The sequence below is a fragment of the Cyanistes caeruleus genome, chromosome Z (genome assembly GCF_971803275.1).
Source record: "Cyanistes caeruleus chromosome Z, bCyaCae1.hap1.1, whole genome shotgun sequence".
Classification (NCBI taxonomy): Eukaryota; Metazoa; Chordata; class Aves; order Passeriformes; family Paridae; genus Cyanistes; species Cyanistes caeruleus.
In genome coordinates, this window is record NC_141732.1 from 1678004 (window position 1) to 1807643 (window position 129640).

Below are 129640 nucleotides of genomic sequence, written 5' to 3' on the forward strand. Positions count from 1 at the left end.
TTTTTTTTTTTCACACACAGCAACTCCGGAGGAAAAAAAAAAGCATAGAAGAGACAAAGAAAAGGTGATTGTGAAGCCACAAAAGATGGCTTAAGAAAACCCATACCAGAGAAATTAGTTTTTCCTTGAGAGACTGTGTTTCACATCCACAATATTCTTTCAAGTGACGGGAAGCTTTTTTTTTTTTTCCACAGATGTTCAGTTTGATATTTGCACATTGGCTGTAGCCATGGTCTAATTAATTTCAGATATTTGAAAACAATGGTTTCTCATAAAGAACCATTTAGGGCCTGTGTTTCACATTTAAAATGATAATCATTGTTGAGTCAGTAACATAAAACCTGTGCTTAAGAAGTGTGTAATGAAAATAGTATTTTTCTTCATCTCTGGACTAAGATGTAGTAGGGTGGATTATTTTTTTTTTCTTGAGTGATATTGCTTTAGGATGGAGACAAAGCCTAAACATTTTCCTGTTTGTTGGGTTTTCTCACACAAATCCGAACATCTGAAAACAATGATTTGTCATGGGAGACTTTTGGCAGCCTGAGCAAAGGTTTACTGTTTCTACTTTGCCTAAAACATTTACAAAGAAAAATATCTGACATTCACAGTAAATCAGACAATGTTTCAGGCCCCTGACATAACCCATGGAGGCTGTTTGCATGGTCTCCAAGAGGAGGAAAGGAGATCCCCTCTCTGGACAGATTTTTGGTTCAGTGCAAAAAGCTTGGCTGCCGGGGAAGGTGGGGAGGGTTAAATAAAGTGGGATGAAAACACCGAGGGGTTGCAGCGGTCTGTTTTTCCAGCTTGATCCGCTCCTCACTTTCCCCACTCATCCTGAAAAGCCCCGAGAGTCTCCGGTGTGACACACCCTCCTTCCTCCGGGCTTTTCTCTCCCTGGCGGGCTGGGGGTGCCCAGGAGGAGCTCCTCATCCCTCCCTCCCCAGCCCCACAGCAGCCTTGCCACCACCTCTGCCCGTGCCTTTGTCTGGCCGGCCCCAAAGGCTCCCCCGTGCCCAGACAGCTCCATCCCAGCGCGGGAAGGGCTGGGGGGAGCGCCGAGCCCCGCCGCCGGGAGGGTGAGCAAGGGGAGGCTCCGCGCCTCCAGCCCCGGGGCCCCGAGGCTCCGCGGGGGCTCCGGGAGCTCCGCGGCGGGCGGAGAGGAGGAAGAGGAGGAGGAGGAGGAGCAGGAGGAAGGCGGGGAGCGGGCTGGGGAGAAGGGGGAAAGGGGTGGGCTCTGCATCCTCCGCTTTCTTCCCAGCTCCGAGACTGAGCGGCTTCGGCCGGCCGGTTCCCATCAGAGCTCCGGCAATCGCGGGGTGGGAAAGGGGAGGGGGGAAGGGTCTTTTTACTTTAAAAAAAAAAATAAAAAAAAAATCATCTATTTTCTTTCCCATCGTGAAAAAGAAAAAAGAGGTGCCAGCAGCGAGCTGGTTAGCCCTGGGCTATAACTAGTGGTTGCTCCTTGCTGCTGCTTGTAGGGCAGGGAGCAGCGCTAACCCCCCGGCCCTACTCCCTGCTCAGGTTTCTGGTCAGACCCAGCATCTCCCCGTCCCCTGGAGAGGCGGTCAGTGCTTCAGCGGAACACCAGCACAGCGGGTGCCCCAGTGGGAGCAGAAAGCTGCAGCTTCCCCTCGTGGAGCTGTGCTGCTGCAGCCACAGCTGCCAGAGGATGCTCCACAGCAAAGATCTCCACAGCGCAGGGCCAGCAGAGTCACCCTCTTCTCTTCCCATCCTTCGCCAGGAGCAGCTGCTCAGTCTGCAGTGGACAAGAGTCAAGGGGTGGTGAAGAAGCTGGAAGGGCTGCAGAAGTGGCTCCTGCTCCGTTAAATGTCACCCCTCCCGCCTGAAGCCGAGGCAGGGAGCAGAGCAGGAACAGGTGAAGCTGGGAAGTTGTGGCCACTGAAGGCTAGAGGGGCAGCTTGACGGTGGTTCCTGGTCATTGAGAAGCTCCTTGTTTGTCCTGGAGGGTGGCCTGGAGAAAGGGAAATACCCAGTGCCATGGGGGATGTCCTGCTCTCCTTTCCAGAGGGTGGGATGGCAGCAGGATGGTCTCCCACCTCTATCCCAAAAAAAAAGGAATGGGCCAGAGAGATTCCTGCCTTAGGAATATGTGTTCAGAGGGTTTGTCTGCAGCCTGGGAAGGCTGAGATTGTTTGGGGAGAGGGAACAGTGCTCTCAGTGTGTGTTTTACCCAACCCCCTTATGTCTGGGGGGGGCAGAAGAGGCTTGTTTGAACCAGTGTTGGAGAGATTCAACATCAGTATGCTCCTTTCATCACAACACTGTGCAGAGGAAGCGTGCACTGCCTCAGCAGTGACACTGCACATGGCGAGGCAGGCGAGGCTACCAAAAACAGGAACTGAAAATTCTCTCTGTGTGAATTTGCACCAGACACCCTCAAAAGACGTGCCCACGGTTGTTTATGGTGCCTTTCTGAAAACAGAGCGTTGTATTTCTGTCAACTCTTCTGACGCAGGAGGTTCGAGGATTGGTAAACCTCGTCCCAGCGTGGGGCAGGTCCGGCGTGTTTAGGTGTGGCAGGAGGCACATGCACCGTGCAGGGACTGACACAGCCACAAGGAACTGGGGGGGACTGGTGCTGCTGGGAGCTGGCAGTGGTGGGAGAGAAGCTTCTCTCCAACATCCCAAGTAGGCAATTGTGTGTTTACTCCGTGTTAAGGAGGAAAAACAAACAAGCCCTGCAAGCTGAGATAAGGATTTCACCCAGCACTCCAGCCCTGTTCACCCAGGCCACAGCTCACACAAAGCTGATTTGGTTTAAGCCTCCAGGTCTCCGTTTCTCCCTGCCTGGCTGTCATCTCTTCCACCTCCCACCCCTCCAACTTGGCACTGAGGTCTGTCTTTGGAAACAAGGGCTTGTCTGAAATCCTCCGTCAGTGTAACTCTGGGGACACAGCAGCTGGAACAGTAACAGCGAGAGGAGCTGGAGGAAAACTCCTTCTGCCTCTTCCTAGTAGTTGTACCTGGGGCTGCCAAAAACGTGCCCAGAGCAGTGCAACCAGACACACCTATTTCTCCAGGCTTTTCTTTTCTGGCTCCAGCTTTACACCTTCCTGGAGGAGGGGGACTTCTGGCATCTGCTTCTCTGAGAGGGAGCACGCCAGAGGAGCTGCTCTTGCCAGCATTTTGTGCCTGGTGAGAGTGCCTTAAATGTCTCCCACATACTGACATCGGTACATTTTGGGATGGGGGCTGCCCGGAGAGCACACCAGATCCTTTATTAACTGGTGAACATCCCTTGCAAAAGGGTGGTTTAGAGTTCTGCTTATGACTTCATCTCTGAGAGGTTTGGACAGCAAATGCAGAGTCTAATCTTAAAAAAAAAAAAAAAAAAAAAAAAAAAAGAAAGAAAGAAAAAAAAAGAAAAAGAAAAAAAAGAAGTGGCTGGAGATGCATGGGTGGAGAAGCTTGGCTCGGGCGGCTGCCGATGTGAGGCTGCCTGTGAATTGGCATCGGCGGGGGAAGTTTGGAACCGGCACCAATTTATTCTTTCTCTGCAACCTCCGCTGAGACTGGGGAGGCAAAGGGGAAAAAGGCATTTCGGTCCCAGTCACTTTCCCCACTTCAACCGGCTTCGGGAGCCAGGGTGGAGGAGGTCTCTCCATTCTCTTCCCGGTTAATTGTCTAATTGGGGAACAATGCGCCTCTCGCAGCTGCCTGCCCCTCTGCGGAGGGCTCCGGGCGAGCTCGGAGGGACCCGTCCCGCCGCACCGGGCTGCGGGTCCTTGCTCCGGGTCTGGGGGCCGGGGGGAGCCCCGAGGGGGCGGCCGGGGGCGGGGGGGCCCCGCTCGGCGGAGGCAGGCGCTGGGGGCTCTCCTGCGCCCAGCAGCTGCGGGAGCTTTGGAAATTGCAAGGAGGCTCTCGCAGAGCTTGTGAACCCTCCTCTCCCCGAGCCAGCGCCCCTCCTCTGCAGCGCTGACGGTACAACGATATAATAATGATGGGTGGCTGAGGCTCGCATTTGAACTTGCAGGCTCGCTCCCTGTGCCCACTGCTCGGTCCCGGCTCCGCGGCTCGGAGTCAGGTGCTCGCCGGCGGGAAGCGAGCGAAGGAGGGGACAGCGAGCTCCGGCACAAGGGGAGACCCCGGAACCACCGGCTCCTTCCAGCACTAACGAGGGGATTTACTCTTTCATGCGGCCACTGGGATCCCTGGACTAGCCCAGCCACCACGTTGTGATTTTTTGCGATCTCTACAATACGCTACCTTTTAAGGTAACTGTAACTCTTTTATTGAGGGTTAGTTTTTAGTGGGTTCTTTTTCTTCCCCCCCCCCCCCCTCCGCCCCCTTTTTCTATAGATATGAATGCCAGCAAACACCTAGTTTAAGATTTAAAACAATTGTTTTAGTGCTTGTACCAACAAAGAGTTTGAACTGCAAATCTTAAGCGGGAGGGAATAGCGATGATTGGTGAATTTAAACAACCTGGGGTAACTTCATCGACACGCGGGGGAAGAGGAGAAGGAGGGATGCTCGGGAACCCACCGAAAAAAAAAAAAAATAAAAAAAGAAAAGAAGAAAAAAAAAGGTGCAAAGAGGAGAACAAAGAAAACTAGGGAATAGAAGACTTTGGGTTGGGAGCCCTGACAGAAGTGCTCGGTGCTGGTGGTTTGGATGGCTGGGAAGGTAGAGCCGCACCTTGGCGTGAGACGGGGCTCCGGAGGGAGAGGGGAGGAAGCTGTTCCTTATGGGTGTTAAGTACACAAAGCGCCCGTGTGGCAGGAGCGACGAGAACGGACCTTTCCCCCCCGGCCATCAGTTTCCTAGAGCTGGGAAAAGCGTGCGCTCTGTATCCTCCACTCCTGCGTGCTCCCCACATCCTTTTTTTCTTTTTTCTTTTCCCTCTCCAATCCCTTCTCCTGACGTTCCTGGAAAGCTGCTCGCAGGGCAGAGCGGCTCTGAGGTGCTCAGCATCTCTCCGGAGGAGCCGGAGAGAGCAGCGTGCCCCGAGCCACATTTTCTCTGCGGAAAGGGGGGGGCGGTGGGTGAGGAGGATCGCAAGGTCAGTGGAGCAAAACGCCCCCTCTTACACCCACGTCCAGTTTCTGGGGCACGGGCTGTGCCTTCCCCCTCCGCTGCCCGGGATTTCGCCTTTGTGTTACAAAGGAAAAGTGAGAGCACGGCGGAGGGCAAGCGGGGAGTTCCGACGGCGGGAAGGAGCGGGGGTGTGTGTGTGTGTGTGAGGGGACGGCAGCGGGACCGCGGCAGCCTCCGCCGGCCCCCGGCACCGTCCCCACACAAAGGGGCGGCGGGCGGGGGCCGGCCCTCATTGTCCCCCTGGTCACGTCCTCCCGGCCACCCCCTCTCCCTCCCTCCTTGCACCGGCTCTCGGGATTAAGCCCCCGTGGCTTTTTTTTTTTTTTTTCTTCTTCTTTTTCCTTTTTTTTTTTTATTTTTTCTTTTTTGTTTTCCCCTTCTCACTTCTTATCGTCCGTTTTGCTCGCTTTTTCTCCCTTTCTCCCATCCTCTTCTTTCCTCTTTTTTCATCCTCTTTTTCTCCTTCTTTCCTTTTCTCCCCTTTCCCCCCTTTCCTTTCCCCCTTTTCTCGTCTCCTTCTCTCTTTACCCCTTTTCCTTTTCTCCCCCTTCTTTTTGTTTCCGCCCCACTCCGCTTTCTTCCTTTTCCCCACCCGTTTTTGCCCCACTTTCCTTTCTGCCCTGTCCCTCCCTTTTCTCTCCCTTCCCCTTTTTCCCTTTCCCTCCCTTTTTTCCTCCTTTCCCTTTCCCCCCTTTTTCTTCTCCTCCCTCCACCTTTCCCCCTCTTTTCTTTCCCATTTTTTTTTTCTGTTAATTGAGGCGTGAGCGTTGAAACGCTCTGCAAAAAAACCCCAAAAAAACCCAACAAAAAACCCCAAATGAACAAAAAAAAACCCCACCAAAAACCCATCCCAGGATGGGAGAGCATAAATGTTGGGTGGGTTCAGAGATCGCCTTGATTTCCGTGCCTTTTTAATTTAATTTTTTTTTTTTTTTTTTTCTTTTTTTGGCGTTTCGGTCTGAGGGAAGGGGGAAGTTTCCTCCCCCACACGGAGCGAGTTAGCTCGGCGGGGCTCGCCGGGACGGGGCGGGCGCGGTCCCGCGCTGCCGGGGCGGGGGCAGCCTGTGGCAAGACTGGGCTGTGGGGCGATCTCCGTGCCGCGTGTCTGCAGGGGGGTCGCGGGTTTAGTCCCGGTTTTGGGGTGGTGGGCTCGGTACCTTTCTGGGGAAGCGGGTTCGGTCCCGCCGTGGGGTCGTGGGCCCGGTCCCGGCCCGGGGGCGCGGCCGCTGTCGAGGAACGGGGCGGGCGCGGCGGCCCCGCGGCGCCCCCGGGCGGCGAGCGGCGGCATGGCAGCCCCGCGGCCGCCGGTTTCCCGCCAGAGGGCTCCGGGCCCGGCTCCGTGAGGGGAAAAAAACTCCCCAAATCACCGCCGTCATAAAATAATTTAAAATACCCAACGCCCCCTTGAAAAAAGCCCCTGTCGCACTCCCCATCTGACCCTGGGAGTCCTCTGCACAAGAGGTGGGTCCAGAGGAGGCTCCAGGATGAGGGATCGAGCAGCTCTGCTGGCAGAACTGGGGTTGTTCCGCCTGGACAGGAGAAGCTTTGGGGTGAGCTCACTGTGGCCTCGCAGGGCCCGAAGGAGCCGCAGGAAAGGTGCAGAGAGACAATTGCCAAGGGCTGCGGGGCCAGGAGCCAGGGAATGGCTGCCAGTGGCAGAGGGCAGGGCTGGACGGGATCTTGGGCAGCAATTGTTCCCTGGCAGGGTGGGCAGGCCCTGGCACAGGGTGCCCAGAGCAGCTGGGGCTGCCCCTGGATCCCTGGCAGTGCCCAAGGCCAGGCTGGACATTGGGGCTGGCAGCTCCTGGGACACTGCGAGCTGGCCCTGCCGTGCCTGGGGTGGGAAAGGGTGATATTTAAGGCCCCTTCCAATGCAAGCCATCCTTTGATTCTGTGCCACAGGAGCAGGCAATGCCCAATGGGCAGCGGGGTGGGACTGTTGTATTTCTGACTCTGGGCAGCCCCTCAGTGCCTGGGCTGGAGGTGTGAGGTGGGAGCGGGGCTGTGGGGATGGCAGAGCGAGCTGAGGGCACCCGTGACTGCTCTTGTGCCCAGCAGTGGCACTGGGTGAAGCCCCAGAGGTGCTGAGGAACTGTGTTGGAGCCCACAGGGGTGTCCTGGTGCCTAGCCCCATGACAGCAGTGCGGGGTCACACCTCTGGGTGCCATGAGTGACACTTCACATGGTTTCCACCTCTTGTTCCCTTCACCAGTGCGGATGCTGGAGAGAGATGGGCAGGAGAAGCCCTCAGCTCTCCTGGAACAAGCTCATGTGGGCACCAGGCCTGACAGGTCAAGGTGCACTCAAGCAATGCTTTCAGTCACAGCAGAGGATTGTCAGAGTGTCCTGTGCAGGGCCAGGAGCTGCACTTGGTGATGCCTGTGTGTCCAGCTCGGGATATTCAGTGTTTCTGGAAGGCAGGAGAGAGAAGGTGGAGCTGGGGTGATGCAGAAGGAGCAGAGTGTGCTCATTGCTCCTCCACGCGCTGCCTCTGGCAGTTTTCCACTGTGTCTCTGCGTGGCTGTCCCAGAGCCTGGAGCTGCTCCTGGCATAAAAGCACAGGGCTGTGAGGGATGTCCCGAGGCAGCAGCTGCTGCAGCCAGGAGCGCCAGAACACGCTGTGCTCTGGTCACTGCTCCTGTCTGTGCTCCAGCCTGCAGGCAGCACCGCAAAGGCTCAGCCTGGAGGAGTTTCCGCCCCAGCTGCTGGAGGTGATGAAGAAGGGGTGATGCACACCCCAAAGACCTCCTCTGAGGTTTTGGGAGCGCCTTTCCAAGGGGTAACGGGCCAAGCGGGGGCCACTGATGAATCGGATGCAGGCTGATGCTCCATGTGTTGGCACAGTGGGCTAATTTATCACGCGGCAGAGAGGTGGTGGAGCTGCCAAAGTTGAGTAGGCATTGCTGATGGTGAGGCGGATACATGCCAGCAATTTACAGTACCAGGATCAAAGGACTGCTGAAGTAAAAAAACAAGTGCAGAATGTGTGCATTTGAGGAAGGATGGCACCTGTGAAGCCTTCAGAGCTTGGAAGGTAGCAAGGGATGTGCTGTGACTGGGATTGGTCACTTCTGGCTTGTTCAGGTTCCACTGGAAACTGTAATTTACTGTTTTACCCATTAGAATGAGCAGCCTTCCTTCTCTTCTCTAGTGCTGGGTTCTTTTGGGTCCCACCCTCTTATTTTTTTTATGCTTTTAATCTTTTATGTCATTCTGACTTTTGCTATGGGGGTCAGATGGGCAGAGGCTGCTTTTTACGTGTTGAAGGAACATAACCAGATTTCACAATGCAGCTGCAGAGCATGTGCAGAACCAATCTCAGTGTGACCTGAGAAGTTGCAGATTTTAGAGACATTGTTACCTCTGTGAAAATGGCTAATTCCTCATTGTCTCAGCTTCAGAAAAATCAGGAGTATTTTAGGATGGCAAGCTTTAGTCTCTTCCACACCAGGACAATTCACTCTCTGAACCTGGAGTTTTAAACAGAAAGGGAGACATGATGTTCTCCCATCTGATTAAATTAAAATAGCATTGGTGTGAGATCAAGCTTACACTGCAAACTAAACACAAGCTGGAATTTGGTCAGAACTTACTGCTCCTCTGAGTTTTTGCTGTAGTAAGGGAAGGTAGCAGCGCCTGCAAAAACAGGAGCCGTGCTCTTTCCCCACAGAGAGAACCCCTAGTTTTTAAAGATGTGAAGTTTGTCCAGGACTTTGGCATCTATTGGTTAAAGGATGCTGCTCTCAGGGTTGCATCTCATTTAGAAATGTAACACAAATTCCTACTGTAGATCCATCTGCCTGTAGTAGCTCCTAATAAAATGGATCAACCCATTAAAAGTTGGAAACCAGCCAGCAGGGCAACCCAGGTTTGGTTGCGTCAAGTGAGGTACTTTTTTAGCAGGAGGTGGAAATTAAACACTTACTCAAGACTTGCAGCTTAAGTTGGCAAGGTTTGCTCACTGTGTCCATCCTGTTATGGATTTCTTTTACTATGGGTGTAGTGACACCAAGGGGGAAAAAAAAATCTTGTGGAAAAAGGTATGGTAAGATGGATTTTGGCTAATTGCAGTGGACTTAGGGACACTACAGCAGCCAGACAGCAGACTTCTGTGAACTGCAGAGTGTGGGAATGGGAAACACAAACCTGCTTCAGAGCAGGGATTTAGCTCTGGAGGCTACAAGAGAGCACAGCCTGCTGCAGCCGCTGCCAGCAGAGGGGCAGGAGCAGTCACATCCAAGAGCCTGGAAATGTGGGCAGGAATTGAGGTGAGGTGTAAGCAGCAACCTCTGCCTCAAGTGTGGGTCCTGAAGGAGGACTTTTGGCACCAGGCCTGCAGAGCTTTGTCTCCTCCTAAGCCAGGCTGCCCTGTGGGGCTGAGCAAGGTGCTGCTGTTATGGTCTGCATGTTTGGAGAGGGTGGGAGGGGTAATTTCACCTTTGATTCTGGCAGCTGGAGTGGAGCAGCACTCAGCACCCCGGGAATGTTTATGGGAACCCACCAAGGCCTGGAGCACGAAAACCAACCCTCAGGAGTGGGGGGAGTTGTGTGGGAGTCACACTCCTGACCCTAAGGGCTACAAATCAGACCATTCTCCCAGGGTTTTTCATTGGTTAAGTGAGCATATTAGGGTAAAGAAGATTTATAAAAAGTAAGGAGGTGGTTTTCCAAGTCAAGTGGGGATTTTTGGCAAGTGTCTCATGTTCAGCATGCTCAAACAGTGCAATTTTTTGGAACTATCTGAGCCCTTGGTGCAGCAGGTATAATTCACTGCCCTACTCAGTAAAAGGCTAGGAGCCATCACAGCCAGGAATGTTCTCTTCTGTTCCCATGGATACCTTGAAAATTGCCCTTCCACTGTTGCCTTTCTGTTCCCATCTATCCCTGTGGCTGTGTGTGCTGTGTTTGGTGACTGGAAGCGTAGCAGCAGGGTTTGTGTTCTTACCAAACATGGAAGCAGTTGTGTTATGACAGCAATTGCAATGAACTTCCAGGGGCAACAAGCTTCCACTGACACATGCCAGGCACCCAGGTACGCCAGGTCAGAGCCAGGGAAGTGAGCCAGGTGGTTGCAAAATGCAAAATGTTTAGGTGCAACACCCCCACTGTCGGGAAAAAGAAAATACTTCGTTCTTTTCTTTGTCCGGTTTCTTTGATTGCCTTGATTCTGTCCCAAAAGGCAAGGTTGCCTTCAGGGGAAGGAGGCAGATAAAACTTATGGGTAAACATGGAGAGCTGAACTTGTAAACATTCTGTTCTGGACCTTGGCTTCACTGTGGATGTGGCCAGTGTGTGACGCATGGGAGCACATGTGGGCAGAACATCTCCAAAGGTCTGGAGCCACTCAGCTCTCCCAGGGGCCAGAACTTTGTCTTGCAGGCAGGTCCTTCACTCAGCACCTTGGAAGGTGGAGAATTCTGTCAGTCTTCTTCTCATGCTCTCATCAGAGCTCTCGTGTTACCATAGGAACTTCACTCCAGTGGTTTTGGTGCTTGAGGCTTCCAGCATTTTTGGGCTACAGATATTGAAGGTCTTTCTGCACATCTGTAGGCTCAGACTGACATAATTTTTTCTTTTAATTGTTGTGTAATAACAAGGATAATTTAAATGTTTATCTAAACAAGCACGTGACTTCTTTCAGAGCTGGTCCATTGCATTCAAAGGACTTTGATGTCTGCAGCTCTGATCTTGTGCAACCTCCTCACTCATAACAACCTTCTACAGGGAGTTGGCACCGGGGCACGGTATAAAATTTTAAAGTTAGCTAATAAATAGCCACTTTTGTTTCCTCCACGTGCAGCTTGTAAACTTAGGAAGAGATAAAAGTTTGGCTGAGTGGTATTGAGAGGTGGGTAGGTGTTAGGGTCTTCAGGGGAAGTTTTATGGCATGTGGGGCTTAAACTGAATGAAGTCCTGGTTCTAGCTTGGGACCCAGTTGTGAAAAGTGCAAATTCCATGAAGTTCATGTTGCAAAATAAGTGATATCACACTTTACACTCAGCTGTCCTGAATTGCTGCAGCAGAGATGGGGCGTCCTTGGCAGCGTGCAGCCTGCTCTGTGTAAAGCAGCTGCATTTCTCCCTCCACACCCAGGGAATAGGTTGTAGCACATGTTTCCCGGCACAACCAGCTGGCTCTGGCCATCCATGTACAGGGAATGAAAGGCTCTGGGGTTTTCAGCCCTGTTGGGTGGGAATTTTTAACTTGCCTCACTGGAAAGGCTTGGTTGGAGATGTTTTGCGTCTTTCCCGTGCTGCTCAGACGTTACAGGATGTGTGCCAGTTCACACAGACTCATGTGGAGCTTGGGCTGCAGCTGTGAGCTGTGGAGAGAACCGTCCTGAGGTTGAATACGTCACCAGGAGTTCTCTGAAGCTGCCTCATGTGTCTTTGCTGTCATGTTCGGTGCAGCCTGTGGAGTTTTTAAAAGTGGAAGTTTCAAATTGTACATGTGTGCAGTGCAGGTACACATCTGTTGAATCTCTGCTTCACTGATCCTTAAGACAGTTCAACTGCGAGCTCTCTTGAACAGGAAAATACCTGTCAGCTTGGTTACTTGTCCAAGAGAAGAGCTCAGGTTGCAGATTTTGCAGCAATATCAGGAAAATCAAGGTTGTGATAGAAATTTGTCAGCATTTTGACAAACTGCTGCTGAAAGTAATTTTTGTTGGGATATTCATATCACACATGTGTAACTGTATGGGTGAGGGACTATTTATAAACCCTTTGTGGTCGTTGCTGTTTGTGTGTCTTGCAATGCTTTTGTAATTTTGGGGATATTTACAGGTTCAACATGTGTAACTACTGAACTGAAATGAAAACTGAGAAATAATGTTGTGAACATGCAATTTGTTATTGCATACATATGACACATGTGAAGAGCTTTCCAGCTGTTGGAAGGTGGAGCCTGTAAAGGAAAGTGAGAAGCAAGCCAAAGGAAACTGACATGTCAGAGAATTGTAAATCTCTATTCCATGGAGGCACATGGTCATTATAATAAATCTCTGCCATAAACTGTTAAATGAAGATGCCCTGAAAGGAGGAAGGACTGCTTCTGATAGCAATGACAAATACTGATGTGCTGAGTTACAACATTTGCTAAGGACACAGTTCAATACTAACCACCTCCTACTTTGTTCTTCATTTCTAGGTCAAGATGTTGTTAAGTATAAAAAGTATCTTATGGATGTACTCTACGTTAGTTATAACATATATGCTACCTAAAGGTAAGTCTTCTGTACACAGAACATTTCATTAAAATTAATTTAGTGGTTTAATTGGTAGGGCATTTCACAGGACTGAGGAAACAGCCCAAACTCAGGAAATTGACTGTCTCTGTCTCTGCCATGCTGCACTGTGTCACCAATTTAATTTCTGTGTCCTCCACAAGGTGGTGAGGATTTATATCTGTTGTGCTTGGGTTGCCATGAGCTGAGCTGGGGCAGGTTCCTTGGCTGCTGGGGTCTGGAACTAGGAGGTGTTAGGGCAGCTGCAGGTTTGGGTGGAAAGGAAGGAACCCTTACTACTTCTCTTGGTCATTGCATGCTAAAACTGGAGTATGTACCCATGTGTGGTTGCCATGGTTATTTGAAAGTTTGGGTCAGGCCTCCAGTAAGGGAAATGTCCCAACAGCTGCTGCAGACTCACAAAATTGGGAAAGCAGCTTTCCCAAGTCTCAAAGCAAGATTTTCTTCATTTTCTTTCCCCTTTCTTTCCAGGAACTCCTCAAACTGATTCTAGCCTTCGGGAAAATCGAATTTACTACTTTTTTTTTTTTTTTTTTCCCACCTAGCTGGAACACTTGCTAGTAGCATCTTTAAGTAGTTCTGAATGATAAAGAAAAGGACTGGTTCATGAGTGGAACCAATAATAATAAAAAAAAAAGAGATAATAGATTTACATTGGCTATAAGGAAGAAAGGTCTGGATCAGACCACAGACCTGACTCACTGCCCTGCATAAATGCAGAATTCAGGGATACAGGGATTGAGAGGGCAGCACTGTATGTGGGGAGGAGTCACACGGATCCTTGGAGCTGTAGAACGTGGGATGGCATCCTCACATGTGTCCTCTCACTTACTCTACCTTTTATTACATCTTAAATGGCTCATCTTATCTCCAGAGTGGAATTCTTGTTACTTAGCAGTTTTTAATGAATGTCCCATTCTTTGGAATGTAGACCAGGTTGTGACCCATCCTTATTTGCTGAAATTTTTTCCAAAGAAATTCAGAAAGGCCTTGATGTGTTCCCAGAATACACTGTGAACTTTGTGGAGTTTCCTTTTTAAGTTGGGGGCCATTCTTTTGCCCTACAGTCTTAACCATTTTCAAGCTATGCCCATAGTGAGGAGAACAAGAATGAAAAAAAAATATCCTTTTTTGTGGATTGATCTAATTCACGATCCCAAAGAATCTGTGGGATCCACTCATGTCTTTATGTTTTGTTGAAAAGTCAGTTGGTGCAAAAATATTTTTGAGGATGAGTTTTAGAATACTGCACACAATCTTCATATAAATATGGCTTTTGTTTAAAAATACTCTAAAAAGAAAATGCATCTCGGCATTCTGAAGAGATAGACACCCTAAGTTTTAACCTTTTCTTTTTAGATCCTTAACTTGGATTTTAAAATTGAAGCCTTTAAATCTTTTGTGAAACACCAATTCCCAGCTTATCACTGTCATGGTTTACAACCTGGACCTTGTGGTTATAATCAACACTGGAGTTTTTCCTACCTGTTTTGAGTGACCATTTGTGGCATTTTGTATAGTTCTGCAGCTGAGATTTGCATTTGCCTGGCTCCTTGTGAGTGTCTTGCAGAGTATAAAAATAGTTCTCCATCACTCTGCACGTCCTTTTCTTATTCTGCTTGCTCAGACCACAAACCACCTGGTAAAGGACTCAGGGAAGGCTTTTTTTGCGTCTCAGTTCATTACCTGTCAGCGTTTCCTACAAGTTTCACTCATTTTAATTCATTATTATCTTCACCAAAAGACTTGTGGTTAATGAAAAGGCTTCTCTTAGGCTCAGTGCTGGTAGCTGGGTTGACAAAACACACAATTTCACTGATCCTTTCTATTTCTGCTGCTAGACAGGGCATTGTACCATATGTCCCAGCAGGTTGTTGATGAACTGGAAAATGAGATGCAACATTTTTTTTCCCCCCCCATAAATTTAGCTAAAAATAAATAGAATATTTTATTCTTTAAGCATGTGGGATTTGTCTGCATAGTCAGCAGCAACATTCTGTTCAGTTAAACTCAATTATGTGGCAAATTCACTCTTCTAAGTGGTGTCACACCGTGCAGGGCACTGTTTTCTTCAGACTCCTTGTCCACTGCAGATGTATTGGCCTAGGCATTGTGGTCAATGTGATACAGAAGGGCAGAATTCTGTCCTTTTGAAAAATTACCTTGACTCCTACTTTAAGAATTGTAGGACTACAGAACAAGTGAACACATTTTGGAGAAAAGAGACTTTGTTCTCAAGCAAGAATTCCTTTCTTCCTGCCTCAAAAGGAAGACACCCAGCTATGTGTCTTTGGCCTGCCACATCCCATTGATAGGGGCTGACATGGAATATAAGCTTAGCAAAAATGCTAAAGGGGAAAAAAAAAAAAGGGTTATATGGATTAATATAAGATACTGACAGTTTCTGCATTAGTCAGTAACTTCTGCCAAACTAACATTAATTACGACTCCTGCGAGAAATCAGGCGTTTTGGAACTGTGCAGGAACATCACTTAATCTTGTATTTCAGATATTATGTCAGCCAAATACTTTATTTTTCTGTAGGGAAAAACTATCTCTTCCTCCTTCCTCCTCCTCCTCCTCCTTCTTCTTTGTCTTCTCCTTCTTCCCTCCCCTCACCACAACAAATAGTTTTTTATAAAGTTTGATATAATGCTTTCTACAGTTGGGCAGAACTGCAGCTACACAGAATCTTCTGTTCTGGGAATTAATTTAGGCTGCATCTAGTCTGCATATCAGGATGATACGTGTTGTTTGCCAAGGCTTCCAGCTGGCTGATGTGAAGACACGAATTTTAAAGGGAGGAAATTTCCTCAGGGTTCAGCGCTGATATTCCAGGTCACTCATAATCAGAAACAATGTTCTTAAAAACCTTATTAAAGTTCTGTCAGTCAGTAAAGTTATAATTAAGTCATTCTTCATTTAAGAAGAAAGTTCCTGTAAGGTGTATAGATGACAAGAGATCATAATAAATTCTAAATATTTTGAGACTGATTTTAATCTCCCACCTGTGCAATTTGGCAGGAATTCCATCACAACTGAAAGAACTGAGAATTCATTCTGTTTCTTTATCTCTAACCACTGTAACTGTGGTTAGATTTCAATAAAATGAAGAGATATAAAAGATCTCTGGTTTCATCAGTTTTGCTGCTGTCATCCTGACTCTTATCTGAATGGTGTGCCCAAGGAATTCTAGTTTGGTAGTCATGGGTGGAAAGGACCCAAGAACTTCCATTCAGAATTCTGTGTCTTCCCTGTCAGTCCATTTTTCTCTTTTTCTGACTAGCACTTTATTATTGAAATGCTTGGGCATTAAGCTGATGCCTCTTGTATTAAACTTGTTTAGATAATACCATTAAGACTTTGTCCTGTGGAAAACCATCTGTCTGATAAAAATAATCAGATTAATGAGAATTTTTCCATTTTTCTTTTTTTTTTTCCTTCACCCCCCCATTCTTTTATGTTTTCTATTTTTTTTTCTTCCCCCCCCTTCTTTTTCTTTTTGTCCCTTTTTGCTCCTCTTCTTCAATTGTCTCTCTCTGCCCACCCTTCCATCCCATCCTTCAATCTTCTACTCTTTATGGAGAGGTGATATTTTTTATTATAGATGAACAGATAATTTTCATCTACTGGTGTCTCCTGTTTTATGTATCACTCTCTTGATGCTATTTTTAAGTTATTATATTTCTAAATTTTATGAATCCTGTCTCCCTTCAAAATAATGATGATCATGTTCTACCTTTCAAAAATGTTAGAGTGAAGGACTGTGAAAGTGGTAAAACAGTCACTGTTGTGCATCAGCTTTTGATCTTCATTAAGCCATTATGTGTCATGAAGTAACATCAGATAAAAAAGGTAAATCTATCAGAAACCCTCTCTTCAGTTGCAGTGTGCAGCTTGGATGAATAGTAGTCAACTTCCCCCTCAGGATAGTGTCAGATGGAAGCATTTCACTATGAAATGTTTGCAGCTGGAGATGACATAAAAAATGATAAAAGTCCTGATCATGTCAAGTCTCAGCCAAGTAGGGACTTTCTGCGTGCTTTACTTCCTCCTTTGCTTTTACATCCTGAAATATTTCATTTCTGCAATGTGTGAAAGGCCCTAAGGCTACAAGGAAAACAACTTTGAAAGAGTGGCTGTTTGGGAGACTCTCACTGGAAAGGCTTTTGTCTCGGCACATAAAAAGAATTAACCCCTGAGAGAACGGTGGGGTCAGGGGTGACAGGGGTGCAAAGCCATGGGCTGTGTTTCCTTCTGAGGACAGGAACAGCTGCTGTGAGGCCAGGCAAGGTGTGAACTCCAGCAGCCCCCCTCCATTCAGGGTTTTGGCCAGTGAGGTAACTCATCATTTTTCACTCAGAGTGGTCTTCCCCCTGTGAATTGAAGAAATGGCTCTTACAGTTCATCTGTCACCTAAAATTTTAGACCAGTCTCCAAAGGTTAATTACTTGGTGACCATAACAAATGGAGAAAATAAGTCAGAATGAAATTTTCCCAAAGAGAAATATGCTCCATCATCAGCCTAAGGTGTACAAAGATTGATACAAACTCTTGTTCAGCTTATATTCCCCAGTCCTGTTACAAATCAGCTAAGGTCCATGGATTTCAGACTTTGCATTAGTGAATCATTACTTAACAATGAAATATATCTGTTTCTGATTTTGCTCTTACAAATTACACTAACATGATTTCTCCTTTCTCCCTCCTCGCCCTCTCCTCTTTTTTCCAGTGAAAGCAGAAAAAAAAACCCTGGTCAAGGGATCTCTCTCTGGAACTTCAGTCCTGCCATGCTTCTTTTCAACCACACCCACCATATCCTCCAGCTACGCCGCCGAGTACCTCCGGATCAAATGGTCCAAGGTGGAACTGGACAAAAGCGGGAAGGACGCCAAGGAAACCACGGTCCTGGTGGCCCAAAATGGCAACATCAAAATAGGCCAGAGCTACAAGGACAGGGTGTCTGTCCCCAGCCATTCCGAGGAGAGCGGGGACGCCTCGCTGACCTTCTCCAAGATGCGCGCCAGCGATGCCGGGGTCTATCGCTGCGATGTCATGTACGGCGTGGAGGACACACAGGGCATCATCTCTCTGGCTGTTGAGGGTAAGGATTTGTCTGTTTCATCTGTGGCCAGCAGTGAATCCAGTTAAATCAGCGAAACTTAGTAATTAACACAAAACTAGAGAGGATTTAAAGGAGTGTCTTTAGCGATTTGCCCTTTGAGTAGGGCGAAAAGAAGCAACTTATGATGGAGAGGATGAAAACTTAGGATGAAAAGAAGCCACTGAGTCTGTAGTTGACCTGTCTTGGTGTCCCAAACTATGCCATCAAAGGTGGGAGCCATTCTTCCTGGGAAAGGAACATCAAGCATGAAGGAAGTGCTTCTTTTTGGCCAGTAATAAATTTTGGACGGGCAGAAGGAAAACTCTTCTGGGAGTAGCTGCAAGAAAAGAGGTAGGGAGGTGTTTGCTAAATATGGAGCAGGCAGTGATAACAGTTTGCTTGCCATCTCTATTAGGAAATAGCCTTCAAAATTTTAAGAAGGGGAAGTCCATGTGTTGAGAGAAGAGACAGGAGTTTTAGAATATTGATGTTGGAGAAGAGACCTCTAAGATTATCAAGTCCAAGCATTAACCCAGCACTGTTAGTTCACTACTAACCCAGGCCCCCAAATGCCACATTCAAACATTTTTGGAACTCTCCCAGGGATGATGACACCCCTACTTCCCTGGGAAGTGTATTCCAATGTCTGACCACTCTTTCAGTGAAGTTCTATTTCCTGCTGCCCACCCTGAGCCTCCCCTGGCCCAGCCTGAGGCCGTTCCCTCTCCTCCTGTCCCTGTTCCTGGGAGCAGAGCCCGACCCCCCCGGCTGTCCCCTCCTGGCAGGGACTTGTGCAGAGCCAGAAGGGCCCCCTGAGCCTCCTTTTCTCCAGGCTGAGCCCCTTTCCCAGCTCCCTCAGCCCCTGCTGGGGCTCCAGCCCCTTCCCAGCTCTGTTCCCTTCTCTGGGCACGCTGCAGCCCCTCAATTCCCTGTGCTGAGGGGCCCAGAGCTGGACACGGCACTCGAGCTGTGGCCTCAGCAGTGGCAGCACTGCCCTGCTCCAGCTGCTGTCACCAGCACCCCCAGGGCCTTCCCCACCTTGCCACAAACTTTTCCCCCAGCCTGGAGTGTTGAATGGGTTTAAACAAAGCAAAAGAGCGAGTGGCCAAAGGAACACGTAATGTGTGGGTGTTTCTGCCCTCGGAACCTGCTGGTGGAGCATGGCACAGAGGCTGCTCCAGAGCCCTGTCGGGCTGGCACTGAGCCTGAGCTAACAGGCTGTGCTGAGAGAAAGGGCATCAACCCAGGCTCTGTGCCATGCACAGGCAAGTTCTGGACCCAGGTTTCTGCCTGTGCTTAGAACAACACTGAGCTGTAGGGATGGACCTTGCTTTGGGCTCTGCCTTGCACACCCCTTTGCAGCTTGGTGTTTTTTGGAAGTTCAGTATTTACTCAGGTGGATGAATCCCAAAACAAACATTAATATCTGCTGCTGGAAACCATGGCTTTGGCTAAGGCTTTTTTGGTGAGCTTAATAGTGTATTGTTCTTCCAACCTCCCTAACCTAATGTGAACAGTCTGTTGGCATTGATTCGACAAAAAGATTTGAAGGTGTGGCTTTAATTTGGAAATACAATAAATCAGTGTAGCCATTAATGTCTGCATAACTTCATAAACTGTTAGGTCCTAATGACAAAAGCAAAAGAAATCCTGGTTTGAGCATTACTTTTCATAACGAGTGTACCTGTCATTCCTTACCCTTTTTCAAGTGTTCTGCTGACTACATATCTATATCCAGGAACAGCAGACGTTTATGACAATAAAACATCAGACGATTTATGGTGATACTGTAGCTTTTGTAGTTGCTGCTCCTGCAAAAACACTGCAAAGTGTTGAACTGCTTAGATTTATGATTTTACCTCAGTGAAATTTTCACACACTCCATTTTCTTTCTGCAACTGTTCTTTTCCATCACTACTTTAATGTCAGGATTTCAGCAGAGGAAAAAAGCTAAGTCTTGATCCAAATGGAAAATTGGTTTGCTAGACTGTCATTTGTGCCATCCATTCTCAGTTTTCTCCATTATGTAAACAAATGGCATTTATAAGACTCATAAGAACTTCATGGGAATGTTGCTGCTCAAATCTTCTGTTCTTTGTGGTTTCTTATGATTTCAGCTTTTATTTATAAACCAAAAAGAAACATTAATCCCAAATACAAATGATCTCCGTTGTTTCTTTTTGAACCTGCACCCCAAAGTGACACCATTTGAAAAGACGTGATCCCCTGTACTCCCCCTCTGTGCATTCTGCACTGCCTGTCCTGGCTGGGGTGCAGTGAGGTATTTCCCTGTTAACTGAGGGAATTCCAGAGCTGAGGGATAGCCTGGTTCAGCACTGTGCTTTGGTCAGCTCTCCTGGGTGGAGCTGGGGCTGCTGAAGCTCTGTGAAAATTATCACCGGGTTTTTTATTCTGCTCATTTTGTGCTCAGATTAAGTAGGCCAAAACTCTTTGGCAAAGTTCTGCTGAAGCAGGTGTAATTCCTCTTTTGCCATTATGATGAATTTATGGGGTTTTTTTAAATGCTTCTTTGTGTGTTTTTAAACCAATTCGGGACTTTTGCTGTAGGTTTTTTAGGGGCCTCCATTTGTTTTATGGACACTCCCTAATTTTAAGTTTTCAAACAAAAAGCATAATGCAGTATGAATGAAGCCATAAGATAAGATGGAAGAAAAGATTAGACAGCTGTCCTACTTGTTTTTCAAATTAACCTTTGTAGCATAATAGGTAGCTGGAAGCGCTAACTTGAATAAAATTACTGTAACTGCCATTTCTCTCCTTCAGGTGTGCTGGGAATACAGAGCTGCTGTTGAACACACTGTGCATCAAATAAAAGTATTTTGCCAGTGATGGAATGTATTGTGAATGAAAAAATGGGATTTCTGAGGAAGAATAATTTTCTCAGTAGCATATAGATTTTCCCAGGTTAAGCTGAATAGTAGGTATTAGTCATTGAAAGTAGAACTTCTAATGCCTAAATTATTTCTTTTGGCTGGGTCTCAAGCTCAAGACCAAAAGTTATAACTGTGAACCTGGGTGGTTTTTTTTGGGGTTTTCTTTCTGTTTAGCTGTCACAACAGACAAAATTGATAACTGTGTGCAAATTTCCAGTTAATTTGCTGTTTTAGATGCCAAATGAACTTCTGAAGTCAGATTCATATGTTATTAGCAACAAACTGTTCAGACAAAAGGTCTGGCTTGCCAGAGTCCTATTCCAATGAGAGCAGCTGGTATCAAACTTAAACATGTACCCTGTTGCTGTCAAAGACCTGTCACCCATGGAATTACCCACACAGAGACTTTTGTTATTCTATTTTCTGAATTTTATATTCTATATTCTGAATAGATGCAGGTTTCTCCCGCTTGTTTTTTGAATGTCTGTAGATTTTCATTATCCATGGGTGGACTCCTGCTTATCTTAGTGATCATTCACAAGAAGACACCTTTCATCACACATAACACCTTTGTCCTGCAGTGCATATTTCTGCTACATCCTTTTTTGACAGGTATAAGTTTTCTAAACCATGACAGGATCTTGGAAATTGATGTAATTCTGTGGCCTTCCTTTGCCTTGATTATAGGAATTAACAATGCCACCTACTTGGTATCAGTATCTGCTTATATTTGGAAATAGATGATCTTTAAGGTCCTTTCTGTTCCAAACCATTTAATAATTCTGTTTCAGAGACAACATCAAGACACTGTGAGTTCACATGGGATCCTTTATCTGCTGAGCAGTGCTTGGCTGTGTGTGCATCAAACAGAGATCAAATATTTTGATCTGAATATCTGTTTAAATGTCTCACCTTAAAGCAAAAGACCTGAATTGGCTTGAATGTTTGTTTAAGTCTAGGAGTGTGAGCAGTTGTGTTCTGGCTGGGGTGGCTCTGTGTGCACAGCCCTGGGGACCTGGGAAAGGCACAGCAGAGTGCAGGAGGAGGGTGGCACGTTGGGTTACTGGATCCAGTTTTCCTTTGGCATTGCAAGTGTCCAGGTTACGTGCTGAGCCACGTGCCCAAACCCAGCAGAGAACACCCATCCTCGGGGCCAGGTGCTCTTCACACTTCACCCCTGAGATCAGGGTTACTGTTTTGTATTCTGCACTTGGTGAGGGTGAAGGGAAACACTTAATTTCAGCCCAGGCAGGAAGTCTGGGGCAGCCAGGTGCCTGCCTCACTCATTATTCAGGCCTGCAGGGCTGTCTTTGGGGCAGGCAGCTCTGCAGGATCACTGGAGGGGCACTTTCCTCACACTGGATAGCCCCTTTCCTGTTATTAATCATGGAGAATGCTTTCCTGACATCCTGGTTGCTGCTGTAATTACAGTGACCTCCCAGACAGGGATATTTTGTGTTCAAAATGGATCTAACAGCATGGCAGTGTTAGATGCTTCAGCTTCTCACCAGGAGAGGAATGAAGAATCTTAGAATATTTTGAGTTGGAAGGGACCCACTAGAATCATCCTAGTCCAGTGCTGGATATGCAGAACAAATAATTCATACTAATTTTCACTTCCATGTGTTTTCTTCTCTGCTTTCTGTGCATGCTCCTCCAAAATTTTCCCTTTGTCTCAGGAGCAACCCTTCCTTTGTCAGATTCTGTAATTTAATCTCTCCTACAGTGTTTTGTGCTTTTCTCCTAACCTTTCTTGGTGTTACTAAGCCCACAGTTCAGACTGTCTCACACTGGGAGTCCTTGGCCTTTCAGCTTTTGGATATTTCTGGGTGAGGTAAGCTCTCTGCATCAAACATCCCTGGTCACCAATTAGGGAGATTTATAGATGACTCTTTTAGACTCAATTTATAACCTTCAGGCAGAGCTACCTTGGGTGATTTGAATTCCAGAAAGGATTTTAGAAAAAATATTGCTGTACCTTTCTGTGTCCACATTTGTTCCTTCTCTCTACTTGTAATGAAGTCCACTTTTATAAGAAACGTTTGAGCCACCTTGTAAAAATCTGACCTAGAAATGAAATGACACAGTACTTTCATTCTGGAATATTTCTGAATAGTTAATGAAATACTTGTGTGGTGCTAGGATATTGGGCAATTAAGAAGAACATGTACAAGCCAATGTATTCAAAAGTAAGCAATCCGAATAAACCACTCATTTGACCTGATTTTTTGTTCTTCTCCTTGGAGATAATTGGATTTAAAGGGATCAAAGTGGCAAATGGGATCCTTCTAGTTTACTTACTCTTTTGTCATAGCTTCTCAGTGAATATTTTTTTTGTCAATAAGTGAGAGCACTTTATTCTTTTCTAATTGATATTTTGGCAATACACTCTTTTCATGAGCCACGTTTTCTCAGTCTCTGGTTGGTTCTGGAAATCTGAAAGTCTTACTTTTTTCCCTCTCAAAATTTTTTTTGTATGTTTTTATTTTTAAAGCCTGTAAAGACAATTCCAAGCTTGAGACACTGATCTTGTTAATGGAAAGAAACAAGAATTAGGAAGGCAGCATAGATGGTAATTCGCATTTTCCTTTTTATGCAAACTTGTCTTTCCTGCAAGCATTATAATGATAATAAATGAAAGTTGTTTCCGAAGTGGGAACGCTGCCACTCGGTGATGCTGCTAGCCCTGGGAGATTGTGTGCTGACAACCTAATTGATCTACTCTCTCTGCAGCAGAAATCCCCTTCTTTAATCTCTTAAGTAGGCATTTGAAGAGGTGCTTTTACCTAATCTTTGGGATTTACCTGTCTTGAAACCTTACCACCTCTTGATGTTGAACTTCTGTGTAAATTATCATGGGCTGCTGCATTTTTTTCAGCTGTGTTTTACTCCCCTGACTGATGGATCTCGAGGAATCTTCCTGACAAGGGAAGAGCACCATTGGTAGCAGCCATCAAAGGAAGGCAAAGGGAAATTAATTTGTGGGTGTTAAAGACCCAGGGTCTGCATGCAAAACCTGTAGGAAGAGGGAAGGAAATGTTCTGGCCAAGCTGCCGTGTCCCTCTGGTAGAGTTTGGGAGCATGGCAGCCTCGGGGTGCACAGGCTGGGGTGGTTCTGCTCCGGGCTGGATGCAGGAGCTGTGCTGGGAGAGTAATAAGGGCTAAAAACACAGGTGGAGCTCAGCACTGATCCCTCCTCTCTTTATCTGCAGCTGTTCAGAGGAGTCCTGTGTTGATGGACACAGACATCCTGCACAGGAGAGTAAAGTGTGAGCTGCTGCAGGAGTGTCTGTCCCTGGAGAGCTGTGGCAGGGCAGGGGGGAAGGCTCTTTCCCTCCCCACCCTGAGTTCTCTGAAGCTCTTGGCAAGGCAAGCCTCTGCTCAGGTTGCCAAAGCCCAAGGCAGGAGTCAGAAGATGGGTGCAAAGCCTAGAGAGAGAGACAAATGAATTACTCATGTGGAGAACTGAACATGCTGCCCTATTCCTTCCTTTCCTACAGTGCTCTGTCCTGTAGCCCATCTTTCTGGGGTGTATTTGTGATGTAAATTGCTTTCTGCATTAAGGCCAGGGAGGATCTGAGCTATGAACTGAACTGTGTGGCAGCTCTGGCACCGGGCCGAGGGTTATTTCAGGGGTCTGCCCCACAGTGCCCGAGGTCTGAAGACAAAAATGAACAGGATAACAAGCACTGCCATCACAATCTTCTCCCTTTAGGTATTTGATGGGTGAGGCAACTTCTGAGATTTAAGCTTTATGTTTCCACATCCAACACTGCATGTGGCAGCAGTGTGAGCTCATGAGTGAAAGTGAACTGTAATTTATTAGCCATACCAGGAGCTAATAAACTAGCTTCCCCTGCAGTTCCACAGGGTTTTGATGCATGATGCACAATAAAGCTGCAACCCAAAGGGGTGTAACCACAGAACCAGGCTCTTACCCTTGGAAACCCTTGTTTGTTAAAAGTTAAACACTTCACATTTTTATTTTCTGGTCTAAGACATGAGATAAACAACGAAAAGACGTTCACCCTTGCTCTGACAGAAGTGAATTTTGGATACTACAAATTGCTTTCCTATGAGTGCTCTTTCTTGCTGCTACTCCTTCCTGTAATTACTCTGACTTTGTTTGCCAGATGTTCAGTGACAACATTATACCGATGTAGTCTGTTTTCCAGTTGCTTTATTTGTTCCTAGGACAACTCCTTTCTTGCCTTTTCTTTCAGGGAGGAAATAGACAAAGGAGGGGGAAAAAAAAAAAATCCTTTACAAATGTTTTAAAGTGCAAAAGCCGGGACAATGGGTTTTGCCCCTCTCTCTGTCTAACTGAAACAATGAAAGTCCTGCACTTTAATCTTCTTATCCCCAGGGGTCTTCTAATTATTGCAGCTGTTGCACAGGCTTATGCATAGTGACGTCCTCCTTCCCATTCATCTCCCAGGCTCTTTCATGTCCATTAGCTCCTCACTGGAAATGGAGGAGCCTCCAGCTCTGAGAATAGGTGAAGTTTACCTTGTGGATCAGGGCGAGGAGAACAAAGCATTCCCCGAGTTCCTTTCCAGGATTTACAAATGACCAAAGGCTCTTCTTTTTCTCCGTGCTGAAATCCACTTTAAATTGGCTGGGATGTTAACTCTTTAGTCCTGCCTTGTTCAGGTGTCACAGTAGGAAGGGCAGTGGTGCTTCCAAATGGGGAAAAAAAAAACCAAGGAATGAGAGGTGAAATAGCTGGTTGTGGAAAATGCACTCATATGTTTAAGCAGCAGGAAGATTTAAAAAAAAAAAAAATCAATTAAAAATACAGCTTTAGAGGTGTGTGTTGGCATTCCCTCAAAGGTAACAAACATTTTGGTGGCTGTACTGAGAAGCAGAAACTCTTGAGCCCAGTTTGAAGTCATATACTATCACTTAAGCAATCTTGGACAAAACTTATAAAAAAGAGACAATTAGTCCAAATTCACATAAAATACATTTTAATTGCAATTTAAACAACAAACTGAATTAAAATTGGTTCCTATACTTGGGCATTTCTGATTCTGCATCAAATATTCTTTATTACAGAAACACCAATGCTACACAAAAAAAAAGTTTTAAAGTATTTGTATATGTTCAAAAATAACATATAGTAAAGCCAAATGCACAGCTTATGAATATTATTATGGGTTCATAGTTATGAGACAGGGTAAATATTTTATCTGCTTCTGTTGGGAACTTTGTAAAAGCTGCCCATTTCTAAATTCTAGATCCAGAACACCAAGCAGGCCACCTGAACTCCTGTTTTTATTTACTATGCTATTAATACAGCAATCTGAATTTATACCAGCAGGTGTTCTGCAAGCAGTTCCAACCACTGCTACAAAACTCTGAATATATTAAAATAAATATTTTTATGCATACTGCATGTTAAAAAAAGATGATTACAAATCTCCAGATAATATTTTTTGTGATTTTAAGGTTTAAATGCCAACATTGCCTAACTGCATTCTGGGGTGGTTTAGCAGTGAGGCTGTAGGGAGCAGACTGTCCCCCATCCACACTGAAATTCTCCTTTGGCTCCCAGTACAGGATGGAGATGCCCTTTGGAAGCTGTCCCTGTTCTCTGAAATCTGCCCAGAAATTGTTTGGAACCATGCTGTGGGGCCTGAGCCAAATAATGCAGTGAAATAACCTAACAATTTAACACCCTTAATGACTGATTTTTCAGGCACCTGGAAAGTTTAATGTAATGATACAAACACAGCCATAATTTTCCGGGGTGTATTCTTCACTTGTCACTGTTGCCAAACAACACTTGGATCGGTTTGAAGCTGAAATTACACTGTTGCTTGGGAGAAGCTGTTTGTGATGGGTTTTGTCAGTTCTGAAAGGCATTTTATGGGGATGCTGGTGGTCTGCAAGCTCCCAGTTAGTGGCTGCAGCTGGTGTGTGACTCCCTGTTAAATGATGAAATATGGGGATTCCCAGCCTTTCCTCTTTTATTTCCTGTTTCTCCGTAACTGGCTTTGATAAAAAATGATGTATAATGGTTGAGTACTTTTCAGATAATATTTTCTGTATTAATTTCTTAGTGAATCGTGACAAGAAGAAAAATGTGTACTCTGTGCTTTGCTGGCTATATGCAGATTTTTGATGACTGGCAAAACTTTATTTAATTTGTCTGCATGAAAAAAAGGATTTCTAAACAACTTGGAAATTCTGGCATCAACAATTTGCTAAGTGACCTGTATTTCTATTTGTTTGTAAACTAGCAGACTTTCTTTATCTTTGAACAATGCTCTAGTAACGAAGACTTGTTTTAAAATTAATTATTGCTACAATATCAACATTTTCCCAAACTGTATTACAGTATGTTGTTTTCTCATCATGAAGTACTCCAGTAAAACCATCAGAGAAAAGAAACACTTGATGGTTTAGGGGCTTGTTTTGTTTTGTTTAGTTTCCATTCTGTGGATGTTTTATGGTGTTGAAACGCTTCTGATGATTTTAGAGCACAATTAGTCAGGTATTGCAAATTAGTTAGTTATTGCAAGGGACAAGCCTTTGATGCTAAACTGTAAAAGACAGTGGTAATAGGGGGAAATGATTTTGTAAGGTGGGATGGCTGTTTTCTGCCACTTCAGTGCCCTTTATGGTTTGTTCTAGCTGTTGTCAGTTCAGTGGGAACTGTGTGTGTGTATAAAACAGAATTCTAGACAGATCCTGCTTTAAACAAAACCATCTTCACACCAGGCCTCCCTCTCCAAAGGTCTGACGTGCTGCAGAAACTGCTGAAGTTGTCAGGGTCCTTTTCAGAACTAGAAAAAACCCCAAATAAAATCATGCTCTGTTTTATTTGTACCATTTGAGGTGTGTGCAGGAAAACAAGGCTATGGAAAGTTGACCACAGTCCATGCAGTGATAAATGATATATTTGTAGTGATATTTGATGTGTAGAAACTGCCACCAGGCCCGTCACTGATTAACAGATCTGAGTCAAAAAAGCACATTTTTGGGGGTATTTTGTCATTACTGGTAGCATCCACTAGAGGGGGGAAAATAATTTATACCATAATATCTCACTTTTCTATACTATTTTTCATTCTACCCATCCATTTTCAGCATTGTGACAACACCTGGGTAAGTTTGCAGAGCGGTGATGGCTGCAGAAACAATGCAAAATGTGCCACTAAGGGTTTTTTTTTTTTGCCTTCTCAGGTGTTGTGTTTCACTACCGGGCTGCCACGAGCAGGTACACCCTGAATTTCACGCAGGCCCACCAGACCTGCCGGGACAACGGCGCCGTCATGGCCAGCCCAGAGCAGCTGAAAGCAGCCTACGAGGATGGGTTTGAGCAGTGTGATGCTGGCTGGGTGTCCGACCAGACTGTCAGGTGAGGCTTTCAAAGCACCCTTGTCACGCTTTTCACCAAAATTTGTGTGCCTCGCCTGTGCAGACTTAAACTGCTGTCTTGCCATAATTGATGCCTTGGAGTGCCTGCATGGAACAGAGGTCAGGCAAGATTAAGAGAATAAAAGTGGATATTTATTAACAACAGATGCACCTTGGGCAGGCAGAAGCCTCCCAGGGGCTACACCCAAAATGGATGAGAGTGTTTCAGACAGTTATAACTTGGGTCCATTCACATCTCAGGGTTAACCCTGCAATTACAGCTTCAGCTAATGAAGTCATTTAGCCCCAGTTTGCTGCCCCCAAGTCACTTTTGTTTGTGCTTTTGGGGCCTGAGGCTGTGGGATGTGCTTGAGCTCCGGGCCAGAGGGATTGTTGTGTGTGACCAAAGTGTGAGGACAGTGGCTGACACTCTGCATGCAGCTCAGAGCTGTGCACCAGTGCACTGCAGGAGCTGAAACATGAAAAAACTAAAATCCTGATGCATCAAAATGATAAATTTTCTGCATTTCCAGGTACCCAATTAGACATCCAAGAGTTGGCTGCTTTGGAGATAAGATGGGAAAGAAAGGAGTCAGGACGTACGGGCGCCGCTTCCCTAATGAGACTTACGATGTTTATTGCTACGTGGAGCGCATGGAAGGTGAGATGGGTCTGCAAAGCCTGGAAACACACTGCAAGACTTAAAAGTGGCTGGGGAGCCTAATGTGGGAGAGCAGAGAAGGAGAAAATTCCATTTAAAATAAGTTTTTGCTGCTCTGGATGCGACAGGAATTGCCAAATGGAGGGAACCTATAGTTTGTGGTCTTGCAGGTCCTAATTAAAGGCCAGTGTGGAGTCTGGCAAAGAGACAGTCAGGGTTCAAGCTGCCTATAGTTAGTGCAGTAGATCTCACAAAAGTTGCTGTTGATGCATCTTGTTTTTTTGAATGTTATATAAAAGTATTTTCAAAGAAATGCATTTAATGCTGGAGAGACTATATATGCTATAAATAAGTATATACAAAGATAGATACAGTATATGTCCTAAGTATATTATAGTTCATAAAGTATGCAATTGAGTCTTTTTATATGTCCGTGGCATAAAATTAGACAGCTATTGAATTGCCATCTATGTTTAATAGCATCTTTTTAATAATGGGTGATCTCAGATTCAGAAAGAAACAAATAAGAAAAACAATTTCGTAGTTTCTGTGTCTTGTTTAGTAAAATTATTACAGAGATACTTTGCAACGAGGACTAAAGTACATTTTCCACTTCCTATAGTGCCCTAAGTGTGTCACACTGCTTCCGTTTGACAGGTTTTTATTCCATGCCAGTTCCTTTCTAGAAAATTCCCTGATAATTCCTAACTAAATATCTTTAGGGGTGATCATTGGCTTTTAACGCATTCAATTTAGTGCTGTAAAAGTCAGCAGAACAACAAATCAGCAGAACAATAAATAAATTCTGAGCAAGGCTGCCTTTGTAGGTGTATATATATTTTTAAAAAGCAATTGCAAAATGCATGTGCTCAGTGTTTGTAATCTGTCTTAGATAAGATATAGGTTAGTTCATGCAATTTTTTTTCCTGCTGGTGAGTTACAGAGATTTTAGTTACTGAAATCAGTAAGTTTTTTATTTTTAGTAGCTGAAGATCCTAGGCAACTTGGAGATTTATATAATTCAAGCAACACAGGTATTTCCAAGCTTCCAGAAAACATATATGCTTGAGAATTTATAACTTGAACTTGAAAATTAAGTGACAGTATTTTGTTGGTGCTTTTCATTGTCCTAATTTTAGTTATGTCCCATTTACATCTGTCAGTGAGCAGCACCTGTGAACATCTACAATTCATGACATTTGATCCTCCACCAGTCATTGATGGGATTGGATTCTGAATCTTCTCTAAACCAATGCTTTTAAATTCAATTTGTGTCTTTCCTAGCTTACAAAAATAAGATTTAGTCAAAAACCCAATCTGTATAATTCCTGGGTGAAGGAAAATCCCTTGTTCCTTTCCCTCTTCAAGGACAGAGAAGTGTAACTAATACAGAGATGATTGTCCTGGGTGCATGTCAGCCAGCAGTTTCTCAGGGTCAAAACTTATCACTAAACTTTCAAAAATAAAACTTGAATCAAAATGGAAGCGTTTTTCACTGGGGCTGATGGTCTTTGCTTTGGAACAACATGGAACCAGACTCTTGTGTGGTTCAAAGAGGCTGCAGTGACTGTGCAGTCCTCAAGGATGAAAATGCACAGGTCCTCAGTTTCTCATGGACATTAGTTGGTTCTTCTTTGTTATAAAATTTCATTTGCCAAGATTTATAACCTGGTCATAAAACTCTGGATGCATCCACACTTTGGTGCCACTTCTATGGCCTATTAGCTGTGGTGACATGATCTGCTTGCATACGAAACATCCAGATTTTAACAAATACAAAATCTAGAGCACAATATTGTAGATAACTAGTTCATTATATTGCATTCATTATATTGAACAACTTTAATGCCAGATTATTATAAATTAGCCAAAGACACTCCCCAATTTATCCCTTTTGTTGTTGTAGGTTTTTTTTCCCTTTGGGTCCTTTTGTTTGTTTTGTTTATTTTTTTTTGTTTTGGGTATTTTTGGTTGGTTCTTCTGTTGGTTTTTTTGTTTGTGTACGTGAGAGAGATTTTATTATTTTCTCATTCTCTCAGAATGAGAGAGTTTTAAAATGATCAGGAGTGTGACAGTATCTTCTGTGACATCCAGGGGAGTTCATGGGTATGAGAAGGGGTTTATAGGACATAGAAAGAGTACAGGTAGGTTCTGCTGACCTGCAGAGGAGTTAAATCACTCTCTTTGGATGAGGAGAAACAGACACATGCTAGGAAAACGTGGTGTATACATTGTATACATATGCGGTATACATTGTGGTATACTGCAGGATAAACCATTCCTCAGTGCCTTCACAGAAACTTGAGCCTCTGAGCCAGACTCCCTTTTTCAAGCGGGACTGAGGAGCCCAGCTGGCTTTGTCTGTGCACAGGTGCAGTTTCTGTTGGGACAGAGGTTAATTTCAAGGGAGGAGGAGCTTGTTAGAAGGTACACAGCATCTACGAGTTTGTACTTCAGAACAACTCACCTATGGAAGATGGAAATTTAGACAGAATATCAATGGAGTTATTGGAAAGTCAAACTAAACTAGATTGCAGTGTTGGTAGGAAACTTAGAGTTCAAGAGCTAAAATTATGCCAGGTTTCTGGTGGCCCTGTTCACCAAAGGTTGGTCCTGCAAGGTGTGACTCATGACTTTATTCGTAGCAAAATGAATCCATGGCTCTTAAGGGTGGGCTTAAATACAACTTTTTCCATGTGAATTTTAAAGCTCATATCTGTGTACCCTGCCCTGATTCAACGCCAGATCCATTAGACTTGCTTTCACTAAAGAGGTCCTTATTTGGAGGGTCTGTGTCAGTGGAATGACTATTCATGGCACAAGCCTGACTAATGATATCAAAATTTGGGCTATAACGAGGATGTCACCATGGAAGTCATTGAACACTTATTGGTCTGTTGGCTGCTGTTGGTGTGTTACCCCAGAAGGCCATAAATGGTGGTGGGAATTCTTGCAATACATTTTAAAATAAATGTGCATTGAATTTGCAGTACTAATTTGGGTATTTGCACTGAGGATTTGTAGGAGCAACTCCATCTCGATTTTATTCCTTTTTGGCCATATGGAATCAGGAAATTAGCCAGAGACGTGGATTTCTCCTTAAATCACAAGCTATTAGCTTAAATTGAAACCAGTTATCTAGGCTAACTCTTACCATTTCCTTGTTCTGAGGGAAGCCAGATTTATAGAGATTAGCCAGATAGAGAGATTAAAGACTGCACAATTCTAATTTAAATAGTATGAGTTTTGCTGTGACAGTGAGAAGAATAGCTGTGGGAAAGATTGAAAATTTCTGAGCTCCTGGAGATAAAAATGAGAACCTGGAGTCAAAGTGTCATTAAAAAGGTATTAGGCATGGTGTTTTATTACAAACTGTTTTACATTCCTCATATTTCATCACTTATTTCAGTGTACCAAGCACTAACAGATACATTTAGGGTACTTTGAACTGCAGGAAGTGATTTATGATTAAAGATTTTAAAATGATTGAGCTGCAAAGGTCTGGGTGAGGATCTCTTAACACCACCAGCTGAAGGGATGTCTCCTGTGGTATAATCCCTTGGATGGAGATGGGTGGTGGGTGAGGAAGATACTGAGTTCCTTAGAGAAGCAGTGTGGTTAATTTGGCAGCGCTGCCGTGCCAGAGATGGAGATTGAACCACCACCAAAGCCCACTGGCGGAGTGAGGGCTGTGCTGAGCCAAAGCACAAACCACCCCCTCAGGATTGTCTCCTGGCCAGGCCCCCTCAGAACCCAGGTATACCTGACAAGCCTCCCCCATGTGCAGATGGGGCTCTCAGAGTTATTTTTGGGGTGTCTGTGGGGAAGATAGCACAGCCTTCCTCCCATGCACCATCTCCCCACAACAGTCAGCGCAGGGAAGAAAGATAAAAACCAAAACCAGATGTTCTCTGAATACTTTCCACCTAGTCTCATGCGGTTTTGCTGTTGTCATGGAAATTTCAGTGAGAATGATAGTCATAATTAAAGGAATCATAGTCTAAAATGTGGCCTCAGGTGAGAAGTTTCTTCTGTGTTTTGGACAGCTAAGGATCTTCTCTGGAGTCTATTCTGAGTCTGGAGCAACAGCTAGATTAGGTTTCAAAACTGGGACAAAAAAAAGTGAGAAAAGCATGTTTTTTCTCTAATTCAGGGTCTGTGATAGAATTATGAGCCTTTCCTTTCTGGACATTTATCCAGCCTTGGATTCTGTGACATCAGGAAGGGTTAAGTTCTCAAGAGGGTTCCTGTTCAGCCAATGGGTCTGCACAGAATAGACTCAGGAAAGTTTAGTTAAGTCATTGCTGCTGTGCATCAGAAGGAATCAACTGACTTGTTCTGACGTGCAGGAGAAAAACACTTCGTCTCCTCCAGCCTCCTGCTTTAAAGTTGAACCAAACTGCTTAGATGTCTGTGGTTTTCCAGCCCTGCAGAGTGGTTTTGGTAATTAGTGACTTTGTTCAGGACATCTCTTTATTACTCTGGTGTGTAGAGAACCAGCCCTGAACAGCAGAGAAAGAGAGGAGGTGGACATGGGAGTTCTTGGTCCTGAAAGCACAAGGGTGAATGTTTCAGTCCTGCAAGTGGTCATGGTATTCCTTCTTCTTTACATACTTTACTATGTCCCAGGAACAAAGTTTTGAACAGATTCCATGTTTTTGAGAAAAATAAAGTTGTGATGTCACTGAAGTCACTGATGGCAGTGTCCTATTTGACCTGCTGGCTGTGTCCAGGTGAGGAGCAGTGACCACAGGTTACAGGTGCAGGTGAGAAAATGCCCTTAGAATGCTCTATATTACGTCAGAAAAGATAGAATTTTGTCGCTTATAGCCAGCTTTTGTCTCTGACCCAGGGCACCCTGATCTGCAGTTGTAGTCACAGAGTCCAGGAGCTCTAACACTCCCAAAGGACATCTCTGATAAACCTGGTGGGTTCCATCCCTCAGAAACAAATAAATAGGTCTGGAGTTCACCACAGGAACATTATGCTATAAAAAATAAAGAAAAAAGGGAGCTCTCAAATTCTTAGTGGAAGATAGTGTTTCCTTTCCTTAAACAAAACTATCACTGAAGAACTAAAGTGAATTAAGGCACTGGAAAGCTTTGGGGTTTTTTTTGGTTTTGTGTGTTGTTTTGTTTAAATTGTGAGAGTTAAGCATTTCCTCCTATGGGAATGATTAGCTCTTTGTATTATTAATATCCCTCTGCGTTTTCTAATGTCTGTCTTTGGATTACTGTGGAGGTTGTAGAATCTGAGCACCTGACCACAAGGTAAAGCTCATGAGCACCCAGTTCCAGATGTGATAATCACAACCACAGAATCGTTAGGGCTGGGTGAGAAGACTTTTGAGATCAAGTCCAACAATCAACCCAGCACCACTACCCCAGTCAACACAGGCTGTGTGTTGACCCCTGGCTTTGGTTCTAGCCTGCCCTTCTTCACACCTTGCTTTTAAGTTGTGTGATTCATGACAATCACATCTACCAACATGCCCAGTTCACCAAGACATCTCCTTAGGAGAGAAAGTGAATCAAAGCAATTAAACTTGCTCTAAAATCAGCTGATAAGATTTGTAGAACTGATTCCTGTAGAACTTAAACTTTCTCCTGAGGGTTTGTAGGTGAGTCAGCTTTTGCCTTCAGGAGAAAAATCTGACTTCTCCATCTGCCCCAGTATTTTGGAAAGAGATGGAAAAAACCTGACTTTCATCAGGTATCTCTTTTGACCAAGCGAAACAAACACGTGTAAGAGGAAAATCCTGGGGATTCTTGGAGTGCTGTGGCCACTGAGGCTGCTCCTTCATCCTGAAGCTTGGTTTGGAAGAGGAGCCAGCAATAACACACATTACATTATTGTCTGCAGCCTAAACACTGTCACGTTCTCCACCCCACCCCCTGGTACTGCAGAACCAGTTTTTCTTCATCTGCTGGAAAAGCCCTGGGCTTTGCCTGCACAGTATTGCAGAGTTACTCAGCAATGCTCCAGCTATAAAAACAATGCACTGTATGTATAAAAAATGGCTGTTTAACACACACAGAATTGAATTTGCCCTGCCTGGTGTTGGGGGCTATGTCATTTTGTTTGTTGAGCAGATGAGTTTTCCCTGTTAATTTCCTTGTTTTCGGTGTTTTGGCTGGGAAACTGAGGGGCTTTCATTAATCTTAATAAAAGCACTGTAAGAGTGTGGTGGGATCAGTCCTCCTGTTAAATATGGAAGCTGTTCTCTCAATAACAGGAGTAAGCTGTAGAGACTGCGTGGAGTAAATACACTTCATTAACTTCAGAATTACTTTTCTTGCTTTTTAGAAGAAGTTTCTGTGCAAGGCCTGAGTCCTTTTCTCTTTGGTACTTTGAAGGAATCAGGGTATTTTAGCCACATGCCAGAAATTAATGAGATCAAGAAGCCCCAGGAAAACCCCCATATTTTACATTTTTTTTTTGTAAGGTGGTTTGAGAAGTTTGCAGAAGCAGAACAAACTATCAAGTTTCTGGATTCATATATCAAGCAAGGCCTTTATTAAACTTCTCCTTTGTTTTTCACATTTTATCCCAAAAATTATTAAGCGCAATAAGTACACATGTAATCATAGAGAATTTTAATCTGTTTTCAGACTGGAGAGACAAATTGAGGAGTCATAGCTCCTAGAGTAAGTTACTACTATTTGCAATATGACTTTTGCCCACTACTTGACTTTTTAGAAATAAGAATTGTGGAATCGTAGGAAAATGCTCTAGAAATGGAGCATAGAAAAATGCTAACTAGAGCAATTACAAGATGACATGTTTTAACATCTTTGCCCTGTATTTTATTACTAGCATTCCTGAAATAAATGTGCATTTACTTGGTATATGATGGAATTTTGCTGACTACCCTGCTGCCTTTTTGCCTTTTTTGTAAGGTTATTGTCACAAATTATTGAATATACCTAATAGGTGTTAAATACTTTGGATTTCACTTATTAGATTGTTTTGGATAAGAAGTGTTTTTTCTCAAATATGTGGGAGGTTTCTCTGGTTTTTTCTTTCTTTTTTTTTTCTTTTTTTTTTTTTTAATTGGTTTGGTTTGGTTTTTGTAAAACAATCCTTGACAAAGACCTGTTTGACAGCAGCTGATTTTAAGAGATGAACAAAATTAGCCTATGTGGGGTCAGTAGAATATATTCAGTGCAGAGAAAGGTATGACACCCATCTTTTAAGTGTGAAGGAATATCACTATTGCAGATACAGGCATACTCCAAGGCAAATTTGGGGCAGACTCCTGCCCAGAAAGTGCAATTTGGGTAAGTCAGTTCTCTGCAAAGTGACCTCTCTTAAAGAAAAACATTTTGAAATCTTACACCAAGACATTACCCCTCACTAAGTTTCTCTGCCTTAATTGGGTGACAGCTCAGAGGAATAAATAGCACTGACTTTAATGATGCTGTGGACACGCTCCATTTGGAGGCAGTGATCCAAATCACTTGATGGAAAAACTGCTTTTCTAGTAATCTTGCACTGTCTACCCATTTTCCTGTGGCATTCTATAAGTTTCTCTCAGAAGGAATATTGTAGGATTGTCTGCAATTAGTCTTCTGCTTACAGAAGTCACGACAATTCATTGTTCTTTGCTTTTCTCACTTCCTCATCTAACTGGACCGATACCTGCTATATAATTGCAATTGAATTGCATTTTAACTAGTGATTTTCATATACATCATAGCTGCTGTGAGAGGGTCAGTGAACAGTCCTCAGAGCAGAGCAGGCTGCTCTGGAGTGGCCTTTCTTTGCTCCCCTGTTTCATGGTGCTGCTTTTGGGACAGGGTTGTGGGATAACTGCATCCATCACTCTTTGCTACACATGGCACCAGAGCTGGCATGCAGATGCAGAAGGATGTAACAAAAAATTCCTCCTTATCTGTGTGCTCTGAAGAGCTGAAGGAACCATTCTAAGGATGAATTGTTCCTTGCCTTCCTTATCTGTCCTTCTTCAATAGACAAGCTCTGTCCCTCTACCTCCAGGCTGGAAGCTGCACACAATGTGTATGAAGCAAGTTACACTCTGGGCTCGGTGCTACAGCTGTAATAACAAATCAGAGCCTCTACCTAGCAGGAAAAAGAAAGCTGGCACCTTGCCTCCTTTCACACTTGCATTCCTTTCAGTCCCCAGACAAGCATCATATTGACGTGAATGAAACTGCTCGGGGTGATGCAGATTTTGTCTCATTTTTCTGTGTTCCCTTCAGACCTGTGCAGGGGTAAGGGAGGTTGCATGGCCAGTGTGGAAAAGCAGTGTATTCCTGCAAGAGTGGCTGTTGTGTCCTGGCCTGCTGTGGCTGAGGGAGGGCATCGCTGTCTTGCAACAAATATTTTGAATTTGGCTGCTGGTTTGAACACACTCATTTTGGGTCTGGTTGGTTTTATCTGAAGTCTAAGCAAAACCTGGAAAAGGGTCAGTTCACTGTTTTATTCCCAGGACATGAACATGAGAGGCTTGACTTTAGAGTGTCTGGGTGAATGAGGCAACCAAGAGAACTGCACAATGGAGATTTACCTTGGAAGCAAAATATTAGACGTGCTATTTGCTTTGTTTCAGTTTCCAACTAGATGGCTATTACTTATAAGCTGTTACTCCTTGGAAGCTGAGCTACATTATCAACATTCTAGACTAATGCAGGTTCTCCACACAAAGAGGGCTTTGTGCATGCAACACATCTTGTGCATTTCCTCACCTGTGTTTCCACATGGGGCAAGATGAAGACTGATGGAAATCTGACATTAGAAGCTGCTCTCCAGTGAAGAGTATTTCCTGTTTTTGGGGTGTTTGAAGTGAGATTCTAGCAATGGCTAAAAGAGCCAGGTAGGAAGCTTGCAGAAGTAGAAGATTTGCTTTATGGAAAAAGTAAATTCTGATGGACTGGATTTAATTAACTCAGTTGAGCTGCAAAATCTCCAACAGGGGTCAAAGTGGAGCCTCAGGGCTGCTGCTACCTCTGCTGGAGGTCAAGGATGGGACTCAGTGTCCAGCCGCAGTGTACTTCATGGCATAAAGTTTGCTTATAAATGCTCATGCTTTGTAGCAGTTTAACTTTCAAATTCAAGCCTGCGACATTTGGTTTACAGATCTCTGATTACTTTTCTTTTTAAGGAAAAAAATTACTTGTGTTTTGGGAAAAAGCCCCAACCTTGCAGGACTCTGGGGCAGGAGGAGGTGGGAATTGACTGACGGTGGAACGCTCTACTCAGCCTTTGTTTTTATTTTCCCTTTTGTTTCCTCCTCCAGATGAAGTGGTCCACGTCTCAGCTCCCCAGAAGTTCACCTTTGAGGAAGCTAGGCAGCTGTGTGAGGAGCGAGGCGGTGTCCTGGCTTCCGTGGGGAACCTCTACGTGGCCTGGAGGAACGGCTTTGACCAGTGCGACTACGGGTGGCTGGCGGACGGCAGCGTCCGGTACCCGGCCTCCGTGGCCCGGCCCCAGTGTGGCGGGGGTTTACTTGGGGTGAGAACCCTGTATCGCTATGAGAACCAAACAGGCTTCCCTTACCCCGATAGCAAGTTTGATGCCTACTGCTATGAACGTAAGCATTTATTATTATTTCTTTTCGGTCGCGATTTCCAGCATGCTTTTGCCACGGGAAGCGGTTTCTCTACCGCGCGTTTTGTTTTGGTTCTTGCGGGTTTTTGGAAACTTAAATGAATGCCTTGAAGTAAGATTGGCAGGTGAAGACAGGCAGAGTTTTAAGGTAAGATTTCAGCCTGAGCAGTGTTTTGACCATGAGTCTGTAGGTGCTCCACATTTTGGTGCCTGAGCGCACCTTGGTGCTTTTGCATCTTGTCAATGGACACAAGACAGACTTTCAAAGCCCACCTGGGCATGTCACCTTCTCCAGCTGACTCTGCCTTGGCAGGGGGCTGGACTGGATGATCTCTGGAGGTCCTTTCCAACCACATCTATTCTGTGGTTCTGATAAATGTCCTAAAGGTGAACAATGGGTATTCTGTCTCCAGTGATGGCAGCAGCAGAAGCTGTTCACGGGCTCTCTACAGGGCTGGTCATTTTCAAGTCTCTCAGATGCCAGTAATTTGGGGGTATCTCTGGATCCCACGCAGGTTGTCCCATCACATTCTTTCTCTGTCTTAGAAACTCAGTGTTTTATGGGCCAGTGGGTGGTCTAAATTTCCTTTCTTACTGCAGTTTGTTTCCTTCTTGGTATTTTCACAGGCACTTCAAGTGCTTGCCACATTCTCATGGTAGACTTCACCAATCTAAACCAGATGTCCTCCACACCTGCCAGCTTTCCTTTGGGGTCAAATATTGCCCTCTAACCTCATCTGTCTTCAGTGCCAGCTGCCTGGCTCTGCTGTTATGTTGTAGCCTCTCCTTGTATAAGTTCCTGCTGTCCCAAAAGGTTCACCAGCTTCCCAGCTGAATGTCCTGCTTCCCTGAGACTTGCAGCCTCAGCACAGGGGGGGTTGGACAGCTCAACTATTTCCCTGCAGGCTTCTCTGTCCAAGGAAGTTCCCTGTTGCAAATACCACGGCTGATATTAACGTTCTATTGAGTTAAAAGTTCAGAACTTGGTCATTAACTATGAATATTTAGGTTTTTTGGACTCAGTCCAGTGACTGTAACTCAGAACTACTTGAAATGTGCAGTTTGTACTGTCCTCATTTTTGTGGATGATGAACTTACTGCAGCTGCAGATCTTTCCAGCTCAGGCACTGAAGACCCATTTATGAGCAAATCTTACTCTTTGAGAACAAATCCCGACATCTGCTGCAACATTATGGTCTGGCTGTACTCAGACACTGTTGGTTTGTTGTTTTAATTTTCCTTTATAGTTTGTGGGTATGATGTTCCAAAACTTTGCATGTGGAAATAGTCCTAATGGAACTGCTTACAGGAAAAAGGACTCAAGTTCAGGAGTCTGTGCTCTAATCTGCAGAGCAGCGTTTTGTCATATCACTCCTTCTGTTCCCACTCCAAATTGTTTATGACCTGTTTCAAGTGTTGTGGATAAAAAAGACTTTAATGAGGGTGTATTTCATAAGTCCCTCTAAAAGACTGGGGTAAGAGCTGAACATTTTGCCTGTAATCTAGTCTTTAGTTAGGACGAATTCCAACCTGCTGTTTGTTTTTCTGAGTTTCGCCGCTTTCAAGCAAGATGGGCCTTTACAATGTTCTTTCCAGAAGTTTTAGTTAGCACCATTTGTGGTAACACACCATTTGTTCTAAGAGTGTCCTTGATAGGTATTGGGTTGTTGCCTTTTATGTAAAGGCTTTTCCTGCAAAGTCTTGCCCTTGGTATAAAAAGAATAAATGTTTCATCACTTTGCAACCCAGGAATAGACAGTTCAGGACTATCAAACTTTTTACAAGAGAAAATAAGACTAAACAGAACAAAAACGACTTGGTAGAGACTGAGCGGCTCTCTAGCACTTTTAATTACAAACAACAGAACATCAGAATTAAACACTGCTGGCGAGGGGACTCAGGTCCTCTAGATACATCTGGCTTTATGTAGGGAAATGGAGGGATGTCATGCTGCACCCTCCTTCAGGACGCCACAAATTTCAGAAGATACTGCAAGCTCTCTCCCTCTCAGAAGGTGCTTGGGATCCCACAGGAACCAGCTGTGACTCCTCACTGCTTTTGCTAAAAGATTTATGCAACTGGTGAGTAATGAGACTCCCTGCCCAGCATCTTGGTGCTCCACATCTCAAGCAGCTGCCTGGTGCAGTGGCTTTAGAGTGAGTCACTCTCTCCCACTGGGGCCTTGGAGCCAGTTCCTTCTTTGGGGAAGAAAAAGGGAGAGGATAAAAAAAAAATAAATGGCTCTGCATGAGAGCAGAAGGCTTGAATTTAAGCCCTTTGTTTCAAATCATCTTTTGTCTGGAAGTTTCTTCTGAAATTTCCCATTATCTCAGCTTCAAAGTTTCATTCCATCACAAAATCCCTTGTCCCCCAGCTCTGCCCTGCTTTGGGGTTGACATGAAGCTTTCACCCAGCTATTCCCACAGTGCCTGACAACAAAACTGTCCTTCCCAGGACCAGGGCTCTCAGTCTCCCTCCTTACCTGGACACTGCACATCTGTGCCAAACCGGGCAGCTGTTTCAGTCCTCACAAAGACAAACTGTGCATTTGAGAAAGGGCAGCTCTCCTTCCTCATCCCTGCTCAGGCTCCTCACTCCTGTTTCGTGATTATGAGTCTCTCTGGTGAAAAATCTCAAAATATTAGTTTTAATTTGTGGTTTTAGGAAACCTCAATCCGTGTTTTGAGCATTTCACTTGCTTTTAAAGAGGAATTGTATTTATTGAAATACATGAAAAACACAGGGAGTAAATTCAATTTAAAAATGATATTCACTAGTTTCAGTAGAGCAGCCAACCTGGACAACTTTTAAAGTACAGTTAAGTTCAGGATTTTAACTTCAGCAGTGTTATGGGTACAGAATTACATTGTATGAAGTGTCTTGACTTTATGAAAATAAGAGTGGCCCAGACTAATAATACATGATTTAAAATCTAAAAGTCTTGTTAAAAAAACCCTGAAACTTTCTCCCCTTTGATCACAAGTGCTTTTCACTCTTCAAAAACCACATGGGTCTAAATTTCTGAAACATTATCTGTGTGTTTCATTTCATGCCTCCAAGCCTTTTGCCAGACCTTTACTTTCTTTTTTATTTATTTTTTTCTCAGAGAGATACCTAATGGTGTATCTGATAGGGCCTGAAAAGGTTTCAGGTTAGGAACATGATTAAGAGCTTGCAGCCATCATCAGAGGGAAAGTTTTTCAAGTGTTAACATATAGGACTTATATTAACATATTTAAATTTAAATAAAAACTAAAAAAAAGAACAGCTGTTGCTGAGCACTTATGTTAATTTGTAAGAGATGAAAACATTTTATCATTAAGAAAATCCTTTTTTATAGTTACATATATTTAATAATTTGTTCTTTCAAAGAGCTATAGGGGATTTATTTAATCCTATGCTTCAGCCTCCCAGTGTCTCCAGGCCCAATTCACTGGACTTTGTAGAAGTCTCGTCACAGACTTCCGGTGACTTTGGAAGGGCTTTTTTATCCCATAGCACCTGTGGAACAAATTGCACTCCATAAATCTACTAATCAAAGTGCATTCATGTTTTTAACTTACGTACCTGCAACAAAGCTGAACTTGATGAGCTTCGTACACAGAGGTGGTTGAATTTTTTGAAACATAAATCCCATTTTTGCTGAAAAACATTGATTTATTAAAGCTGAATTCTTTCATAGACCTGTATTGGTTTTGGCGAATCTTTCAGCAAAACATTTTTTCCTTGACTCAAAACACGTGTTGACTGCTTCGCTCTGGATTTGTCCATCCTCTTTCTCATTTTCCTCTCTCCTTTTGACTTTGTTTCATTCACCTTTATTGCTTCTCTTTCGTTATACCACTTTGGTTTGGCATGGCGATTTAATTTCAGCTGGAGATTGGAAAATTCCAGTTCTGGGATGGTGTTGCCATGTGTGTTCTTCAGGAATGGAGTCCACGCTGCTTTGATTGTTTCAATACAGCCCCGTCTAGAGCGGATCCAAGTCTGCCACTGCTTGGGACTGAGGGCCTCTTGCTTTGATGCTTCATCCATCTAAAGCTCAAAATCAGAGCATGATTTCGGAGAAGAAATATAGGAAATTAAGACCTTCACAGAGTTTTGAGGCATGAGCCACCACCATGGCAGGCTCAGCCTCAAGAAAGATCCACACTGCTCCTCTTGTCCAGCAACAGGAAGGATAAAGACTTTCAGGCACAGCTCGAAAACTGGCAGGAGAAACTTTGTCTTCCCCTTCTGCTGCATGTGACTTAGCTTGGAAAACCTTGAATAGCTGGGCAGCTCTGTCCTTCTCCACAGCAACCGTCAGTAGCTGCGTGTCCCAGCTATTTCCTGGATGAGGGAATAATTTCCAGCCTGATGTCAGGGGCTGTGTTACTGGAGGTCTGTGGATTTCTGATCAGTTTGGGGATGGACGCAGAATGATGAAGACATAGGGCGTGGTGACACAGGAGGAGCAAAATTGCCAATCTGAAGGGGAAAAAAACAACCCAAAAAGAAATTTATCTCAGAAGCAGCACAGTATAGTGCTGGCCATAATAAAGACAGTGTGCTCCAGCATGTCAGGGTTCAGTATCAGAATGGGCAGATGCCTTTGGCCAGGTGAGGATCCCAAGGTCAGGGCACTGGCCACAGGGTGTGCAGGGCTGCTGGCTCTGCTCAGGCTGCTTCCCTGGGAAGGTGAAGCTGTGCAAAGAGATTACCCCCAGACAACTGTTCTCCATCCTTTTATTATTTTCCTAGGAAAGTAGATTTATGTTCTTCTCTCAGATATTCCATTTATCAGGACCTGCACAGCTGCAGAGATCCCCAGTAATTTCTTGGCCCAGGTGTGGCTGTAGTAAATCCCTGCCTCTCTCTGCTGGGCTCATGGTGACCACCACAGCTCCTTCCTTGCCCCACTCTGCCTCTGGGGTTTGAGAGCTCTGCCAGACTGCTGAAAGCAGCAAGAAGACCTCAATCCACTCCAAACCAGCCCGTGCTGTACACCTCTCAGTATCTCACCCCGAGAGGGAGGGGAAGGATGTGGTGCAGCTCAACCTTTTAAATGCTGCGTGAAGTAGGAACAGAGATTTATCAGCCTGACTGATGTATGGGGAGCGGCTGTTTGGAGCACCATGGAGTGCAGGGGAGGAGATGCTTCTTTTGCCTGAGCAAGGGAACTTGCATTTACCTGAATGATTCAGAACTGGCTGCTTTAAGAACAACCTCTAAGTGCCAGAGGGAGAGAGGAAAGAGAAGAAGACACAGCTGAAGGCATTTTCCTTTCATTGCCTCAGGTCTCTGGATGGGTCAGGTAACAAGGATGAGATCAGGAACAACAATGTGAAGAAGTAGAAGGCCCCCTCCTTGAAGTGTTCAAGTGCAGAAAACATTAATTGATTTTGCTCTGTCACCTTTGCTCCATTACTGCTGTGGGGTCTGAGTATCACCCATGGCACACAGGGGTGATTTCACCTTTCACACCAGGTTTGGGGAGCAGAGCATGAAGAATTCTGCTGTCAGTTCTTACCCAAGTGACAGCGTTGGTCCTTTTTGTTCTTCAGTTGTTTTTTGCGGTCACAAAGCAAAGATTATTGCTTTTATTTGGTGCTGGGTTACAGATTTAATTAGGAAGAGCTGTCTAAAGAGGCTTGTTGTTTTGGTTTTTTCTTTTTGTCCTCTTTGGCAGTTTCATAATAAAAAATGTGGAGAGATAAATACTGTTTGCTATTGTTCTTTTGTGGATAGATTGGCAGGTTATAATTCATTCACAGAACTACACTTCCATGTGGGGAAACCAGGAGATAACATATCTTTCCCCCTTCAACCACTGACTTCAGAAGTTTTGAAATAGCAAGTGGTTTTACTTAAGAGTGTTTGTGTTCACAGAGCTAAGAGGGTTGCTGCCTATGCTGTTTTGTTAGCTGGAAGAAAAGACCTTGGGCAGTGGTGTGAGGAGGATGCAAAATTTTAATTTTAAGTTTTTCTTGCAAATAAGACAGATTGATAGCTTTCAAATTTCTTGTTTTTTTAAGATTCTCTCTGATACAGCACATGCTTTGTAAGCAGGCACTAATCCTGCATTTAGATTTTCATATTTTTCTCATTACTTTTGTCTTTTGATTTTGATGTCAAAACAGAGTGTAGGTGAGTGGGAGTATACACCTGGAGTTAGAGAGAAATTCCTACAGCTGCACTGTCAGATTTTGAATTCTGCTACCAAAAGTCTCATTATTTATGAACAAAATCCCACATCCCCTGTGCACCACTGCTTCTGGAAAGGCGTGAATGAGCAGGTACTGGATCAGTGCCATGATCAGAGGTTTCTTGCTCAGTCTCTAAATCAGAGCACCAATATTTTTTTCCCTTTTTTTGTTTCTTTTTTTTTTTTTTTAATCTGTTCTTAATCTTAGTCTTGTTCATCTTGGAAGGTTCTGCCAGTAATTTAAACTCCAGCTGGCAAAACTTTTGGACTCAGGGGAACGTTCAAGGCTGTCCTCTCTGCCAGGGTTGGTAGCAGGGAAGGAACAGACACCAAGAAGAAACGTAACAAATTAACATATAAAAATATGTAAAAATTAAGCAGAGCAGCTCTCTGCATTGTCATCATGCTCAAATTGGGCTCAAAGATGTCAAACATTTATTTTGAGTGTCTCAACATTTCTTATATTTTGTAATAATTTATTTTGGCTGTAATTCACAGAAAGAATTCACTATTTCCAGCTTTTGTTCCAACTTAAAGCAATTTTCTGTTGTTTTGGCTGTTAGCCGTGACTCAAAACAATCTCTGTCTATAGGGTCTGTGTTCTTCCAGGTTCTTAGGTACACACATAAATGTAAGCAGATAAACAGTATTTCTGACTGCAGAAAAATTGCTCAAGTGGCTCAAGTTAGGTATATGGGTAGATCTGGTAATGTTGAAAAACCATGTATATAAATTATATAATTTAATAATAAGCATTTCTCCTCCATCAAGTACACTTTACACATGCTGAATTATTACATATTATTAGTATTACATATACTAAAATCCTTATCTGTTAATTGTAGAGTTAAACCGTGTCTGAAGTTGTGTAGTTTGATTTCCTTAAAAAAATAATAAGTTTCAGTATTGCTCCATAATTTTGAATCCTTGTTTAAATCATGGTGGAAAAGAAGAGGGAAAAAGTGCTGTGCAGTAAAAGCATAAAATAATTAAATAGGGAGTGAAAAAGTGTAGCATCTCTGCAAAGCCATACAGCCCTTCCCAAATAAACTTCATGCATATTGTTCAATGTAGAAGGAATCGATTAAAAAAAAAAAAAAAGAATTGTCTTTGATATGAGCAGCTGTTGGTGAGATAATTTGCTTTCTTGCTGCTAATATGTTCATGAATTTTATTAGGAAAATCTGCCTCATGTCTTGAACCAGAAGGAGGACAAAGGAGATAGCATATTGCATGCATGATGCAAGGAGTACAGTAATGCAAAACATCTGGGTGGAGTGGAGGACAGCTCAAACTGGTGTTGTCTATTAAAAAAGTAACCTTCCCCTTGTTTATTTTTTTTTTTCCTTTTCACACAGGAAAAAAAAATATAACATGGATAGATTTCTCATTGAAGAAGTGCTGTCAGGTTTTTTTTTTTATCCACTCAAATAAGTTTACAATCCTGAATGATGTGAGTGAAAAGACTTACATATAATTGTTTTGACAAAGTGACTTTAGAGACACTCTAGTTGATTTTAACCAGAGCTGAATTGCACACAGTTTCCATGGGAGAAAATCTGGCTGTTTATTGATAAACTCTTAAAAAATATGGGCTCTACTTATAACACTCTATAAAGGTAATATTTATTGATTCAGTTATTAATATAAGCAAACCAAATATGCTTGGTGTTTTTTCAGGTTGGCATAATAAATGTGTACCTATTCTGTCAAGTCATTAGCAGATAATAAGTCTTGAATAATAAATATCTGCATCCCAAGCATAAATATGTGAACTCCTGGGACTTCCAAGCATTTCTTGGAAATTTGGAAGCTGTGTAAGTGCTTGTGAGTAAGTGTACACAATTTCCCAGCAGTGATGAAATAAAGTTACCTTTTTTTTTCCACTGATTTTAAAAATTTATCCACATTGCCCTCATTTTTGTCTAGCTCTTTTAGAGGGTATGAACGTTCTCATATTCTTTCAGAGGGTGATCCTGATGGTCACTCGAAGTATGGCAGCTGGGGCCTGGGTGAGTGTTTGTGTTGGCTGCAAAGCCAATTCCATCCACATTCAGGAAACTGATCCTGTGATTAGAACGAGACTTTGCTGCCTCCTTTCCATTTTGCCATTTTTATTTTTTTTTTAAAAAAAAAGCCTTTGAGGAAAATTGGTGAATTCTTTGGTAGAGATTTAACAGCTACCACTCAGCAGCAACAACGCCACTTGTGTGCATCCTTCATTTCCCAAGACGTGAAGCAAAACTTTTGTGGTTTAAACCATCCCCATGCAAGCAGAGAAGGGAGGAAGAAATGGCAGGAATTCATTGATTCTTGATCGTGCCTCACAGATTGAAGAAAGCAGCAAACATCCACTCCAATCTCTGGAACCCCAAACACAAAAATCTCTCGAGTTCAGGCTATGCTTTTCTTAGTGGGGTTTCATGAACTTTACTCCTTCTTGCTCAACCAAATGTTTTAACTTAAAATAAAGAAGCAAACAAATAAATAAATATGTAGCTAAATCTTCTTTGTAAAACCACAAAAAGTTTTAATGTGTAGTAGGGAAAAGAATCTGCTCCCCCTTTTTTTTTTCCTCTGCTGGCAAAGAACGCCACCACTTCTAAACACAGCGACGTCATACTTTCTTGCCCTCGCAATTTCCTTTTCACTTTCACTTCTCATTCAGGAAAGCTGAAATATCAATCCTTTTACCTCATGTTGCTGCTCTGTAATTCTACACCTTCTTCTAGAAATCTTGAGCAGTCATCCTCTGACCAGTCCCTCCTGCTTCAGGGCACATCAGCGGGTCTCCTGCAAACGTGGCATTTTCAAAGCTGAGTGTGTGAAACTGAACAAATATTTGTGTCACCCTGGCTTGCACATGCAGAATTCATATCTGCAGCTATCAAAGGGGCACCTAATTAGCCATGGGTGTGTGAAAAAAATTGATTTGTGCATGCATGCTGCTTATGCTTGAGTATAAACTGTGAAATAATGTAACTGTTCTGATTTCTGTGTGTGAGGGGAAGAGACTTATTTGATCTATTACAAGCTAAGCAAGATTTTATTTTGCATTAAGTTCTAGATGTAGTCATATCTGTCTGGTAAACAGTGAGTCCTCATAAGCACAGACTGCTTAATGTGTTCTTCATATGCTTAGTGTGATTTAAAAGCTGTATTTTGCTCTTTATTTGCATCCTTGTAAGGCTTTTGATTCTCAGTCACTTAGCAGTTTAACAGCATTGGTTTAAGACATTTGCATCTTCCACCCTTCTGCTCCTTGCCCTTCAGAAGATTACTGACCTGGAAAAACTGGCAGAAGGGAAGATTTCCTACCTGGGTTTTTCTTGAGGAAAACCTCTTCTGAGCACTCACTTTTTCCAGGAATTCAAAATCTGCTGACACACCTTACAGTGCTGGCACACATTTCCTCCTCAGATGGCATGGAAATGTGGGCTACACGGAGCAGACAAACAGCAAGGCCACCAGGTTGTTTAAAACATCACAACTTGGTTCCCTGGAAGAACCTTTCTTTGTGCCTCCTGTTCATCTGGGATAGCAACTCCCTTACCTCTCCCATCATCCAGAGGGTTCAACACCTTGCCTTTGCATGTTCAGCACTCCCATGGAAGCATTTCTCTGTGTGGAGGAGTTTCAGACGTGCATCTTTGAAGTGTTTTCCAAAGATCAACATCATCTTAGTAGCATTAAGTTTATGATCTTATGGCTCAACATTCTCGCCTTTCCCCACAATAAATTTCTCCCAGCAGAATTTAAAGGCAGGGCAGCAGCAGCAGTATTTTCTAGTGGCATGCTTGATCCTGCAGCTTGAGCACACTCTCACTGCAGTGAGGATTCCTTTTTGCAGTTTGTAATTATGGGCTGAAAATAAACGAAAGCATTATTTCAATCCCTTTATACATCTGAGTTGGATGCTGCATCAAGCTTTGAAGAAAACCCACACCTCTGCTCATTCGTGGCATCTTGAAATAAACTTTTATGTCCCCATAAAAGATACCTGGCTGGCTGATGGTCACCCATGTAACACAAGGACTTCTAGGGGTAATTATGTAGACCACAAATATGAAGAATATTGTTACTTTTTCCACTTCATCTGACTTCAGGTTAGGTGTTCTGCAGCTTTACAGTGTGTTATTGCATGTCATTCAGTGCTCTAAAGAACTGCCTAAAGCCTTTGAACTTTTACACTTATTTTTCAGCATGGCATTTAGTTTTTGTTGGGAACATTCAAACTAATGAATTAAAGTGACTCGTGTACTGACTGTGCCCTTTTTTTTTTTTGTTTTGCTTTTTTTTTTTTAAGCTAAAAAAGTCACAACAGAGCCTACAACTGTTGAGCCTGTGACATCCCTGAGAACTGAGAGCGTGAAATCGTCACCTGCTGGAGTTCCTCTTGGAGTTCCTCTCGAACCTCCCATCTCTGAGACCCCCCTTACTGAAGCGCCTGCCACCCAAGCAGTTTCTTTGGAGGAAACAACCCCAGAGTCTGAAGAAGAGACAGAAATGACTACTGATGTGGCTGAGGAGAAAAGGGAGATGGAGGTGCTCATGGAGAACATTCCGTTAACCACTCTTCTACCTCAGACTGTCACCGACGGCGAAATATTCACTTATGATACACTGGGAAGGACTGAATACGATGTCTCACCCAGGCTAACAGACACCACGTCCCCAGATCTGGAACTGGATCACACTTACTCTGAAGCAGAGCTGCCCGAGGAACAAGGTAGGTCTGAAAGCATTGAGGACGCTTTCTTGACCTCTGTAATTTTTCAGGATAGCACAGCTGTAGCTAAGAGTTCCACTGGTTTTTGGGAAGATGCTGAGACGGGAGATGCACAAAAGCATGATGCTGATAATCAGACTGAGCAAATAGAAGTGGGTCCTCTGAGGACAGCTACAGATAGCTTCTTACAGACTTCTCGGAGAGAGGCTGCCAGGACAGGGACCTCAGATTCATCAGCAAAAGAGAATGTGTTTCACAGTGCCCACCTCACAAATGCACCCACACTAAAATCCATGGAGGCAAAATCTGACGAGAATCTTACAACTGTTGTAATCCCTAAAGCTTTGCTCCTTGATGAGTCTGCAGAGAGGGAGGGCAGTGAGAGCATGCACACCGCTGTGCCTGGCAGAGATTCTGGGGTGGCTGCTGGTCATGCCCCAGGATCACAAGTGCCTGCTGCATCAGAGACACTCCTAGATGAGCACGCAGTAACCACTGGACAGTTTTCTGCAGCAAAAGAGTCAACGCCGTGGGTTAAATTTAGCTCTGCGACAGCGTTTGACAGCGAGGCCTCAGCTCAAGGGAGCAGAGAGGACCTGAGGGATGGGCAGCCCACCGTGGCATCTGGAACACCTGTATCCTTTTCTGTGTCAGCTGCTGATCAAACAGAATCTGAGGCCATCTCAGGAAGCACAGATTCCCTGCCAAGCTTTGGAGAAGGCACCTTGTCTCTTATCCCCTCATCTCACCAGACAGAAACATCAGCTGTCTTAGAGGAGCAGGAGAAAACAAAACAACCAGAAATGAGGACAACAGGTGTGGGGGTCCCTCATTCCACAGCCACCATTTCTCCTTGTGTTGCAGCAGAATCTGAGGGATGTTCTGCAAGGGAGAAGATCACACAGGCCCCCCCAGGGGCTGGCACGTGGCTGCCAACAGATGGAGAGGAGGGGTATGTGACAGAAGAGTCTTCTCACACTGGAAGAGTGATTGAGTTTGCTACAGAGGATGGCTTCTCTGGAATGGAGCCTACATCGTTTCCAGGGCACATTGTGGAATCCACAGGGCATCCAGGAGCTCCAGTTTCAGCAGCTACAGATGCAACTGAGACAAGCAGGGAGCCAGCAGAGACCACAAGGGATGGAGAAGTGGTATCAGCTGATTTTGGTCAGAGTAGAGACACTACAAGTGTATCCCACATGAGCAGCTCCTTGGATTTGGAAATGACCACAGTATCCAAAATACCAGTGGAAGAAAGTAGTGCCACCCTAGGGTCTTTTAGCTCCTCAAGTGTAACTGTATTGCCAAGTGCTGTGCCCACAGCTGTGGGGGTAACTGAGCATGGAGGAGATGAGACATCAGGGACAAAGGGAACTGTTAAATTTACAGAGGTAACAAAGGTAGATACTGCAGTTCCACAGAAGGAGTATGATGCTTCCCTAGTTCCAGTTACTGTAGACAGTGAGGTCACTAGAGATATGCCAATTACTGATCAGACTCCTTTTGATGATATCTTTCATACAGAAGCAACAGAAACAACTGCAAAACATATCAAGGTGTTCCCAGAGCTCTCCACACTGGACCAAGGTTTGGAACCAAGAACTGCCACAGAGCCCACGCTTGCTGAGACATCTGCCCCCACACGTGAACCAGAGGTGTCACCAGGATCTGAATGGCCTCAAACAGCAGTTCAGGAGACACAGGATGAGACAGGCTCAGCTTATGATGAGATGTTCCCAGCCACAGAGGTACCTGTGCCTGCCGTGATGTTCACCGACCACGGAGGAGTCCTGGGACCCGAGGAAACCAGCACCTGGTTGCACCTGACGGTGACTCCAACAGCTGAAACTGCTCCTGACCAGGATGAGGAGATCACTGAGGTGGTGCCCATAACTGCTGGAACCGAAGCAGAGACACAGGAGAGCCCAGAAGCCCCCACCAGGGAGGAAGACGATGCAGTGAGCTGGGAATCTGTGCCACCCTCCCATACGATGCCAGCAGGACATTCCACTGTGGAAAGCATTACTGGCCTGACTCTGGGAGCTTCTCCAAGCCAGGCTACAGAGGGTTCAGGAATGACCACAGAACCTGAGGAAACCGTGCCAACAGTGTTTGCAGCTACTGCAACAGATAAGGCAACCATTCTCAGCAGCATGACAACACCTTCCACTGGTGTTGTAGACAAAACTCAGCCTACATCTGCAACCAAGCCTTTTGTCACTCAAAAGTCTCCACGCATCATTCCTGAGGAAGAAGAGGAGGTAACAAGCCATGACATCATAATAATTGATGAATCTGTTTCTCCCAGCAAAGCCACTGCTGAGGATGATCTGCCAGGAAAGATGCTGGAGCCAGAAATCGATAAGGAATATTTCACAGCATCAACCGCCACGGCAGTGGCACGACCTACTGCTCCACCCCAAGTGAAGGAGGCCACAGAGGCCTTGCAACCTCAGGAGGTGTCTCCTTCTACTTCACACCCTGATAATGACATAAGATTGTATGTTATTCAAATCACAGGCAATGACACAGGTAAGATTTTGCCTTTTAGACCCGTAGTCCATCAGAGTGGACAGTTTGTCATGACAAACAGGTGTGCTTTAGAATATGCTGGAGATGTTCCTTGGATCTGAAGGTTCTGAAGGAGGCAAAGTGCCACTTTTGTCTAGACAGCAGCTTACTGAATATTGGTAGGTCTATTTTTCTCTCCGTTAAAAGCCCCTCAGAAATGTATTTTATATATGCTGTGTGGTAAGAATGATTTCTATGCAGGAATGAATATGAAACTGTTTTATTTCTTTTTAAAAGTCATGATGGCTACAGTCCAGTTTTCTTTTTTAATGTTGTCAAGTCACCAATTTAACTCCAGCTGTCTGTGAAACAAACATTTTAATTTCACAGCTTCCATTCCATGCATTACTAGTCCTAAATGAAGCACTAGATTATGTTAACATTCCATTGGTCTGTAGCAATTAACAATGCCATGTACAGTGTAGTCAGCTAAAAAATGGTTAAAGCTCTCTACTGCCTCCTGTGATTTGGAGGAATGGGGTTTTTTCTTTTTTTTTTTTTTTAAATAATATATCATTATAATAATATAAAATAATTTAATAATATATAGTTAAATCCATCTTAGAGAACATGTGGTGCAAATTGATGCAATATTTAATTCTGCCACATTTTTTAGCTGATGGTTCTGTACATGTGTATGTAGCTTCAATTCCATGGGTATCCAGAACAGAAACTTGTAAAGCAGCAATGAACTGTTGGGGTTGATGATGAATATGTCTCCATAATGCAAATGTTGAAGGGGGTGCAGTTTTACATTAAAGAAGCTTGTCAACTGACTGTTATTTAAGATGTCATGGTAAAACATAATATTTTGAAACAAAAAGTAAAGGAAGAGACACGCAGTACAAAGCACAGAATTTCTATTAGGTTCAATGTTTTATTGTGTTTAATCATCTTATGGTTGTATAATAATTATTCTATTTTTTTGAAGGAACACAGTAAAAAATGGAGGTTTTTTTTGGTCTTATATACCTTAACTGCATGCATGGCTTTTGAGTGGTTGTGTCAGAAACTGTTTTCTCTTTGGTTTTTGGCCGTAACATCCGTGCCTCTGAAGAACTCATCCAGCAGAATTCATAATTTATGGGAGTCTTTTGGATGGTTTTGTCAGGTTTGTTCTCAGTAGGGTTCTATTCAAAAATCAAAAATCAGTAGTGTCTTTTCCCTTGAGATGTACCATATCCTGGTTGGGCATTTCATACCTTGGCTTGGTATTTTTTTTCACGTTATGCTTATTAGCCTACTTTATATTTACAGGATGCAAATCTGCAGCTTAGCCTTCTATTTCAGAAAATGATAGTTCTGAAACTTTTGTTTCCATATTATATTATCATTATTTTGTCTTTATATGTTACCAGTGCCTTGAGATTCTCCATTAAATGATACAAGTCCAGTAAGTCAGAGCAGAAGGGTAATTTCTGAAGACAAGACTTCACCCACCTATTAAGGCCTTTGTGGAAATAATTTGACTTAATAATGAGTAGCTGGACTAGGTAATAGTGACCTTGTTTTTCCTGTTAGATTTTTGAGTTGTGCTGCATACAGGAGAGTTTGTTGTGCTGGCAGCTGTGTGTTCCAGGTGATGGAAAGAAGTAGGATGGTCTGAAAGGGTGTGGATGTAAGATTTCTCTGCATATACATCAATGAGAGTCTTATTTTACACCTTTTTTAGTTGTTGCTGTTTCTTTGGGTTTTGTTTGGGGTTTTTTTTCAAGATAATGTGGGTAGTGTGATTCATTAAATTAGGATTTGGTTCAAAGTCAATTATCTAAAGGACAGTGGATCAGAGTGCAGATGCTCTTCACAGCTGCTCTTACTCTGTCTTGGGTGATCATGTCTTTAGAACAAACTCTTTTTATGGTTTGTCTTCTTCATCTTCACAAACTTTCAAAGCTGTGCATGCATTTCCCTGGCATAGATGTGCATATGTGTCTGGGTGTTTATAAGCAGACTTAAAGTTATAAATCCTTAAAAACCTGCCTTTAAGAATTATCTAGTCTGTGAGGAGAGAAAGAATTTTATTTTCTTGGTATATTTTTGAATTCTGTGTTCTCTTTAAACACAGAGAGCCTCATCATGTGCCGAGTGCAAGGTTAAGAAGGAGTTTTAATTTTTCTGTTTTCAGGCCCTGGCAGTGGGAATTCTTCCACTTAGCTATCTTAAAGGCACCCTCTCTCTGCTTACCCCCAATTCAGTTAGAACTGCCAAAGTTTTATTCTCTCTGAGTGTTTGGATTGCTTTCTTTTATTGCTACAGAAATGAAGGACAGCATCTGAAAAATCCTGTCAGGCCCAGTTTCCCTTCATTGTTCCTTAGTCCATAAACTTTTCTTTGTGCTGAAGAAAATGTGTATAGGGAGTAATGAAGAGGAATGAATTTGGCAAATATTACCAACATATGTCTTTCACTAAGATGTAGTTTAACTTATTCTATCACTCCTTATTTGAGAATTGATCCACTAGCATAAAGAACTACATAAACTGGACCTCTGGCTTTTTAGTCTCAGCTGATTGGCAGCTATAAATCCAGTTTACATCATTTCATCTCTGATAAAACAAAAGTTTTTCCTCCTTTGGCATGTTTTCAAGGTAATACAGCTTAGCACTTTTAGATAAAGTTAATCTGTCAGGGTTATAAACCAAGGTCTTCACTGAATTTCAAGTCAAGAGTCCAAAAATGCCCCCTAAGAAAGGACAGCTTGCTTACCAAAGCCCGTCAAGAAATAACTGTTTCAAACAGGAATAATAATGAGAGGTTATATATAAATGGCATTGTCCATAAATGAATATATTTTCCTTTTTGTGATTGCAGAAGTGCTGGAACTATTTATGAGATTATTCTCTCCCCCTCATTCTTCACCTCCTTGTTATGCAGCTTTTGCCAGAAGCAACAGTTTAACAGGGAGGCAGGGCTCAGCAGAAACTCAGCACCATGTTTTGTTTCCTATCACTCAATTACAATAAAAACCTTGCTATTGCACAGCTGAATATTGCTCCCTGCAGCTCCATTTGCCATCCACAGCGTGGGCACAATAACATTTAAATGCTTCGTGGAGGTGCCATTAGGCTTTGCTAGGCAGGAGCAGTGTTTTAACATTCCAGGTGGAAGAGAAAGGCTGTGCTAAATGTGTGAATTCTTGCGATTTTGGGATATTATTAGCAGTTTCCATCAAGCAGGACAGAGAGCCTGTGGTGGTGGTGGGAGCAGCCCTGGCTCAGGTGAGCTCACCTGTGGCCAAGCACAAGTGGAAGGAGAGGGTAGGAAGGATCCCTTATCCCTTTCTCCTCTTTCTCAATCCCTCACCAGACTGCACCAACATCTCTCTGGGCTGGAATGTGCTGTTGATACATGGAATGTGTTATGGATGCATGGCATTTGGAGGGGGGGGGGATATTATTCTTCATTATTATTGCAGGCTGAAGCTGCACTCAAAGGGTGTTGAGTTAAACTCAGTTAAATAAAGTGTCAATTATTGGATAGTGGATATAGTGATATATATAGTGAATATAGTGGATATTATTCTATCTCATACACCCATCCCCCTTAATATGAACTAGTACAATATATATAACTGGAAGGTGCTATAAATATTATCATTTCTTAGACTTTACATTTATTAGATCAGAAAAAGTTTCTCCTAGAGGACTTCTTTTCTCATCCTAGAGGTAAATAGCTTTGCTCCTAGCTTTTAAAATGCATGCTTGCAGTGAATGAAAAATTTCACAAAGGAAGTTTACTTTTAGATTTAAAACAAAAACAAAACAAGGCATGGAAACAGAAGTAATTTGGAGGCCTGGTGGAAGGTCAAGCTCAATTTAAATTCCGGAGGATGTGTTCTAGGGCACTTAAGAAAGAACACAGAGCTAAACAGATAAAGCTGCTTATTTGTGTAGGAATACAGCAGTTTTCATTGAGAAAAATGTACAAACAATCCACACACTCCCGTGTGGGCAGATCTAGGGGAGGTGTTTCAATTTATGAGGAAAATATCCTTGCACATGAGGAAATATCCCTCTTTATGCTGCAAAAAGGACCACACACCTGTTTCAGAATGGAAGAGGCCCAGGACCTTCATCCACTGGCGTGGAACCAGTAGCTTTTCCCTCGGAATCATGAGAGTGAGGAAGCCAAATACCCCTGCAGTGTTACCACCTGCACATGGCACCTGATGGGGCACTGGATTTTGTCTTTTGCTGTGAGGATGCAGAATTTGCCACCTTGTGCCCCGTTGTGTCCTCACAGCTCCGATGTTTCGTACTGGTGAGGGCTGCTGCTGGTGCTGGAAGGTCATGGATTAGCAGCTGGGAAAGAAAAAAAAGAAAAACCAAACCTGAAGGAACTTTTCAGCTCATAAAGCTTTTATGAGACTGAAAAATGCTTGTGGGGGTGTTGTTTAACAGTGGTTGAGGGGATGCTGGAAACATAACTCCTGTCTGAATCAGGAGTAATTTGCACACCTGCGTTTTTTGGAGACATTTAAAAGTCTTTACTTAGTGAATATGTTTCAAGATGCTTGTTGGACCCTGGGACTCACACCAGCTCTGACTGGTTTCTTGTCCCCTCCAGCTTTGAAGGGAACGAAATTGCAAGAACTTGTGCTTTGTAGATGTGGAATTTCATGGAAAGAGGTTACAAACCTTTGTGTTTCAACATGTAATTCTCTGACATGCATACTTCTGTCTTTGCAGTGTGAGAGGGCATGTGAAGTCTGAATGAAATGCAGAATGGTAATGAGTCATAGTCATAAACCTTAACAAAGAAGGCAGAATAGAGTCTTTTCAGGTCCATCTTAGGCCTTGCCTTAAAATTCATTTAATCTTGTTGTCTTCACAGCTCCTTCTGGAGGGCTGTCAAAGATCATCATGGCTCTCTTTAAGCCTGATTCTAATGTCTAGCCTGACTTTCTCCTCAGCCAGTTTATACCATGTTTATTCTTGCCAGCATTGTCTTTAGCCTGAATAGGTCCTTTTTTCTTCCTGACACTTATCCCTTGATACTTTTATTTCTCTGCTCAGTCACAGAGAATGACCACATCCCCTTTTTCAGCTCTGGTTTTTGGTAGCTCCTGAAGGGGGGTGTGTGCATGGGAGAGTGGGAATGTGCTGGTGCTGTGCAGGGAGGAATGATGCTGGCCCTGCCCCAGGCACTGGGGGTGTTGGGATGACCAGAGCAGAGGAGGGACAGGAGCAGCAAGCCTCACACTGGCTCTTCCAGACATTGCAAGAGACAGCCTGAAAGTCTGCAGCATCCAGGTTTGCATCTCTCTTCGTCTGTACCCACACTGCTCTCCTTTAAGATTTGTGCCCACTGGCAAATAACCTCTCTAGACACAATTATTTGTGGTATTCACACATGTGTTATGTGCAATTTTTGGTGTGCCTTTTTGCTTATTATTTTGTTAGAGAGACTTCTGCTGAAGGGGAAGAGACTTTGTCTTTTGTGTGCTGAAATCACCATTTGTTTTTCCCCAAAGGAAGGGTATATACTACTGAGAGCTATGGTTTCTTTATAGGACCTACATCAAACCAAAGTTTACTGTAAGGAAAGATGCTGTGCTGCAGCTAGGCTGACCTGAATTAATTTCTGGTGGGATCTTGAAGCAACAGCAAAAATGGCTTCACATGTGCAGGACCAATTTCCCACCTTATTAAATGCAGAATCTTTTTTTTTTTTTTTTTTTTTTTTTTTTTTTCTCTTTCCTCCCTTAATGGAGGGCTGGGCTTGTCTCCTTATTAATTGTAATGCTCTAAAGTTGATCTCCCAGGGGAGCAGGTCTGACTGAAGTAATTTTCACATCCTGAATGACCAAGCTCTCTGTATTATTCATAAAACCCACAGCAGAGATGGCCACGTTCTTCCTGTGCCTGGAGTAACTGAAGTGTTAAACGCTGAGTAAGTGGCCAGATGCTGATATCATCTTCCCCAGTGTAATTACACCACAGTAATTCCAATGAGGTGATTGAGAGCAGAACTGTTATGGGCATGTGGGGATAGTAGGTATCACAATGTCTTCATAACAGTTTGTATCTCCTGTATAATTAGGTGATTATTTTTCTTCAGAACACATTTGAGTTCGATTCAAAGTGGTAGATCTGTTGTTTAATTAAACCAGTTGGGTTTTTTTTCTATATTGGAATACCCTTTTAATTTTTTTTGATGGTTGATGTGGGAGGCTTTTTAAAATAGGTTGTCCACCATCCCATGTAAATTGTATTTAAATTGGAGCAGCAGTGATGTCTGTATGAAAGCAAAACTAATAACCAAGTAATTTTAATAAATTCAAGCCTTTTTGTGCACTTCTCCTTTTCTTAAAACAAAGGAAAAAAATCTCCAACAAACCAACCCCACCAGCCCCATATCCAACAGAGCTGAAACTTGATACTTAGAAAGTTTCACAAGAAGCTAAAACTGAATTAACAAATGGTCTTTAGGCCACTATTGCTGGCTCTTCCTGAAGAAGGACCTATTATAGAACAATAATTTATTTTTCCACATTCCTTTCTAGACTTCCATAGATACAAGGAATAGTGCCCTCACATTAAATACTGTTCAGAGGATGCCTACACATTCCCTGCTGTTTTTGCATTGTATCCAAGGAGACGTCTCAGATCTAGACACAGGGATTACACATTTCCAGCTTTCTTATAGCTCTTTGTTTATTCATGAGAGAAATGAAGGAATTTTATTCATAGGTACAATGTAGTTTTTCATAGTTCTGTTGTGAAAAACAGGAATCCTTTCAGAGGTTTTGTTTACATGTGGAGAAAGCCTTAAGAAATCCTAATGCAGAAAAGATGAGCTGTCTTTTACACGTGATGCAATATGACTTAATTTTTTTTTTTTTTTGAGGAAAGTGGTTTTCTGTACCAAAATTTTCTGAATGTGTCCAGATTTCTAACTATCTAACTAGACTGTTAACTTTCTTAGTATGAATTTTCATTGGTCTCTTTTTGCAATTGTTTTTGCACATTTTCAGTTTAATGAGTGGATTAATCCTTGCTAATCCAGCCAGTCTTTTAAAACCTTCCTCATTTTTTGAAGTGATTAAGTGATAAATTTGATCAATAATATACAAAATACCCACTGGTGTCCTTCAGAATATTTTCCTGCCACAAGTGAGGATGTGTGCAGAGTGGCTGTTGCGTATTTTGTGTTGTCTTTGGAAACATGTTGCTGAAGTTATCAATAGGTCTTTCTTTAAAGAGTAATTTCTTTTGTTTTCCAAGCTGCTCAGTGCGTTAGGACTTTTCTGACAAGTCTTGTATTACCCCTTTTCTTAAATGAGGAGAATCCAGTATGAAAAGTTCCTACTTCCTGGGGAAGAAAAAACAGTTGGGATTTTATTCCTGGTCAGGAGAGTCTTCCAGTAGTCCCTGCCTGCCTAGGCATTACCTCTGCTACACTTCATTACCGTTTTGATACCCTTCGTTAGCTCAAAGAGTGCACAAGAAACATTAATTTTTAACTTTAAACCACGCTCTTGGATTTTACATGTAGCACCTCATCAAGCAGGAGTCCCATAGTTTCTGTGGGAGGTTTTTTGGCATCAGAAAAAGAATTTCCACATATTTGATGTAATTTTTTTTACTATTTTTGCCAAAATAGCAGCGAGGAATGTGCCTATATGTACACAGAGTAGCGCTGAGATTTTTGATTGCATTTCATTTGGGATTTTTTTCTAAACCATTGCTTTTCTTTCCTTGAAAGGGGTGAGCAAAATGACTCTCAGCTTGCTTACATATTCACTACCCTGGGTTGTAGTGAGTTTCCAGCCACATGTCTACTTAAATATTGAACATTAGAGGCAAAATTCATGAGTCTTTGGGGAGTGCTGTGGACACTCAGTCCAACTGACAGGACCAAGGATTAACCCAAAATGTTCTTCAGACAAGTATTTGTTCACACCTTAATAGAATTGTTTGACTTCTTGACCTATATATAATTTTTTTTTCTTAGTTTATTCTGACCAATTAACCTGTCAGGTGTAAACTAATTCTGCAGCAATATCACCACGTTAGCACAGGATGGAGTCTGTGGCAGTAGTTTATAGTCAAAAATATGTCTCCCTCTGCTGATTTTTAGTGGTGCAGTAAGATTACCACAGCAAGGCATCTATTTTTACATCTATTTAGCTGTAGCTGGTTTAAAACTTCTGTTCTCAAGTATTGTCCAACAGAAGTGTCTTTTCCAAAACACCCCTGAGTGTTTCTAAAAACAAATTAATATTTTTACAGAACAATTGTTGCAGTTTTGTCAGGAAAAAACAAAAAAAAACAGAAGAGAAAACTGAGGTGAAAAAAGTTATTAAAAGAAAAAAATGATGTGATTCAATGGTTAAACAAACACTCCTGGTCTGTATGCACTGTTTGAAATTGTGTGTGGTGGAGAGACATTTATATCACTCCAGCTGCAACAGAGGGGAGATGACAGACTTAAGAAATGCAGGAGAAATAGCAGGAATAGTAAAGTGCCAGAAAATCATGATGATAAGTGAAATAAACTTCTAGAGATAGCTGTAAAAAATTGTGGGGGTAGAGCAGGTGGGCTAATTATCATCATAGCTTCAGTTGTTAGAAAAAAAGACATTTCCTTCCTTCCTTCCTTCCTTCCTTCCTTCCTTCCTTCCTTCCTTCCTTCCTTCCTTCCTTCCTTCCTTCCTTCCTTCCTTCCTTCCTTCCTTCCTTCCTTCCTTCCTTCCTTCCTTCCTTCCTTCCTTCCTTCCTTCCTTCCTTCCTTCCTTCCTTCCTTCCTTCCTTCCTTCCTTCCTTCCTTCCTTCCTTCCTTCCTTCCTTCCTTCCTTCCTTCCTTCCTTCCTTCCTTCCTTCCTTCCTTCCTTCCTTCCTTCCTTCCTTCCTTCCTTCCTTCCTTCCTTCCTTCCTTCCTTCCTTCCTTCCTTCCTTCCTTCCGCCACTTCCTTCCTTCCGCCACTTCCTTCCTTCCGCCACTTCCTTCCTTCCGCCACTTCCTTCCTTCCGCCACTTCCTTCCTTCCGCCACTTCCTTCCTTCCGCCACTTCCTTCCTTCCGCCACTTCCTTCCGCCACTTCCTTCCGCCACTTCCTTCCGCCACTTCCTTCCGCCACTTCCTTCCGCCACTTCCTTCCGCCACTTCCTTCCGCCACTTCCTTCCGCCACTTCCTTCCGCCACTTCCTTCCTTCCGCCACTTCCTTCCGCCACTTCCTTCCTTCCTTCCGCCACTTCCTTCCGCCACTTCCTTCCGCCACTTCCTTCCGCCACTTTCTTCCGCCACTTCCTTCCGCCACTTCCTTCCGCCACTTCCTTCCTTCCTTCCTTCCTTCCTTCCTTCCTTCCTTCCTTCCTTCCTTCCTTCCTTCCTTCCTTCCTTCCTTCCTTCCTTCCTTCCTTCCTTCCTTCCTTCCTTCCTTCCTTCCTTCCTTCCTTCCTTCCTTCCTTCCTTCCGCCACTTCCGCCACTTCCGCCACTTCCGCCACTTCCGCCACTTCCGCCACTTCCGCCACTTCCTTCCGCCACTTCCTTCCGCCACTTCCTTCCGCCACTTCCTTCCTTCCTTCCGCCACTTCCTTCCTTCCGCCACTTCCTTCCTTCCTTCCTTCCTTCCTTCCTTCCTTCCTTCCTTCCTTCCTTCCTTCCTTCCTTCCTTCCTTCCTTCCTTCCTTCCTTCCTTCCTTCCTTCCTTCCTTCCTTCCTTCCTTCCTTCCTTCCTTCCTTCCTTCCTTCCTTCCTTCCTTCCTTCCTTCCTTCCTTCCTTCCTTCCTTCCTTCCTTCCTTCCTTCCTTCCTTCCTTCCTTCCTTCCTTCCTTCCGCCACTTCCTTCCGCCACTTCCTTCCGCCACTTCCTTCCGCCACTTCCTTCCGCCACTTCCTTCCGCCACTTCCTTCCTTCCTTCCGCCACTTCCTTCCGCCACTTCCTTCCGCCACTTCCTTCCGCCACTTCCTTCCGCCACTTCCTTCCTTCCTTCCTTCCTTCCGCCACTTCCTTCCTTCCTTCCGCCACTTCCGCCACTTCCGCCACTTCCTTCCGCCACTTCCTTCCGCCACTTCCTCCCATCCTTCCTTTTCTCCCTCTATTTCTGTCTCCTTTTCCTCCTGCATTCCTCTTTTTCCCTCACAAACATACATCCACATATACACACGCTGCTGTCTGTATTAGAACTTGAACTTTAAAATATTTTCTGCCTTTATTTTTGCCACATAAAATTTGTCTCATGAGACAGACCAAGAAAGTAAACTTTAGTGCGTGCCTAGTGTGTAAACCAACCTTTATTACTCCTAAAATAATCTTGGGTTGACCTATTTTTTTATGAAACTGCCACATTAAGGAGTATACTGTATGTTTTTTTTCTAAAGCCAACTGGTTTGGCATTACTGGAAAAAGGAAGAGGCCCTGAGCAGCCACAGGAGCAGACAAAGGGTGGACACATGCTTTGAGATTCTAAGTGTGGTATTCTGACTTTTGCCCTCATTTATGTTGTGGTGTGTCAGTTTTTCATTCTTCTTGGAGGGCACACTCTGTCTGCCTGTTGGCAGGGCCAGAACTGGTTCTTGTTTGGTTCTTTCCTGTGCCAGCTGCATCATGGCAGAAGCATTTGAGCTTCTCCCACTGAGCAGGATGGAAATGCAACAAAGGGATGGTGGTGAAGTGGGACAAGGAAGCCCAAAATTCACTGATACCTCAGCGTTTCCACCTCAGTCCTGGAATATTACACATGAAATCGCGGATGAAGTCATTTTGTCACGCAGCTGCTCTTTCCCAACCAGCTTTTCCTCCAGAGTTGGACTTCCCCTCTACACACACCCCGACACACCAGCTAAGGCAGATAGTCTGACTCCTTGCTTTGTTTTTGTGTTCCATCTGGATAAGAATGATTTATTGCGCAGCAGTTGTTTGGGCTGGGGTTGTTTAGCCCTGCAGAGCTTTAGAATTGTCTTGTCTGAAGGCAGGGAGTGAAATGTTGTCAGTGGAAGGATGCTCACGCCCAGGGGTGCTCAGGAGGAGGCACCAGGGGCTGGAGTCGTGTTTTGTTAGTGACACATTGGAGCAGAAAGGAAGTGGGAATGACTGCATGACAAACATCCAGGCATTACCCAGGGAGCTGTATCCTGCCCGTGCTGGGGCTCAGCCTTGACATGGCAAAGCTGCCATTTTTAACAACTTGACATTTCACTCAGTCTGCTTCTTTTTAACATTTTTTATTGCCGGGTGGGGGAGACGAACAAAGGAAACGCTGGGGATTGCCAGAGGGTTCCATGATACGCCTTTATAATAAAAGAGTTCCTTTCTTTCTGACATGGTTTCTGCATCATCCTGTCTGCTGGAGTTTGGCAGGGGTGAGTGAGCCCTGTGCAGAGCAGATGTCCACCTAAGTGACATTCACTTGCCACAGGTGCCTCTGGCTGTGGCCAGCAGCTCCAGCCTGGGGTCTTGGCATGGCTGCAAAAAGGCTGCAGGGCAGGAACGTGCCAGAAATTGATACTCATGGATTTTGCATGAAAACACCCAAATATGGTAAAGTAGACAGACTGAGTAAGTGAATTTTAGTAGGCAAGACTGACCACCCACCTTGAATTACTTTCAACTCCTACCCAGCCAGCTGTGCAAAAGTCACTCCTTAAAATTACTTTCTTCCAGAAGTTTACTTGAGTCGTTGAGACTTTTATGCAAGGTAAATTTATATGTATGTGTGTAATGTAATAATCTCTTTTGACTCTCAGAGCGATAACAAAACATAAATTTTGATAAAATTTAGAAGGTAAAAAAAAAAAACCCTAAATAATCCAAACCCCAAATTATTGAAACCTGCCCTACATCCTTAAGGATTTGTAAAGGGAGCCAAAGTTAACAAAATTTTAGAAATATATATGTCCAGCTGGGAAACATTTTAAAGTGAACTAAATAAAACCTTTTGTTTATTTAGAGTGAACAGTAATCAAGAGCTGGATTTTACTAGACCTCATCATGTGTACTAGTCACGTTGATGTGAGGTAGAAGGATTAAAAGCATCAAAAATTTAATTATTTCTGGAGTTTTTGTTGGGTTTTTTTTTTAAATCTTTTGACTTAGCTGTGCATAACAGTAGCCAGTTTGTTTAATGCCTTAGACTAGCTCCTTGGCAGTATTCCTACTTTTTCCTGAAGAGGAGAAGGAATATGCCTGGAGCACTGTTGCACTTTGACCATGCTTAGGTGGGATAATGATACTACAAGATGGCACAAGTTAGAGGAATTGCATATTCCAAAGCCTGACACTTGTAATTTTGGTTCAGCAGGAAATATCTGTATTTCAAAATCTCTCTTTATTTTTTCTCTCTGAAATTAAATGAAAAGAGCAATATGCATTAAAAAAACCCCAAACCTCTTCTGTGAAACAAAACAGCCCAAAAGATGTTATCAGATTGATTTATTTCTGTAAAATTGAATGGTTTTGTTCCAATTTGAATGTAATATCTTAAGGAGAATGAACACCCTACTTAATAGAAAGGTCTTGATTTTTCTTTTTTTTTTTTTGTATTTGGGACAGCTTTTCCAATCCCCTTTTTATTTCCTCTCTATGCTTTTAAAACAGAATATATTCAATGAAACTGACACATTCCTGTGGAATTGGTTGAGGTTTTGGATTTTTTTTTTTTTTTTCTTGCTGTAAGAGTTTCAGCACGCCACGGTCATAAAGCTGCTTGAATCCACTCAGACTGCAGATCAGGTTCCTGGCAGAGCTGAGGTTCAGGGGAGTCAGTGCCTGACATGAATAAAGGTGGTTAAGTCTTTCCTCATCCTAGATCCTCTCCCAAGGCCGGGTGTGAGGCTTCACTGGTCTTTCTCAGGGTTTGAACCATCTCCCCTCTCTTCTGCTTTGGGGACTCCCTGTTGTCTTCCAGGTGAAGCAGAGTCTGGATTTTAGCTGTCCATAGGCTCTCTCTGGAATGGGATCACAACCTTTGGGGTCCCACCATGAGCATCTCAGAAATGTGCAGGGGTTTTGAGACCCCTCATTAAAACCATTTACATCCATACATGTGTTTTATCAATGTCTTCATAGAACCATAGAAAATGGAGTGGGTTGGGTTGGGACTGACCTTTAATCCCATCCATTCCCACCCCAGGCAGGGCAGGGCCAGCTCGCAGTGTCCCAGGAGCTGCCAGCCCCAATGTCCAGCCTGGCCTTGGGCACTGCCAGGGATCCAGGGGCAGCCCCAGCTGCTCTGGGCACCCTGTGCCAGGGCCTGCCCACCCTGCCAGGGAACAATTGCTGCCCAAGATCCCATCCAGCCCTGCCCTCTGCCACTGGCAGCCATTCCCTGGCTCCTGGCCCCGCAGCCCTTGGCAATTGTCTCTCTGCACCTTTCCTGCGGCTCCTTCGGGCCCTGCGAGGCCACAGGGAGCTGAGGCCAAAGCTTCTCCTGTCCGGGCTGAGCAATGGCAGCTGTGGCAGCCTTTCCTGGCAGCAGAGCTGCTCCGTCCCTCTGCTCATCCTGGAGCCTCCTCTGGGCCGGCTCCAGCAGTAGCCAATAACATTTGGATATTGATGTAACTCTATTGAAGGCAACCCTCAAAAATTCTGATTGTCAAGTGCAGGAAGTCATTTGACTAATACAAACTCTTTCAATTTTTCACGCAAAACTCTCGTGGTTGTGAGTTCTTGATGGTGAAGGTTAAGGATTTTGTCACATTATACAATGAAGTACTTTCAAAACTGAGTCCAAAATGGTTTTAGTCTGCTATCTAAAAATCTCTTTTTTTGTTTCCAATTTACCTGTATTCTAGTCAAAATATGTGGCCTGATGTAAAGTCCACAGAACATTTTATGTGAATTTCACAGCTTTGTCAGATCTCTAGTCCTTCTACAAAAGATTGAAATGTACTACTGCTCACAAATAACTCAGCATGTGGCTCTGAAGAAATAAGTGGACAAATTGCAGGAGTATGAAATTCCATTATCTGCAAGATGCCAGATTAGATGTTAAGAGTTGAAAGGGACTTCACAAAACCGTAAGTCTTCTGAATGAAATAGTTTGTGTTTCTACAGTTTGGAAAGCATCATAATATTCTTTCTATTTCATTCATTCTTCAGATGCTTATCTAATGGATTTTGAGAGAGAAAATGCCTTTTACTGCCTGCCCCCTCAGAGATGGTCTTGGAAAAACCCTTTGTAGAATATTAAAAGTCTTCTGAATAAAAGAAATATTGCTGCACTTCACACATTTTTGGATGTGTGCAAACATTATCTCGTGCAGCTGAAACAGGGAGGCAACAACTTTTCTGTTTGATCCGCTGAAAACTGACATGGGTTTGGAACCAGCTGTGATGGATTGGAAGGGTTGTAATGGGAATTAATGACACCTTGGTGCGTGGCTCCGTGGTTATGTGCAGTAGCAGGTTAAAATCACCCTGTAGCCAGAGGGATTTCCATTTCTTACGTATAAGAACTCCTTCTGAGATAGATGCTTGTTCCTTGCAGGTCATTTAAAATATCTAGATGTATTAAATGGATTAAGAAACACTCTAGGCTGGATATACCTGTCCTTTCCATCTCCATTTCAGTGCATACCTCATCACTTCCCTCCAAGAGAGGCTTTGCTGATAAATCTCTCCCAGGACTTGTTTGGGTTGGCACTCTGAGCTGACAAATCTTGGCTTTGCTCCTTCCTAGCTACTTGTTTTCACTTTCCTCCTCCTGGAGCCAGAATAACAAAGCACCTCTTTGAAAAGGGGCTCTTTTTGTCTTGTTTCCCATGAGCTATTGATAAGCAGATTTGATAGCCAAACTCCTTCCCTTTAAAGTCCTGGTTTCATCTCTTTTTCAGTAATCTTTGGTCTGTATGTGTTTACCTGCAGCAGGAATGGGTGTGAAATAAACAGGGGCAGCATAAGTCAGTGGCACCTGGACAGTTTAATTCAAGTGTCTGTGTTGCTGCCCTCAGGGACTAACAAGCCACTTCAACAGATAAAGACCTTTTTTTATTTATTCATATTTTGTGGTAGGTTTTCATCCCAGTGTCTTATACCCAGTTGACACAGATGTATGAGCCATGTCATTATGTAGATTATTTGCCATCTCAGGAGTTGAAGAGCATTTTTCATAGCTCTTAACCCTGAAAAACCTGAATGCTAACACTGAATAATCAAACCTGTAGGAAGGAAAATAATTTCTAATAAAAAAAAAAAAAATAAAAACATCAATTGCATTCTTTACTATCTCCTGAAAAGTTTGTTACTTTTTCTTTGGAAAAAACAAAACATAAAAAAATATATAAGAAAAAAACCCCAAAAAAACCCCAAAACCCAAAGATAATTATTTTTCAATGAAAGAGCCCCTTGAAAGTATATTATCAGAATATCATACCTTTTGCTGAGGTTCTTTTATGTGGATTGCTGTGGCATGTGAGATCTTGAAAAAGCTAGCAAAATAAAAGTAGGGTCTGATAGAGATCTCTGCATGTGTAAGAATTTGTGTTTTTCTTCTAGGTGAATTTGGAACAGATGATGTTCACTAAATTTATTGTCTATCATAAATGACTTAGCATGAGCTACTAATTTGAGGGACTCCCAGGTGTGCACTCCTGCAAAAATATTGCACTGTTGGTCAGAACTTGTTAGTCATGGTGCCCAACTACGAACTACAGCCCATCCAGTCCCTTCCAGGCTTTATAATTTTTTATTTATGGTTTTTTTTTTAGTGTACAATTTCTGTGCAAAGCTGCACTCTTTCTTTCACGGTCCTAATTGCTGTGTGTGAAATCATAATTAATTTTTATGGCACACCGGTCTATGCACCGGGTTGTTCATGCACGTCCCTCCTTCAGCTGTTCACACAGCACAAGGCATCTTGTGCCATTCAAATTTCTGTGTGTAGTTCTCTGGTTCTGTGTGTGGGTGCAGTTATTTTATAGTGAATTTACCTGAAATCAGAAACTCTCAGAGCTCCTTATCTTTGTCTTGCCATTCCTCTCTCACTGACTGAATTCCCCTGTGTTTTTGCATGCACAGATTTGAAAGGGAGGTGTGAAATTCTGTCTCAATTGAAACTTCTGCCTTTATGAAGACGTGGTTTCTCAGTATGTCCAGGGTGGCCTTTTGCTGAAATTCATGGATTCTGAAAGGATGTGTATTAGACATGCTCCTCAATGTCACACTGTCAGTCTTGGAGAGATTACCACATTCCTGCTTTTCACAAAATCTGAAATGGAAATCTGGGAAATCTTAAATAAATGGCTGCAGAAAATTTATTCTCCTGCAGCATTGGGCAGCCTTTGTAAATATTTCTAATTTACTGGGGAGAAGTATTCATTCTTTGCAAGCATTGCATAAAATAACTCCCAACAAACACACGTGAGGGAGAGAGAAGAAATCGCAGTTCTGTAGCCATATAATAGAGCTGTCATAGCACAGGGTAAACACCAGGCTTTTCTAGGCAATGTACAACAGCCAAACAGGCACAAAGTTAAAAAAAACCCCCTTTTTTTTGTGGCACAGGGAGCGCTGAGCTTAGTGCTGTACAAACTTGACATTGTGTTTGAAATAAACAACGCTGAAGGTGGTTTATTCTCTGCATTCTTCAGCTGGAGCTTTAGCAAAGCTGAGATCCAGTAATACTTCATGAGTTTAGCTGTAAACACAGCGTGAGATGTTAGAACATTAATTCTCAATGGAGTTGCTGTGACCTTTTCAAAACCAAATTGAAGTCAATTTGCACACACAAGCCAGCCCAAAGAATCACAAACCTTTCGTAGTGCTCTGTGTCAGTTTAATTTGATTGAATGCATTCTTCTCCAGAATGATCACCTGATGACTCTGAGGACTCAGTAGTCACAGAGGTTAAGCGAGCTTCATAGGTAGGGGAATTACTTCAAATTGATGAACTGCTTCACCTCAGGTTCTCCTTGTTTTATCACTTTCAGATAGTTTTAGTGAGGAAGATTTGATTTATAAATTGAGCTGTGTCACGTACTGCAGATATTTTTCAGGAAGCAATTTTTTCAGGTTGCTGGCAGTGCTTTAAGGCAGGAGTACTCCTAATTGGGTCAGATCCTGTCCTGGCAGATTTGGGCAAAACTCCATTGGCCATACCAGTTTGTACCAGCAAGAAAGTAATCCTCTCTGGCCAAACTTGTTAAACATAGATCCAGAAGAAAGAAGCACTCACGGAATAGTATTTCAGCACAAGGTTTCCAATCTCAAGTCAGTTGGCCAAGCTTGAAATATGGGGCTTTTTTCTCAGTCTGTTGTATCCTTTTCCAATTTTTTTTTTTTTTTAAATTTAATTTTAATTAGGATAGCTTCCATTGTCTGGAACAGAAGGTTTGAAGTAATGTTTGTGCTGAAAGGACAAGTTTAAAAAGTGTCTATGGAATCTGGGACCATAAATCTTGGAGGAATTCATGAAGCTTTCTGGAGCTAAAATCTTGCCTTCTTAGATCTTCTTTCCTCCTCTTTATCTGCCAGGCTACCTAGGGGAAAACTGAGAGGTTTTCAACCTGTGGGAGCGTGTAAATAATTCAGAGTGAGTGTAAACAGAAGAAAATTACTGGACTTCAGTCATGATACCTTCTGAGTGAGAGCTGACCTTTGAATCTGTGATATTTTTTCTTATTTGCTGCATAATGCTTTAAAATTCCAAATAGCAACAACTTTGTAAAGCAAAACTTTATTCAGTGACTTAGGGTCCAAGTCTAGTGAAGAGTGATCGATGTCGGTTGCTGTGGTGTTCCTAGTAATTTGAATTACTCTATACTAAAGGAAAATGGGGATGCAGAGGGAGTTATTTCATGTCTTCTTTTGTTTTAGACTTTGCCTTGCTTAGCTTTGTCTAGGTTCAGTTATTAGTGAAGGTTAATTAGTGTCTAAATCTGAGGAAGCAGTTGCAGCAGGTTGGTCTGAAAAATGGTTTTCATCTTGTCCATTACTCCTATTTGCTGAAAATGTAGGAGAAGGTAGCTCAGGCATGGGTTTGGGACCAAGGGCATGCATCAATCAACAAAGAGAAACACACTGAATTTACAACAAATTGTTGAATTTTGTATTTTTTTTTTCCTTTTGGTTTATTTTTTTCTCCGGTGGATTGCTTGTGCTTCATGTGCCTTAGGGATTATGTCACTTAGGGATTATGAAAAGCTCTTTTTTTCTTGCAGATCACCCGGTGAATGAATTTTTGGATCTGTTCAATCGCCACATGCTTCCTCATGCAATAGATGAAACCCACATTGATGCAGACTCAGCTCAGACTGAACCCTGTACTTCAGACTCTGTGCAGGATTCGTCTGAATATATAATATTGGATCCTTTCTTTCAAAACTATTCAGAGTTTGAAGAAGATGAAGACTGTGAAAATACTACTGATGTTACAACTCCCCCAGCTTTGCAGTTCATCAATGGGAAGCAGCAAGTCACGAGTGCACCTAAGAGCACAAAAGCTGAGGAAGCCAGGAGTGACCAAATCGAAAGCGTTGCACATTCCAAAAACGTTACCTTTTCTCAAATCAATGAGACAAACACATTTATAATAAATGAGCCTGAAGCTTCTGGTACCATGCAACCAAGCAAAGCTGGAGAGGTAATAGGGGCGTTTGAGGTGACACAACCAACTTCAGGGGCTGCAATGTTAGAACCTGTCTATAGTGGGGAGTCTGAAGTTGTTACAACAGATAAATCAATAGCCACCACTTCTTCACAAGGGCAGTCTCTGCAAAACCGTAGAGCGACCACAACATGCCAGGGAACTGAGGAAAACTCTACTAAAGACAGCAAAAACCTGCTTTTGATTTCTAGTGAATCCTCTGGAGATGGCTCCACTGAATCTGATCTGTCCACTTCGTTCTTAGAGGTTGTGACAGGGTCAAGAAAGGAAGAGGATGAAAAATATCCTGGCATAACATCTTCTCCTGATGCATTTACTGTGGAAAGTTCTGCTATAACTGCTTCTCTGGAGGCAGTTTTTATTCCTACTACAGTAGACAAAGGTGTAACTGACCTTATCCCAGAAGAGGCAACCCCTGCTCCAGGACACCATTACAAAACAACTGTTAAACTTAATGCAAATTCCCCAGTTGAAAATATTCTGGAAACAAGTCATACAGCAAAGCCTGAGATGAGTGCTGCTTCTTTTATGGTTCTGGAAGGCTCTGGAGATGTGAAAGATAGCATCACTGTAATTTCAGCTGTGACTGAGGAAATAGCAGTAACAGAAACACTTCCAGTGCAAGACGTTTCTTTGGGCTCCAACACAGCACTGCTGACAGAATTTTCTGTAACTGATTCAGGAATCACCTCCCCTTTGCCCAGAGCTATAAGTACTCCTTATTCTGCTTTTGATCAAAGTCCTGAATTAACTGCTGCCACCAACTCTGTGCCTGAGCTTGTTACAGAAAAAGTGTTTTCCAGTTCTCTTGTAACTGAAAAGAGTATTGATGATGAAAAAGAAATGCACACCACTGTTTATTCAGGTCACCAAAATTCAGCTACTGCTGCAGAGGAAAATTTGGATTTGAATGAACTTGGGAGCACTACAAGTGAAGTCAGAACTGTGAGTCAAGAGCCACTCAGAAAAACAGTACCAGGTACCATAAGTTCTGAAACCAAAAAGGTCACCACCATTCCTCTCTTGAGAGAGAAGAAGCTTTTTGTAATTGAAGGATCAGCAGAAGAGCCAGCAGACATATTTTCAGGGGGTCCCACAAGCAAAGTGGTAAGTATTGGCTCCCCGTTTATTGATCCAGGTTCTGGAGACATAGATTTTATCGTTGAGTCTCCTACTTTGACTTCGGTTCCGTTGAGGCCTGTCACTGAAACACAAACAGAAAGGTATGAAGGAACAGTTTACAGCACAGATGATGCTTCACCGAAGGATGTGACAACAGAATATGAAAAACATGCAAGAGCAGATGAATCTGCAGTTACAGTTTTGAGTACTGGGTCGGAGAGCTTCACAGAGGGGTCTGGAGTAGAAGGTCAGATGTCTTTGGATGTGTTTAGTACAAAAAAACCAGGAGAACCAAACATGGAAACAAAACCAACCTACACAGCTCCTTCTGACATAAAATCTGTCTCTATAAAAGAGATAACATCTCACACTGCACCCGGAATTGAAACTGGAGATTCAGAAATGGGTGAAGAGGCCACATCATCTCCAGGATCAGTGATCAGTAACAGCCCTCGTGAGGACGTGGTGACACATGGTACTGGCAGTATAAAAGCAGTAGCTGAACCTACAGAAAGCAAAGATGCAAAAGTTGTCTCTTCAACAGTCTCGTTGGGCAAGATTTTCCTGATTGAGCATGGCTCTGGAGAAGAATTCAAAGATGACAGCAGCACCACAAAACTTATGTCTAATGGGCCTACGGAAGAAATATCTGGAGGTCATTTCTCAACTACTGACCAGGGATCTGGAGAACCAGACACATCCACTGGATTGTTTGCAAAAACAGCAGTTGCCCCTAGTGGGAGGCCAGAAACATGGGAAGAGGATGACAGACAAGCTGTCACCACATCGTCTCTGGAGCTTGCCTTCACTACAGATCCTGATGAGCAGGTCACGAGTTCTGAACACGAGGTAACCTCCATGGGAACTGCAGAGGACATGGGAACTGAAGAGAAAACAGTTGATGAGCTGACAGTGAGAACTTTTTCTACAAAGATTCCTTTGATGGAAGAGATCCACTCTGGGGAAGAGAGGCCAAGTGAAATTTCACCAAAAGCTACGGAATCTTCTGAAGGAACAACAACAGACCCATTCTTTAAAGGTACACAGACTAGCCATGAGCATCTGGGAGTTTTAAATGTTCCGACTCTCAGTCCATATCTGGAAGAAAAGGAATTAGAAACTGAACCTGCTCAAAAAATACTTCTGCCATTTAGTGATGACAGAGTAACCGAGCCTGTGACAGTTGACAGGAAATACATAAGCTCTCCAGTTACAGAGCAAGAGGAGGAGCTGGTGCAAAACATTTTCCCTACAAGAGATATTCCCAGAACATTCCTGACACCTGAGGAAGATAAACTGTCAAGTAATGAGCTCATTGGTGATCCACTGTTTTCAGGACAGGGGTCGGGAGACGACCTTGCTGTTCATCCTTCTGTAGTGCCATTTATTGTCAAGGAAATCAAGAGTACCTCAGGTCCTCAGACTTCTCACCCTGCAAATACACAACCTGAGCCTTCCACTGACATGACACAAGACTTTGAAAGAGGAAGCACTCCAGCAAATGTTGAAGTTAATGAAGGAGTCACAAGTGCTGTAGCTGAGCTGCTGCCAGAAACTGGAGACCCATTCCCCACCTCCACGTTCCCCAGTTCCCCAGCTTTAGCAGAAGACAGCTCCAAGAGCTTCATCTCTAAAGAGGTTGAAGACACCACACATTATTTTGTTGCAAATGAAGAACCCCAGGAAAAGGAAACTGACTATAGGAGAGGAGAAAATGAAACAGATAAGACAACACCCACTTCTAAAGCTATTTCTCAAGAGGAAAATTTGTATTTTCTGGTGAAAGGTGGCGCAACTCCTGTATCTGTTATACTGAGTGGAACTCCCAGTCCTGAAACAGAGGAATCTCTTATAACATCAACAGTAAAAACACCAGGCAGAGTATTACCTGAGAGTTCTGGGGAAGGATCTGGCTGGGCTGGTGTTTCAGATTCATCTTCCCCTGATATGTTTACTCATTTCTCAATGCCCACTGTGTCCAAAGTAGAACTAAATGTCTCATCCAGTGTTCTTGGACATGTTTATTCCAAAGTTATGACCACAGAGGCACCGAGAGATGGATCACAGACTGCAATCACAGGACCAGACTCCCTTTTTACAGAAGAAACAGAGATTGTGGCAAATCCATCTGCTGTTCATCCAAAGACAGCTTCTTCAGAAGAACTAACAAGCGATGCTGGGTTATATGAAAAAATTATTCCCATGATTGATGACAGAAGAAGTGTTATATTGAATGTTTCTGTTTATGGTGATATCACCCTGATTGAAGAACGACTGCAAACCCCACCAGAAGAAACAACTATTATAGACATGGATCACTCAAAATCAATGCCTGAGGATATAATAAGTGTGCAGACGATGCCAAATCCTGTTACACAGTCAACATATGGCTATGATGATAGCATGACAGCTGAAGGGGAGAAATATTATTCCACTCCCAAGTTTTCCATAGCCAAAGAAACGACACTTGGATCTGGTGATAATCTTCCTCTGACTACTTCCAGTCCACCAAGTAGAGAGTTGGTGACTTCTGGGCACACACCAACCTCAGATGACATGGAACTGGGTTCTGGGAATGACATGAATCTTGCAACAGAAACTCTCACCACCACTGAACTCTCTGAACTGGGCATTTTCCTTCCTACAGTGCCATCTCTGGCAAGCCCTCAGGTGCCTCATGAGTCTAAACCTGTTGTAACCAGCCCCACAGAAGACACCTATGAGCCAAGTACTTCAGCAAACAATCAAGTAATAGCAGATCAAAGTGAAACAATCTCTGGCTTTTCTGGGATGGGCCAAGAAGAACTGGCTGATAATCAGCCTGTGTTTCCTTCTCTTGCAGCAGTTGTAACTGCTGAGCCAGAAAAGGCTTTGACAACTGGCAAGCTTGAGTTAAGTGCTGTCAGCACACAGCCCACATCCCAGCTGACAACTGTGTCACCTACCAAGAGCGCAGGGAATCGTCCCACGGTGTACACAAACACAAAATCAGCATCAGCAGAGTATGAGGAAACAGATCCAGTGAGTTTGCATTCTGTTCCTCAAACTCCTGAATCCTCAGTAACTGTTCATTTAGTAAACAGAGTCTCTGAGTACCCTGAGGTAACCATTATGAGCACATCATCATCGTCATCATCATCATCATCATCATCATCATCATCATCATCCTCACAGGATTCACATCAGTCCAATCATTCATCAGGAGGGATCTTCAAAGAGGTCAGTTCTGATATTACAGCAACATACAAACCAGCCACGACTGATCTTCTTGACACAACAGAGTCCTCTCTGCTGGAGCTTTCTCCCAAGCCTGTTTCAGGCAGCACAAGCACGGAAAGCACTCCTCACTTTGGTAGGCTTCTAACAGTTGGGATAGAGGAGACAGAAACCCCTGTAACTGATTTGGCTGGTGAGGAAGAAGCTGCTGTTTCTGGAGATTCTCCATCGATACATGTCTTGCCTACTGCGTTTCTGAATTTTGGAGAAAGAGCGAGCACAGATGTTCCAAAAGTCAGCACGACAAAAGTCGAAGCTTCCTCAGGGAGAGTCAGTAATCCCCACCAAGAGCAAGACAGGAATACTGAGAGACAGAACCCCTGGCTCTTGTCCACAACTGTTTCAGACTCACCCAACAGCATTGAAAGTGAAGGATTTAAACCTGGCCAGGAAGCAGTTACAATGCTAACCTCACCTTCCCAGCTTTTGGATGGAGGCACAGAAACACAGTCAGCTTTGTTTGGTCATGGGGAGATCACAACCATCTCTTCTAACATTGCAACAAACAGCATTGCCCCTGGAAACAGCCCCTACCAAAATGAGCCATCAACACTGAGCTCTGAGGAGCCAAACACTGTGGAAGTCGTAACTTCGTCGTTTTCCCTTCCGGAAGTCACGAACGGATCAGATTTTGTGATTGGCACCAGTGTGGGTTCAGTTGAAGGCACAGCAGTGCAAATTCCAGGTAACTTCCCAAATATGATCCCTGTCGTGTTTTGTGTGTTGTGGTACTTGTCAAGGTGTTGCCTGGGCTCTGGTAAGAGGTGTGACAATCTGAGCTCTGTGTGAAATGACAACGGACCTCGTCACCCTCCAGCTGAGAAATCAGCCTGCTTGTGACCCCTACAAAGTGGAGGAGGATGTGGGGTGCCAAAAAATCCCAAGCCCAGTGACTTTCCATTGGTGTTTGCATCGTGGAGCTCTGGATCAGACTGGAGGTAACCAGCCAGTTCTAAAAGACAGGAAGGTGGCATTGGTTGTGGTAGGGAAATCAGCTGATTTCACTTGCCAGTTTCCAACAGATGATTTTATCTGATGGCTTTTCTTGTGAGTGTGGTGATAGTTCTTTCACAATTGGTTTCCATTAAAGGGTTGTTTTTATCATCTTGCAGTTGGCTTAGAAAGCAGCAGTGCACATTTTAGTGCGTTTTACTTATTTTTTATAAAAATGAAATTCTCTTGGCGTACAAGATGGCTTTCCACACAAGAGAAAACCAAGACCTTGTTTTCAGCCTGTCTGTAGCTTTAAGTGGTTGATACGGTGTAGTCTCTTAAAAATTACAGAGCTTTTTGTTTAGACAACATTTGCCACAGTATTTTGTTTCCCATTATAGTGTTGGGCACCATTTCATCAAGTACATGGGTGATACCAGCAGTGTCACTTCATTTCATATTTTGTCCAGATACAGCCAAGGAAAGAACTGGACTTGTCTGATTTTATAGGTTTACTATTATTTTTCCTCAAATAATCCAGGTAGCTGACAATTTGAAGATGTTTACAGTGGAAATACCCAGGCTGTAGAAGGACAGACAGCAAACACACAGAAACCACCATTAAGGTGCTTAAATGGAGCCCTTCATTTGTGACTTTCAGTGAAGCAGTCCAAAAACAAGCACCCTGTTGAATAGATGGGATCAGATCCTTTCCAAAACCTCCAGGGTGAAATCCTTAATTTACTTCATTACAATCCTAAACTTATGTACGTAGGACATTCTTCTGGAGGTTTTCAGATGGACCTTCTGCATTTCCCTGCCTAGACAGGGAACTTGGTACTGTAAGAAGATTTTGAATCTAACTTGCAGGAGTAAAATAGATTTTTTTTTTTTTTTGGATTTTTTTTTTTTTTTTGGTGTGATAAATTGCAGTCAGATTGTTTTGGGAAAACATGACCGAAAAATCTTAGTTTTTCTCATGCTTCTGATGTACAGAACTCTCTTGTCCATTTTCTAAGTTTTAAAAGCCAGGGCTTTATTTCTGCATATCAGAAGGACTGTCTTCAGGATTTCCCTCTCACTCTGAGAAACTAACTCTTAGAAATGGTTTAGTGTGGACTTGTTTGTGTGAGTGAGTGCTCCTAGGCATGAAATCAAATGCAAATACCCAGGTATCTAAACTCAGTGGAAATAAACATCACTGGAAGGCATAAAGCTCTTCAAGGAAATGGTGTTTAAATGCTAACTCCTGTAACAACTGAGGATTTCCCAGCAGGTAAGTTTTTATCTTAATGTTCAGTCCAGTTACAAATGTATTCAGTGACTTTGTTTGTATTCTTGAAATGCATTTTTAAGAAAGGCAGGTGGGAAGCACACATGTGAGAAAAGAAGTAAGATTCTGTGGGCATTGATTGATTAAATATAAGCAGCCAGTCAGTATGTTCTGTGTACCCTGTCATTCTGCATAAACTAACCCTGTTCAAGAAAAAAGCATTTTCCATTCATTTTGCATATGTTTAACTGTTTTCAGCTACAATTAATTGCCATGTCATGCAAACTAAATCCTCAACAGAGTATCATGACTGCCAAATATAGTACAAATTGCTGTGAAAAAAAAAAAAAATCCAAGAGTAATTTACACTGGTTTGTAGTAAATTCCATATTGTTGTTAAAGTTGAAAGTAGTGATGCTTGAAGACCAGCTTTACTGTTTTATAAGTCTTATTTTTAGTAGTTGAGTATGTTAAATGGAGTTAATGCAGCAATGCAGCAATGAAGAAAGATTTTTTTTTTCCTCCTGTAAATCAAAAGTACACCATTTCCTTCAAACTAGGGAGTAAAATTCCTTTTTCTACTTGTTTAACAGGCCAAGATCCGTGCAAGAGCAGCCCCTGCCTCAATGGTGGTACCTGCTACCCACGTGGTTCCTTCTACATCTGCACCTGCCTGCCAGGTTTCAGCGGGGAGCAGTGTGAATTAGGTAAACTGGTGCCATCTGGGTCCTGATTAACTCCACTTTAAAGCTCTTGCACATGAAATCTGGTGTGCTTCCAAGCTGAAGGCTGCATGGACATCTGAAAAATCCCACACCCTGGCCTTACTTCGGGACAATTAAGTGTAGAGTTCCCCATTTTCTCCCCATTTTTCCCTCTCCCCATGAAGACCCCACACACACAGGGTTTAAGGGAGCTGTAAACCAACTGCAGGAGCTGGAATTCACAGCAGTGAATTCAAAACCACACCATATAAAACGGAACAGAGATTAGTATTTGGGATAGTTCCCTAAGAGATTCCCATGGTTATTTGAAGGGCTGGTGAGATAAACTGATCTCAAATGTGAATGGGAAGCTGAGCACTGAACACAAACTTGAAAATTCTTGCAGGAAATTTAAAATATTATTATAATCATATGCTTCTTTGATACAAATAAGTATTTTGGTAACAACTGTAGCTGAGGAACCTCTTCCAGTTGCCTGTGACATCTCTGTACCTCCTGTGACTGTAGATTTCAAGAGACTCACCTATGTGGTTCAGAATAACCAATTTTCCTTCCAGAAAGCCAGCCAAAGTATGATAAAATGACTGGAACAAGTAAGACCTAGCATAAAATTGGACCAGAGCATATTTTAAAATAGAAATGTATATTTTTTAAGCCTTCTACATGATGCAGCAATTATTCCTGGTTGTTTGTTGCTTTGTAGATATGTCCAGCTTCTCTCTTATATTTTAATGAATGAACCACAACCAGCAGTTCATTTTTGGATGGAGGTGTTTGCTAAATCTGTGTTGAAGTTTATGCTCTGATTGTTTCAGAGGAATAGCACCCATTAGGAAACTTCAGGTGATCTTTACTAAGTGACACACTAGCTTATAACCTGTGCAAAAGCAACCTGTGCTGAAACTAATTATATAAAATGAACTTGTGCTCCAATTTGAGTGGTGAAGGCAAGGTATTTTAGCAGCTAGAGGAGGCAGGGACTGATGTTATTTTTTTACTGTGCAAGACCATGAGTGATATGATGTTCTGTCCTTGTCTCGATAAGATTGGGCAAGAAAGAAATGAGAAATGCAAACCAATGAGATTCCAGAGCCTGCTGCTCTGCAGACTGAAGAGTCTGTTTAATATTACATGATAAGATTTCCAATATTTGAGTTTTGTGAAGATTTTCATGGTCCTTGGTGGTTAATGGGAATTTCTGTTTTGCCAGGGTCACACACACACAAGTCAGATTTTCCAGCAGGATAACGCTGCATGGCATTCCTCTTTCTCAACCACACAGTGACCACTGGGATCTTTTGCAATGCTTCATTCCTCTGCTCTGAACTGGTCCCAGTCAGCAGCCTGACTAAGGCTGCAGAACATTTCCCTCCTGGGAGCTGGGTGGGTGATGAAACCACTTTTATTTTCTGCTGCAGATATCGATGAGTGCCAGTCCAACCCGTGCCGGAACGGAGCCACGTGCATTGACGGCCTCAACACCTTCACCTGCCTCTGCCTGCCCAGCTACATCGGGGCTCTCTGTGAGCAAGGTAAGGGGTCTTCCCTCACCTGTGCTGCTGGACACCCATTTCCAGCCCAAAACCCTTCTGGAGCAACAGGGCAAAGCCTCCTGAAAATGAGAAGGTGGAAGAAGCTGACAAAAATCTGCGGGAAGTCACCAGTGATGAGGAGAGCTCCTAATTTTTGTTAGACTTCCCTGACTTGTGGTGCAGGGTTTTTTTCCCATCTCTCACTTGGCACAAGCCCTATCCACACACTAACCTGAATGGAAGCTGTGTTGCCATGTACAAAATATAAACTGATATATGGGGCAATTCCTGTGTCTAAACAACAGCTCTCAGGTGTTGCTTTTCAACAACAATTTTCAGGTGGCTCCAAGCCTCCTTGCTTATGCAGGCTTGCAAACTGCTGGGATGAGGGATGGCAAGGCTCTCTCATTACTCTAGTGATGCTTAATGAGTGGCAGCAGAGCTACTTTGTGGCTGAGTTTCTCTTAGAAAATTACATGTGGTGTGAAAGATGTATCGGAACCCATCACATCCAAAAAGCATCAGTGAGATGCAGGAATATAAATAAGAAAATAAGACAGATTCATCCACTGGGGACCACAGCTTTGACAGTTTCATCCGACAGGTTTCTAAATTATTTGTTCTGGGATTATTTTAGGAAGAGTAGGTGCAAGATTATCACTACAAGGAGATTTTAAAAGGCTTTCTAAGCTGGGCAGCTGAAATAAGATTGAATATCCAAAGCCTGTAGTTGTTAGAAGATTGTCTGCAAGAAACCCCACTGAATTTACAGGAAACATTTACAGGAAACATTAAGCAAGATGCTTACTCAATATGTGGGAGGAGGAATGGGGTAGCAACATTTGTTCTGTCAATAAAATTAATGAAGGTATTTCCGTGGGAAAAAGAAATTAAAGAAATGGTGAATTACAACGTGCTTGGTAAACTTATGAAGATATTTTTTTCCTTTTCCTTCAGCTGACTGATTTTGGTCTCAGGTGAATGAACTAAGCCTTTGGAGTTGTTTAATTAATATTATGTATTTTCATGTTTGTTTCTCAGCTTCAGTGAAGAGTGGTTTGCAAACTCCTCCAGCTCAACCTGTAGAGATCTGTTCGTTAGAGATGAAAAATTTCAGAGCTGATCAGCTCCAGCATTTTTACTGTTTAACCTTTTCAGCAGTCAGGCTAACCTTGTAACTTGAGAAGGCTTTCTGAATCTCATCTCCCAAATTTAAAATTGGCAGTGTTTTCACACCAAAAGAAATAAATGTTCTCACTCCCTTCCTCCTCCCCTTCATTCCAGCAAATCCGTAGCAGTGAGTGGCTCTGAGTGCCATGGTAGCTTTAAGCTGCTTTTTATGACCAACCTGAGAGTGAATTTTAGGTGGTTAGTGGGAACATTTCCTAGTTTGTCAATCAGAACCAGAGCTGTGCTCTCTCAGCTTTGGAATTTAAATTTCCTCCACTTAAAGTCCTGCAGTGGTTTGGGACTTGGGAAAAGGTTTCAGTGCCAAATTTCCACTCCACCAGACAAAATAAAACTGTGTTGGCAATTCAGACATGGTTGTCTGGCAAGCAGGCTTTATTTCAAGGCATCAGTCCTGACCTCACTAGATTTAAAGACTAGCCAGGTCGACAGAATGTGCACCTCGGTGCCACAGGAAAGGAGGAGCTCAGCACACCAAGATTATATTTCATTACTTTCTTTTTTTTTTTATTTATTTATTTTTATTATTTTTGATTTCAAATTTACTGTTCATTTTAGAGAGCTTTAAAAAAAAAAAAAAAATCAGGCTGAAGGGATTTCTTAGGCACAGTGCTGAACATTCAAAATGCTGTGGGAGGGAATGGGAGCAGGGAACATGCACTGCCCTTGGAAATGAAGCTCAGAGTAGGAGGTCACCACATCTACACCCACTCCATTGGTGCAGAGGAAAATGCAGAGCTCAGAATTTCACCCAAATGCTCCTGTGGGACTGCTCTGGACTAAGGGACCTTCGACAGGGGTATCATGCTTGTGTCAGCATCTGGAGGGGACATGACCAGAGGACAGCACAGCTGCATGTCAGGGAGCTCTGGCAGGTGGTGAAGGGAAAGGAACCTTCTGGGTGATCTAATCCAGGCTGAGACAAATCAGTCCTGAGACTCGGGGAGCTGGAACTGGCTCCCTGACAGCCCTTCCTCTTGCCAGGTGGAAGGAGTTCAGCAATCTGAGCGCGGGAACATCTTCCTGAAGAGCACTGAATTTGTCAGATGTTAGAAATAGTGCAGCTGAAAGCTCCTTGGAAAGTTTGCCTTTAGTTAAGTTAAGGCAGCATGGCTTCTGGTGCAGGTGAGACTAAAAGGGACAATATCCTCTTTTGCCCACCACCTGTATCCTTTCAAAGATGCATATTCTGCTTGTTGACATTTTAACATAACCCATTAAAATTCATAAATATTCCCAAAACACTTTTCCAAAGACTGACAGGAGACTACAGTAAATCTTGGTGTGAGTTTTATTCTAGGAGATCCATTAGTCTTTCCATTGTCATCCCTCTGTGAAAAGCCCCTATGACAACTCTCAGGAAATGGGAGAGACTTGCAATTTGAACCTCAATTTATGAGAACTGGATGAGCACCTCTGTGGATTTTCTTCTTCCTTCCTTGGCTGGCTAGAGTTTCCTTTTATTTTTCTCCTTTTTCTGCTCTAGCTGGTATCTACCTGCTTTCAAGGAATGTTTTAAGCATAAGGTTTGGCTTTGCTTGCAGCTGGACATGTGTGCAAAAATGGCACGTGTGTTTGTAACAGAATGTGCCTCCTTGGGATAATACAACTAGCTGCTTTCTTCCAGGTTCTGAAAGCAAAACAACTGTGGGTTTTAACCACCCTATCAGGAATCAAAGTGTGTTCTTTGTTCATTGTTTCAATGTCTGTGATTACTCCAGTCTCATTTAATTCACTTTGTTCCCAGGGCTTGCTTGGTTGGTGTTGAAGTAGTTGAGAAGGGCTCAGGGAAAAGATACTTTCTGAAAACAGATGGTCTCTTAATGATATCTATCAGCTGAAAAAGGATTATTTTGGATATTTACTAGAGAAATGGGTTTCTCTTCGAGATGAGTGGGCTAAGTGGCCTCCAGCACTTCCTCATTAGCTGAAGACAGAGAGTCACTGATAAAATTCACAGCTAAGACTCTCATTATGTTCTGGTACCTGTGTCAGTCTATTTGCTTTAAGCCTCTTCTGGAATTTCTTTGAAGACAATGGACCTGTTGTCAGCAGCTACTGAAAAAAACAGTCCCTATTTATGCATCAAACCTACAGAGAACCCTTTTTTTTTAAGGCAGTGCTTAGGGATGTTGTTACACATGTTCAATTGTGGTTACAGAGAACAGAAGCTGGGAGAGCAACTCCCTGCACACACCACTGCAACCCCCTGTAAATTGTCATAAACCCCAGGGGAGTTTTAGAACACCACAAACAGGGTGAGCAGTGCTTCAGTCTTTCCATCACATGCTGGAATAAGGTTACAGAAATCTGTGTCTGGGTGCACAATGGATGTGAAGTATTGCATTCTTAATAAGTGCTTGCGCCTACTCTGCTCACTGGGGCTGGGTCAGAAAATTTACAGCCACCTGCAATTTGTGTCAAATGGTTCAGTAAAGGCACTAAAAATTTATACCCATGTGGAACACTTTTGCCTTTTTGTCACCTTTTCAGCTTTCTTCACTGAGTAAGGGTTTCACACTGAGGACAAAACTCTGCAGAAATGAACTTGCCCCCACAGTTTTACTTGCCTGGTTTGCATTTTTCATCTTCTACCCTCTCGAATCTTCCTTTCCCCATTTGTTTTTTCCCTCCTCTCATCAACCTCTCCTCTAAAGAAAAAAACTTAAACCAGCCCCCAAAAATGCCAACAACAGCAAGCACCAAAATCAAAATTCATCAAAAAACAAACTCCAGAATCCCTAAACACTCCCCAAGCCCCAAACAAAAAAATCCTCTTTTCCACCATCTAAAAACATCATGCATTTTATAACCATCAGTTCTGGTACTTTTTTTTTTTGTTTGTTTGTTTTTGGTTTTTTTTTAGATTTGGGATACACGCAGGTGCAGAAGTTCCTTTTCCCTTTGTCAGTGCTTGGCACCTTTTGCCTTAAGAGAAATTGTGCTGTTTATAATTCATGCTCAGGCCATTATATCTAACTTTGTAAACACAGTCCTCTCACTTTTGTGTTTTCAAGCCTCCCCAATGTGCCTTTCAGCAGATCTTCTCTCAAATCCTTCACTTCTTCCCTAGCAGAGGCCAGGGAAGGCTTGATTAGAGTAGCCTGAAAATCCTCTCTGGCCACGTTTTTCTCAGCTCCTTGTTATTATCTGGCTTGTTTCCTGTGGGACAAAGGAGTCCCTGAACAAGATAAATAATAAAACCTTAAGTGCCTTCACAAAGGACCTAGGTCTGTTAGTCAGCCTCATGTGGTTAAACAAATGTTCTAGAAAGCCCGAGGCAGACTAAACTTTAAAAATTACCTAGATGACAGAGATTAAAGCTGTGCCTGCAGCCTGCACCTCACACAGAATACAAAGAGGGAAAAGATAAAAAACTAACCATTTGGTTATGTAGGTTACATTCCTTTTTTCATAGCTGGGATGACTCAAGGCACAAGCAGTTTTCTGCAGTTCAACTTGCTGGAAATAGAAGGGAGACAATCAGTGTAAGCTTTATTATGTCTTTGCATTTGGTGCATTTATGTCAATACTGCTGACTTTTGGGAAATGATTTTGATATCAGACTACTAAGATAATGACTACATTATTAGTGTCAGAGAAATTCTGATAAGCCTCTGATGTGACATGTTTGCAGTTTGAAATCCGTTTATCTACATGCAAAATCTAGTTTGCGCCATGGGAGATTTTTAACCCTTTTTTTTAAAAAAAATAGACAATTTGGTGTGTCAGGATGGAAATGGCCTCTTCCTGCTGTGAATTAAGAGCCTGTGCTGTGAATGACTGTTTTTTTTTAGGTGGTAGCAGCTCAAACCTAAGTAATCCCTTAGTTAAGGGCCATCAGTCCTTGGCATATACTGCAATATTTGGCTGTTTCTGTACTCGGGCAGAAAGAACCCTTTTGGCCAAAGCATGTCATTGACCACTGACTGCACTGGCTTACTGAAAATGGGAAATCCAGTCTCCAGCCCAGAGCATCTCCATAACTCTGGAAAAGCTGGAACAGCTGGCTTCAGACACGGTTTTGCGCAGGGGACTGATAAAATTTGGTGGGAAGTGACCGATTCCTGTTGGGTGGGTGGGGTGGGGGAGGCCAGGCCTTGTGTTTCAGTTCTCAGCATCCTGAGGCCCCTCAGGGTGAGCCATCCCATGCTGAGATAGCTGTGGCTGTAATCTTGTGCTGAAATGTCCTTTGTGGTGCCATTGCATCTGTCATGGCTCGAAACTCTCTGCCTTTCCCCTCTTGTTTCTCCCACTCCTCCCTAAAACTCCCTCTTATCACTGGCAAGTCCTTCCCGTCCTCAAGCACAGCCCAGACACATTCAGACATCACACTTCTCTTTCCCATCTTATTAACACTGATTTTTTCCTGTGATTCATCCCTGCAGAAGCAAACTTGGAAGCGAAACTCTTGTTTTTTGCTATCTGTTCTGCTAACAGCTGCCTAACCTTGACAGAATAATTAACGTCAAGTCCATGGCTTGTTCCTGTTCCAAGGCTTGTATTTATTTCTCTTTGAGCTGAAAGGATATAGTGGCTGCTGTGAATCCTCTCTGTGATGCATTCTTATCAGCACCCTGCCTCATGCAAGCGCAGACAACGTGTAATTTCATTACTTTGTAGCTCAGCTTTGCAAACCTCATAGCAAATTGATGCCTAGAGTTGACTTCATGGAGGAAGATGGGTTTTGGGGGAGGATTTGGAGGCGTGAGCTCAGAGAGATAATATTGCAGCTTTACTTCTGCAGACTGAACAATCACAGTAATTTCCATATAATTTTCAGTTATCGGTTTCTTCCAAACTTAAGTTTGTACAGTCACTTGAAGAACCATTTGTCCTTGCAAGTAAAAATTCCCATCCCCACGTGCAGGCTCAGAAAACTGATGAAATGTAGGTTCACTGCAGTCCAACATCCAGGCATTTCATCCACCCAGGGGTATGAATGAAGACATCCCCCTGAAATTTCCCAGATTCAAGTTAATTCAATCAGCAGAAAACCACAAAGTTTCCAATGGCTATTATATGCCTTAGATAAGAAATATTCTTGCAGTTTGTGCTGTAAATGAGTAAACAGAGCTGCCTGAAAGTGAGGTCTCAAGGATGGGTGTACTGAAACTGGGTAAGCAGAACTACCTGAAAATGAGATTTCAGCAACGAGTGCTTGATTTTGCATGCTTTAATAGATGGGTTTTTCTCAAAGCTTTGTCCCACAGAAAATCCACTGGTGTAGACCAGACGTGCCTGGGTTTGGTGCATTGACCAAATGTGCCTGGTTTTAGTTCATTGACCAAATGTGCCTGATTTTGCTCCACTGGCCAAATGTGCTTGGTTTTGGTGCGTTTACCAAATGTGCCTGGTTTTGGTGCACTAATCGAATGTGTGTTGTTTGGTTGATTGATCAGATGTGCCTGGGTTTGATGCCTTGAGAGGCTCCAGGAGCAGGGGCTGGGCAGGGTTCAAGGAATAAAGCAGGGATCCATTAAAAGCCCTTCCAAGGATGCACCTTGGGCACTGCAAGAGCCCGGCCCTGGCTCCAGCCAGGACGGCTCAGGAGTTTCACCCTTGGATCACTTTGGTCCATCCCCAGCTGGGGGTGAATTGTGCAATTCCAGCTGCAGGGGATGCAGTCCCATCCTCCCAGCTTGCTCTCCTCAGCTGGGGGCTGTTTGTGCTTTTTGGGCCCAAAGCTGCAGCGCTGCCCTTGGCTGTGGGGCTGGGAAAGGATTGTTGTGTGTGCCTGAGCTGTGAGGAGAGCTTGCTGTCACTTTGTGTGGAGTTCAGAGTCACACACCAGGGCAGGGCACAACCTGGGAACGCTGGAAGCCAAAACCTAAGGCATCATTTTTGGTGGACTGTCAGCGCTGTGCTTTGTCTGTCTGCTGCAGACACGGAGACCTGTGACTACGGCTGGCACAAGTTCCAGGGGCAGTGCTACAAGTACTTTGCGCACCGGCGCACGTGGGACACGGCGGAGCGGGAGTGCCGTCTGCAGGGAGCACACCTGACCAGCATCCTGTCCCACGAGGAGCAGATCTTCGTCAACCGTGCGTACCCACCGCCTTCCTCTGCCTCACACCTCGGGTGCCACAACACCAGGGAGATCTGAAGGTGTCAGGGAGTGTCCAGAGGAGGGAGTGGAGATGGGGAAGGCTCTAGGCAGGAGCTGAGGGCACTTGGGCGGTTCAGTTGGAGAAGAGGAGACTGAGGTCACACCTCATTGTGGTCCCCAGCGTCCTCTGGGGGGTATCTCTGATCTCTGCTCCCTGGGGCAGCGACAGAACCTGAGGGAATGGCCTGAAGTTGTGTCAGGGGAGGGTTGGGCTGGATTTTAGGGCAAGGTTCTTCCCCCCGAGGGTGCTGGCACTGCCCAGGCTCCCCAGGGAACGGGCACAGCCCTGAGGCTGCCGGAGCTCCAGGAGAGCTTGGACACCACTCCAGGGATGGCCAGGGTGGGGTTTTGGAGTGTCTGTGCAGGGCCAGGGGCTGGACTGATGATCCCTGTGGGTCCCTTCCCAGTCAGTATATTCTGTGACTGTAAACAAGACAGATCACTGAGGGTTCAGAGATGGTGAGATCTCCTCCACACCACTCAGCTGTTACATCTCCAACGTAAAACATACTTTTAGAATGTTTAAAGGGCACACTTTGTGTTATAAATGTTTGCTTCTGCAGTTAATACAAGTTCTCTCTCACTATTAAGTTATTATTTGTTAAGTAGAAAATACTTTTTGTGGGGGAGGGATGAAAAAAGGAACTTTTGCTTTAAAAGTTTTTGAAGCACTTTTTTTCCACAGACTTAAGGTATTTTCTGCATATGACATCAAGCCAATACCACCATATATCATGTTAGTTAGGCATAAAAAAATAACTACTGTGTTGTATTGTAAAATTTAGACAACACTGGTCACTGCCTAACCAAAACTTGAAAAAAATGTGGATTAGAATATGTGATTTTAATATTTTTCTTTTCTTCTCCTCATATGCTCTCAGGTAGGAAATTAATTCTCTTTGCCTTGGTAGACATCACAGGGAGTAAAGAGATGGGGTCATTTAAAACTGTTAGGTGAGAATCTGCATTTTTATACACATCCCAAATTAAAACCAAAAAGCTGAAAAAGACCAGTCATTAGCACAAAGAGAAGAACAATTTTAAGAACAGGATGTCTGATTCATTCCACATAAAATAATTTTCTCTGGTGAAATCTCTTCCATTTATGGGAAGGTTAATAAAAATACCCTTCTGGTTCCCTAGGTATTGGCCATGACTACCAGTGGATTGGCCTCAATGACAAGATGTTTGAGCGTGATTTCCGCTGGACTGATGGTAGCCCACTGGTAAGATGCCTTCAAGCTGAAATCACTCACTCATTTCTTTTTGTGGTGGCTTATCAAATTCCCACTAGCAATGAGGGAAGCTGAAAAAAAACCCCCAAAACAAACAAAAAACAGCCAAAAACCCCCCCTGTCACTAAATATGGACCCAAGCAAACAGGCAGTAAATTCATTTTGGGACACCTAATATTTTGTGGTTTAGCTCTAAGGTCTTGTTCTTAGTTCCTGTTATTGTATGTGTGGGAACTCTTGAAGGTTTCAAACAGAAATACTCAAAAATCTGAGACTGTGGTAACTTAAGGGTCTCTGCTGGAGCTGGTTTGAGATCTTCTTGACTTGTGCAAGGCCATGTGTGGCAATTCTCACTCACTCAGGATGCATTTTTGGGTGATGATCTGGCATTCTTGCCTTTGCTGGCTCTCTGGGGTGCACAGAGGAGTCTCACAAGTGTTTCTGCAACCTTCCCTGTGCGGCAGCTCTTAGCCTGGTTCAGGAGGCCTGGAACCCATAATTCACCCATAAAATTTTAAGATGCTGTTGATACCTCTTGCTGACTTAAAACCAAAAGTACTACCAGCCAAAGGAGAGGGGGAAATCATCTTCACCTGCCATCAGCAAACCTAAACCAAAGAGCTGATGGACACAGGAAATGATCAAACCCTTCAAAATAATCTCTTCTGTAGGAGGAACAGGTGATGTATTCGCTGTTGAGCACCCAGTGAAGAACCCTGCATGCAGAAGAAGCCCAAAGCAGTTATTATTTCCCCTCCCAATTGTGAACTTTTAAATCAGAGAGCATCAGGACACACCTGTTGCTGCTGCAGACCATGTGGCTGCAGCTGGTGTAGAAAGACACCTGGGGCAAGGTTCATTTACTGCCATTCCATGTAAATAACCAGAGCCTTGAAGTGCTCTGGAATGGTTTATAAATGAGACATTTCTTGGGGACACGGCTGTGAGTGGCAGGTGAGAGCAAAGAGGGGGTGGGAAATGGTGGTGGAACTTTCTGCTGTCTCACTGGTGGCTCAGGGTGTCTTGGGTGGTACCAAGGCACCCACTGGTGGTTCCAGACACCAAGTGAAAAAAAAGATAAATGCCTTTATATTCCAAAGACAGAGCTGTTGTGCCACTGATGAATCACTCTAGTGGAAGGTGTTCCTGCCCATGGTCCCTCCCAGTCCAAACCATTTTATTATTCTATGAATTTGAGGAAATTAAAATTAGAGCTGAGATCCTATTTTTTTTAATTTTTTTTTTTTTTTTATTCAAGCTACTGACTAAATGGGACATAATATTTTTATTGTAATTTTCAATTTTAAGGAATTAAGATATTCTAGGAACAGAGTGGTACCATCTGTCCAACAGATTTCTGTTTTGATTGATCTTTTCTCCCACCTTATTTTTCTTTCATTTTTAACAACTTCCCTCTGCCTCTTCCTTCGGAAACAATTTAGGTGTCTCTTGAAATCATTTATGTTCATTGCTCCAATAGATTTTCCTCATAACTTATTCCATATGGTTTCTGGAACCCATGGTGCTCAGCAGCTGCCTCATTTGTTCCTTTTTCCCTGGCTTTTAACTTATTTCTCATACTTTCTAACCACTCTTGTTGTTGCAGTGATTTATTACCTCTCCAGTAATTAATAGGAATGATAACATAATTTAATATATGCATCCAATCTATTTTCCTGATGTTCTCCTAAAATTGCAGTGAATTTGAATACTGTGCAGGTAGAAAATTTGCCTCTTTTATGTGTATGCAAGTAAGCAGAATTCATGATGTCTGGGAATGCATTAGCATAATTTGTGATCATAAAAATCAGCATTATTACACCAACACTTGGGTTTCTAAATTGAATTTCTGAGTTTAGAGGTGCTTATTGAATCTCTGAGTTTAGAGATGCTTATCTTGCTTATATCCAAAATTTAAATAGCCTTGTCATGTTTTATGTATCAGGGTGCATCCGTATTCAGCTGTTTCTAAATTTGTTTCCCAACTCTATGCACTCTCCAAAAGAATATTATCTGTTCACAATTCTTGTCAACACTTCTGGCATGGAGGAAAATTTGTCAAGCCTGCTGGGGATCCCCTGATATCAGTTTTCTTGGAGATACCATCAGAAAAGTGATTGTGCAGCTACAAGTGGTGCACATTCATCTTTATCTTGATGCTTCTTTGATTTTTTTTCCAATAACAGCTTGGTTCAATCCAAAAAATCATGCTTGCAGGACTTTGTGAGGTTTTGTGGATTAAAATGAAACCCCTAACAGTTCTGATGCTCTGTAGACTTAAAAGAAAAAGAAAATTAGCAACAAAAACAACATCAGGGCATGTTGTGGGTGACAAGCTTCTCTTTCACATGCATTTTCTTTCCTAACCAAAACAAACCCCTAGAATTGGGAATTGGGAATGCTGGAAACACAAGCTCCACTACTGGAGACACAGAAAAAGGTTTATATTACTTGGGTATTCATTACCCACCAACACAAGGAAACCAACAGAAATATCCAGCACACTGACAGCAAGCAACTCTGTTGCCAGATATTTTATTGAAAATTTTGGGAAAAGGGATAAAATACCATTTTAATTCCTTTTTTTTTTCTTTGCACCTAAAATGTTTTCCAACCAACGGGTTCAATGGAAGGAAATTGTTATTTTTTTTTTTACATTTTCAGCCCCTGACAAGTTGTGTTTTTCCAGATTTTTTTAAACTGAGGCCAAAAGCCAGCCACCATTAAACATGATATTTGGGCAATGCATGTAAATGAGAATCTAGAATTGAGGTTCTTACTGGGAAACCTACACTGAACCTTAAGTAGCCTTGACAGGCTTTCAGCCCTTCTGAAAAAAGATTAGTAAACTAAGTATAGTCAGCCACTTTGATACCTTGGAATTCTTCCTTTTTCACCCCTATAGAAAATATTATCTGTTAACAATTCATCAAAACCAGCAGCAGCAGACAAAAAAAACCAACAGCCCAAAAACCCCTGTGTTCCTGTGCACATTTTTTGTGCTTGAACTGGAATTTATGTTGAACTTGGAAAAATAATGCCAGTAAGCAGGTTTTGGGAAAGATGAAGAATGATCTTGCAAATTCACCCTCTGGCCCTCAGAATTCCCAGAGGAAAACTCAACTCTTGAATAATGAAGTGAGTACAATCAAATTCAATGAGAAAGCGAGAAACAGTATTTATTTCTCTGCCCACATGATTTTTGTCCATATTTGCAGAGTCTGCCTGTTTTCCATAAAAAAAAACCCAAAAAACCAAAACCAACCTTTTAGGACTAGAAAAATTATCCCTATGAAATAGAAACAGACCCACTCCTAAATCACAATATTGGAGGAGGTGTTTTGATCTACCTGACTGAAATCATCTCTGATGATTTCCGTCATTATAATCAAATTATCTCTGAGATTTCAGTGGGGGTTTGGCAACTTTATTTCTTAACTGCAAAGTGGTTTTAATTCAGAACTAGTTAGCAGTTTCCTGCCTTTCAGGATAAATGTCACAATCTTGTGCAGATGAAGCCTCACCATCTGCTGGTAAAACACACATTTTCAGCTTGTTGTACCCACTGCAACCCAAACACAGACTGGGCTAGAGAAGACCAAAATTACTTGGATAAAGTGGTTGTGTCCCACCTCTCATGGCCTAAAGTTTAATTGCCAGCTCAGTGACACTTCCCATAAAGAAAATGGTTTTCAGGTAACTGCCCTATCATTACAGGATTTTTTTCTTGGCCAGATGAATTTGCTTATATTTGTCTGTCTTTTTTTTTGAATTTTCTTTAAAAAACAAATTGGGATCTTCTTGGCTAAGGCCAGAACTTATCTTGAAAGCTCTCCTTGGCTAAGTTTAGGGCACATTGTCCAATAAGCAGAATAAAAAAGGCTATAATTGCAGTAAGCTGTGGGATCCAGTGGCTGCTCACATCTATCTGTTCTCTTCTGATTTGCTGTGCTGTACCTGGGTGTCAGGGAACAATCTTTTCTCATCTACAGTGTGCCCCTGCTCCTTTTTTTTATTATTATTTTATTTTTTTAAATTCCACTTGTTTATTTATTTTTCTTTTTTTTTTGAAAGAAAGAACTTTTCAGTGTTTCTGTTGGTTGGAAGAGGTGGAATTCATGTTCTGGAGCTGATGAGCCACACAGAAAAACAATTTTTGGGCAAAACAACGCCACCTTTTCCTATATGAAGGGCAAGGAGTTGTTGGGATCTGTGTTGGTGCAGCAGAAAAAGCACATGCCCTTTCAGGAAACCCAGATCCTCACATGTTCAGTGGGAGCTGGAGATGAGGGGCCACTGGCACAAGGCTGGGCTGGGACTGGGAGCATCACCTGAGGTTGTGTGCCATGAGCAGGAAGCTGCAAACTTTGGCAAAGCTGCTTGGTCCCTGATTTCAGGTAATTTGTCCCAAAAGTGAAGGTGGTGAGAGCAGGCCTTGAGGTGTGCTCAGAGAACTCGCAGCACCCCAGCTCTTTTAGAGCTTTGTTATTCATTACTTCCTGAAAATCAAGCCAGTTTCTGCTCAGGAGGTTTCAGGTATGATTACATTGATTGATTCAAGAGGCAGGAGAGAGTAATATAGAGTTTTTTAGAGCATGTTTTGCTAGCTCTGCTTTTCTTCTGTTCAGGGTAGTTATAGGGCTGTTCTGTTTGCTTTGGTTTGGGAGAACATTATTTTCCCTCTGATTTACATTCTACAGTGCAATGGAAATGGCTATACGTAGTCTTTATTTACATTTAGAAAATTATAGAACTTAAATTGTTCTTGCACTTCACTAAGCAAGACTTTTTTCCCAGCATTTCTCTAACAGTGAACAGCTCTTTTAAAGTATCTATTAAGGACAATCTTCATCCCACAATTATCTATAGAGCTCTAAGCAGTAATAACAAACAGGTTTGGGAAAAAACCCCAGTGATGCAGGAGAAGGAAGCAAGGGCCAAACACTCACACAACTGTGTGAGCAGAGGAATTTGCCTGCTTGGATCTTTTTATGCTTTAAATGTGATGCAATACAAACTACAGAACAACAAAACTTGCATTATCAGAGGAGGCATTTAATAATTGATCAAAGGGAGAGAGGACACAACGGGACGCTTGAAAACACGCCAGTGAGATCGAATTTAAATAATTCACTTAGCTCTGTGAATGGTAACTTTTACAGCTGTAAAGCACACCCATCCAAAAAGGAAAAAAAAGAAAAAAAGAAAAAAAAGAAAAAAAAAAGAAAAAAAAAGAAAAAAAAGAAAAAAAAAAAAAAAAGGAAAAAAAAAGGAAAAAAATCTGGTGTTGCTTTTGGCAGCTCCCCCTTTGTGATTGCTGAGGACCCTTGTGAGCAGGCACGGCAGACAAGGAGCCCTTTGGAGCTATTCATGTTATGGATTAGGCACATACAGCAACTTGGGGCTGTGCCCAGGGCCCCCTGCCCCACGAGGGGGGTTATTCACATCCCCTGGAAAACGCTGCTGATAATTAGTGCTTTGTAGGGCGGTGAGCTCACTGCCATTACATAAGATTAGTGCTGTAATAAGGAGCTGGCCAGCATCTGTGGCCAGATTGTCTGTCACTGGGAGAATGCTGCCAGCCAGGAAAGGGACGGGGCATATTGCCACTTTTAAAGCTGTCCAGAGACCCTGCCTTGGTTTTTCCTCCCCTTCAGCACAGGGGTGTTTAATGCTTTGTGTTGTGCAAAGGCTGTCAGTGTTAGGTAGCTACATTTATTAAAAAAAAAAAAAAAAAATTAAAAAAAATTAAAAAAAAAAAAAAAAGGAAAACAACCCAGAAACTTAATTCTGGCGAAAGCAAATCTCTCTTTTCCTTCCTTTATTGGTCGGTGAATCAGAAGGCTTTAACTTGGGCAAACCTGTAACTGCACCCCTCTCAGAAAGAGTAACTTCATTCAGCACACACAACACACAAAAAAACCCAAAACCTTCAAAAGGCAGGGAGTATTGTAGTGAAGGAGCCTGCCTCTGAGGGTTAAGTAAAGCAAACAAACTAGAAAAGTGCTGTAGTCAGCTGCAAACAAAAAGCTCATTGTGCCCACGTCCCACAGGATCCTTGGAGAAGGAGATTTTAAACCTACCAAATGTTTTGGTTCTGTGCTGCAGTCAGTCATTACGGCCTCTTTTTAAGATGCTCATTTGACCTGAGTTTAAATGGAGGAGAACTATATAATGTTATTAATGACAGGTATATTTTTGGTCCAGGATGTCGTAACGAGGGGCTCTTGGACAAAGTGGGGTTTTGTCTTGTTTTTACCAGGGGGGTCTGCAGTTAGTGTTGGGCTGAAATTACTTGTTACTCTGGGCTAAAATACTTGGACAGCTTCAAACCTGCAGTAATTGTTGACAAAGTGCAGGATTTTCCTTTTTTTTTTTTTTTCTTTCCCAGTGGTTCTCCTGGTAGCTGTGCACAAAAAGAATAAATCTCACCCCACACAATTTGCATCACACTGCTAATATATATTCATGTCAGTGTGACTCCAAAACAAACAGGAATTATACCAAACCAGCACTTGCCACCCTGCTTTCTTTGCCACTCATTTTTAACATGATTTCTCAGCTGCTGAAGTGGCTTCTGAGGGTCCATCACACAGAGCATAGCCTCCAAACTGAACTGTGTGATGAAAGCTATTATTCTGAAAACAAAACACGGTAAAGAGCAGGTGAAAGTCCACGGCTTCATTTAGCTCTGAAAGAGTTAATGAAAGAGGTGTCTTTTCGGAATAAATGTAATTTTGGAGCAACTCTGGGCTCTGGAGCAAGTAGACAGCGTCACCTAGTGGGTTTCACTGCCATACTAGCAGTTTTCTGCTTCTCATGGAAAAAATCATCATTCTATGGTACTGTTTTAAAAACATCCCAGAGCTAGTCATCTGCTCCACCACACAACCATTTCTTCCCAAAACTACAGGGCTGATGGTGCTTTTATGTCTCAGTTTTGTCAGGTAGCCTTCTTTCCGCTGTTTGAATTTCAATTCATTAGGTTAATTCCCCAAATAATTTCTTTTTGCAGAGGTTTTCCTGCTTATTCAATCTGCAGTCACTTCTTGTGGGTACCCTTAGATGCACAGAAATGTGTGTTTTCCAGAGGCCCTTTCTTCTTTTGCAGGCTGCTGCACGGGACACAAAAAGTTTTTCAACACATTCCATCTCTCTGTTACCAAAAAACCCAACCCCTGCTAGTCTTTTGCAGGAACACTTAGCAAAGCTCCTCCTGGGAGTTTGTCTTGCTGACAGTGTGACTCAGTCATGGGGAGTGTTGGGTTCCTGCCTGGCCCAAACCCTGCCAGTTTCCCAAGTCCTAGGCAAATAAAACTCAGATTAGGAGCTAAAGGGAAGGCATTCAACCAGAACCTAAAAAAAAATGTCAGGATCACGACATGTGATTTTTGTGTGTACTTGTAGATAGGTTTAAATATAGGAGCTGTCTTCAATTTGATTTGAGTTTCTCCCAGCAAAGATCTATGCACACACTTGGTCCCTCCTTCAGGCAATTATTTTAGCATCTGTCTGAATCCTGCATGTGATCTTCCTGTGATTGTCCCCAGTAAGGCATGACCCCTGCCTTTAAATCAAGGTGTGTGCTTAAGCTCTCATTGAATGGAGTTTTTAAACTCAAGAACGCTTTTGGTGTGTTCTGTCAGCTGCTTCCATTCATAAAATTAAACAGAAAAATCCTTTGCAGGACTGGAGGGAATTTACAGAGACTGCACTGTGAGATAACTTACTGTCTTTCCCATGTAAAAATGCATTTAAATACTAGATGACCTTAATGGAACTATTTCATACATTGCCAAATCTTCACAGAAATATTATTATTTATTTTTTTTTTCCTATGGGAAAGAAGTGCAATCATGTTTAAACTTTCCAAGTGTCTCCCCTGCCACAGCATCAGTGCTGTGCAGCAGCATGAGCCACAAATGAGGGTTTCCTGGGCTTGTGCTCATTGTAACCTCGTGCTGATCTCGTTGAAGTTCAGCCACCGAGTAATTCCGAGACTCACTGAAAGTGAGATGTAATTTTTACTCAAGATGTCCAATTACAACAACCCCCGCAGCGAGGGACTCATTCAGGGCCTTTCCTGATAAAGGTGTCCAAGACTTTGTCTGCTATTGTGTTGAAACAAAAAAGAAAAAAAGTGTATTTCTGTTCTTCTCAGAGCTATGGCAGGAGAAGAAAAGGGTGATAGTGAGGTTTGCAGTGGTGGTTTTAGCTTATTGATAAATACCAGGAAGGAAATGTTGCTTCACTTTCAGGTGAAATGGCACAGAAAGTATCCAATCAGCCAGTCCTTACCTCTTTTAAGAGGCAAAAAACAACCACTGTTGTTTTTTTCTTTGATTTGCCTCATCAGTCTTGCATTAAGGAGGAATCAGATAGGGATTCAGAATGAAAGAAAAAAAAAAGAATCACAGCTACAAGCTCCAAGAAGTGCCAAGACACATTTGTAAAGATTATTTAAACATGCTGGAAACGTGTTTCCTTTCCCCAGAAGGAAAAGCCTTAACCTGTACACCTAAGTAGATGTATTTCAAGTAAATGATTTCCTAGATTCAGTGCTGTGCAGAAGATTACTGGCCTTTACACAATACCGAGGTCAGGCAATAAAGTTTTGTTGGCAGCAGTGGTTTTTTTATTGTGCTTCCTTAGACACAATGCTTGCTGGCTATTTAGGAATGCAAAATCCAAGTGATTGATCTCAGGCTCTCCGTCAGCCTTTTGGAAATAAAAGGAAGGGCTGAAATTTCCCAAGGAGTGTCTCAAAGCTGAGATACTCCTGGGTTCACCTGGGCAGTGTGAGCACCTGGAAGAGCTGAGTGGATTACCCATGAGTTAGGAAATGAGCCCTAAGTCAAGAAAGGCTGCTTATCTGACAGTTTAAACAACAAATCTCCCACGAGGTGGGATCTTGTCCGTGATGGGAAGATTATGCTCCTTCTGTTTAATTAGCAGCCATCTGAATGAGAATAGGTGGTGACTAATAAATACGCTAATAAAGTTTTCTGCTTTACAGCTCTTGCTGTAGGCCTGGATTTTTTAGCTCATTTTATGTGACAAGTCAGTCTGCCACCCAACACGACTGTGAGTTTGTGCAGTGCCATGTAAGGAAATCCTCCCTGAAAATGTGGAACTTATAAAATATCCTCATGGGCTTTTGAAGCCATCATACCCAAACTCCTCCTGTGAGGCAAGAGAATACATTTTCCCTGTTTTATGGGCTGTGAATGGCCATCCAAGTGCATTATCTACTGCCAGTAGGAAGCCTGAAGAGCTGAACCCCAACTCAGCTCCATCTCTAAGCCATGGATCATCCACACTCTGCAGGAAAATTTTCAGGGCCTTTTAGCAGGGAAAGCCAGGACAAATAAATCCAGCGTGGCAGAGATTTTGATTTAAACAATAAAACCCCAAAAAAGTACAAGATTAACTGATTATTACAGTATTACTAAAAGCATAAAGTGTATAAACTCCAGTTTTCATTCCTGAAATGATGGTCAGGAAGACTCCCCGAGGACCAAATGAAGGTACAGGGACCAAACTCTTGTCCCTGGGGCTAGGTTGATTTTAAAATTTCCCTTCAACCCAAAGCATTCCGAGATTCTGAGATTGCTCTGGACTTTTCTCTGCACACCCACCTCAGCTGGAGGAGAGGCATGGTCAGCCAAACCTCCTCTGAGGTGCATTTTGAGTCCTGTACATAATTAAGATGATATGTACAGGAATGTACACTCTGGAACTGCTTTGCATTTTAATACAGAGAAAAAAAAAAAAAAAAAGTCACGTCTGTTGTGCTAATGCTGCTTAAAAGCCAGAGTAGGGACAGTTTTTAGGTCACTGTGCAATCAATCACCCAGTGTCAATAGAGCTGACAAGGACTAAAAACCTAACAGCAACTTTTCTTCCATGTGTTCACTAAGTGTTTGATCCTGTTTAGGTTTTGTCTTATGAATGACACAGCTAAGAGCATTGCCAAAGGTATTTTCCCATTAATTTCTTGCTGGTATGTGTTTACTGCAGATGGTGCACCCAGATCTACAGTAGTGAAAACCAGATTCATGCCTATGTTCATGCAAAGATCTAGTCCATAAGAGAGAAGCAAAATATTAGTTTATTTGTCTAGTAGCCTATTCCAGTCAAACTGTGAGAATCTCCTCGTATCATTGTCCCATTATCAGTGTCTAAATAAGGAATTGAAAAACTACAGAGGGGCTGGGTGGAGACCTAAGAAAGCAATTCAGCAGTCTGGAACTTCCTCTGCTAAGCAATTCTGGCACCAGAGCCAGGCAAAATCAGAGCTCCTCAGCCAAAATAAATCCGTGCAATGACGATATCAGATGTGAGGTAACAGCAAGTCATGCTGGAGGATATCAGACATTCTTGGACAAACCACAGCGCCCAGATGTAGTACTCTGCCACTACACTGCAGCCCTGCCAGCTAAGCAAACACAAATTTTTTGGAGTCATTTTGGCAAGGCAAGTGGGAGCATGTGGAGTCTGTGTGCTGAGGCTGGGAGCTGGCAGGCTGCTGAGCACCTCCAGCTCACACGCCCCCAGTAGCCGCTAAATATCCTCCGTTCCCACACTCCCACCCCTGTGGAAGCGAGCAGCTCTGCGGCATCACTTCCACAAGAAACAGGCTTGCAAGGCTTGTGGAAATCTTCTCTTGGCTCTCAGGACATTATTGATGTAACCTCCTGCCACTGACCTTAGGGTTTTGTTTAATTTTTGTGCGTGTCTGTGCACGCGCTCTTGAAAGCGAACGGATTCTTAGGCTTGGGTACATGAGTCGGTGTGCGCTGCAGCTTAGGACTGTAAAACACTGAAAAGTTGAGGTGGAGTTAATTTAGTTCCAGACAAAAAGGGGGATGTTTTATTGGAGGTAATAAATTCAGTGCAGAAGAAATTTATTCAGACTGTGCCGGTTAAATTGCCTGGATAATTAAAACCTGTGATGGGTAAGATGACACGTGGTAGGAAAAGGTTAAGTATTTAACTCATTTTCCTTTCACAGTTTGATTCATTGTAAGGTAAATACAACTTGTGTGGGGTATGTTAACTTTATTTCTAAAATGTGTTCACCCAGGCAGTGAATAGGGGTTATTTGACAAAGTTAAGAAAGTAGAAAGCTAAACTTTTATGACATTTATATGGGCCAGCTCTAGTCAGAAAGATGTAAGCACTGGGGAAAATATAAGCACTGCAGAAACGGTGTCATTTTGCCCATACAAGGGGCTAGCTTGCCTGGGTAGTGTCTGGCATTTATGTGAATTCCAGTTCTTACAGATATCTATTTTTATCCTTCCTTAAATTCTTCCTGGAGTGACACAACAGAAATCCCAGAAAAAAATCGTTAGGAATGGTTTCCAAATATTTTCTCATTTTTCTTCACATAACATTATGCAAATATCAGAATCTTGTGCTTTTTTTGGGAGCAAGGTGAGGGATTACCCCACCTCTGCTAGCTGGCAGGACAGGAGGCTGTATGTCCCCTGACAGGAACTGCTGCACAAGTTTCAATCAGTCTGACAAAAGTCTTGATACTTTTCCTCCTGATTGATTGTAAAAACAGACTGCATCCTCCTGAACTTTCATCCAGAAATGACATTGTGCTGGTATTTCACAGCCATTTGAAGGGTTTTTTTGTGAGTTTTCTTGTTTGTTTTGCACATATCAAAAACCATATTTCTACTTTCAGAAGATTAAGGGCATTCTGAAGAAGCATTTTCTGCTTTTATTCATGTGTTTTCACAGATGCTTGAGGCTGATTTTTCGACAGAGGGCAGAATTTGAATCACCATTTCTAAAGCTGAGAGGCTGATGTCTGGGCTCAGTCTGCCACCTAGCATTTTCAGTGGAAACACCAATTTCCAGTGGTTTTGGGGGCCACATTCTGACTCTTTCGCTTATGTTGCACCTAATTCTGCATGTCCTCCTGTGGAATGACTTCATTAACTGAATGAAGTCATCCAATGTCATAAATAATCCAAATCTGGGAAGTTGGTCTGTAATTTCTCACTTAGTAGATGTGCACTGATCAGGGTCATGGACTATTTACTCTATTTTCTCGCATTATACTTCATGGCATTTATGCAGGAAAGAGTGATTTTGACACTTAGGACCCAGTTTTCCTTGTGTCTCTTTGTTTTGTTCACCTGACATCAGTTTACAATAAAAGAGAAGTATAGAGCAGAATATTTTTTCCCTTGAGATAGCTTTTAGTACAGTGGGAGGAAATGATAAAATCTACCTTTGCTTAGCAGCCTGAATCAAACAGCTGAGATTACTTTTCACCACAGGTGATACCATGTGCTCTTTTGTTTATGTAAATATTCTCCAGCACTGGGAATGATGGTTTTGCTTCTCTTTTCTGCAGCAATATGAGAACTGGAGACCAAACCAGCCAGACAGCTTCTTTTCTGCTGGAGAAGACTGTGTTGTTATAATCTGGCATGAGAACGGGCAGTGGAATGATGTCCCATGCAATTATCACCTTACTTACACCTGCAAGAAAGGAACAGGTACAAACTTGGCAGTGACAAAAGCATAATTTGCTAAATTGACATTCAGTACTTCTTACCATGTTCCCTGGACCTTGATGGATCCATCAGTGTTCAGTCCCTTTGAACAGCCTGTCATTGAGGATGACATGAAGAGTCCTGGAAAAAGGACTTTTTCCTTCAATGCTTGTAGTCACTGGTTTTCAGGTTTCTGAAAACAACCTCTTTGTGTGAGTATGCCAAGTTTTTGGCGTGTTGAATTTACACTTAGAATTTAAGCCAAAAAGGCAATGCTGACCACAGTATCTGCCATTTTCCAACTTCCATCAGTATTGGTTTTGGTTTACAAGGCTGGAGATCTACAGGGCTGACCCATCCCCCTGTCCTGGTCTGGGTGTTCCTCTCGGGAGTCCAGCTGAGGTCCCTTGTCACCTTCCCTTAGCCAGGGCTCAGAGAGAGGCCAGTCCCAGTTCAAACTGAAGTTTTGGGTGATGCTCTCTCCTCCTTCCAGTGGCTTGTGGCCAGCCTCCTGTGGTGGAAAACGCAAAGACCTTCGGGAAGATGAAGCCCCGTTACGAGATCAACTCCCTGATCAGATACCACTGCAAGGACGGTTTCATCCAGCGCCACATCCCCACCATCCGCTGCCAGGGGAACGGACGATGGGATATGCCCAAAATCACTTGCATGAATCGTGAGTTCTCTGAATGAAAACCCGTGACAAATCACAAACTGCGGGCTGGTTTACGATTGAGAAGTTATGAATGTGGATCTGTAGAGAGGAGCAAATCTGGTAGGATGGATTATGGCAAGAAAAAAACCCCACCAAGCCTCCAAAAATAATGGGAAATTTTCCTCTTCTGTTTCTACTTGGAGTAGCCTTGGGAGTGGGTGCCTAGAACAGAGGCTAGACAGAGTTGAAAGAACTTAACCTTTACTAAAGGTTCCTTCAACAGATGCACCTTGGGCAGGCAGAAGCCTCCCAGGGGCTACACCCAAAATGGATGAGAGGTTTTCAGACAGTTCTAACTTGGGTCCATTCACATCTCAGGGTTAACCCTGCAATTAAATGAAGTCATTTAGCCCCAGTTTGCTGTCCCCAAGTCACTTTTGTTTGTGCTTTTGGGGCCTGAGGCTGTGGGGTGTGCTTGAGCTCCGGGCCCAGAGGGATTGTTGTGTGTGACCAAAGTGTGAGGACAGTGGCTGACACTCTGCATGCAGCTCAGAGCTGTGCACCAGTGCACTGCAGGTATTTGAAAAATATAAAGGCAAAAAATCCTAAGGCATCACTACAGAAGGCATGAAGATTTTTTTAAAGTTAGAAGATCCTTGTATCAGCAGTTTCCTAATAATGCCAGTGATTCTTCCTGCAGCTGTGTGTGTGCCTGTAACACTTCCACAGCTCCAGCTAATCATTTGTTAACCCCCTAATTAACCAAGAGTCAATGCAACTGTGCTGCAAGGTGCATCAGCCCATTTCCAGTTCTATTTTAAACGAATTTCCCTTTTTTTTTCTCTTTTTTTCCCCCCTTCTCTCCTCCCTTCTCTCTGCAGCCTCCACATACCAAAGGACTTACTCTAAGAAATACTACTACAAACACTCCTCATCAGGCAAGGGGACGTCGTTAAACTCGTCCAAGCACTACCACCGCTGGATCAGGACGTGGCAGGACTCCAGGCGCTGAGAGCTAAATGGTGAATTGGGGATTTCCACCATTTCAGCCAAAGTCGTAACTTTCTGTGCCTTTTTCTATCACTTATAGGAGTATTATCGAATCGTTTTTTTTTGGGGACTGCAGTATTCACGGCGCGTTTTGCAAAAAAAAAAAAAAAAAAAAAAAAAATTAAATAAAAAAAAAAAGAAATAAAAGGAAAAAAGAAAAATTACGGTGTTTATCAGAAAATTTAAGAAATAAATAAAAAAGAGGAGAAGTGCTTATGGGGATAAAAGGAAACCATTTCCAGCCTATAAAGATTATTAGTTTTCTATATGCCATCGGTGTGGACCATTTTATGATATGTACCAGCCTTCTGCAATATTTAAACAGCTCAATTTTAGCACCAATGAAAATGTAAATAAGATGATTTTAATGTTGTTTGACTGTGTGTTGTTTTTAAAATCGTGTATATAAAATGAAAAGTCACACTAATTTCAGGCATATTTATGGTTAGAACGGCCTCAGAGGTCTTCAGTCGTTTATGACGTTGTTTCTGTGTTGTTTACCTAGGCTGGAAATGGTTGAAATAAAGACTTCACTGACTGAAATTTGCATTTATCAGGTGAAGATAAACACACAAGTGACATGATGTTTTTTTTTTTAATGTTATTTTATTTTTTTTTTTTTATTTTTTTGGAATGGGAACTGTGCCAATTCCCACCCAAGGTACAGTTTGTGTCCCAGGAGATGAAAAGTTTAGACAGAGCACATAAAAGTGGCACAAAGCACGAAGGAGGGACTGCAATATGGAACGTTTTTTCCTGCTCTCCATTCCAGCTTCAGCACACATGAGAAAGGACTGCATGGAGGAGTTGTGTATGACAGAGAGAGCCTGTAAAATTCCAAGTGCTAATACATTAACTTTATCAACCAGGGCCACTTTTTTTTATTTTTTTTTTCTTTTTTAGGAAGGAGGCAAAAAAAAAGGAAAAAAATTACTTTCACGATATTAACCACAAGGTCTATATTACAGGTCTCTGCATTCTAAAATGGAGGTAGACCTGGTGTTTGGGGGATTTTTTTTTTGTAGAAAACAAACAAAAAGCAAAAATAAATAATTTTGTATATATAACCATTTTTTAATCTTTTTATAAAGTAATGAATGTTTGTGTATGAATGCTGCAGCTGTGAAGCATACATAAATAAATGAAGTAAGCCATACTGATTTAATTTATTGGATGTTATTTTACCCATACAAAGAAGATTCAAAGAGCTCACCAAGTGCAGTATTAGCCCCTGAGCTCCACTTTTGGAACCATCTCTCAGTTCAGCTTGCTCTTTTTTCCCCAGAGGACAAAAATTCCTGCTAAAACAGGATCATTTGTTTGCGGCTAGGCGGGTGAGAGCTGTGCGTGACCGACAGAAGAATCAGGATCTTGGCTTTCTCTGAAGAAGTGTGTGCACAGATTGGTTCTAGGTTGTAGTTTGGTGCAGTGTGTCTGTAGGAGTTTTCTGTTGTGGTTTCTTGCCCTGGTCAGTGCCACCACTGGCCTGGATGTGTACAGTGAGGGTAGGAGGTGATGTTTGAAACGGCCTCTCCACGGAAAGGATTGTTATTCCTGAAAAGTGCCTTGCACACCTTTGGGCACAGGACAAAAAAACACTAAAAAAAAAAAAAAAAAAGTGTAAAAAAAAAAAAAAAAGTGTAAAAAAAAAAAAAAAAAAGAGAAAAAAAAAGAGAAAAGAAAAGTTTAAAAAAGGAAAAAATAATGATGATTTAAAAAAAAAAAAAAAAAAGTGAAAATAAAGCAAGCTCCTTAGGATGTACCTTTTAAAGCAACGTGAAAAACACAGAGAGGCGCCAGGTTTACGCCTTTGTGTTCGCCTGGGGTTGCCAATGGGGGAGAAAAAAATCCCTGAGAGGGAAAGGAGAAGAATGGAAACCCAGCCAACAGGGCAGAGCTGCCCATGGAGTGACCTTGCCACAGCTGGCTGGGAGCTGAAAGCAGAGCTCAGACAGCATCCCCTGGCCCTGAGGAATGGCAGAGGCTGCTCCCCACCCTTGTGGCGTTGGCCGGTCCATTCCCCACCCCTCGCCCCCAAAACAATGCACATAATACTTTTCTCTATTTATATTATTATCTTGTATAGTGTATAATGTGAATGTCTGGGTTTTGGTTTTTTGGATTTTTTTTGGGGGGCGGGTGGGGTGGGGAATGAAAGTCTAAAATCTTTGTAACTTTTATATCTGCTTCTGTTTCACCAAAGAAACAAGGTTTTGCTATACTGTGACTTGTCTTGTTATTGCATGTCTTCCTGTTTAAATCTATGCAATGTGATTTTTTTCATATGAATACAACTAGACTGTCAGGTACTTCACAATTACCATGGGCTTGGTCAAGTGCCCACTGGAGTCAAAGAGTCAGCTGGCTGAACTTTAGTAGGTGCTGGATTTGACTTTATATGAGCGACTTTAGGGGATATTTTAAGATATACATTGTATGTTTTGAAGTTGATTATTGCTTGTTAAAGTCAAGGCTCTGTTCATAAATATACACTAATCTACACATCACTTCCTTGTACCAGAAACACACAGAACAGAAAATATATTTTAACACTTTGCAAACTTTCTCACCATATGTATAAAAAACCCTGCATAGATTTGTTGTTTTCTTGTCTACTTGTTGGATTTAAACAATGTTGTAAGACATTCAGATAACATTGTGATTGTAGTTTTAATTAGGTTAGATGCAGTGCTTATATTGATTTTTTTTTCACCTCCTTCTATTACGCATAATAAAGTAGGACTGACAACATTCCTTATTAAAAGAAAAAAAAAAAAAAACAACAAAAAAAACCCTAAAAAAAAAATCTGTCACCCATGCTTGTTTATTTAGACAGGGAATGGCAAGTTATTCAGCTCTGGAGAATTTTTCTGATGCTGATGTAAACTCCGAAATGTCTCTGTACCAACACCCTGCGAAATGCACACACTGGTGCCACAGGGCTGGCTCTGCTGCGAAGCCAGGGTGCTGCTGGGACAAATGCCATCATTCCTTCCCCTGGAGCATCCCTGAACTCCAGCCTGTGGAACAGCCCTGGGGTTGGAGTGGAGGGATGGATAGGGGACCAAACCAGAGATGTCACGAGGGTCTGGAGTGCCAGGACAAAGGGTGATGGCTTCAAAACTGGCAGAGGGCAGGGCTGGATGGGATCTTGGGCAGCAATTGTTCCCTGGCAGGGTGGGCAGGCCCTGGCACAGGGTGCCCAGAGCAGCTGGGGCTGCCCCTGGATCCCTGGCAGTGCCCAAGGCCAGGCTGGACATTGGGGCTGGCAGCTCCTGGGACACTGCTAGCTGGCCCTGCCGTGCCTGGGGTGGGACTGGAGGGGCTTCGAGGCCCCTTTCAACCCCAGCTGTTCTTTGGTTCTATGATCTGAATACAGATTTTGCATTTTTTGTGCCCATGACAGTCTCTGCAGTGTACCCACTGCTGCTCTGAACATCCTCCTGTCCCTTCAGGCACCGACAGGGTTTGAATTCCCAGAGGGCACCCCGGAGTCTGACCCCACACAGGGCAGAGATCAGCCAGGACACCTCCTCTGGCAGACCTTCCCAAACAGCAAGAGAAGGTGCTGCTTGGGGCACACATTCCTGTTTTCCAGCTACAGCCTAACAGATGCACAGCTCCATGGAGTTAGAGACATCTCCACGATGGCAGAACCTCTTTTGGTTAAATGGGATCTCCTGCCTGAGACATCACAACTTGTCAGAGGCTGGGGATGGAGGAGCCCTGTGGGAGAAAACACGAGCCTCTGGGGCCCAGTGGAAAGGATTTGCTGCCAAGAGGGCTTTGGCATCAGAAATCTTTTGCCCTTCTGGCAGGGCAGTGGCTGGAGGAACGCTGAGGTTCACCATGTGGGTATGGCTAAGGTCAATGTGATACCTTTCCTAAGAGAAAATTCTTCATTCCTGTAGGTGACATCTCTGCCCTGAGCACAAGCAGAGAGCATCCCTGGGCCATGGGAGTTGAAACAGCTGGTGCAAAAAGGCAAATCCATTCATTTCCAGAGAAAACACACAACCTGTGTCACTGACTTTAAGCAGTGGTGTGTGCAGGACTCCAGGGGCTCTTTGTTCTTCCTGGTGAATGATGAAAAAGATGCAAACAACGCTTGGGGGAAACATGGGCAGAGGCTTGGAGGCCACACAAAGCTGTTAGCCTGGCAGAGACAAGAAGTAAGGACAGAAACATCATGCAGAAACATCATTTCAGCCCTCCAGCTGCAGAATTAAGGAAGCTCAAGGGTTTGTACAGTGCTATTTGATGGCAAATCCTGTCTTCCATAGCAAATAAATATTTCCAAGTGGGGAAGCCATCAGCTGTTCGTGCTGTAGAGGCTCAGTCAATGTTGAAAAAACAGAGAAGCAGAGCCCTGAGCCCTGCAAGTGAGGAATTTATTGCTGGGGCAGGAATGGATTCATGACAATACCAAAACTCCTCCAGATTTCCGGCTGCCAAAGGCTGGGAGAAATGAAATGAAGCTGAAAATGGCCCACCAAGCTGCCTTCTGTGGTGTCTGGAGGAGAGAGGAAAAGACAAACACTGTTGGTGGTCCTGCAGGGATGCAGCAGTGCAGGGAGCAAGGCGCTGGGATTAAGCTCTGGAAGTTACATCATGCAGTGGTGGCAGTAAAAGTCGTTTTTGAGACAGGAGGGCAGTCACTTCAAGGAAGGGAATAAATGGAGTGGTTGTCTGTGGTAGCAGGAGAATGGCAGGAATTTGGGTCGTGTGATTCTTACGGTCTTGGAGGTGATAATTGCACGTAATGTTCCTGCTTGGTAGGGAAAAAGAGCAAAGCAGAGGTTTGGCACAGGTCACACAAAGAGATCTGCAGCAGACCTGGGTGTTCACTAAAGGCCCTGTTCTTTCACAGGTTTGCAGAAAAAAAACAGGGCAAAAGAAAAGAGGAAAAAGAAAAAAAACTGGCTTTTCTAAGCAGTTGATGGGAGATGTAATTGCAAAGGGCAGCAGGATTCCAGTTTTCTCTTACCAGAGCTAGAGCAAACATTTGGCTCAGCCAAGTACCATGTCTTTGTCAAAATAAATACTCTTAATAAGCTTGGGAAGGGTGGAAGAAGCACCAGATATTGCTGATGGTGCTGTTTGCTTGCTGAATGAGGGATCTCTTTGGTTCCCCTGAAGAGAACTTCTTCCACCTGTGCTTAAACCTGGACAACTTCCAGATGTGCTCAAATCCTTAGAAAGGATCCAAAATCCAGGAATTGAAAGGATCTTGGATTACCAAGGATCCAAAATTCCAAAATACATGGGTTTTTTTTTTAGTACATGGCAGGGTAACATCCCCTGTGTCTCCTGACAGGGCATTTCCACAGGAACACGTTAAATAAAAGGTGTGGATTTCTGTGAATTTAAACCATGCTGCAGCCAGGCTGATCATTGCAGCTTGAAAACCAGCGATGGCAAAAGGCTGAACTGCCAGATCTTCCCCTTTGCTTTTGGGGAAAACAAAGATTTCTTCCTCTCAGCAGCCTGAACAGGTCGTGCCTGTTTTCTCACCCTTTCAGCTTTTAAAGAGAATCCTGAACCCAGGGCAGAGGCATTGATGGTCCCAAAGACATTTCCCTTCCTTTAACCTGGCAGAACCCATCTCCCTCAGCCCTGCAAGAGGATCTGGAGCAAAGCTCTGTCCCCTTGCCCTGTGCCACCACCCATGGATCAGTGGATGAGGCTTTAAGGGAAAAGATACGAGTTGGAGTATTCGTGTTCTGATCCCTTCTCCCCCACGTCCTCCCCGTGCCCTCAGCCTGTGAGGATTTCCACTCCCTGTGGAAAAGCTTTCCAGGCTGATCTTTCCAGAGGCAGAGTAAGAAGGGTGAAAATCATCAGAGAAGTCTGTGGGTATGCATTTGAAAATGGAAAATCAGTCTGGGCTAGCTTTGTGTTAGGCAGGAATTTGAATTTATACCAATTTAGACCAACCAGACAGTGACATCCCCAGGAAATGCACATCAATAGTGCAGCTGTATATGGTAAAAAACTTAGGCTGTTTTAGTTTTTGATAAACTGGCCTAAACATGTGTGTGGTTTAGTGGTAGCTTTTGTTTGCACTCTACAGAGACAGGTGTTATTTTTTAAAAAAAACTACTTCAGTTCTTCAGGACCTTTTTTTTTTTAGGACAAGACCTTTTAGCCCATGTTTGCACAAGTGGGCTACACTTCCTGTCACCCTCCAGTCCTTGAAAATTGTTATGAACAGCTGTTTGCACTTGTAAATCCAAACATTTGTGTTTAAAATGACAGGCTATGTGGACTTTTCAAGGGAGTTTTCAAGTTGAAGTGGCATTAACATATTGCTGGAGTGAAATGCCTCCTAAAGATAAGAGCTTTGGACATCCAGCGTCACTTGATGCTGCTCTTGGGAGTGGGGTGGGGGATCCTTCCCGAAGAAGAGATCACAGATGTGAAAGTTAAGGAAAAATTTGGGGTTTAGGCTACAAAAAAGTCTTTGGAGATTGTCAAGATACTGGATCCTAGTTAGCTGGATTGGCCCCAAAAAGTGATTTTGGATGTGAAATGTTGAGTTTCACACCTCTGAGCTGTTTTATGGCAAGCACAGCTGAGTCTGACCTGCCTGCCTGGCTTGTTGAGTGTTTTGGGGTCACCTTGAGAGCTGTTCCAGCTTTCATTAACACAGCAGCTCTGAGGTCTAAATTCAAACCTCTTCACTCCCTTTCCCTCAAACCCACCTCTGACATTTTGTGGGGAGGGAAACTCATTTTTTCTGCTCACCTACACCGCCCAGAGAAGGTTTGCATGGGATTTTAGGAACAATTTATTCACCAAAAGGTGGGCACAGCCTGGCCTCAGCGGCCTTGGAGGGCTTTCCCAACCTCTGTGGTCCTGTGAAATCTGTTTTCTGTGAAATCATGCAATTCAAGCACAAGGAGGTGCTTTATGCAGCCTTTCCTTGAAATGGGGAAAAGCATCAAATTTATCACAAACTTTAGAATCAGATGATACAAATCCATTAATATATCACATATCTGATTCATGAGTAGGTGAGGAGGAGCTGGAGACGAGAGAAAGATTATGAAAAGCTCATTTTCTGGGGCTAAGTTTTGGTGGATGTTAGTGAGTGTCCTTCCAAGATCAGCCTCTCCACACTCAAGAATGAGATAAACTCCAGGAAAGATGGAACTACATGGATTTTATTCACCATTACAACATCTTCAACTCCACACATGCAGAAAAATTAAACCCATATAGCTGTGCCCAAGGGCAAAACATTTCTGGGTAAAACAGCCAGTGGGGTGACAGTAGCAGAATGGGAATTTTTTGCATTTTAAGGGGCTGTATCCCTCTGTTTTTTCACTTTTCCTGCAGCTGCCTAACATCTGAGATATCCTCAGTCACAGAGTGAAACGTGAAAAATCTTTATTTGCTTCCCTGTATTATTTATCTAAAAATAAAATTACTTACTGAAAGTTTAAAACTCAGACAAAAGACTAAGACAAAAAACTCAGGAAAAAAGGGAAAACTAGTCAGGATTTTTTTGTCCCTCCCGCCCCAAAACCTCAAGAGGAAGAAAAATACATGAACAGAGAAATATTTGATATCTTTATGGAGAATTTACCACCTTAAATATTGTCCTTGTTGATGATAGATTCCCAAGTGACTACAAGACTTTTAATTCCTGGGAGGTTATCAAGGTGAGGTGGACTTTTGAGGTGTCTTGCAAACCTGTAGCATATATTTTTGTTCACTGATAATTAATGTAACTATATTTTTATTGTATTTTTAATTATATTTTATTATTTATAAAACTAAAATACAATTATTAATTATATTTATAATATATTTTACATATATTTATATTTAAATATAATTATATTTACATATAAAATATATATTATTATAAATATATATATATATACAGGTCTTGCAAACCTGTAGCATATATTTTTGTTCACTGATAATTAATGTAACTATATTTTTATTGTATTTTTAATTATATTTTATTATTTATAAAAGTATAATACAATTATTAATTATATTTATAATATATTTTACATATATTTAGATTTAAATATAATTATATTTACATATAAAATATATATCATACATATAATCGTAATTGTAATATAATTATTAATTATATTTTATATTATTTATAATATTTTATTATCTTTTTAATTAACATATAATAATATGTTCTGTTATTGAAAGGATTGCTTTGGCTGGCTACAATGCCAGTTTTATATCATTACCAGTGTTATGTAATCTGATCTGACATGGATCAGGGCTGGGAAGGAAAACACACAATAGATTAAAAAATGACTGTACTAATTGCTAATCAGTGTACAAACAATGCCAAAAAGCCATATTTTTTTTATAGCATCATCCTGCAGGTAAATACCTACACCCAAGGGTCCCGAGGAGATGCATTAACATAAAGAACTTGGTTTTACAAGACTTTAAACCTCCACACCCCTTGTTCCTCATTTAGATCCGGGCTTGTGCAAACAAATTTCCGACAGAAAATGTTTCAGCGCACCTGAGATTTCAGGCTTTGCTCCAAAACTCGTTGTTGTGGTACAGGATGTGATTCTGCAGTGTGGTTAACACCGGGCCCAGAGGCAATGTTTACCAATATAAAGTCAAAAAACCATGATGAGACCTCCGTGACTTTCTTCACTGCTGTGCTCAGGAGCTCGGAGTGGCAGGGTCGGAGCTCTGAACGCGACCATCAGCAAGATCAAACACCCAGGCAGGAAATGCACCTTGAGGAAACTGCTTGCCATCAGCACAGACCAGTTTTTAGTTTTTAAAGTTTTTGGTTTTCCCTTATAAGTCTGTAAAAGTGGCCTTGGAGGCTCCTGTGCCCATCCTTTTCTTTCAGCCCCCACCAAGGAGCATCTTGAAATTCTCCCTGCCCTCATGGCTGCAGCTCAGGCTTTTCCCAATTCTCCTCCCATGGTAACCACTCCTTTAATCTGCTAACACAAGGAAATGCTGCAGTGTTACTGGGTTTTAATTTTATTTTATTTTTTTAAGGTTTTGCTAGGAAATTACTGGGTTGAACATTCCTGCCTCTCAACGAAATCTGCATAGCTGAGTGATTTGGAAAATCAAAATACCCCACAAAGATTACAGGGCCTGTGCTGTAGGAGCTGAATCTGATACCTTCATGGTGCACTGGAAAAAAAGAGCTTCTCTGGTGATGGGCAGACACAGACACACTCAAAAGTCAACATAAAGGTTTGCACCAATGGCTGCAGAGTGAATTTTGTTAATAATTTTATTTTGAACTGACTTGGGAATTTCCAGTGCCTTTTAATTAATTTTTTTTTCATTGTGACCTCTGTTAAAGTTTCTTGAACTGAAAGGGAAAAAAAATATATAATAATAATAATAATAATAATAATAATAATAATAATAATAATAATAATAATAATAATAATAATAATAATAATAATAATAATAATAACAATAATAATAATAACAATAATAATAACAATAATAATAACAATAATAATAATAATAATAATAATAAGAAGAAGAAGAAGAAGAAGAAGAAGAATAAAAAGAAGAAGAAGAAGAAGAAGAAGAATAGAATAATAACACAATAGAATAATATATAGCAATATATTATATAGTATATAATAATACATTATTATATATAATATATATTAATATATTATGTGATAATAGATAATATATAAATTATATATTAATATATTATTATATATTATTATATCGTTATATATTAATATACATTATATTATATATATGATATGTAATACATCATTATATTACATATGTTATTTGCATACATTCCATATTTGCATACATATTTATATACATTATATTATTTATAATTACATTATAATCTGCACTATCTGAGCCTTCACAGTGGCACTGTGCATCCCTCATTAAAGCAGACCACACTGACGAGAGTGTTAAAAAGTTGCTTTCAGAGAAACTGCTGCTTGGATTTTTCCTCATCCTCATACATTTGTTACCCCACGAGAAAACTGGAATTTCTGACCAGATCAGGACCAGTTTTCATGTTGAACCTTGAAGCAGGGGGGCAAAATGTTTGCCTCCTCCTCAGCAGCCACATGTAAAGCTCTCAGCTCCCAGGCTGTCCTCACACAACAACAACAACCCTGAAATTTCAGGTTATTTTTCCTTCCTCTCTGAGAATTTTGCTGAAGTAACACCAGGCCAGTTTAAGGACCAGCTGGTCGGGCTCAGGCACACAGAGAGAAGACACAAAACTCTCCCCCTTCAGCATAAAAATGTGGGTGTGGTTAAAGATCTCTGCAGGTGAATTCAGGGAGAAGGAGGAAAACCAAATTCATGTGAGAGATTTAGCAGGGGTTTGTGATTTAAGAGATTCTAGCTAAGGATTAGTGTCCACAGACTTTGAGTTTATTATGCTAGCTTGTTTTTAATCCTGTGCAACCAGCTAAGGACTGTGATAGGGGTTTTGAGTTAAATATCAGTGCTTTATAAGCCAAGACTTTCTAAATTAGTTTCCCAGGCATCTGATTCCCTGCTGCTCCTCTGGAGTTTTATTTCCTGTTCGTAGCTGGGTGTGGGCAGAGTTATTTTTATTAGCTCTGTGATTAGATGTAGCCCCCTGCAATATGAGGCATTTCTGTCTGATTTGGCTTCTGGCACAGAGAGGCCAAACCAAAAATCTCAGGTACCCCATCCACTGATGTTCCCAGCTCAAGAGAAAAAGTGACCTCATGTGGCCAATGAATTCATGGTATTTTCTGAGTTATTTTATTTTATTTTTAACGAGGAAAACATGCCAGGTGTTTTGTCCTGCATGGAGGAGGAGGAATATCCTTGGATGTCACCACAGTGGGCTGCAGGTCACTCTGTGTGTATGGGTGGGTCACAAAAATTTGGTGATGTGCAGATTCAAGTCAGAGCTCTGCAGTTTGACCTAAATATTTTCATCATTGAGAGGGGGGGAAAAAAAGAAAGGGGTGCACTCCCAGCAGCTGTTAGTTTTTCTGTGGAAACAGAGGATTGAAATGGTTTCATTTTCCCTGCCCTGTAAAAATGTCTTTTCTGAATTAGATCAGTTAAAGGAATGAAAAATCCTCCACCTGCCTATAACCTTTCCCTTTTTTTTTAATATCACTAGAGAGCCTTGGCTAAAATAGCAAATTTATTCTTAAGCCAGAAATACCCTTCCAAATGGAAACTAAAAACCACAAGCTTAAAAGCATATTTCTTCTTCCTATCAGGCAGTCAACAAGAAAGGCTCCTGAGGATTTTGTGTTTTTCCCCTGGCAATATAAGTGATAAAAGTGGTATTCCAAAGAAGGTGCAGAGCTGAGGGTGGGTTTACAATAGTATCCAGAGGATTGAGGGGCACAAGAATTGTTCACTTTCCGTTCAACATCCTTTTTTTATTTTTTTGTTGTTTTTTTTTTTTTTTTTTACTTAAAATACTTTCAGGATCCTCTGAAAAAACTTCTCCTCTGCACTTTATTTATTGGATCTGTCCACTGACAAGGGCTGGAATTGCAAATGTCAATGCCTCCTCGTGGCAGTGGTCATTACATTCGTATCCAATTAAGGATCTGAAATACAACTCAGGCACTCCTGGCAATTTGTATGGAAATTAGAGCACTAAAGCTCGCTCAGAGAAGTTTCTTCCCTTAACTGATTTCTGGTTATGAACCGACCTCCTGCACTACCCGGAGAGCACCTGCGAAACCTCCTTTTATTCGCTCTCCACATGAAATAAACTCGGTTAATTTGTTTCAGGTTCATTACAGGTAAGAGCCTTGCTAGTCTGGATAAAGCAATTTCCAGCCTGTTATCCAATAATTGCATCGTGACAACGCACTTTCCCCCCCACCACTGCTGAGTGGCTGGGATCAGCCGGATGAACGCTGAAATTCCAGGTTCTTTCCCCCCTTATTTCCTTTAGAAAATGTACCAGGGTCGATCCCCTCAGCACCCAGGGGGTGACCCAGGGGTGACACTGATGGGGACAGCAGTGCCATCACCTCCTGGCCCCAGCTGTCCCCTCCTGCCTCCTCTTTTCTGCGGAGCAGCACTCACGGGGCTCGCAGAGCCCTGTCCTTTGAGCAAGCCAACGCTAGATGTCACACACAGGAGGGTTATTGCAAGGGGAAACAGCCTGCCAGAAGAGATTTTATTTTATTTTATTTTATTTTATTTTATTTTATTTTATTTTATTTTATTTTATTTTATTTTATTTTATTTTATTTTATTTTATTTTATTTTATTTTATTTTATGTTATTTTATGTTATTTTATGTTATTTTATTTTATTTTTTATTTTATTTTATTCTATTTTTAAATTTTATTTTATTTTATTTTTTTATTTTTTTATATAATTTATTTTATTTTATTTTAGTTTATATTTTATTTTATATTTTATTTTATTTTATTTTATTTTATTTTATGTTATTTTATGTTATTTTATGTTATTTTATTTTATTTTTTATTTTATTTTATTCTATTTTTAAATTTTATTTTATTTTATTTTTTATTTTTTTATATAATTTATTTTATTTTAGTTTATATTTTATTTTATATTTTATTTTATTTTATTTTATTTTATTTTATTTTATTTTATTTTATGTTATTTTATGTTATTTTATGTTATTTTATTTTATTTTATTTTTTATTTTATTTTATTCTATTTTTAAATTTTATTTTATTTTATTTTTTTATTTTTTTATATAATTTATTTTATTTTATTTTATTTTATTTTATTTTATTTTATTTTATTTTATTTTATTTTTATTTTTTATTTTATTTTAGTTTATATTTTATTTTATTTCAATTTTTTTTCTGTTTTACTTTGTTTTTGCTTCTTTCTTAACCTATGGGTTAACTCGTGATAAACCATCAGCTCCATGGACCTTGGTTTCTACAGAAAAACCCCAAAAAACCCCAAAAAGCAACAGTTAACTCGTGATAAACCAGCAGCTCCATGAAGCCTGGTTCCTACAGAGAAAACCCCCAAAAAACACAAAAAACAACTGATGCATTCCATGAGTTATCCAGAGGAGAAAATAATCCCTTGCTCCTGTCACAGGACCAACAGCTGAGGTCTGGGCTCTTTGTCCCCAAACCCCTGGGCTTCAGCATGACTCTCCTCTAATTAAGGCTTGCTTAATTTCTCCTGAAGCTGGGAGGCTGACATTTGAAGGTGAATATTACTTAAAATTTTGTTTTCAGATGCTGGAGGATTGTTGGTGGAAGTTGCTACAGAAATTGCAGCTCTTGCTTGTCTTGGTGACAAATGTGGGAAATTCAAATGAAGCCAAATCTGCACTGGATGCTTCAGGTAAACCACAAATATCCTCTGCACACAGAGTGTTTCCACAGCTAACTTTGGATAGTTCATCTTTTTATTAGTACCCTCACTTTTAATCTTATGGAATGACAAGAATAGTGAAATGCTGGCTTTATACTGCACTTTTGAAAAGATTTATTGGTTTTTGTTTTTTTTCCTGGTTGTAAAGTTCAGTAGTTTTATTAGTTAAAGTCTGGGCTTTAAAGTATGAGCCTCAAATCTTCCCCAAATCATGCAGAATTTCACAAATCTTATTTGAAATCCTTTCATTACTTGGAGACTCTGGGGTAGGGGGACAGTTTTGTCTTATAATGTCTATCAACAGAGTCTCTTATTTCTCTTATTACAATATATGTATTCTCTTATTCTCTTATTATAATATATATTATAATATATAATATATATAAAATTATACATAATATTTGATATATATAATATATACACTATTATACATTATATATATATATATATATATATTATAATAAGAGAATATATATATATATATTATTCTCTCATTAAAATCGTCACTGTTGCCCAGTGCCCACTAAAGTTCCATTTGCAGTCTGGTTGCTTTTATCACTGAGTAATCATTTAAAATGGTTAATTGATGCCTGGAACACTGAACCTCTAACTCGAGTTTTGTGTATTTTTGTTACTTGACTCGTCAACAGAGAGATACATTAGTGATGTGGAAGAATCTGATGAAAAAAAATGTATATTTTGCTAACTTGAAAGTGCAAAGGAAAGTATCTTATGGTGTAAAATTAGCAAGTCCTCCCCATCTTCAGGCTTCTAAAATCTTTGTGTTTTCCTCCAGGGAGTTAAATCTTCTTTATTTTGTTTCTCAGACCTCTGCAGCAGCCTGTGTGCTTCTTTCCCTGCCACTCTCCCCAGTCCAGGTCTGTGGGTCAGCACGTGAAAAATGCAAGTTTACAGTATTTAGAACAAAGAAAACATGTTTTCACTGGGAACTTCTGGTCTTTCTGTGGCTTGCCGTGGTCAAGGTAGACCTGGACACCCTTCTGGAGCAGAAATACTGGGCAGGAGTGAGTGGTACCTGGTGAAGCTTGGCTGTCTCAGGGCAGCAGAATGTCAGTATCCACCAGGGCTGGCTTCACTTCCATCCCCCAGATGGTCACAAATTATGTAGAAAATGGTGACTGGAGTAGTTGAAACCTTAAGTGATTGTGACTTTTTACAGCCAGCTGGGTGCTGCTGGGGGAGGAGGAGGTTTTGACTTACAGAGAGCGTGGTTTAATTACTCAGGGGAAAAGGTGTGAAGATAAAAAGCAAAACAAAGCAGTTTGTGCTCAGATTTTACGTGACATTATTGCAATGTCTGACTGAAGATGGGACACTCTCACACCTTCATTTAGTTGGAATCACAGCTGAGGGTGGAAACCACCTCTGGAGTCAGCCTGTGCAAACTTCCTTGCTTGAAGATGGGCCAGCCAGACAGAGCTGACTGGCAATTATGGTTATATTATATATTATTATATTATATTATATTTATAACCTCCCTGCACATCTTTTCCCAGTGTCTGACCACCCTCGCAATTAAATAATAAAATTATTAAATATGAAAACGTTAAAATTAAATTAAATATTAGAAATCAAAAACAATTAAAAAATTAAAACAAATATTTTATCGTGCTGAGCTTGTGCCCTTTGCTTCCCCTCCTGTTACTGAATGAGCATCCCTGGGAGGAGCTGGGCTCTGCTTCCTTCACTCCAGGACTCCACAACCAGGCATTACAAAGGTCACTCCTAAGTTGTGATGTCTTGTGGAAGGGGCCAGGCAGTAATGTCTTTTGCCTGAGTGCCCTGCAGATGTGTTTATCTGCCAAGAAATGTCAGCCTTCCCATCAAATAAATAATTCATGGCTGGCGTGTGATGATACCAGCGCCTGTTCGGAGTGAAATAAAGCTGTCGGCGTGAAAGGGCAGCGTTGGAGCCCAGCATGGATCAATGGAAGCAGGAGAACCTTTCTATTTGGTTTATTAACTGAGTGATCTTTTTAGGAAGGTCTAATTTTTCAGAGCTGTGCTCCGGCGGTTGTCTTCTTCCAAGATCAGCCAAGATTTGAGGCCTTTTGGGTAACCTGAGCGTTATCTTTATTTTAGCTAAATGGCAAATTCACTGTTCTTAGTGGATTCAGTGACATTTCAAACGGGTTTGGTTTGGGTGGACGTGCAGCAATGAAATTCATGTTCAACCAGCGCTCAGCCACTGCTGGAAAACGCCCTTGGGGCAAATGGTGGTTCTGGCTACTGGTGACCTTCCGTGGGATTTTCCAGTTTTTCCTCACCCAAATACTGGGATCAGGCCTAGCTGGTGCCCTGAGCTGCTCCTCCTGGGGCAGCTGGGGATGAGCATCTTTCCTCCTGGAACCCAACACCCCGCGGAGCCGCTGGCGGCGGAGCCGCGCCGCGGTGGTGGCCCAGGGCAAACGCCAGCCAGGACAGGGCTGTTTTCTCCTGTGGTCCCACCAAGAATCCGAGCACGGTCACGGAGCGAGGGCCCACTGCTGAGAGAGGAGAGAAACAGCCTTTTCATGGGCTGCTGTCAGCTGGCCAGAGCTCTGATTAGCTCCGGGTGTTTACGTTTGCCCGCGCCCGTGTGGGATCAGCTGAGGGCCCGTTGGAAAACCCGTCGCTCAGCAGATCTAACTCTCAGTCAGATGGGTCTTTTTTTCCTTTTTAAAGGAATAAAATGGATCTTCCTATTTATTTATTTATTTATTTATTTATTTATTTATTTATTTATTGAGGGGGCAGAAACACTTTTTTTTTGGTAGAAACTCTTTCCTTGTGCCTAGAATTTACAAAAAAAAAAACCAAACAAAAAACAAAAATTTAAGAAAAAAAGACAAAAAACAATACTGAATGCTCTTGTTGGTTTGGGGAATTGTCTGGTCACTTGAGTGAAACACCACTGCAGCTTGAATGCAACCTACTGTTAATGAGCAACAGAAAATTGCCTAACATCAGGAAAAACAGCAATTATTTTCTCTCCTTCTCCTTCTCCTTCTCCTTCTCCTTCTCCTTCTCCTTCTCCTTCTCCTTCTCCTTCTCCTTCTCCTTCTCCTTCTCCTTCTCCTTCTCCTTCTCCTTCTCCTTCTCCTTCTCCTTCTCCTTCTCCTTCTCCTTCTCCTTCTCCTTCTCCTTCTCCTTCTCCTTCTCCTTCTCCTTCTCCTTCTCCTTCTCCTTCTCCTTCTCCTTCTCCTTCTCCTTCTCCTTCTCCTTCTCCTTCTCCTTCCCCTTCTCCTTCTTCTCCACCATTACGTTTCCATTATTTTTCTTTACTTTGATTTATAGAATTTTTTTTGTTTGAAAGAGGTGGTTTTTTTTCTTTCCTGTTCTCCTCATGTCTTCTTTGCACACTCACCCCCCATCTTTGGTGATCTCTGGTGAACACAAACCCCAGACTTTGTTGAAACCTTGATACTGCCTTTTTTCTTAGTGTGTCACCCAACCAGCCAAGTTGGATACAAACCCTAATTTTAGAAATAGTGCAATATTTTACCCAAGTAAGGTGGCATGCAGGCAGCTTAGAATAAAAAAAAAAAAACAACAATGGCATCTGTGCAGTTTCTTCTGTCAGTGACACAGACCTCTGCAACTTTCACATGGGTTCTTATTTCTTCTAAAAACATGTCTCCAAAAAAAATCTCCAAAGGCAGCACTTGTGCAGAACAAAGGATTTCTGTGGAAGGTGATTCAGTGCTCTTCTCTTAATAATGGGTATGCTGTTAAAACTGGATTTTTGGAGTTTTAACCTGCAAGAGAAAGAAGACTGTGAATCTGTGTCTCATTTCCACAGTGCAGCATCCTTGTAACCTCCACTCAAAACTCGTCAAATTGACAGAGAGTGGGAAATGTACAATTATTTGCACACTGCCTGCAAGAGGAACGCCTTTAGTGCAACCCAAGTCAGCTTTGCATCTATTTTTCATTGACTGAAGGGTTGAAACAGAGCTGAGGATCAAACCCAACAGCTGGGTGTGCCAAATGCATCAGTCTCTCCTGGAGACAAAGGTTACTTTTGCTAGCTAAAATCTCCTCCAGAGTGAAATTTGTTTATCTAAACTTTGTTTACTGTGAAATGCCTGGAAGATATTTTCATTAGATTCTTGCCTTTTTTTTTTTTTTTTTTTTTTTTTTGTGTGTGTGTGTGTGTGTGTCCTTTGCTAGTTGTTTTTGTTTTCTTTTGTAATTTGATTAACATGAGCTCAATTTCTTATTCAGTCATGGAACTGGGTGGGTGAAAGAGGCAAACTTCAGCAGGGCTCAGGCAGCAAAGAGGTGCATTTATGATTGCTCAAAGTGAGTGTTATTGTGCAGGTACTTGTGAAAGAAAGCCAAAGTAATGAGGAGCACTGGGCATTTCTCATGAGGAAGTGAGGGAGGGCAGTGATGTCCAGTGCCACCAGGCAGTACAGAACAATTTGAAGTGCCCTGGTGGCTCAGAGGGCTGTACAAGCAGAGAATTTGCTGGAAGACAACCCTGGACACCTCATGGCAATGGGGTGAGGCAGAGGAGCCGTAGCTGCACAGGCTTGGCAGCAAAGGGGGCCATCAAGGGCTGCACAAAGTGCTGAATTATGAGACAAGAATTTGGATTAGACATTTCCAGCACTCCTGTGACCACAGCTGCGAGCTCCAGCTGAGATGCAGACAAAACTCGCCGATTTCTTGGCAAGAAGCAGTAAGCAGCAGGACTGTCTCTTCAAAAGATGCCTGGCAGTTTATCTTGAGGTGTCCAGTCAATGAGGCTAAGTCAACATTCAAGATGAAGGGGTTAGTGATCTCCCTTTTCTCCCCTCTGCGGGCCCAAAGTCCTCTCCTGTCTGATTTATGAGTTCCTGCTGGTTTCCAAATGGCCCCTGATCCTCCCTCTGAAATCTGAGATCCAAAGGGCCCTCCAGAAGCTTCTCCTTCACACTCTAGTGGAAAAATTAAAAAAAAAAAAACAACAAATCTTCAAGATTCCTAGGGGATATTTTGTGACTAGCACCCTTGCATCCTATCCCCATGGGTGTCAGCAGAGGAGAGTGGCTGTGGATTATTGTCACACGTCTGATAGCAGCCCACAGGGAGCAAAGTTATCTCCATTTCATGTGGCACACACCAAAGCCACAGAAATGAGCTGGGTGAGATGTTTTGTGACCAGCAAAATGCCTGCACAGAACCCAGCCTGCACTAATCCCTTCCCTGCATCCTAGGAGAGACCTCATTGCAAGAAGGAGGAAGATTTCCTGGTCGAGTGAGAGGGCAATCACAAAAAATATCAATCCAAAGTGAAGTCCTCCTTCGGTGGCTTCCAGTGAAATTTATTGCTTGTCATCCTCCTGACAGGTTCCTTCAGGATGTTCAAAGCTTGAGGGAAATGGGCGGTGGTTGGAATTTGGCAGCAGGAAGTGTGATCTGCTTTGGGGGTATTTGCTGTGTTTTTGTTTTGGTCCTCACTATTTCTCCCACTATCTTTGTGCAGATTGGAGCACGGTGCTGTGAGCTAGCATGTAAATGTTTGGCAGCTGAGCAATGGAGGCTGATGTTTTTTGGCAGGGGGGAAGTGGATGCCGTGGCAGTGCTGTGTTTGAGACATCCCCCAGCTCCCTAAAGAGGTCTTTTCCCTGGCTTTTGAATTTCAGGGCAAGGCAGGGAAAATATTCTTTCAGTAAATTCTATGTGATGCTACGTGAGGACTTTGTGAGGAAAATTTCTGGGTCTCTGTGTCCTCTCCATGGGTGAGGTGAGGCATCTGACACGGGCAGGACCTAGAGTCCTCTAAAATCCATAAAATACCAGACAAACCCAGGACTGTGTGGCTTTCAGAAAGTCCTTGGCCAAACACCTTTGAATCTTGGGCATATTTGTAATTAACACAGCTGGAAACTCTGAGCTGTGGCTCCTAAAGAGTTTGAGGGACCTAGGCAAAAAGAAAAACATCTTGTTTTTGTGCATCAGGACAAACCTGGGGGTTGTGGCAGGAACCTGGTGTCCCTTGTCCCCCGTCCATCAGTGGCTGGGCCAGCTGGACGTGCCCATTTCGGTTCTGTGGAAGAGGAGCAGGTGACACCTGAGGGTGTGACTGGCTGGGGGTTTGTTCAAAACAAATCCCACCTGCTGCCCCAGAGGTCTCAAATTCAGCTTGCTGGAGTAAATTTATCCAGCGCTGACACAGTGTCAAGCAGCAACATTTTGAAAACAGATTCCACCCCTGCCATGGTGGTGGCTTTATCTCCCAAACCCTCGGTGCTGTGTGGATCAGGAGAACACTGAGGTCTTTATTTCCTTCTCCCATCACTTGATGCAAGATAAGACACCTGCAGGCCCCAGATCTGATGGTGTGAGTAATAGGAATTTGCTGTCCTTCCAAGTTTTCCTCCACCCATGGGTGGCCTTTGCTATCTTCCTTGGACAGATGCCCCATTCCTGAAGGCTGCCACGTTTTTGTGGGTGGCATCTCAGCAGCTGCTCCTTCCCAATCGAGGTCTCCGTGGCTTTTAACAAAAGGATGCGGAAAGTACTGCGCTCCTTGGCCTTCCCTCCTCATTTTCTTCGTCCCAATCAGTCTGTGAGGCGACTTGCCACTGTTCTTTTTCATTAAGAGGTCTACCAAGCCAAAACATGAGTGAGCCAGGCGCGGGTGCCAACGAAAACTGAGTCACACACACGGAGCAATGAATCACTTGGGGCTCAGCTGAGGCCTTGGCACACGTCTGGCTGTCCCACACAGTGACATGTTTTTCTGCTGTTGACTGTGCTCAGGGGTCCCCACACTCTGTGTCAGGCGCCTGACAGGGATCTGTGTCGCACCCCACATCTAAATGGAAATATTTAGAGGACCTCTCCCTGCTCTGTAGGAAATAAACCCAAACACACGCAGGTTTTTGGTGCTGCTTTTGTGGCCTGCGTCTGCTGTGTGCAGCTGGAGCCTTCATGAGCCTGCCCTGGAAATACAGAGAGGGTAAAATACGAGCATGTGCTGCCTGAGAGGCTTTGGGGGACCAGAGCAGGGATGGTGCAGCCAGCAGAACTGGACCTGGCGTGTTTAAGTCAGCTGGGCTTGAGGGTCCAGGCGCTCAGGAAGGGATTTGGGATGCAGGAGGCACATCCCCAAACCCCAGCAGAGATCCCAACCAGCCAAGAGCAGAAACTGGGAAGGACTTCTATTCATTCAAGAGGAAAATGAAGTTTTTGGGGTGGATGCATTGGAAAACTCTGCTGGATTTGCCTTTAAGGGTGTTGCCATTCTGCAAACTGCTGACAAGTTATCCCGGACTGTTTAGCTTAAGGTTTTGTGTTGGTCTTTTTTTTCACTGTGCCTGGAAGAAGGAGAGGCCAGACAGGCTGGTGCACATCAGCAGAGATGCCAAAGCCTGGCTGTACCCTGCAGCACAATTTTTGGGGTGCAAGGCACCAAGGAGTGAGAGTGGTGGGCCCTTAGGGCCAGGAGGACACAGCTCATTTTGGGATCACTCTTCATTAGGGCTGAGAATCCCTCCCTTTCTCCCTCCAGGACCAGCCTGCTTAGCAGGAGGGTTTGCTGCTTCACAAGGCTGTTCCTTCACAAAAAAAGGTGCAGGAAAGTTTGCCCCTCAAGACAAACATGGAAAAATCTGCCTGTGTTTGCCCCCAGTTCCCGGTAAAACAGCGAGTTCAGACGTAAGAGCCAGTCTGCCAGGGATGTAAACCCTGCAAAATGTGATGTGAAGCCCTGCCCCTTCCCTCCTGCCTCTTTTCCTTGGCACAGGGATGGGGATTGCTCAAGGCCTGGAGCTGTCTGGAGCACAAACCTCTGCAGGAGCAGAGGGAGGGAATCATCTGCAGCCCGGGAGAGATAAGGACGTGCGCACGCGCCGGGACCGTGCGAGAGCCAGCACAACAAATCTGGAGACACCATCCAGCAGATGAGCTGGTAGTAAACCTGTACCCTTCTAAATGGACTGGAAAAAAAAGGTTATGGACAGCCTTTCTCCCCCTTAGGATGAATTCCCTAAGTGGGGAGTGGGAAATTTGGAGTCTGAAAAGCTCAGTTATTCCTGGAAACAAGAACAGCTTCATGACTTTTTTTACTATTTTTTTTTTAAAAAAATCCCAACAAACGAAAAAACAAACAAGCTGACTCATGAACCTTCATCCCTGCATGGCCTCTTTTTTTTCTTTCCCCTTTTGGACTGTGCCAGCTCAGGTGTTCTCTGTGCTGCAGGATGTGTGAAGCAGGTTGGGAAAAAAAAAAAGTCATTGCAAAGAAATACCTATTCTCCAATTGCCTGTACTAGGTGTGGCAGCATGGATCCAGACTGAATGAATTATGCTCTTATTTTGGATATTCTAGGGCAGGAAAGCAGCTACATTGGCTGTTCTAATAAGGCAAATGTTCCCTGAAGACTTTACCTGTCTCTGAGGGCCTTTCTTGTGTCCCAGCCCTGATGGATTTCCAGTGTATTTTTCACTTAGTCCTTGTGAGTACCTGGTAGGGCTGGAGAACCCCAGAGCTGAAAAATGCCAGCTGAGGAATGTCTGGGGCCTTCATAAATTTCATTAGGGCAACAGGGCTCTTTGCAGTTCAGAGTGGACAATTTCCATTGCCTTTCATGCAGAACTTGGACTCCACAAAACTGCAAATTTCACCCAGTGGCTTTCAGTTCTGTCCCAATTATCTGTAAAGTGCTGTTTGTTAAGAAGTCATCTGGTCTTTATTTAAAGGCTAGGAAATTAATTGAAACTGATGGAGGACTTCCACAAATGACAAACTCCATCAAACTCCTCGGTTTCAACCTGATTGAAACAATACTTCAGAATTTTTTTGGCCTTATATTTGTTTTTATGGATAAGTTAGGGAAGAATGAATGGCCTCTTTTGTGAAGTCTTGCCCTGAAACTGTGGTGGTGTACTGCCAGGTTTTCATTATAATTACTTTTTATGTTGCAAGTCGGTCACTAATTCAATATAAACTTAACATAACAGGAGTTTCAAATATGTCCAAAGTGAGTTCTTAAACAGTGATCTAAACTCATTACAAGCATGAACTGGCATAGAGCTTTAGCTGTGTAAGTTCAAAAATAAATTAAGCCAATAAATGAAGTGTGGGAATTAAATGGCACATCCTGGCTCAGTTTTCATTCATTCTTTTGCTCATTAGCCTCAGTGCATGTGTTCTCCCCTCTCTCTGCGAGGGAAAAATATTGGGAAGGTCTGGTAGGAACAGTCAGAGCAGCAGTTGTGACTCTGCTGTCCTGCAGGAAGGTCACAGGACTAAATCACAGCTCTGCTCAGTCAGAATCTGACTGTGCCAGACCTTGTGCCTCACCAAATTTATGTTTCAGCCACAGATTCTGAACATCAGTAACTCAAACTCATCCTGTTGCGGGGTAAATGTGGTAACAAAAAACCACAGGGCTTCAAAGCCACCTGGGTGCTGTCATCTGGCCGCCACAACTATCACAGTCTTCTTCCCTAATTCCCCTGATATAAATAAAATAAAGCAATTTCAAGGCCACCTTGGAGGGTGTCACAGTGCTGGGGTCAGTAGTGGCCTTTCTTTAAGGGTGCCCAGAGCAGCTGGGGCTGCCCCTGGATCCCTGGCAGTGCCCAAGGCCAGGCTGGACATTGGGGCTGGCAGCTCCTGGGACACTGGGAGCTGGCCCTGCCGTGCCTGGGGTGGGAATGGATGAGATTTATTGTCCCTTCCAACCCAAACTGCTCTGTGGTTCCATGATTTTTGTTTATCCAGTGGGAACTCCTGTGACCCAAATCTTTTGGCTGGTTGGGTGAAGAAGCACCAGGTGCAGTCAACATCATGATTTTGTTGATGCTTCCAGCCTAAAGAAAGTAAGAGGTAAAACAGGTTAAGAATCAAGCATGGAGACAGAAATGCAAGGATCCTGAACTCCCCAGACCCCAAGCTCAAAAAAAAAAGTGCCAAACTGGCCTCTGGTCCCTCCTTCCCTACCTGAAAATATATCTGCTCAGCCCTGTGGCCCCTAAGGATGAGTTCTTCCTCCCCATGTTCCGAGAAATGAGTGAGGAATAGGCAAAAAGGGATCTCTGGCTGCTAAAGCACATTACAGAATCAGTCCATTTTATTTTTCCGGTGTGGAAACATCATTGAAAGGCATTTTTCTGTCAATTGATTGGGGTAGTGTTTTCCTCATGTCTACATCTGACTTCCTGAGCAGAAGACATGCTTTTACAAAATGCTGCTCATTTAAACTTAGTGAAAAAAAAAAAAAAAAGGCGGGGAGGGGAGTGTGGGGATCAGGGAAAAATATTTTCTCCCTTAGCTTCTAAAAAATATAATATTTTCTGTATTTTTTGATTTTGGCAAAGGCTGCAGTGTATGCCAGCCAGAAAGTAAGTAAAATACAGTCAAAGAGTGCCCTTGTCCACATGTTTGAAATGGACTACCAAAAATGCATCATTTTTTCCAACATTTTTGTTGGGTGGAGCGCGGAAGGTGATTCCCCCTTCACACCCTAACATAAATATTTATACAGAACAGCTCTAGCCTAACCTGAAAGGAAAATTCTGAGAGTGCTTCAGAAAGCCTGTGGCAGGAAATAAAAACTTAAAACAATTTCCATTAAAATTCTGGCTCTGAGCACCATGCCGTGGGCTTGGCACACGCCGTGGGTTTTGCGTCGAACAAACGGCCCCACAGAAAACCCTGAGGGTTTTTTTGACTACATCTTCACAAACTGTCTCTGTTATCCACCAGCCACTGGAAAAGGAGAGGAGGAAACGCTGCACTGCCTTGGGAGAGCACTTTAAATAAGCCTGCTGTCCTTGCCTAGCTCCTCACTGGAAAGCAGAAGAATAGTGAAAGGATACCCTATCCAAGGGGGAAAAAATTTGCACAGCATCACAGACACAAAGGGGATGTATAAGGGATCATAGGACAGGCACTTGTTTTAAAAGTAAAAGGGTCTTTTGTAAGAGGATTGAAGGTTTGGGTTTGCTGCAGATTGCCCAGCTTTTGCTGTGCTGTCTCCTCCTAGCCCAGCAAAGGGGGAAAAAAAACCAGGAATGTTCCCCCAAGTGTTCTGATTTTGAAAGCTAATTAATTCTTACATTAGGCCAGATTCGAGAATGTCTTTTTCTCAACATAATGCTGCTGATGTGGAGGAAGTATTCAGGATGACCACATTATCAGCAGTGATAATTTCCTGTACCTTTTACACTGTGGCTTCTGTGTTGAGGGATCTCCAAGCACTTCACAATTATTAACCCACGGTGGCAAATGTCACCATCACCTGGATGAAGGTGCCTGCATGAGCACCAAAGCTGCACATCTCACTCTTCACGTTTTTTAAGCAACTTTCAGTTTGGGGAAGTGCAAAAAAGTGAACAAACGCATTTATAGGGCATTATAAATAAAAATTTCTTAAGCTGAGCTGAGTGCTGGAGTTGGACCCATCCTTGGTTTGGATTAAGCCTCATAATTACCACGTGGCCCCTTTGCCAGGGCCTCAGTTGGAGGTTTCTCTGCGTGGCAAGGACAGAGTTGAGGCTGGAGGCCAATCCCTCCCTGCCCTGGGCTCGTCCTTCTTGCACATCCACACCTGTGGACCAGCAGTGGTGATGTTTCCCCCTCTCTGGGAAATGTGGTATGATGGGTCAGGCACATCCCTGGACCAGGGTTTTCCTGCTCTCCTGCTGCAGGAAACACTTGAGGCTCTCCTGCAATCTCCTTGATGTGGCCCCCACTGCCACAAACAGAGGAAGTCAAGAAAATAAAAACCGGTTTTTGCAAAAGAAGAAATGTCCTGCACAAACCTTCTAGTTTTGTTTCTAAGCTATGGCAACCAACTGCTCGGCCCACTCCTCAAATTGATTTTGTCCTAACTTAAAACCGAGGACACCAATCTAATGCTGAATCTAAACCTGAAAGGGGACAGAGACATCTTTTAAGACCAATGAATTTTGTCTTTGTTCTGCGAGGAAACTCCTGTTTTTCACTGCACTCCCATCATGCTGATTTACCAGAGGGCCTCTGACTGCTGGCTGTGCACCTGAGAAAGTCAGGGATAAAGGAATGAAGGCACCACTTCTCATCCTGGCACCACCATTTTCATGGTGGCCCTGTGAGGTGGACACAAGCCAGAGAGGGGTTTGGCCAAAAAAAAATTAAAATTAAAATGAAAGTTAAAATTAAAATTAAAATTAAAATTAAAATTAAAATTAAAATTAAAATTAAAATTATTATCAATAACAATAACAATAACAATAATAAATAATCTGTAATTCCGGGCAGTAAGCAAATTGAATTTAAATATAATTCAGTAGGTTTAGTGCAATGCCAAGGATTTTAATGCCTTACGTAATTACTGCAACACTGTAGGAAAATTTTAGGAAAATTTAGGGAAATTTTAACGAAGCCCACAGCAGTATGAGATGAGAGGTGCTCGTTTCCAGCAGTCTGGGACTTTTCTCCAAAGTGGGCTGGTTTGGGATGAGTGGGGAGGTCTGGGAAGCACCATCTGAACCCTCTGCATGTGCTGATCTTCAGGGAAGCACCACTTTGCAATTTTCTCTTCCCCTCAGAAACCCGGAGTGCCTGTCTGCTTTAGCCAGCCCTAAATTGCTCTGTGTAATTAGCCAGTTAGCATCTGTCAGCGAGCCCTAAATCATCTCTGCCTATCTGGGATCTCTGTGAGCTGCAGCCATTCTTGGGTGTTCATAATGTTATCCCAAAAGGAGGCAACGCCCTTTATTTTGTTTGGAGGTTTGTGATCATCTGCTCTGTGCAGCTTGTGAGGCCTCGCTGCCATTATCCAGGGAAATGAAGCAAAATCCCTCATCGGGACCCCTGGAAATAGGATTAAATGCAGTGTTAGCCTGGAAGAGGTGTAAGGAGGCTACTTCAGTTCAATGTAGCTAAATTAAAATTACTTTTTGAGGACTTAAACCTTGAATGCTTTATTTTCTGGCTGAAAATCTCAATGATCCACCCAGGAGCTGAAGAAGGCTCTGGCGGGGAGTGATGTGGGACAAAAGTGTCGCTCTGGGGCAGTTGCTGAGCAAGTGGGCTGTGAAATGTGACCCTTGCAGTGTCCCTGAGGTTCACCTGATGGCTTTCTCCAGCCTGGGCAGGCTGCTAAAAGTGTAATTTGTGCAGGAATAGTCTGGTGGAGCAGAGAGACCTCCGAGTCCTTGTCCTTGAGTTTGTTTTCTTTCACTCAGTGAGTTGGGTTACAGCTTCAGAGAAAACAAAAAAATCCCCCACTAAATTAAATATGCACCCTGCTTTGCATTTTTAGTGCTTATAGACAGGCATTTACCAAATGGACGGGGAATCCTTGAGCAGCAGAGCAAATGTTACAGCTTTAGGACAAATGGTTGCAGCAAGTTTTTGCTGAAGAGTTCTGATTAATAAACCATTTCCTTGCATTTGGGAAGTGTGGTGGGTTTATTAATGTGGGCTTTTAATCCCTGCCACAATGGAAATATTCCACTCTGCTCTTCAGATTCTTGATCTCGGAGTTCTCCTTCATCAATCTAAGTCACGTTTCCTGGATATCATTTTTTAACCTGCTAAATAAGGTTTAGGCAAAGGCTTTGATAAAAGTGTTTATGTCTTAGGATACGGCTCTAGATGGACTCCTGTGTGAAAGCTGGACCAAAATGATTGCTTAATTTGCAATGGAAATGAAGTTTAAAAATCCATGCAAGAGCAGATACGAGCTGCTGGTCGGTCACGGCCTGCTCTTCCCGCTGACAGGCCTGAATTTCATCCCAAGGGAGACTCCTAGGTGCACACAAATCACAGTTCTGTGGTGATTGTGGGGTGCAAGGCCTCACAAATTTTGCCAAAAGAGCCCTCTGGGCAGAGGGTTTTGCAGCCCACGTGCAGGCAGGAGGCTGCACTCAGGAGAAAGGGGCTGCAGTCAGGAAGGTCCTGGACGGCTCTTGGGTGCCGTGGGTGAAGCTTGACAAGGCCAGCTCTGACCCCGAAATCTTCTTCATGTTTTTTCTTGAAATCAGACAAAAGTCTGGCTTGAAAAGCACCTTTATCCAGCTCACCCCCTGCCATGGGCAGGGAGACGGTCCCCAGTCTCAGCCTGTTCCAAGCCCTGTCCAGCCTGGCCTTGGTCATTTCCAGGGATCCAGGGGCAGCCACAGAGCCCTGACTTAAGGCCTTGGAAAGGTTGTAAACCTGTTGTAGCTGCTTCTGAAAAAGGGAGAAAATGGCTAAAAATGGCTAAAATTCATCTTCTTGAAAGATTCAAGAAGGATGTCTGGCCGCTGTTGAACAGAAAGCTGCTGGGGAAATGAGAGAAGGGCTAAACACCATGGCATTGTTCTTAATTTTCTGAGAGTTTGGGTAAAAATCCTCACATTTCTGGCTTTGAGGTAGCTCCATCATGCCTTAAACAAGGTCTTTTTGGCCAGGTCCAATGTCTGGGCAGGGAGCACTACCGTTATGTGCATGCAGGACTGTGTTCAGCTATCTCCATCCTCATCCCCTTGGCATGGAGTGACTGCCCCTTACTCTTTGCTCCCGTTTTCCATGGGATCTTTAGGAATCAAAGACAGAAAATTAAGTTCCCTCTTAACACCAAATCAGGTGTTGGAGCTGTGGACTGCCTTGATGACTGTCTCTCACACAAGGTATTTATAATTTAATCTCCGTTTGCCATCAGAGATTGAAAAAACTATTGGGTGGGGAAATACTTAATCCACACTGCTCATTGCAACTCCTCCTGCTTGAGTTGTCTTTTAACCAAAATCATCCTCTATCTGAATCCAAAGCTAACAC

General features: G+C 42.9%; 1 protein-coding gene across 3 annotated transcripts; it reads left to right on the forward strand.

The window, feature by feature from the left end:
* The first annotated feature begins 3814 nt into the window (after positions 1 to 3814).
* Positions 3815 to 102712, forward strand: VCAN (versican). Of its 3 annotated transcripts, XM_086867056.1 has the most exons (16): positions 3815 to 4238; positions 12211 to 12286; positions 17040 to 17411; positions 27497 to 27671; positions 28204 to 28331; positions 37591 to 37884; positions 48395 to 48817; positions 50342 to 51349; positions 69495 to 75023; positions 77138 to 77251; positions 78688 to 78801; positions 85875 to 86033; positions 87242 to 87324; positions 99710 to 99854; positions 100345 to 100527; positions 101388 to 102712. In XM_086867056.1, the coding sequence occupies exons 2-16, from the start codon at positions 12217 to 12219 to the stop codon at positions 101516 to 101518; spliced, it is 8928 nt and encodes a 2975-aa protein (XP_086723182.1). In that variant the 5' UTR covers positions 3815 to 4238; positions 12211 to 12216; the 3' UTR covers positions 101519 to 102712. The 3 variants fall into 3 exon arrangements, with proteins under 3 accessions (XP_086723182.1, XP_086723180.1, XP_086723181.1); XM_086867054.1 differs by lacking the exon at positions 3815 to 4238 and adding an exon at positions 4482 to 4650 and having other exon boundaries at positions 48395 to 51349; XM_086867055.1 differs by lacking the exon at positions 3815 to 4238 and adding an exon at positions 6314 to 6522 and having other exon boundaries at positions 48395 to 51349.
* Positions 102713 to 129640: the final 26928 nt, after the last annotated feature.

Coding starts and splice junctions, on each gene's coding strand:
- VCAN (XM_086867054.1), top strand. Junction 37,885..48,394: donor TGATGCCTACTGCTATGAAC/GTAAGCATTTAT, acceptor TTTTTTTTTAAG/CTAAAAAAGTCACAACAGAG. Junction 77,252..78,687: donor CGGGGAGCAGTGTGAATTAG/GTAAACTGGTGC, acceptor TTTCTGCTGCAG/ATATCGATGAGTGCCAGTCC.